Source organism: Cervus elaphus, chromosome 31 (genome assembly GCF_910594005.1).
Source record: "Cervus elaphus chromosome 31, mCerEla1.1, whole genome shotgun sequence".
Lineage (NCBI taxonomy): Eukaryota > Metazoa > Chordata > Mammalia > Artiodactyla > Cervidae > Cervus > Cervus elaphus.
Genome location: NC_057845.1, coordinates 19,064,512 through 19,208,690, shown reverse-complemented (window position 1 = coordinate 19,208,690; position 144,179 = coordinate 19,064,512).

Here is a 144,179-nt window from a genome sequence, read left to right as displayed (position 1 = left end):
TAAAAACAACACTGAAATGTCCCTACTTTCCAAAGTGGTTGGACCACTTTACATGTCTGCTAACACCTTTTTCAAAGATCTTGACCATGTATGTATTCATTCTGGATGATCTACTCTGTGCCATTGATCTATTTGCCCATACTTAGGCTTTAGTTTCAGCATCAGTCCTTCTAATGAATATTCAGGACTGATTGCCTTTAGGATTGACTGGTTTGGACTCCTTGCATTCCAAGGGACTCTCAAGAATCTTCTCCAACACCACTGTTCAAAACCATCAATTCTTTGGTGCTCAACTTTCTTTATGGTCAAACTTTCACATCCATACATGACTACTGGAAAAACCATAGCTTTGACTAGACAGACATTTGTCAGCAAATGATGTCTCTGCTTTTTAATAAGCTGTCTAGGATTGTCATAGCTTTTCTTCCAAGGAGCAAGCATCTTTTAATTTCATGGCTGCAGTCAATATCTGCAGTGATTTAGGAGCCCAAGAAAATAAAGCCTGTCACTGTTTCCATTGTTTCCCCATTTACTTTCCATGAAGTAATGGGACTGGATGCCATGATCTTCATTTTTCGAATGTTGAGTTTCAAGCCAGCTTTTTCACTCCTCTTTCACTTTCACTAAGAGGCTCTTTAGTTTCTCTTCACTTTCTGCTGTTAGAGTGGTATCATCGGCATATCTGAGGTTATTGATATTTTCCAGCAGTTTTGATTCTGGCTTGTGCTTTATCCAGCCTGGCATTTCACATGATGTACTCTGCATATAAGTTAAATAAGCAGGGTGACAATATACAGCCTTGACCTACTCCTTTTGTTCCATGTCTGGTTCTAACTGCTGCTTGACCTGCATACAGGTTTCTTAGGAGTCAGGTAAGGTGGTCTAGTATTCCCATCTCTTTAAGAATTTTCCACCGTTTGTTGTGATCCACACATTCAAAGGCTTTGGCATAGTCAGTAAAGCAGAGGTAGATGTTTTTCTGGACTCTCTTGCTTATTTCTATCACTATTTATTGGTATTTAAAATTTACTCTTGATTAATACTTGCAGTGTATATAAAACTGTAGTGTTAAAACCATTTTATCATGTAACATAAATCTATAACAATTTTCTCCTAACACCTAATTTTCAGATTAAAATTATGTTGATCAATTATTCCATTATCCATAACCTGTATTATGATTATTTCTATCACTATTTACTTGTATTATCTTTATCCTTGTTTCAAACTTTCACAATAATGTTTATGAGTGTTATATCATTTTTCCCCTGCTGGTATGGTACTCTTTTGGGCTGTTCAACCTGAAAACTAATAGGTTCTTGAGAGATTAGGAACATTTTAGATACTCATATTGTTATTAATTATCTTCTATTTTTTTCTCAATTGCTTTAAAGAGAAACTCATGTCGCAGTTCTTGGGTTAATCTCCCTTTCTCTTAAAATGTCATTCGCTTATCACCTCTTTCAGTATTCGCTCCATATTCTGCAAGATTCTGTAGTTCTGCAGTTCCCTTAATTGAGGTTTTGCCCCCAGCATTTCTTTATTTATAATTAATTTAAGTTCCCTTTTATTCTCTAAATTTACTCTTTCTCTAATATCTTTACTATTCAGTTCCTACTTTTACTACTGTTGCTTTTTCTTAGATGTCAGTGGCTTTATATGTTCAATTATATTTATAGGTAAAGTTACAGATTTTTTAGTGTAGTCAGTTATTGCAGATTTTCTAGCCTCATTAGTTTTTGCTTTTGTTTTCCTCTCGTAGATGTATCCTTTGAATGGAGAGGGCTGGGTGAGATCTATATATAGATCAGACACACCATATTACTCCATTTTAATGAGTCATTGTCAGTGGCAGCTGAGTCTGGACATCTCTCTTCATCTAGACAAATGCCAAAATTATGGTGACTTCACTCTGGTGTTCCAAGTGCTATACAAACAGTCTCAGTTGTTCTCAGTTACAAACATTCACATAATGTTTAGTGAGTTATTCTTCATTTTATCCTGGGATAAAGGAAAAACTGCTCTGATCTTGTCAAGAAAGGACCTAGGCTAACTGGTTCTGCTGGTCTGCGCTTATCTCCCCAATACTTGTCTTACTTACTGTGTCTTTTTCTCTGCCTAAGACCAAACTTAAAGCTCTGATTATGTTCTACTGATTCTTGTCTCTGTCACATTAGAGGTTGAAAATAATTGTTTTCACCACTTTTAGTGCAAGCAGCTTGGCTTCAGAAGGAAGACGTGACGTCTTGGAGTCACGCTGCACTCCTTGCGTACAGTAAGGAAAGCCTCAGCAATACTGGAAAAGGACGTCAGGGGCAACGGTTATTTCAGTGGGCAGGGAGACCTTTGAGAGGCAACAATGGCATAACTACTTCTTTGGATACTGTCATAAAAATGCGATTTCATCAGAGGGAATTTGGGCAGCAAAAGAAGACACTGTGGATTTTATTTGAGTACTGGCTAAGAAAGATTGGCTCATGGGATGCAATTGAGTTAGATTTTGGTATTTCAAAGAAATATTAGGTTATATTTTAAGATGATAGGTACTTCTAAAATACAGATAATAATGAAGCAAGAGAAATATTGGTTTGTGACTACTAATGCCAATATAATTTTGCCCCAAGTCTGTGAAACACCAGAAAAATATAGCAGATCTATTGTGGTAGTTTAAGACACACATTATTTTCCTCTTGTCTGTAATAAGCTCTAATTCAAATAAATCGACCCTCAAGTGCTCCTGTGTCTGGGAAAAGATCCTTAATACATGAAGAACAGAGCCCCTTAACTCAGAAGCCAACTAGGCTGGTAAGAATACACTGCTTTTGATTTGCCCAGAGGCAGACAATTGGCCATATTTCTTTTGAGTTTTTGCTTGAACTTTTTCAAGCTATTACTCTAAAAGAAAGACAATTTCTTGATGTTGATGAAAGTTGTAAGTCTTAAAAACAGTAGAGGTTCAAGTGGTTACATTTCCTATTGTTTGGAGAAAGCCAAACAATAGACAGCGTACTGAAAGAAAAATCGTAGAGAGTCCTGGTTGTATTGCAGACCCTGGTTCAGTTGTTCATAAGCCTATTTCATCTTTGTGCTGTACATTTTGGTTATTTACACTTTCATTGGGTTTTCTGAGAAACTTTTTTTTTCCTAAATTAAGCTTCTATAAAATGACATTCAAGAATCATAAGCAATTTGTAAAATGTGTGTCCATTTGTACTCACTAAGGACTCTAGATTATTTAATTTTCTCAGAGTAAAGCTGAAAAGTATTGCCAGAGAAGCTCAAGTTTATTTTGAATTAAAGATAAATATATGTAATTATGTGCACTGTTTTCTGAATTATTAAATAATAGGTAATTGTAGGAATCTGATGTTGCCTTATACGCTGGTGATTTTTATAATATCAGAAGTTTGTTTTCAAAGAGAAAACTCACTGTCTCCTTATTTTGGTAGACCTTGATTTTCACATGAAGTTTGATGTGTTTTAAAATTTTTTTTCACACTATTGTTTATTTAAGAAATTGAAGAGAAGGCTCAAACTATGCAGTTTAAATAAATATGTTATCTCATATTAGTGTCTTATATTATTTATTTTTTTAATGAATTCAAACTTCATCCATAGAATACAGGTATGAAAAATAGTATTTCAAACAGAGAAATATTTTAAGTGTGTATATGTGTGTGTGTGTCTAAGTAAATATTAAATCATTGTGTTCTAATAATCTGATTACTTAAATTGCAATAATGATAGGCAATAATGTTACATGATCAACTACATTACATTACACAGACATTAGAATCATGCATATTGAATTTCTTACTGTATTAGATTTTAATTATTATTATAAAGATATAATATTTAAATGATGGCTTTACTGGATAATGATATGAATGCTAATGGTATTTCATAAATTGCATATTAAAGCGGTTTATTTTTTTTTTTCATTTATTTTTATTAGTTGGAGGCTAATTGCTTTACAATATTGTAGTGGTTCCTGCCATACACTGACATGAATCAGCCATGGATTTACATGTGTTTATTTTAATTTATTGATCTTTCAGATTTCTAGCAACCTACTTCCTCCCACTTTTTTTCATTTTAAGCATCAGTCAAGGTGATGAGATTAACGAGGATTCAAAGAAAATATCTGCGGTTTCTTTCCAATGCATTGGGAGTTATATATTGTATGTTAAGTAAAGCAGCATTTTTTTTTTTAATCTTCTCCAGTTTCACATATAACCTCAAGGAATGTGGCCCTTAAGAAATCCTCTGATTCATGACAATTCTTTAAAAATATCACTGACACCCTAAATATTGCCCATATGTGTTCACTTTTATTATTGAAATTTTATGTACAGTTTTCAAGAATATCTGCTTAAAGCATAAAACTGGACTGTAAGAAAATCTTGTATGCCAACGGATAGAAAAAAAGTTATGACTATCTTTCAGTCAGTTCAGTTCAGTCGCTCATTCGTGTCCGACTCTTTGCGACCCCATGAACTGCAGCACGCCAGGCCTCCCTGTCCATCACCAACTCCTGGAGCCTGCCCAAACTCATGCCCATCGAGTCGGTGATGCCATCCAACCATCTCATCCTCTGTCGTCCACTTCTCCTCCTGCCCCCAATCCCTCCCAGCATCAGGGTCTTTTCCAATGAGTCAACTCTTCGCATCAGGGTCTAATATTATTATAAAATTTGTTGGCCGACAGTTTTCTCAAAAAGTCTTGACTTTGAAATAGATCAATGACAAAATCAACCTCGTTCTATGCTGATAAATATTTAGAAGTATACAGTAACTTTCACAAATCATGTTGTCTATTAACACCTCCCTGTTTCATACTTAAACTTGTCTCTTTTCCTTTGTTGACTAACTAGGCTAATACCATTCACTTCATCACAGCAGAGGTGGACTCACAAACTTGGCTTTATTCAGCCTTTCTCTCTCATCTTCCAGTCAGATATTTCATTTGCTTGTATTAGCATAAATATAAAAGTCCCTAGCCTACCTACACTTTCCCCCAATTAACCGGGAATTATTTTAACAACTTGATTTTCTGAGCAAGCTTTACTTTACCCTCCACAGCTCTTTACCAGCCTAACTTTAGAGTTTGTTCCTTACTTGCCTTATGTTCCCTGCTACTGCACAGCTTGAACTTTCACTGTCTAGAAATTATCCCTAGCTATAATTCCCATATACCCCTGAACCTTTTTAAAACTATTCATCATTTTGCTCTCTAATTAATAATAACTTAAGATTTTCAAGTACAAGCTCACAGAGAACAATGCAATTTCCCTTCCCCCCTGTTTATATAAATTTTTAATAGCACGTCTCAGATTGAAATATTTTTAGTTTACTCAAATGATTCATTGAGTGTTATCTATCTCCCTGTGAGTTTAAAAGTCATGTCAACTTTTGCATTTAGTTTCTTCACCAGCTCCTACTACAGTGTATGGTTCATATGAGTGCTCAAAAATGTTTACTCAAATAATTACTAGAAATATTACTCAAGAAAGTCTCAAAATTATAATATAATTCTCAATTGCTGGTTTCATTGTGGTAAAACTTTTTTTCATCTCTCAACACCCAATGGCCAAGAAAGAGTCAAATAACAAAGAAGTCTTGAGCAATTATATAGAGAAAATGATAAAAGTGAGATTATAAGAACCAACTGCAAAGAATAGTCAATTATAATAACTATGGAACCCAATTTACCTATACCTTTAAAGAATAGACTTCCCTGGTGGTTCAGAGAGTAAAGAGTCTGCCTGCAATGCAGGAGACCTGGGTTCAATCCCTGGATGGGGAATATCCCCTGGAGAAAGGAATGGCTACCCACTCCAGTATTCTTGCCTGGAGAATTCCATGGACAGCCTGTGGGCTATAGTCCATGGATCACAAAGAGTCAACACTTAATTTACCTATACCTTTTAAAAAAGGGTACTATTCCAGTCATGCATAATTTTACAAAGTATGTTTAGTGACTACTTCTGTGCTGTGTTTAGTCACTCAGCCACCTCCAACTCCTTGCGACCCCAGGGACTGTAAACCATCAGGCTTCTCTGTCCATGTGAATTTTCCAGGCAAGAATACTGGAGTGGTTTGTCATTCCATCCTCCAGGGTATCTTCCCAACCCAGGGATTGAAGCCAGGTCTCCCACACTGCAGGCAGATTCTTTACTGTCTGATTCAGCAGGGAAGCCCAAGAATATTGGAGTGGGTAGCCCATCTCTTCTCCAGGGGATCTTCCCCACCCAGGAATCAAATCTCAGGTCTCCTGCATTACAGACAGATTCTTTACCAGCTGAGCTACCAGGAAAGCCTGACCACTTCTACAAGAGACTATAAAAACAGAATAGCTTAGTCAAATATTTTGTAAAACTGTATAATTTATCTTCTTTTCATAGTGAAGTGAGCAGAAAAGTTAAAATATTAATCGCTTGGTCTCTAACTTTTTGTTGACACCATGGGAAATAGCCTGCCAGGCTCCTCTGTCCTTGGGATTTCCCAGGCAAAAATACTGGAGCAGGTAGCCATTCCCTTTCTTTCTTCTTCTTCTTCTTTTTTTTTTTTTTCCTTTCATTGTTTGTATTTTATAGTTGTAAAAATAATACATGTTCATTATAGAAAATTTAGAAAATAAAAGATTGGCCAAAAGAAGGAATTCCATTACACAGAGGTAAAAGCTGATAACATTTTGGCAGATATTTTCCTATCTTTTACTTAATATATGTGTTATTTTTAGAATAGTTGTCCCATGCTATATGGATTACCAAATACCTGCTTTAGAAAATAGCCGTAAATAGTGAACATTTTCCATGCAATATTATCTTCTTTGGTGACCTAATTTTAGTGGCTGCAGAGCCTTCCTCAGGGTGGATCTACCATGGTTTACTGCTCTGGTCTTAACTCGGGGCCATGGTTGCAGTGTTGTTGGTTTGGGCTACTAAGGAGTGTGGTTTTTCTTTTCTTTTTTTTTTTTTTTGGTAGCTATTCTTTATGCATACCTATGATTTTTGTTGTTGTTATTTAGTTGCTAATTTGTCTCTGACTTTTGCGATCCCATGGACTCTAGCCCACGAGGCTCCTCTCTCCATGGGATTTTCCAGGCAAGAATACTAAGAATACCAGAGTGGGTTGCCTTCTCCAGGGGATCTTCCTGACCCAGGGATTGAATCCGAGTCTCCTGCATGGCAGGTGGATAATTATTTACATATTTGGTTCAGTTCAGTCACTCAGTTGTGTCTGACTCTTTGCAACCCCATGGACTGCAGCATGCCAGGCTTTCCTGTCCATCACCAACTCCCAAAACTTGTTCAAGCTCATGTCCATTGAGTCGGTGATGCCATCCAACCATCTCGTCCTCTATTGTCCCCTTCTCCTCCCACCTTCAATCTTTCCCAGCATCAGGGTCTTTTCCAATGAGTCATTTTTCTAAACAGGTGGCCAAAGTATTGGAGTTTCAGCTTCAGCATCAGTTCTTCCTGATGCTGAATGAATATTCAGGACTGATTTCCTTTAGGATGGACCGGTTGGATCTTCTTGCAATCCAAGTGGCTATCAAGAGTCTTCTCCAACACCACAGTTCAAAAGCATCAGTTCTTCAGTACTCAGCTTTCTTTAGAGTTCAGCTCTCACATCCATATATGACTACTGGAAAAACCATAGCTTTGTCTCAACAGACCTTTGTTGGTAAAGTAATATCTCTGCTTTTAGTATGTTGTCTAGGTTGGTCATAGGTTTTCTTCCAAGGAGCAAGAGTCTTTTAATTTCATGGTTGCAGTCACCATCTGCAGTGATTTTGGAGCCCAAGAAAATAAAGTTTGTAACTGTTTCCATTGTTTCCCCATCTATTTGCCATGAAGTGATGGGACCAGATGCCATGATCTTTGTTTTCTGAATGTTGAGTTTTAAGTCAACTTTTTCGCTCTCCTCTTTCACTTTCATTAAGAGGCTCTTTAGTTCTTTTTCACTTTCTGCCGTAAGGGTGGTCAGAACCCCATGAAGAGTACGAAAAGGCAATTTACATATAATTAATTTTTAACACCTGGGCAAGACGATCCAAAGGCATGTTTTGAATCTAATTCTTATTCCCTATGCTCACCAAGGAATTATGGTTTCTGATCCAGGGGATATTCCCAACCCAGAGGTCAAACTCGGGTCTCTTCCACCTCAGGAGGTTTCTTTACTGTCTTAGCCACCAGGGACGTCCTTCTTTTCATAGTACAAGTCAGCAAATGAACCTTTCCTGGAAACTATAGTAAAGGAATCTTTTAACTGTCTTTAAGGGAAAACTTGCCTTTTTAGATCAAATTTTTCCCCCAAATACCAGTTTTTAATATTCTTTTGAATGTTCATTACTCAAAACAAATTTGAGAAATGAAGAAACTGTCAAAATAGTCTAGGGAAGCAAATTTCTAATAATTGTTGCTTCTTTAGAGTAAAAAGCAAAGTGTACAGATGATAGTATGACTAAAAGGATGAAATCACAAAATCAAAAATAAAACAAGGAAATAATGAATATCAAAAATAAATATTTTAGCTAAGAAGTTGAAAATATCACGAAAATATTCAAAATACTTTCAAGAAAGTGAGTTTCAGTAGGAAAAAATACAGCTATAAGAAAAATGCAAAGAAATGTTTAAGCAATAAATAAGTTAATAAATATGAATTTTTTAATAAAATGCAAATTTCTCATATAAAGTAGCTGAAATATTTATTTTAAAATTATGTAGTGTAAAATTTAAATTATATTAAAAGACTAAAGCACTCAATATTTCTTATAAATACAAATAATTATCAAGGCTAGTAAAGATCATAATAGGAAAAACAGTTTATTTTTATTAAATAATATTCTCTGAGAAAAACTATTGTCTAAATGCAGTCCCTTCATTTCATCATCTAATGATGAGTTCTGTTTATTTAGTATAAGATGATCAAGAGTTGATAGCATTATCAAAGATATAAGTGATGTCATCGCTTAGCATTTTACACCATGATTGATATGTTTGTGAATGGTCAATGGTGTCGTGTTATAGAGAATTCAACCATTTATCCATTCATTTGACAACATAGCTTACATTGTGCTTAAGAAACATTATTATGGTGTAATACATGATTGGATGGCATCACTGACTTGATGGACATGAGTTTGAGCAAGCTTCAGGAGTTGGTGATGGACAGGGAAGCCTGGTGTTCTGCAGTCCATGGGGTCACAAAGAGTTAGACATGACTGAGCGACTGAACTGAACTGTTTGATACATTTTTAGCCCAGAGAATCTGGAAAAATCATTCCTTGATACATAGAAATAAATTTAAATTATTAAGTCTCCTGCATTGGCAGGCAGGTTCTTTACCATCACTATCTGGGAAGCCCAAATTATGCTTTAACATATACATATTAGGAGCAGTGTATTAAAATAAAATTTCGTAAACATGATGTAACATGTAATTACGCAATGTCTCACATATATCCCAAATGTCATTGTCTTCTGGCCCCACTAGAGGATGAATCACGTAGATGATTCTTGAGAGTCCCCTCCAATGTATTTCTCCAGTAAGCCCATTGCATTTGCTTTGTGGTGAATGTGGTTCATTAATTATGTGAAGATCTTCAGAGTGAAGACCACCTTTTTATACAGTTTCCCTAAACATTAGAAATGTTAGCAGGGGAGGGCACGTAGATGGTTCTGTCCCTGATCTAAGTTTCATTACTGAGTTCTGGATCAGGGAGTTCCTCTCTGGAGTATTATGTGTCATTTAAACAGATCATTGCTCCTGCAATCACAGACTCACCAAATAGAGTCATTATACTTCCTCCTGGAGTAATAGTCCTTCTCCATTAAGGTTCAACTTCTGCCCTGGAGACTGAAGAACTAGTAATTCTGCCTCAAGATAGGGCAATTAACCTCAAATTGCTTTTCAACACTAGTTGAGTTACTCTTTCCCAAGAATCTTCTCTTTATTTGCTAAGAAGTTGATAAGGCATTCCAGTTGTCCTCTAATATATTTTCATAAAGCACAAGATAGGTGATCAAATCATTAACTCAGGGTCACATACTGGTTAATATCCTCCATCCCCTGTTAATTCAAGGTGAAACTGAATTTGATATATCTGGAGACTGTTGTATGTCTTTGACTTTCATTCTCCCAGTGTGTCTGAATTGGAAGGTCAGAACTTAGGTCATTGATTTTGTTAAATAAAACTACCAAATAATGTTAATTAAAAGATATATATTAACTGGTATCTCATTTACAGAGGGAGACAGTTGGGTCAATGATTTTCTTTTTACATCCTTAACATCTACTGCTTGAATATATGTATTAATTTTGCTAGTAGAGCAGTCCTTGAACCTATTAATCAAGTGATGTCAATTTCCTGATTCAAACACATTGCTGACTTGGGTAAGGTTAACCATTTCCATATAGTTTCATTACTGATGATTTATAGCTGCAAACAGTGGGTGTGACTAATTCACAGAGGAGAATCTTTTATATTTTGCTCTAGCAATGACAAAAAGTGGGCTTCCTAGGTGACTTAGTGCTGAAGAATCCTCCTGCCAATACAAGGATACAAGAGACACTGGTTTGATCCCTGGGTCAGGATGATCCCCTGGAGTAGGAAATGACAACCCACTCTAGTATTACTGCCTGGAAAATTCAATGGACAGAGGAACCTGGTGAGCTACAGTTCATTAGGTTGCAGAGTCAGACATAACTGAGTGACTGAGCACAAAGATATAAATATGTACCACCTGATCATAATAATTTATCCAAAATCTGAGTTAATGACATATTAGGGAAGAAAGATATCAGATAAGACTGTCCTGTAGCTAGCATTAGTCTTAACCTTATGTATATGGGTTTCTCTTTATAACATAGTCATATACTTAAAAGTTTAATGTTTTAAAAAATGTGATAGATGATTGAATGCAGAAATGAAAAATAATTAATCTTTGAGTAATACTTGATAATTTCTTCTTCCTCAAACATACACTTTATGTCATTCTAGGTCCATTATGCATCTCCTATCTTTTTTTCTTTTTCAGTTCCACTGTTATTTTTTATTTAGGTCATTAGTATTATCACCATTATTATACAACAGCTTCCTCAATATGTGCCCATCTATTTAATCTCATCAAGTTTCTACAGATATTTACCAAATTAATCTCTAGTATTGTAACTTTTATCAAATCTCTTCACCAAATAATATATACATATCATACACATACACAGTGGTTTTTCATTTCTTATCAAATCCAACTTCCTCCTACTGTCTCTGACAGTCTGAAATTCACATTCTTATGTGGTGAACACATACCTGATGTGATAAGCAAGCAATGTTTAAATCATTCCTGTATCTTTCCTTTTCTGGTATATAAGAGTCTATTTTAATTTATTAACTTGGCCTCAGATGCCTTTCTGTGAAACTTCAAGGGCAGATTCAATGTAATTTCTTACCTTTCAAAAGGCTCCAAGAATGGTTCTTCCTCCCTGAGACATTCATGGAACTTCCAGTACTTCTGTAGTGGCACTTACAATATTTTACTTTGTATTATAATTATTATTTTGTATATTTTAAAAATCTTCTTTACTTCATCATTGTAGAAAGGCTTTTATCTTACTATTATTATATTTATTCCAGGATACAGGCTTTCATAATAAATAGGAAATGCTTAATAAATGTCTTGATTGTATAAAGTAACTTTATGTTAATTAAATATGCACTACATTATTTCATTTTGTAAGAACGTGAGACCGTCTTACAAGAAACATGTCTGAATAGTTCTTTTGGTTTTCATTTTGATGAAATATTATTTTACCTAAAATGTCATAATTGGAGGCCAGATTTTCCTACAGTGACTATAAGAACAGCTTCTAACATTGATTTCTCTATTATCTCTGTCTGGTTCCGAAGTGGCACCACTTTTTGATAAGCAAGGTTCTTAAGAGCCAAAATATGTGCATCTGAATTGAGAGCCAGAGAAAAGTAGAGTTTTTAAAGAACGTTTTTGATCTGGCAAAATGTAAGTTAAATTTGTTTATTGTGGTTTAAAAGCAGAGTTGCATTTTGTGAAAAGGGACCATAAAATGTTTTTAATGCTTTTTATTCAATTACCACTGTTGAAGTAAAAAAAAACAAAAAATATGTTTCTGTTATAGAAAGTAGGAAGGTGATTACATTTTGAAGCCTGTAGCTCTCATACTCTATAGTGATCTCAAAAATGGCAAAATTTCCTATTAAAAACATTTAATATTTGTTAAGGAAGTCTCCATAAAAGTGTGATGTCATGGATCTCAAATAACTTTTGAGATGTTATAAACAAAATAAAATTGAGATTTTGTTTACTAAGCCAGTCATTCACAAGACATGCTAAGTGAAATTGACTGTCACTTTGATAGCTTCAAACTGGAATTTCTCAAATCTACCCAAGTGCGATGATTCCTCAAACCACATTTTTCTTCAAGAACAGTGAAGCAAACCTCTGGGTTTATTTTGTCAGATAAAAATTCAGAACCAACCTTCTTAGAGACAGAATTGCCACATGCTGCTGAATTAATTAAGAAACTGACTTCAAGAGTGCCAGGTTCATGGCAAGCACAAATGTCCTTGTAGGCAGCTTTTCTTCAGTGGCTTTCTCACTTCTCTGCACTGTTTCTATCTTTCACATCACACCAATATTTTCATTCCTTTCAGAAGTGGATTAAACCTTATCTCTTTTCAAATAATGGAATGAGATCACTTAAGAAGTTTGCATCATTTTTACTGAGAAGTCAGGAAGAAACATTTGTCAGTACTGATCTGAAAACAATTCCTGGTGATATATTCACACTTTCTTCCTGTGGACTTACTTCTGAAAACTGAATGATAAATGATTTCTGAAGATTGGGAATTCAGAAAGAAGACCCAGAAAATATTTTGAGGGCTCAAAAACATGAGGTTAAAACAATCAAGTTTCTAAAGACCCATCAGACCAATGTCGCCTTTTCCAACAAGATGCTGCCCTATATTTTCTAAGACATCTTCTCACCATGGGACACAAACATGATTGAAATAAATCTGCAAACATTGTAAGATTACTGCATCAAGTCTGCAGGAATTCACCTCAATTTAGATGAAGTACATACAATTTGCGATACGCCTGTTACAAAAGCAAAAGAAAAAAAAGATATAGTCAAGTCTCCCTAGGGTTGTCAATTGCTACTAGATTTTGATTCTATACAAATATAAGCATAGCAGAACCACTTTGTCACCTGCTGGGAAATGACTTTCCATGGTGTGAACTTCACTTACATTTGGATAGTTTAGTAACACCTAGCAATTATTGACTTTTCCAATTTGTGCAAGTGTATTTCTTTGAACACAAGCTACCTTTTCTCACCGCTTTCACTGTGAATGATGTATTGAGCTTCAAGACATATGATTATACTTAAAGTATGTTTTTCTACTGAGTAACAATTTCACCAGTAAACTGGAAATAAAAAGAAGTTTAAAGAAAGCTGTTGCTGTCAAGAGTCATGAAGTTCCTTACTATCTTTATAGCCATGAATTTATAATTCCTACTAATTAAAAATCTCTTTGAGAAGGAAACACACAAGTGAAGTAAAAAGACTAAATATTCACCATAGAGAAAGAATTCTGAAGCCTAGTTATTTGGGTTAGAATCTTGGTGGCAGTTCTATGGACAGAAGAGACAGAATCCCATGGATAGAAGAGCCTGGTGGGCTACTATCCTTGGAATTTCAAAGAATTGGACACCCCTGAGTGTCTAAACTACAACAATAAAACAGCAAAAAGCAGCCCTGTGCTCTGAGGAGAGTTTCTGTAATTTCACTATCCCTTGGTCATCTCTAAGCAAAAATAGTTAACAGTACTAATCTAGTAGACCTAATTCTAATCTAGTACAGAGGATTAAATATGTTAATAGATGTAAGGAGTTTAGAATGATGTGCAGCAAACAACATACACAATATGTGTTAACAATTATGATTTTTATCACCAGGAACACAGCCCTAGAATATTTCACCCTATGCTTACTGAAAGCCCATGGGCTTAGATACCTGCAAGACAAGTGAGTGAAGTCGCTCAGTCGTATCTGACTCTCTGCGACCCCAAGGACTGTAGCCTACCATGCTCCTCTATCCATGGGATTTTCCAGGCAAGAATACTGGAATGGGTTGCCATTTCTTTCTCCAGAGGATCTTCCCGACCGAGGGATCGAACCTGGGTCTCCCGCATTGTAGGCAGACGCTTTTACCGCCTGAGCCACCAGGGAAGCCCATATATGCAACACCAGAAACGTGTTAATAACTAGTGGATCACAGAAGATACTGCACCCATTTGGTGGAAAATTGTAACTTTTAAAGACTTCTAGGTCCCGGTTCTTCCAATCCATCAAGTTTCACACTTCACTGAGTGAGTTCTTACATGGGACCATGTCATAAACTGAATGAGGGCAGGATAGTCAATGGGAATAAGTGGGAGAGAAATAGGCTTAAATTTATTAAGTAAGCCAGAAACTTGAAATTATCTCATTTTGTTATCTCCACATTTAAATTGGTACTGCTGCTGCTGTTTGCTGCTAAGTCGCGTCAGTCGTGTCCGACTCTGTGCGACCCCATAGACGGCAGCCCTCGGTGCTATTAATTTAGCTTTTGAAATATATTTAAAAATCTGCAATTATTCTATCTTTTTTTGAAGATCATATTTTATTTTTTGGGGGACATATGTAAATGTCTGGGCTTACCCAGTGGCTCAGCAGTAAAGAATCTGCCTGCAATGGAGGAGCCACAGGAGACATGGGTTCAATGCTGGAGCTGGGAAGATTCCCTGGAGGAGGAAATGGCAACACACTCCAGTATTCTTGCCTGGAGAAGTCCATAGACAGAGGAGCCTGATGGGCTACAGTCCACCGGGTCGCACAGAGTCAGGAACGACTGAAGTGACTTCGCGCAGCACGCAGGGCATATGTAAATGTTTGCTCCATGTTTGAGTGTCCCTAAATACTATATTGCTGACAGAATAGTCTTTAGCATCAGTTTACTTTCTTATATTACTGTATCCAAGAGTTTCACAATGCTTTCACAATTAATTTTAAAACCTATAGTATTTCATACAAAAACTTTATGTGTTGGTCCATTCTATTTTTTCAGGCTTACCATCTGCAAAGTTCTGAAACATTACCCTCTTTTTGTTCATGTCCCATTCCTGGACAGGTTTTCTTCTACCTCTTGCCTTTGTACATACTCTTAGCCGTAATGGTAATGATATTTGTAAACCTCTGCTTTGGACACCATCACGCTTGTGCTTCAAGGTACATGCCTTTATCTTTAACCCGTCAGAATGAGTTAGAACTTTGATTTATATTTTAAATCACTCTGCATGTGAGTTCTTATTTGTTCTATTAGTTGTTCTACTGTGAATGAAAGAAATATTTTTCAAGCAGTCATGAGAGTTTTGGGTGCAAAATTGAGCTTTGTTCTCAGTATCTCTGAACTCTAACATGGCCCATCACATTAGGAGGCAATCATTAAGTGAGAGGTGATTGAGAGATTCACTGAATTCTATATTAACAATATTTGATATTCTGTTATAGGCAGCTGGCCCATTTCTAGGTTAGGAGCCTAGAATCCTGTATAATTTATTTCTCTACAATTTGGGGATTTTTAAAATTCTTTTTAAAAAATTATATATAATTTTAGAGGTTACTTTTCACTTACAGTTATAACAAAATATTGACTATATCCCCTGTGTTGTATTAATATAATAACATCCTTGAACCTATCTTGCATTCAATAGCTTGTATCCCCCACTCCCCCACTTCTATTTTACCCTTTCCCCATTACTGATTTGCTATCTACATTTGTGAGTTTGCTTTTCTTTGTTTTATTCACTACTTTGTTGTAGTTTTAGATTCCACACATAAGTAACACAGTATTTGGCTTTCTCTGTCTACTTTATGTACATCTATCTTTTACTGTTCATCTGCTGATAGACACTTAGGTTGCTTCAGTGGACACTTGAGTAGCCATCTTGGCAAATATAGTAATAAATAATGCTACCGTAAGCTTTGGGGTGCATGTATCTTTTTGAATTATTGGGTTTTTTAAAGATATATACCCAGGAGTGGAACTGCTGGTTCATATGATAGTTCTATTTTTAGTTTATTGAGAAGCATCCATACAGTTTTCCACAGTCGCTGTACCAATTTACATCCCTACCAACTGTGCATAGGGTTACCTCTTTCCACATCCGCACTGACATTTGTCATATATACTCTTTCTGATAACAGCCATTAACTCCAGGAGATAGTGAAAGATAAGGAAACCTGGCATGATGCAGTTCATGGGGTGGCAAAGACTCGGGCAAGACATAGCGACTAGACAACAACATTCTGACAGGTATGAAGTGGTATCTAATTGCAGTTTTGATTTGCATTTCCCTAATGATTAGCTTACTCCTTGGAAGGAAAGTTATGACCAACCTAGACAGCATATTAAAAAGCAGAGACATTACTTTATCTAGTCAAGGCTCTGGTTTTTAGTGGTCATGTATGGATGTGAGAGTTGGACAGTGAAGAAAGCTGAGCCCCAAAAAATTGATGCTTTTGAACTGTGGTGTTGGGGAAGACTCTTGAGAGTCCCTTGGACTGCAAGGAGATCCAACCAGTCCATCCTAAAGGAGATCAGTCCTGGGTGTTCATTGGAAGGACTGATGCTGAAGCTGAAACTCCAATACTTTGGCCACCTCATGCGAAGAGTTGACTCATTGGAAAAGACCCTGATGCTGGGAGGGATTGGGGGCAGGAGGAGAAGGGGATGACAGAGGATGAGATGGCTGGATGGCGTCACCAACACAATGAACATGAGTTTGAGTAAACTCCGGGAGTTGGTGGTGGATAGGGAGGCCTGGAGTGCTGTGATTCATGGGGTCGCAAGGAGTCAGACACGACTGAGCGACTGAACTGAACTGAATGATTAATGATGCTGAGCACCTTTCTATGTGCTTGCTGGTCATCTGCATTTCATCTTTGGAAAAATGTCTACTCAGTTCTTCTGCCGATTTTAAAATTGCTTTGTTTGTTTGATGTTGAGTTGTATAAGTTGTTTATATATGCTGGATATTAATTCTTCATCAGTCATATCATTTGAAAATATTTTCTTCCATTCTGCAGGTTGTATTTTCATTTTGCTGATGGTTTCCTTTGCTGTGCAAAAGCTTTTAAGTTTAATTAGTCCCATTTGTTTGTGTTTACTTCTATTTCCTTTACTTTAGGAGAACAGATCCAAAGAGATATTGCTGCGATTTATGTCAAAGAGTGTTCTCCCTGTATTTTCCTCTAAGAGTTTTATGGTACCCGGTCTTACACTTATTAAGTTTTTATGCCTTAAAACATTTTCCCTAGCTCAGTCTTTTTCTAACTTAATGTTTTAGAAATTGAATTTTCATCTTTGATTTGCTGCTCAATTCTCCTCCCTCACTCATCTTTATCAACCTTTGTTTTCTCTTCTGGGTTATAACTTTTTCTTTAGCCTTTAGGTTGCAATCATGAGTGAGTTATCTTAGTATGTATCTCACAAGTCTATCCAGGTAGGATTTATAAGAATTCAATATCCCAAGTTTATCAGCATGAAAGTCATTGTTAAAACTCCTTTTGGGGGGCATATTAAAATGTACATATCAAAAATATTTTAAAGCAGTGATGAGTACATTGAAAAATCAATTACTAGAACTACATAGTTTTCTATAGAAATTTTGAGTTGTGGTGCATTTCTTAGAATAATGATGATGAAATTTTCTTAATTTTTCCAGAATTTTTTGCTAATTGTAAATACTATCCTTATTCATTTGGGCATTTCAGCAACTTAATATTTTGTTTAATATTAAATGACAAAATAATTTTCTTTAGCAGAATATGATAATATATTTTGCATACATTATATTTTATTATTGGTTTTGCTGTTCATTCTCTGAGTTGTATCTGACGCTTTGCAACCCATGTACTATAGCATGTCAGGCTTCTCTGTCCTCCACTATCTCCCTGAGTTTGCTCAAATTCATGCTTATTGATGCTATCTAACCATCTCATTCTCTGCCACCCCCTTCTCCTTTTGGTCTCAATCTTTCCCAGCATCAAAGTCTTTTCCAGTAAGTCAGTTATTTGCATCAGGTGGCCAAAGTACTGGAGCTTCAGCTTCACCATCAGACCTTCCAATGAATATTTAGGGTTGACTGGTTGGATCTCCCTGCTGTCCAAGGGACTCTCAAGAGTCTTCTCCAGCACCACAATTTGAAAGCATCAATTCTTCATTGCTCAAGCTTCTTTACAGTCCAATTCTCACATCCATACCTAACTACTGGAAAAACCATTGCTTTGACTATATGGACCTTCATCAACAAAATGATGTCTCTGCTTTTTAATATGTTGTCTAGGTTTGCTATATTCTATTATTATCTAATGTACAGAGGGTAAAGCTTAGAAAAGCAAATAGTAATCTAAAATGCCTATTTTTTTTCTCCCGCCACCTGTCTTAATCAAGGTATTGACAATTGCTGAACTTTAATCAAATCATAGATGACTTGGTAGTATGAAAAATAAAATAGATATTATAAAATTAGGGTAATAACTTTATTTTATATTATAATTAAAATATCTTAAAACCAGGCATATTCTTTTAGCTGTGAAATGAATATTTTGAAGCAACAAGATTTTGCTGTATAGCAAGGGAACTATATTCAATATCCTGAGATAAACCATAATGGAAAAGAACATTAAAAATGTGTATATGTGTATGGTTGAATCACTTTTCTGTACAGCAGAAATTAACATAACATTTAAAGCAACTTATACTTTAATCAAAATATTTTAGGCTTTGGAATTACCACACTTAATTACTCAAATACTTTTTTAACATAGAATACATTAAATGCTCATAGTACCTTAGAAGATACAGGCTTTTTAATCAAGAATTGATTTTCCTCTAGTAGCAAGTGGAATTTGAAACTTGAAATGTTTGTGCTCAATTTCAAACTCCAAATCCATGACATTTGTGTAGGTGCTACATTTGCCAAATTGTGTTCATCCATTCCTAAAGCTATGAGTTTTAAGTCCTGCCAGTAAAAAGATAAATAAAAGACGAAGACAAAATCAATGTATAACTGAGCTTCTTACTGCATCTTCATTAAGAGCATACAAGTGTATGATTTAATTCTTAAACATTTACTTGAAAATATAATTTCCTAAGTACTGCTAAAATTGTGTATGAACTTCATTTAACTCATTGGAAACCCAGCCAGATCTGAAATGGTAGTGCAGACATATGCACACATGCTACTGTGTAAAACCTAGTATACAGTTAATAACAATAAGATCAATACCAATAGAATATTTTAAATTAAAATACAAACATAATTGGTAATTTAGAAGTTCTGCTCCCCTGATATAATTCCCTTGCCTTAAAAATACATCCTCTCTCTACTCCATTATACTTACTTTTCATCATCCTGTTTATATTTGCATAATTTTTCACTTATGCATCTTTCCTGAAGTATACTTTATTAGGTATTGCCTAACTTGAAACTTTATATAAATTGAATAACACTGGATATATTCTGTGATTTATATCTTTCACTTTATTGCTCTATGTAACCAAAGTTCATTCATTTTTATTACTGAATATTATTCTACTCTATCCACATACTGCAGATTATTTTTTCATTCTAGTCTTGATGAAATTTTGACACCTTCCCAGTTTCTTAAACAATGACTCCATGAACATTCGATTACATATCTAAAAATGCACACATGCATACATTGACCGACACTTGTGTGCATGCTCAGTTGCTCAATAGAGTCCAACTCTTTGAAACTCCATGGACTGTAGCCTGACAGGATCCTTTGCTCATGGGATTTGCCAGGCACAAAAACTGAAGTGGGTTGCCATGCTCTGTTCACTGTGGAGCGGACCATCCCCACTGGAGGTAGAGGGGAGGCGGGCACCAGCCAGAGCCAGAAAGAGGCAAACTCAGCCCCAGAGGCAGCATCCTCTACCAAACTGCAAACAGGCTTCCAGTTTCTTTCTTTCTTTCTTTTTTTTTTTTTCCTTGTAGGTATCTCTTTATTTTTTTATTTTTATTTCTATTTTTTTTATTAGTTGGAGACTAATTACTTCACACCATTTCAGTGGGTTTTGTCATACATTGATATGAATCAGCCATAGATTTACACGTATTCCCCATCCCGATCCCCCCTCCCATCTCCCTCTCCACCCAATTCCTCTGGGTCCTCCCAGTGCACCAGGCCCGAGCACTTGTCTCATGCATCCCACCTGGGCTGGTGATCTGTTTCACCATAGATAGTATACATGCTGTTCTTTTGAAATATCCCACCCTCACATTCTCCCACAGAGTTCAAAAGTCTGTTCTGTATTTCTGTGTCTCTTTTTCTGTTTTGCATATAGGGTTATCGTTACTAACCAAAGACTTCCTGAGATTCTGGATGGTTGACATCCGCTGGGAGGGTCGCAGCCAGAGATCAGCTCCCCAGAAGAGACACAGGGCGCAAGGACCAGCGTGCCCAGAAACAGGCGGGGACGGGGAGGGGAGAAGTCGCGCTGCACCTGAGGAGAGTGCGCTCATCAAGCTCCTGGTTCCCTGAGCTGCTCGCAGCCGGGAAGGCAAAAAATGAAGGCCCAACCGAGTCTGCGTCTTTGTGGAGGACCCTAGAACCTGAACCTGAGCTGTTTGGGCCTGGGAAGTGCACGCAACTCAGGGCCCACTCCCTGTAGAGGAACCTGCAGCCTGAGCAGTGTAGACGGGAAAGTACACACCCGTGAGCGGGCGCAAACCCAGTGTGGCCGGAACACCGTGAGTGCTCCCCACACACGCCAGTGATATTTGTCTGCAGCGCCCCTCCCTCCCCCCAGCACGACTGAACAAGTGAACCTAAACAAGAGACCACCTCCGCCCGCTTGTGTCAGGGCGGAAATTAGACACTGTGGATACCTGCAAACAGAAGCCAAATAAAGAAAGGGAACTTTATAAGTGGAGGATGCAGCAGATTAAAATTCCGGTAGTTAACAGCAACTACACTGGAAGGGGCCTATAGATATCGAGAAGTGTAAGTTGGAAGAAGGAGCTATCTGAAACTGAACTGAACCCGCACTGCCTGCAACAGCTCCAGAGAAATTCCTAGATATATTTTTACTATTATAATTTTTTTAATTAAAAAAATAAAATTTTTTCTTTTTTTTTTTTAAATCCTCTATTACTCCTTAATTTTCATTTTTATAACCCACTATAACTGCAAAAAAAAGGACCCTATTTTTAAAGCAAACTTCATATATATTTCTTAATTTTTAAAAAAATATTGTATTTTTAAGACTCTAACCTCTACTCTAGAATTTTAATCTTTGTTTTTCAGTATTTGATATCAATTTTGGACATTTAAGAATCCAATCTTCAGTACCCATTTTTATTCAGGAGTATGATTACTGGTTTGATCATTCGCCGCCCCCTTTTGACTCTCCTTTTTCTCCCCTAGATCACCTGTATTTCCTCCCTTCCCCTACTCTTCTCAATCCAATTCTCTGAATCTCTGTGTGTGTTCTGGGCTACAGAGAACACTTAGGGAACAGAGTACTGCCTAGATCTGTCTCTCTCCTCTTGAGTCCCCCTTTTCCTCCTCCTGCTCACCTCTATCTCCTTCCTCCCTCTCCTCTTCTTCATATAACTCTGTGAACCTCTTTGGGTGTCCCTCACTGTGGAGAATCTTTTCACCATTAACCTAGAAGTTTTATTATCAGTGTTATATGGATGGAGAAGTTTTGAGGCTACTGGAAGAATAAGACTGAAATTCAGAGGCAGGAGGCTTAAGCCCCAAACCTGAGAACACCAGAGAACTCCTGACTACAGGGAACATTAATTAATGAGATCATCCAAAAGCCTCCATACCTACACTGAAACCAACCACCACCCAAGAGACAATAAGTTCCAGAGCAAGACATACCATGCAAATTCTCCAGCAACATATGAACATAGCCCTGAGCATCAATATATAGGCTGCCAAAAGTCACACCTAACACATAGACCCATCTCAAAACTCACTACTGAACACTCCATTGCACCCAAGAGAGAAGAAATCCAGCTCCACCCACCAGAACACTGATGCAAGCTTCCCTAACCAGGAAACCTTGACAAGCCAGTCATCCAACCCCACCCACTGGGAGAAACCTCCACAATAAAAAGGAACCACAGACTACCAGAATACAGAAAGGTCACCCCAAACACAGCAATCTAAATAAGATGAAAAGGCAGAGAAATACCCAATAGGTAAAGGAACATAAAAAATGCCCACCAAATCAAACAAAAGAGGAAGAGATAGGGAATCTACCTGAAAAATAATTTAGAATAATGATAATAAAAATGACCCAAAATCTTGAAAACAAAATGGAGTTACAGATAAATAACCTGGAGACAAGGATTGAGAAGATGCAAGAAATGTTTAACAAGGACCTAGAAGAAATAAAAAGGAGTCAATTAAAAATGACTAATGCAATAAATGAGATAAAAAACACTCTGGAGGGTACCAACAGTAGAATAATGGAGGCAGAAGATAGGAAGAGTGAGGTAAAAGATAAAATGATGGAAATAAATGAAGCAGAGAGGAAAAAAGAAAAAAAGATTCAAAAGAAATGAGGACAACCTCAGGGACCTCTGGGACAATGTAAAACAACCCAACATTCAAATCACAGGAGTCCCAGAAGAAGAAGACAAAAAGAAAGGCCATGAGAAAATACTCGAGGAGATAATAGCTGAACACTTCCCTAAAATGGGGAAGGAAATAGCCACTCAAGTCCAAGAAACCCAGAGAGTCCCAAACAGAATAAACCCAAGGTGATAAACCCCAAGACACATATTAATCAAATTAACAAAGATCAAACACAAAGAACAAATATTAAAAGCAGCAAGAGAGAAACAATGAAAAACACACAAGGAGATTCCCATAAGGATAACAGCTGATCTTTCAATAGAAACTCTTCAGGCCAGAAAGGAATGGCAGGACATACTTAAAGTGATGAAAGAGAATAACCTACAACCCAGATTACTGTACCCAACAAGGATCTCATTCAGATATGAAGGAGAAATCAAAAGGTTTACAGACAAGCAAAAGCTGAGAGAATTCAACACCACCAAACCAGCTCTTCAACAAATGCTAAAGGATCTTCTCTAGACAGGAAACACAGAAAAGTTGTATAAACATGAACCCAAAACAACAAAGTAAATGGCAACGGGACCATACTTATCAATAATTACCTTAAATGTAAATGGCTTGAATGTCCCAACCAAAAGACAAAGACTGGCTGAATGGATACAAAAGCAAGACCCCTATTTATGCTGTCTACAAGAGACCCACCTCAAAACAAGGGACACATACAGACTGAAACTGAAGGGCTGGAAAAAAATATTTCACACAAACAGAGACCAAAAGAAAGCAGGAGTCACAATACTCATATCAGATAAAATAGACTTCAAAATAAAGGCTGTGAAAAGAGACAAAGAAGGACACTACATAATGATCAAAGGATTAATCCAAGAAGAAGATATAACAATTATAAATACATATGCACCCAACATAGGAGCACCGCAATATGTAAGGCAAATCCTAACAAGTATGAAAGGGGAAATTAACAATAACACAATAATAGTGGGAGACTTTAATACCCCACTCACTCCTATGGATAGATCAACTAAACAGAAAATTAACAAGGAAACACAAACTTTAAATGACACAATGGACCAACTAGACATAATTGATATCTATAGGACATTTCACCCCAAAACAATCAATTTCACCTTTTTCTCAAGTGCACATGGAAACTTCTCCAGAATAGATCACATCCTGGGCCATAAATCTAGCCTTGGTAAATTAAAAAAAATAGAAATCATTCCAGTCATCTTTTCTGACCACAATGCAGTAAGATTAGATCTCAATTACAGGAAAAACAAAAAAAACTATTAAAAATTCAAAGATATGGAGGTTAAATAACACGCTTCTGAATAACCAACAAATCATAAAATAAATCAAAAAAGAAATCAAAATATATATAGAAATGAATGAAAATGAAATCACAACAACCCAAACCTATGGGACACTGTAAAAGCAGTGCTAAGGGGAAGATTCATAGCAATACAGGCTTCCCTCAAGAAACAAGAAAAAAGTCAAATAAATAACCTAGCTCTACACGTAAAGCAACTAGAGAAGGAAGAAATGAAGAACCCCAGTGTTAGTAGAAGGTAAGAAATCTTAAAAATTGAGCAGAAATAACTGCAAAAGAAACAAAAGAGACCATAGCAAAAATCAACAAAGCTAAAAGCTGGTTTTTTGAAAAGATAAATAAAATTGACAAACCATTAACAAGACTCATCAAAAAACAAAGGGAAAAAAACTAAATCAACAAAATCAGAAATGAAAATGGAGAGATCACAACAGACAACACTGAAACACGAAGGATAATAAGAGACTACTACCAGCAGCAATATGCCAATAAAAAGGACAACTTGGAAGAAATGGACCAGTTCTTAGAAAAGTATAACTTTCCAAAACTGAACCAAGAAGAAATAGAAGATCTTAACAGACCGTCACAAGCAAGGAAATCAAAACTGTAATCAGAAATCTTCCAGCAAACAAAAGCCCAGGACCAGATGGCTTCACAGCTGAATTCTACCAAAAATTTAGAGAAGAGTTAACACCTATCTTACTCAAACTCTTCCAGAAAATTGCAGAAGAAGGTAAACTTCCAAACTCATTCTATGAGGCCACCATCACCCTAATACCAAAACCAGACAAAGATGCCACAAAAAAAGAAAACTACAGGTCAATGTCACTGATGAACATAAATGCCAAAATCCTTAACAAAATTCTAGCAAGCAGAATCCAACAACATATTAAAAAGATCATACATTATGACCAAGTGGGCTTTATCCCAGGAATGCAAGGATTCTTTAATATCCACAAATCAATGAATGTAATACACCACATTAACAAATTGAAAGATAAAAACCATATGATTATCTCAGTAAATGCAGAAAAAGCCTTTGACAAAATTCAACATCCATTTATGATAAAAAGTCTCCAGAAAGCAGGAACAGAAGGAACATACCTCAACATAATAAAAGCTATATATGACAAACCCTCAGCAAACATTATCCTCAATGGTGAAAAATTGAAACATTTCCCCTAAAATCAGGAACAAGACAAGGGTGCCCACTCTCACCACTACTATTCAACATAGTTTTGGAAGTTTTGACCACAGCAATTAGAGCAGAAAAAGAAGTAAAAGGAATCCAGATAGGAAAAGAAGAAGTGAAACTCTCACTGTTTGCAGATGACATGATCCTCTACATAGAAAACCCTAAAGACTCTACCAGAAAATTACTGGAGCTATTCAATGAATATAATAATGTTGCAGGATATAAAATTAACACACAGAAATCACTTGCATTCCTATACACTGACAATGAGGAAACAGAAAGAGAAATTAAGGAAACAATACCATTCATCATTGCAATGAAAAGAATAAAATACTTAGGAATATATCTACCTAAAGAAAAAAAAGACCTTTATATAGAAAACTATAAAACACTGGTGAACGAAATCAAAGAGAACACAAATAGATGGAGAAATATACCGTGTTCATGGATTGGAAGAATCAATATTGTCAAAATGACTATACTACCCAAAGCAATCTATAGATTCAATGCAATCCCTATCAAGCTGCCAACGGTATTTTTCACAGATCTAGAACAAATAATTTTGCAATTTGTATGGAAATACAAAAAACCTCAAATAGCCAAAGCAATCTGGAGAAAGAAGAAAGGAACTGGAGGAATCAACCTTCCTGACTTCAGGCTCTACTACAAAGCCACAGTCATCAAGACACTATGGTACTGGCACAAAGACAGAAATATAGATCAATGGAACAGAATAGAAAGCCCAGAGGAGGGAAGAATATACAATGGAAAAAAGACAACCTCTTTAACAAGTGGTGCTGGGAAAACTGGTCAACCACTTGTAAAAGAAGGAAACTAGAACACTTTCTAACACCATACACAAAAATAAACTCAAAATGGATTAAAGATCTAAATGTAAGACCAGAAACTTTAAAACTCCTAGAGGAGAACATAGGCAAAACCACTCTCTGACATAAATCACAACAAGATACTCTATAACCCACCTCCCAGAATATTGGAAATAAAAGCACAAATAAACAAATGGGACCTAATGAAACTTAAAAGTTTTTGCACAACAAAGGAAACTATAAGCAAGGTGAAAAGACAGCCCTCAGATTGGGAGAAAATAATAGCAAATGAAGCAACAGACAAAGGATTAATCTCAAAAATATACAAGCAACTCCTGCAACTCAATTCCAGAAAAATAAATGACCCAATCAAAAAATGGGCCAAAGAACTAAACAGACATTTCTCCAAAGAAAACATACAGATGGCTAACAAACACATGAAAAGATGCTCAACATCACTCATTATCAGAGAAATGCAAATCAGAACCACAATGAAGTACCATTACATGCCAGTTGAGATGGCTGCTATCCAAAAGTCTGCAAGCAATAAATGCTGGAGAGGGTGTGGAGAAAAGGGAACCCTCTTACACTGTTGGTGGGAATGCAAACTAGTACAGCCACTATGGAGAACAGTGTGGCGATTCCTTGAAAAACTGGAAATATAACTTCCATATGACCCAGCAATCCCACTTCTGGGCATACACACTGAGGAAACCAGATCTGAAAGAGACATGTGTACCCCAACTGTTCATCGCAGCACTGTTTATAATAGCCAGGACATGGAAGCAACCTAGATTCCCATCTGCAGACGAATGGATAAGAAAGCCATGGTATATATACACCATGGAATAGTACTCAGCCATTAAAAAGAATACATTTGAATCAGTCTAATGAGATGGATGAAACTGGAGCCCATTATACAGAGTGAAGTAAGCCAGAAAGATAAAGACCAATAGAGTATACTAACGCATATATGTGGAATTTAGAAAGATGGTAACGATAACCCTATATGCAACACAGAAAAAGAGACACAGGTGTATAGAACAGACTTTTGGGCTCTATGGGAGAAGGCGAGGGTGGGATGATCTGAGAGAATAGCTTTGAAACATGTATATTATCAAGTGTGAAACAGATCGCCAGTCCAGGTTGGATGCATGAGACAAGTGCTCAGGGCTGGTGCACTGGGATGACCCAGAGGGATTGGATGGGCAGGGAGGTGGGGGGGGGGGGGGGTTCAGGATGGGGAACACATGTAAATCCATGGCTGATTCATGTCAATGTATGGCAAAAACCACTATAATATTGTAAAGTAAGTAGCCTCCAACTAATAAAAAATAAGGGAAAAAAAAAAAAGTAAACGAGGCCCCTGTAGTGCAAGCTTCAGGGAGTATGAAGGTAATTATGCTGCCTTCTTACTTCAAAGCTGCCTGACAATTGACTTAAAATACACTTGCCAATACTTCATAAGCAAGTTTTTATTCACTGTTTACTCCCTGTGCAAATATGATTTCCTGTGGCTCATCCTCATATGTAATAAAGATCAGAGATATTAAAAAAAAAAAAGAAATAAATAGCAGATGTAATATGACCAAGGCTTACACATGATGGAAGCAGTCTTCTAAGATTGGAAGGTCAGGAGCAACCTTTAAGAATTAATAGCTTGTCACTGAAAGATTTGAGAAGTGGGAAGAAATACTCTCAAGACGTAGATTTTTTTCAGTAATAACATAATGCAGTCTCTTTAAAATCAGATAAACATGTAATCATGAACCAAATGTCCTTTTAAAATACCAAAATCTCCATTATTCTGCTTTATTTGTCATTTTATCAAGGATTTAAATTGTAAATTGCCAACTCGATATAACCGAGTACTTGTATTTTTATAGCACATGTTGGGTAAGTTTATTTTATTCAACTTCAAAGTACCTAAAAATAAATATATGAGGAAGTGAGCAAAGAAAAAAAGTTACAACAACAACAAAACAACTTTAATAGTAACAGTTGGGCATTTTTGATATAGGATATTACGTGGTATCTGGGGAAGAAAATAAAGTGTTGAAGATTATAATGTGTATTTCTAGTTTGTGGGAATATAAAACATATTCATATTTAATTTGCTTCTGTTTCTATAATGCATTTTTTAGGCAAAATGTGCTTTCTAAAATTTTAATTGTCATTTTACTAAAGTGCAAATTTGCCCACAGTGTAAGATTCATTCATTTACTTCCATGTGGAAAATTGGTAAATAAAGATTTGTTTGAGCAATCTAGCATATTAAGTAGAAATAGTATGTTTATAATTAGAGATTCTCATGTGCTCTTTAATGGAGCAAATGCAGACAAATTATCATAATAGTTTTTCACTTTGTTCAGTGTTCAGTAATTTGAGAGAAGATAAATGGATTTAGTAGTTGTGAAGGGGTTGAGAGAATAATGAAAAGTATTAAAGGGTCTAAAATAAATGCTTTTAAAAATAAACATTATTGGAAGGAACTACAGGAATGAATAAGTGAATAGACACATCATACACTGAACAAAAATTAACTCATAGTTAAGTATCAAAGAACTGGACACTTAGATTTTAAAGTTAAGGACATATCTGAGTGATGCACATTGCAAGGAAAGTCAAAAGTCCTGTCTCAATTGATATCACATATTTTGGAAAGAGAATAGGAGATGGGGAAGGACAGAATCAAAAGGTAGAGAAAAGAGGTATGACATAATCCAGTGAATGCTAAACTTGGCATGATCAAGGCTAAACTGCTTACAGATGACTGTGGCATCTCTTTGACCTGGAAAAGATGTTTTCTTTTCCTTCAGCTCTCTAGCTGAGGCCTATTGGGACCACTCTCCACTGCAGTCTCTCTCAAAGAGATTCATAAGGAATTTGAACTCAGTCCTCTGATTTCTTGGTCTCATGCTCTATTTGATATTGTCAGCTTACCGTGTGCTCAAAGGGATAATTTATAAGCAAGAATGTGAGGAAGAGTCCAGTTATTTTTGATGAAACTGGCAGATAAGTGTAATCTTGAATACTAATACGTGAAGACAGACTAGTAATTGACATTGGACATGAGAGAAAAAAAAATTATATTCCTAAAGAGGCTCCCCACAGGATGCAAGTCAAATTTCCGCTACAAAATTTCAGGCAAAGCACCATACATTTTCACAATATCTGAAATGAAGAGGAGATACAAAGAGTTTCAAAGAAAGAAAAACATGGATTTTACTAAGGTTTTAAAAGAAAATCGGCGTCCAACTTTTCCACTGCAGCTGAGATGAGAGACAATGGCTTCTAACATTCTGAGAAAAATAATTTTCAGCCTGAATTTTATACATAGGCAAAATGGAACAAAATTGTGGAAGGGTGGATAAAGATGTTTTAAAGCATTATATATCAAATAATTTATCTCCAATGCATCCAAAATCTCATTCTTAATTCCTCATATGTCACCGAGATTGAGTCACTCTTCATAATGAGCCTCTGTCCCTGCAGTAGACTCTCAATGGATTGTCTCCATTCACCTTTTCTCTTTTGTAATCTCTTTTCAACATGGTATTCAGAGAGATTCATGTGGAATTAAATTTAAAAGGTGCCTCTTTGCTCAAATTTATTCTGCATTTCACTCAGAATAAATCAAATTTCTTCATGTGGTGTACATTTTATAAATAATCATGTGATAATAATGGCATAAAATGTAGATTAAGTAAAATAACTGGCCTATGTGCCTCAGACATTCTCCTCTAGTAATCTCCCCCCTACTCATTCTGTTCCAGTAACAATATCTTTCTGTTCTAACTTGAACTTGTTCCCTGTGCCTGGAACACCATCAGCTCTCTAGCTGAGGCCTATTAGGACAACTCTCTACTGCAGGCTTTCCAAAACACATTCACATGGAATTTGCACTCCCAATCCTCTTCCTGTCCTCTATTTTTTTCTTCTTTTTCTATAACAACAATCTACTTGTAACCATGTATGCATTTTACTTATTTCAAATGTTTATTGCTTGTTTTGTTTCTGAGGGTGTGGCAGAGAGACTGGCTAAAAGGCAGTTGAATTAGTCCAGTCAAAGAAGGCGAGAGTGGGATGATTTGAGAGAATAGCATTGAAACATGTATATTACCATATGTGAAATAGATTGCCAGTCCAGGTTCCATGCATGAGGCAGGGCGTTCAGGGTTGGTGCACTGGGATGACCCTGAGGGATGGGATGGGCAGGGAGGTGGGAGGGGGGTTCAGGATGGGGGACACATGTACATCCATGGCTGATTCATGTTAATGTATGGCAAAATCCACTATAATATTGTAAAGTAATTAACCTCCAATTAAAATAAATAAATTTTAAAAAAGAAAAGAAAAAAGATGCTGGTAGTTTGGCTCAGGGTGACACTGGCAAAAAATAGAAGGTTGTCATGTCAAATTCAAAATCTGGTCCCTGATATTATGATCTAATCTCTAATATTATGCTCTAAGACTTGCCCTTTCATAGTCTTAGTCTCTTAATCAACTCTAGAATACACCTGGAATGTTCCTGACTTAAAATTCTCAATTTTTGTTCCTTCTTCCTGGAATTCTCTCCCTTGATATTCACATAGATCCTTCTTCACCTCATCAAATTTCTGTTCAAATGTGAGCTTATGACAGAGGCATTTCCTAATCAAACCCTTCATTATTCCTTACTCCCTTATCTCACTTTATTTTTCATGCTAGTACATATTACTACTTGATATATTAAATTTGTTTATTGTCTGCCTTTTCCGAATAGAATTGTTCTTCCATGATACTATTTCCAGATCTTAGAGAAGTGACTGCAGGCAGTAGGTCACTAACTCACTCTTTTGTATGAATGAATGAGAAAGAGGAGAGGAGGTGAGGCAGGGCTAAATTTCCATGTACCACAATAGAAGTGGGACTTCCCCTATGGCTCAAGGAGCTTCCCCAAAGGCTCAGTGGGTAAAGAATCCACCAAAAATGCAGGAGGCACAGCAATTCAGGTTCAATCCGTGGGTCAGCAGGATCCCCTGGAGAAGGAAATGGCAACCCACTCCAGTATTCTTGTCTGAAAAATCCCATGGACAGAGGAACCTGGCAGGCTATAGTCCAAAGGGTCGCAGAGTCAGTCAGACACAACTGAACAACTAAGCGCATATACATAATAGGAAATATACAATAGGTGATGTCTATGTCACTTATTCAAGAGATATGGATATGAACATAGTATTTAAATAGTTGAAACTAAATTATAGTAGAACAGATAAAATTTTGGAAAACACTTGCTTTTCTGGAAGGGTGTTGGCATGAGAGAAGATGGAAAGCACTTATTTTTCTTACACCCACTTAACGTGGTCTTTTAAACTTAATAATTTGACTTAATAACATTGATAAGCATCGAAAGCCAATTAATATGAGGCCAGCTTGAGTAAAATTATATATTTGACTGTCACTTCTGTCATCTAAAATTGTGTAAGTAGGTATTCTGCCACAGATACAAATGCAATAACCTGAAGAAGACTGAAGGCCCCAAAGTTCAATAGAATTGATGGGAGATGATTTCCAACTTTGGGGAGTGCCATGTTCTCATTTCCATTATTGCAGTCATTTTCTTGTAGCAATCTAAAATTAGTCAGAGCAGGACTTCCCTGTTGATCCAGTGGTTAAGCATCTGCCTCCCAAAGCAGGGGATGCAAGTTAGTTTCTTGCTCAGGGAACTAAGATCCCACTTGCTGTGGGGCACATGACTGCATGCCACAACTTCTGAGGACACACATCACAACTAGAGAGAGGCCCAAAGGCACTGCAACAAAGATCTTGTGTGCAGCAACTAAGACCTGATGCAGACAAAATTAGATACATGTATTTTTTTTAAAAAACTAGGCATGATGCAGATATATAGAACAGACTTTTGGACTCTATGGGAGAAGGCGAGGGTGGGATGTTCTGAGAGAATAGCATTGAAACATGTATATTATCAAGTGTGAAACAGATCGCCAGTCCAGGTTGGATGAATGAGACAAGTGCTCGGGGCTGGTGCACTGGGATGACCCAGAGGGATAGGATGGGGAAGGAGAGGGGAGGAGGGTTCAGGATGGGGAACACATGTAAATCCATGGCTGATTCATGTCAATGTATGGCAAAAATCACTACAATATTGTAAAGTAATTAGCCTCAAACTAATAAAAATAAATGAAAAAAATAAAGAAAAAAATAAAAACTAGGCTTGAAAATTGTCCATTTTAATTCATTTCCAAAAGCTTAGTTTAGTACCTTCATTGCACTTTTGAACATGACAGGGTCCCCAAATCCATTCTTCTCTAAGGAATCTGCCTGTGATGCAGGAGACAGAAGGTGTAATGGCAGAATAACTGAACACTAAGAGGTTGTCCTAAAGTATGTGTATTCTAGTTGTGTGGTGTCCACTAAGTTAACTCACATCTCTATGCCTTATTTTCTTCATTGTTAAAATGGGGATCCTTATGATTTAAGACTACATTAATAAGTATACAATGTATAGACTGGTACTCGATAATGAAAGCAATAAATGATAACATTATAATCATTGATATTATCCTACATATTATTTCAACTGGTCTCCAAATGGCTCCCGGACTTGTATCTCCCTCTTTTTCATATTTGAATAGTAAGACAATGATGGAAGAATACAGTCAGCGCAAAGATTAATGTGTAATCAAGAGCTCACATGAAGGCAAACTTAGCAATTCACATTCATTGAAGCTTTGAGAATTCACTAAAGTAAGTAAGTGTTAGTCACCTAGCATGTCAGACTCTTTGAGACTCTATGGACTGTAGCCTCCCCACCGCCCCCCCTCCCCCCAGGCTTCTCTGACCATGGAATTCTCCAGACAAAAATACTGGAGTGGGTTGCCATTTCCTTCCCAATCCAGGGATCGAACCCTGGTCTCTAACATCACAGGCAGATTCCTTACTTTCTGAGCCACTGGGGAAGCCCTATGCATTACCAAAGGCTATTCTGTGGATTTTAGTGAAAAGGAAAGTGCAAGTTATGATTCTCTGTAAACTGAAAATATTAGGATATCTTTCATTTTAATAGTTTAGGGTGGCTTGGGTGTCACTCCAGAGCAACAGTTCACACTTTTGCCTCCAGGAACTATGTACAGTGTAGTTGTGATTTTGGGGGGTGAGGTGGAGGGATTATATGTTTCATTTTGATGAATTATTTCTATATATATTTATGAGTGTTATATGTCTGAGAATATGTGTGTGTGTGTGTTGGGGCCTGATAGAGGTAGATGTGTATAAAAAATTCTACCCTTCAGCTCATTTGAAAATCCATGATTTTAATATACTATCAACCATACATTAGAAGGTCTTCCTCTAAGCAAAATAGTTCTAGAGTAAGCAGTTGGTCTCAGGTGGCTTACAGCCCATACAAGGGCCATGGGATGTCCGAGACAGAAGAGGCCAGTAGCCCTTTCAGCTCTACCTAGAATATTCTCCTTCATTCCAGGTGAATAAAGTCTGAAGATGGGACAAAACCTACCCAGAGCCAGATTTTTAAACCTCTGTTAAATTATTTCAACTCCCTTGTTTTGCATCAAGCAATCCAAAAAGACAAATATAACTCATGTTCACTGATTGATTAGATTATATCTCTGTGATTTTATTATAAATTGTTCTGCCCTGTTGGAACTGCAGTGCTCTTAAATACACATATATTTTGAGAAAAAAAAAAAAAAAACTATTTTCTTTTTCCTACTCCTTCATAAAAAAGTGGAGAAAATGAAACTACTTACAGGAAGATAAAGAAAGTGAACATTTATGAAGGTGTAGGTTTTAAATTAGATGAAGACAAAAATTACTCACAAATATAGAAACAATGCTATAGCTCAAGAGAATACAACAGAAATCAGGTAGAAAATTACTCTCCTATAAATCTTAATCTCCTACAATTTTATTTTCTCTCATCTATTTGCTATGTGGCACTCCTGAATTTTAGGTGCTAGACCAATTACTTGGAAATAGGCTTGCCCTAATAAAACTGACATTTCTAAAGGGCTGTTTTCATAGAAACATGTTCTTGCTTCTGAGATCCCTAATTCAAAACCACTGACATAGAGTCAATTCTTTGCAGGGTACAATATCAAGAACAAAGAGAGAAACCACAATAAAAAGGACAGAAGAGATGAGAGTGGGGATAAACTCTTAAATTTGTTTTATTCCTCATAATTCAAAAAGTTAAAAGATTTCTTATATTGAAATCAAATTTCTCCATTTTCACACAACCATTGGTCTTCCACCAGTGTACAGGCAAATTCAAGCAGACTCTTAAATTATTTTTCGGTAAGTTCTCCTCTTTAAGAGAAACTAGTTAACTGTTTTTTTCAACTCCAGATTTTATCTCAAGTAATGGATTGGTTATATGCTATGAACTCTCAGTTTTCATGGAAGTAATGAAACCCGACATTTCCAGTCTAAGAGCATAACATAAAATAATAATGACTAAACTGAAAGTAAGATGTAATCTCTTATTCAACTCTTATGAAATTCACACTAGTCAAAGTATTCTATTTCATTCAATTATGTCATTTCAATATTTCCTGTGGAAGGCAGCGCTTCAGCAGAATCAAAATGAGATGCTTCATCTTTATGAAAAGCATTGTCTTTACAATAGACTGCTTGCATTTATGGTATCTTAAGTTGTAGGCAACACTTACACTAGCCTTCTAGTATTCCCGTCAAATGTATGTTTTAAATAATTCCATATTTTAATTTTTGACACCGGTTCTACCTCTCTGTTTCAGGAAAGATATATATATACATATATAGCAAGATATATATATATATATATGTGTATGTGTGTGTAGATATATATATATCTACACACACAAGATACATATGTGTGTATATACATATATATACACACACACACACACATATTTTTAATTCATTTTAGATGCCACAAACTACCTTTAGCTCTTAATGTGTGAGAAATATGAACTTATTATTTAGAAAAAAAGTAAATTGCAAGCAAAATATGGTCCATCATCTTTGTAAATAAGTCTTTCAGGAGCTAGCTTATATAACATCGGTAAGTGACATAAACAAGATTTGTTTCAAATGTGACTATCATTTGGTTTAGCATAAGTCATTTCTTTGGAACCAAATTTATCATAACTTTTAAAGCTTTAAGATGTAAAATGCTCAGTGACTACTCAGTAAGAAATATGTTACACAGTACATCCTAAACTTATTTGACCATGGAGCCATATTTCTTGGAGCATTTGGTCAGAATAGGGTTTTCAGGGACAAAACTCTTGAGAAAGGTTTTGAAGGGCTATGTGAATAAAACTAGTAATAGCATGTCTTACTGATTTCAATATTTTAGATGTGAATCTTTTCCTTTCTTTCTTCTCAAATACAGGCAAAATTTTAGGGGTAATGAAAAATTTAAAATATACTAATTTTTTCTGAGGGCAAAAAATGATACTTTAAATTGATAATTGGAGCCTATTTTGCTTGCTGTTTTTATTTGCTTATTTTATCAGGGATATACTGAACTGAAGTAATATTCAACTACTTAATATTTATTTGCTTATAAATGTAAGACAGCTTAAAATGCTAACCAAAATGTTTCTTCATTTTACCATGATCAAAATAATTTTGTTGCAGTTTAATTTTTTATTATTTTCTTTTTTGATAAAAAAATTTTAAATATCTCTAGTCAATACTGGGGAGATTGGGTTAGTTTGAAAAATTCAAACATATAATCTTAGTTGTATTGTTCAATTATTTACAAGGGGTATTTAAATATCTCTATCTCACAAAGATTTCCCTGTAAGGATTTCAATGTCATAAGGCAACTATATCCAAAAGATAAAATGGTCTAATGAAGATCTCATGAAAGTATGTATTAAAATATGAGAAAATATTTGAAGTTTTATATATTGTTCATCTTCTTGCCTTTTATTTTCCAGGCCATAATGAAGTGACAGTAGACGGATTCCTTGCCAAAGAAACAAACTCTAATGAGTTCAATAAACCTAGCTACATATCAGGTCAGTTCAGTTCAGTTGCTAAGTCGTGTCTGACTCTTAGCGACCCCATGAATCGCAGCTGGCCAGGCCTCCCTATCCGTCACCAACTCCCAGAGTCTACTCAAACTCATGTCCATCCAGTCGGTGATGCCATCCAGCCATCTCATCCTCTGTTGTCCCCTTCTCTTCCTGCTACCCAGAAGCACTAATAAAAGCTGACATTTCTTTTAAAATTTTAATTTTTTTAGCTAATTTAAAGTTTTAAACAACTTAACATGCAATTAATTCTATTTACACATTTATATCCAGTATAAAATGTGTGACTTTATCACTATTTTTCATTGATTTTACAATTGACATTGACTATAAACCCTTCTTTTTTAAAATCTATACTTTGAAATATTTCTATCACAAAATGTCAGTCAAGTGTTTTGCTGAAACAAAATTGTATTGTCAATATATATGAATTACCTTCAGTTTTAAAGATTTTAATATATAGTAAGATGCCTTATTATTTCATCAGGCTTAGGAAAATAATTTTTCTGGTGAATTTATAAGTTTGCTGTTTTTGATTTACAATTAAGATAACATATATTTGGGTTTCCCTGGTGGTTCAGACAGTAAAGAATCCACTTGCTGTGCAAGAGACACAGGTTCAATCCCTGGGTTGGGAGGATCCCCTGGAGAAGGGATTGATTACCCATTCCAATATTCTTGCCTAGAGAGTCACATGGACAGAGGAGCCTAGTGGGCTATATTCCATGGGGTCTCAAAGAGTCGGACATGACTGAGCAACTAACACTTTCAATTTTTTTTAACTTAAATACTCAGGTAACCGACGAATTCATCTAAGTTGGAGGTTTTCAAAAATTTTTTTTTTTTTTTTTGGTTGGTTGGTTTGTCTGCTTATTGGTTTGTGTTTTTTTTTTTTTTTTTTTTAAGAGGCAGAAAGAATTATTTTTATTACCAGTATTTTTACATACGGGCCTCCCAGGTGGTGCTAGAGGTAAAGTATCTGCCTGCCAAAGCAGGAGACAACAAGAGACACGAGTGCAATCTCCGAGTTGGAAGATCCCTGGGAAGAGGAAATGGCAACCCACTCCAGTATTCTTGCCTGGAGAATCCCATGGACAGAGGAACCTGGTGGGCTGCAGTCCAGGGGGTTGGAAAGAGTCGGACATGACTGAGCATCTGAGAACAGTACATTTTTCCATACAGGCTTCCCAGGAGTTGCTAATGGTGAGGAATCTCTCTGCCAATGCAGGAGACACAAGAGACTCAGGTTTAATCCAGAGAGTTGGACATGACTGAGCAAATACACACATATTTTTCTACATAATCATTATGTGAAATACTCATCTAAGCTCTAATATTGATATTTTGGTGTTAACACTCCCTGAGTGCTGATCTCCAGACTTTGAAAATAACCCCCATAGTGTCAAATACTATAGAGGTTACAAACAGTTGTATGGTTTTACTTATATCTTATTAAATAAAAAAAATCTGATGCTAAAAATTGGAAGATTTTTGAGACAGAAGAGGACACTGTTGTGTGGACTTGGTTCATGTGAACCTAATAGTTGATATTATATCTAATTGAATCTTTTGAAGTTTCAGAATCAGAGGAGCAGTAAATAATTTTAAGCTGTATTTTTTTGTTATGGCTGTTACTTTTTAAAAATTTTAGTTTGATTAGAATTTAAATAGCTGACCCTGTTCAGGAGACTTTCGACTGGTACAAATGTTTCTCTCTTTCCTGTGGTTATATATCATGAGCAGCCTGACCAGGAAAAAAGAAACCAGGATAAGTACTTAATACAGAGGAAATTCAGTGCACGGAATTGATTATACAGGTAATACAAGAGCTAAGAAAACAACAGAATTTGGCAAGGTGAGTCATAGATTAACAGAAGAGAAATCCACTCATGTACATAAAATAGTGAGGGATGAGCTTTGTAACTTGTACCAGGGACTCCCCACGTGGCTCAGTGATAAAGAATCCTTCTGCTAATTCTGGAGACACGGGCTCAATCCATGAGTTGGGAAGATACACTAGAGTAGGGTATGGCAACCCACTCCAGTATTCCTGCCTGGAGAATCCCATGGACAGGGAGCCCAGTGGGCTAAAGTCCACAGGGTCACAAAGAATTGAACATGACTTAGCAACTAAACAACAACATCAATAAATTTAAATACATACATACATACATACATACATACATACATACATACATGCATACATGCATACATACATACATACATATATATATATATATATATATATATGCATTTATATACAAAATATATAAAGTAAGAGGTTTTCCAGAATATATATCTGGTAGGCTCCAGAGATAGCCTTCCTCCCTGATTTATGAACGATAAGCAATTTGTGTCACGTTAGGATGTGTAGAATCCTAAGAATTTTTAACAAAAGAAGATCCAAGATATTGCCACATCTCTCCTACCCTAAACACCTTTGCACACAAATAAAAATTTGGGAGAGACTAGAAATTATAATTTGATACAGGTGATTCACAAATTTTACACTGAGAAACACCTTTTAGCAAAATCCCTAGTTTTTAGTTAAATCAAACATTTTTGTTTTTCAAGAACACTGGAAACCATCTTGTCCTGATTTTGTTCTTTGATGGCTGTCTGCTTGATGTCTGCTTATCACTTTCAACCCTGATACTGCAAATTGTCTTACTTGGAAATAGACTTGAATTGCATATTTCTCAGGAAGGTGGTTTCTTGAGGTATCCTTAAGATATCTACTCCTTTAAAATGGAGGGAAAGGATGCAAGATTGGGCAAGGGAGAAGGTGGTTTATGATGAAGACTCGGCAAGGGCTTCAACCAGTGTTCTGAATACACTGAGGCTGGAACGTTTTCTGGAGGTTGCCCCACATGGTGGTGAGGAGGTGGAGCCTTATTCTCCCACAACATATGCTTGTCTCTAGACGTTGGCAGCTCTGAAAATGAGATCTGCCCTTGACAAGCAAAGCTCTTTGGAGTAAGGCAACGCTCAGAAATGACTGAGAGTTGAAAGGTGTCAGCTGCCAGCACCTTCAGATCCTAAATGGTAAGTCATTCAGTTTTGAGGCAGATCCTGTTCATGCATGAGAACAACAGCTACATTTTATTTCTGTTCAATATTTTCTTCAAATAATTTTTCCCCAATAATTTTAGTTCTCTATAGTCACTCTCTTCTTTATATATACTTTATGGTTTATTTGTAACTCATTTGGTACTCATTAGTGACTTTCCCAGTTTGTTATTTAAGCATATATGTGGCTATACATATGGAGAATATAGTATGCACAAATGTGCATATATCAGTTCTCCACACACAATCCACTTGTCCTTTAGGAAAAAGAGTAACAGCATACAGTTACTTGAATGTGCATATTGTTAGTACTAAGTTAATGCCTATTGTAGAATACTGCATTTATTTTAAATTTATGTTTATATCTGTGTGAAGAAGAATAAAATTTGGTAGCTAGATATATTTTTGGTTTGCTAAATGTTAAATATTACTTTAAAATACATATATGATGAGACAAAACATCAGAATGTTAGTAATTTTTGAAGTTTTGATGACAATGTGGGGTCATTATACTATTTTTCCACTTGTGTATATTTGAAAATAATCTTAATTTTAAATTTCATAACAGAAATAAAACACATGCAAAATGACAAAGTTGGTATATTAGGTTTCTCCAGAGAAATTAAACCAATGGGGGACACACGCACACATGCATACACATTTATTTGGAGGATAAGAAGTCCCACCATCTACCACTGAAGCTGGAGACCCAGGAAAACCAGAAGGGCAATTCTGAGTCCAAAGGCCTGAAAACCATGGGAGCTGATGGTTGAAGTCCTAGTTCAGGGTCAGAGAAGTTAAGAAATGTCCCTGCTCAATGAGTGAGGAAGGAAAATAACAAACGGGAAAATCCCTCCCTCCTGTATGCTTTGTTCTGTTCACTCTCTCAATGGACTGGATGATGCCCACTCACATTGGGGAGGGAAGTCTACTTACTGAGTCTCCCCAGATTCAAATGCTAATTTCATCCAGAAGCATCCTCACAAATATACCCCAGTAATGAATGCTTAGCTCAGTTAGTAAAGAATCTGCCTGCGGTGAGGGAGACCTGGGTTTGATCTCAGGGTCAGGAAGATCCACTAGAGAAGGAAATGGCAACCCACTTCAGTGTGCTTACTGGAAAATTCCACAGACAGAGAAGCCTGACTGGCTACAGTCCACGGAGTCACAAGAGTCAGACAAGAGTTAGGACTTAAACCACCACACTGGATACAAGAGGACCTCTCAAGTAAGTGTTAGTTACTCACTTGTGTCTGACTCTTTGCAACCCCATGGACTGTAGCCCACCAGGCTTCTCTGTCCATGGAATTATCCAGGCAAGAATACTGGTGAGGGTTGCCATTCCCTTCTCAGAGGATCTTCCTGACCCAGGGATAGAAACCAGGTCTCCTGCATTGCAGGCATATTCTTTAGTGTCTGAGCCATCACTCAAGTTGACAAAAGTAACCACCATGGATTACTATTTTTCCTTGTCACAACACACAAAAAAGATGATAGCAGCTGATAAGTTAATAAATATTGAATTTTTTTTTGCAATATATGAGTGAGCATAAACAATAATATTCTAAATAAAGTAAAATATTGAAGTGTTATATCCAACTTTCAATGAACAATTTAAAAAATCCTAAAGTGGATTTATGAACAATAAAATATTGTTCACCATGAACATATTAAAATTTAATGTATAGTATAATAGCTACAAAATAATATGATCTATCAAATCAAATTATAGGAATCCTGCCCAATACACTAAGATGTCATCAGTATTTGAAAACATGCACATGCTTTTATATTCACATAACTAAATTTAAACTTCTTCTGCCCTCTCATTTAGCTTATTCATCCATGGTTCTTATACACTAACAGCATTAGTTTTGCAAGCAAAATCCCTCAAGCTTTCTTTCCTATTACACTTTCCACTTATAGGCCTGTACCCAGAGAAACATTTAACACTAGAATGACCATTCTTGGAACACTGAATACTAAATAGTCACTATAAATACTGACATTGCAACTTCAAATTTTGTGTTTATTAAATGTCACCTGATTTCAACTGACCTTATTCTTATGCAACTTACCTAACTCAGCATGGCTTTTCCAGGTCTTGCTAAATCAATCACTACATTTCATGCTTATAACGGGTTATTACAATTTGCCTAAAATACAAGACTGGGCTAGAAGGTTAACGACAGATTTGCTTTTTAGAAGGCCACGCAAATTCACAGCATTAGACTGGCCATGGTCCAATGGTAATTCATCTATAAATTTAATATTACTCTAATCAATTCTAATCTAAAAATATCTGAAAATGGCTTTCATCTTTAAAACTTGTGAACACTGCTGCTGAGTGGAAAAATCAGCATGGAATTTGAACTGAGAATTTGGTTAGAAAATACACTAATCACTAGAGTCAGAACAGTCATAGGGAATGGAAATATATATATATATATATATATATATATATATATATATATATGTATCCTTGTGTAGTGTCTGCTACTTATTTTAAACCAATTTCATGCCTATAGCAAGAATTAACAAAATTTTATAAATCTCTTGTTTTGAAAATGGGGTGGTTGTTGTTCAATCTTCAGTCATATCTGACTTTTTACAAACCCATGGACTGCAGCACACCATCTTCCCTGTCCTTCACCATCTCCCAGAGTTTGTTCAAACTCATGTCCACTGAGTTGGTGATACCATCCAACCATCTCATCCTCTGTCATCCTCTTCTCCTCCTGCTTTCAATCTTTTCCAGCATCAGGGCCATTTTCAATGAGTTGGCTTGTTGCATCAGGTGGCCAAAGTACTGGAGCTTCAGATTCAGCATCAGTCCTTCAATGAATATTTAAGGTTGATTTACTTTAGGATGGACCGGTTGGATCTCCTTGCAGTCCAAGGGACTCTCAAGAGTCTTCTCCAGCATCACAGTTCAAAGGCATCAATTCTTCGGTGCTCAGCCTTTTTTATAGTCCAAATTTCACATCCCTGCATGACTACTGGAAAAACTATAGCTTTGTCTATGTGAACCTTTGTAGACAAAGTAATGTCTCTGCTTTTTAAAATGCTGTCTAGTTTTGTCAATGCTTTATTTCTTCTAGTTGAGGCTGATTCTCAGCAAGACATTTTCATTTCCTTTAAATAAGAGATAGATTATAAAGTAATTTCATGAATTAATTGTAAGAGAAGCTGAAAGTGAAAGTGAAAGTGAAGTCGCTCAGTCGTGTCCGACTCTTTGCGACCCCATGGACTGCGGTCCACCAGGCTCTCACTCCATGGGAATTTCCAGGTAAGAGTACTGGAGTGGGTTGCCACTTCCTTCTCCAGGGGATCTTCCTGACCCAGGGATCGAACCCTGGTCTCCAGCATTGTAGGCAGACACTTTTACTGTCTGAGACACCAGGGAAGCCCAAGAGAAGCTGAGGAGACCCAATAAACAATAGATATTGTAATTTAATTGATAGGAATTTGTTTACAGTGGATTTCTCTGTCTCTGAACTTCAGTTCAGTTTAGTTCAGTCGCTCAGTCGTGTCTGACTCTTTGCAACCCCATGAATTGCAGCACACCAGGCCTCCCTGTCCATCACCAACTCCCGGAGTTTACTCAAACTCATGCCCATCGAGTCGGTGATGCCATCCAACCATCTCATCCTCTGTCATCCCCTTCTCCTCCTGCCTCCAATCCCTCCCAGCATCAGGGTCTTTACCAATGAGTCAACTCTTCGCATGAGGTAGCCAAAGTATTGGAGTTTCAGCTTCAGCATCAGTCCGTCCAATGAACCCCCAGGACTGATCTCCTTCAGGATGGACTGGTTGGATCTCCTTGCAGTCCAAGGGACTCTCAAGAGTCTTCTCCGCACCACAGTTCAAAAGTATCAATTTTTTGGCGCTCAGCTTTCTTCACAGTCCAACTCTCACATCCACACATGACCACTGGAAAAACCATAGCCTTGACTAGATGGACCTTTGTTGGCAAAGTAATGTGTCTGCTTTTTAATATGCTATCTAGGTTGGTCATAACTTTCCTTCCAAGGGTTCCTTAAACATGAAGGGCAGATAGTTGAGTTCATAGTAAATTGTCAGTTGAATTAACTCCAGTATTTGTGATTCTCAAACCAATCTGTCTCTTTGTTAGCATTATTTCCTTCAGCTAGACACATTTTTTTTTCCATTTTTTTTCCTGGATTAGGGAAAACAAAAATAAAAACAAAAAACTAGTGTTGATGCTATGCAGAGAGAGAATATCTATTTTTTTTTTTAAGATTTTTAAAAAAATGTGGACTATTTTCAAAGTCTTTATTGAATTTGTCACAATGTTGCTTCTGTTTATGTTTTGATTTTTTGGCCACAAGTCATTTGAGATCCTAGCTCCCTGACCAGGAATCAAACCCTCAACCCCTGCATTGGAAGGTGAAGTCTTAACCATCTTTTTGTATGAAACTGTGGAAGGTTTTGTTCACCAGAAAATAGGATGGAGAACAACACTTTCTGGGGGAATATATGTACCAAATCATCTGATGCACCTGTGCTATGGCTATTCTAGAGCACCTGGGGCAGGTGGCTGATGGAGAACCAACTGCAAGTGTGATAGTGTTGTGAGATTTCCATGAAAGTCTCAGTGTGAAACTTTGAGAAAAAAACAATGTCTAGGGAGAAGTTCAGTGAAAGCTCTCTTGCAATATTCAAAGTGAAATTTCTACTTCTCAATTCTTAAGGATGACTTACAGTAAAGACCAACATTATTCTGTTAGCTTCTTTGTGACTGCATGCTGATGTAAAGGCTTCTAACTGCTCCACCTAGTATTAATAAATTGCACTTCAAAAGATAACTGACTCTAGTGAGCCAAAGATACTATGTTTGGTTCTAATTCTCAAGTGAGATTAAAAAATGTTGTGAAATAAGTTTTCTAAGGAGAAAATAATTTCACGGGATTGTTCGTGCATAATGGACAAATGTCTTCACGTGTGACTCAATGTTATCCCTAGGAATCATTAGTGGAGTATTAGTGGTGCGAAGACTGCTAACACTGAATATTTGGCACTTCAACTATTCATCCCAACAGAGCTAGTGCTGGTTCTGAAGATAATCCAGCTTGTTGCAGTGACCCCTGGTATCAATGAAAAGTCTTTATTTTTACAGTTTCTTTGAATCACTGAGTACTGTTTTAAAGTAGGCTATAATCCATGGGGTTGCAAAGAGTCAGACAAGACTGAGTGACTAACACACACACATACCCTTTTAAAATAGAAACAGCTATGTCAACTGGAAATCCAGTTGAGCTATTTCAAGCCCTAAAAGATGATGCTGTGAAAGTGCTGCACTGAATATGTCAGCAAATTTGGAAAACTCAGCAGTGGCCACAGGACTGGAAAAGATCAATTTTAATTCCAGTCCCAAAGAAAGGCAATGCCAAAGAATACTCAAACTACCTCACAATTGCACTCATCTCACACACTAGTAAAACAATGCTCAAAATTCCCCAAGTCAGGCTTCAGCAATACGTGAACTGTGAATTTCCAGATGTTCAAGCTGGTTTACAAAAGGCAGAGGAACCAGAGATCAAATTGCCAACATCTGCTGGATCATTGATAAAGCAAGACAGTTCCAAAGGAACATCTATTTCTGCTTTATTGACTATGCCAAAGTCTTTGACTCTGTGGATCACAATAAACTGTGGAAAATTCTTAAGGAGATGAGAATACCAGACCACCTGACCTGCCTCTTGAGAAATCTATATGCAGGTCAGGAAGCAACAGTTAGAACTGGACATGGAACAACAAACTGGTTCCAAATAGGAAAAGGAGGACAACAAGGCTGTATACTGTCACCCTGCTTATTTAACTTACATGCAGAGTACATCATGAGAAATGCTGGGCTGGAGGAAGCACAAGATGGAATCAATATTGCTGGGAGAAATATCAATAACCTCAGATATGCAGATAACACCACCCTTATAGCAGAAAGTGAAGAAGAATTAAAGAGCCTCTTGATGAAAGTGAAAGAGGAGAGTAAAAAAGTTGGCTTAAAGCTCAACATTTAGAAAACTAAGATCATGGCATCTGGTCCCATCACTTCATGGGAAATAGATGGGGAAACAATGGAAACAGTGTCAGATTTTATATTTTTGGGCTCTAAAATCACTGCAGACGGTGATAGCAACCTTGAAATTAAAAGATGCTTACTCCTAGGAAGGAAAGTTATGACCAACTTAGACAGCATATTAAAAAGCAGAGACATTACTTTGTCCCCAAAGTCCATCTAGTCCATCTATAGTTTTTCTAGTGGTTATGTATGGATGTGAGAGTTGGACTATAAAGAAAGCTGAGTGCCAATGAATTGATGCTTTTGAACTGTGGTGTTGGAAAAGACTCTTGAGAGTTCCTTGGACTGCAAGGAGATCCAACCAGTCCATCCTAAAGGAGATGAGTCCTGGGTGTTCATTGGAAGGACTGATGTTGAAGCTGAAACTCCAATACTTTGCCCATCTGATGCTAGAGCTGACTCATTTGAAAAGACCCTGATGTTGGGAAAAATTTAGGGAAGGAGGAAAAGGGGACGACAGAGAATGAGATGGTTGGATGGCATCACCAACTCAATGGACATGGGTTTGGGTGGACTCCGGGAGTTGGTGATGGACAGGGAGGCCTGGCGTGTTGTGGTTCATGGGGTCGCAAAGAGTTGGACATGACCGAGCGACTGAACTGAACTGAACTGATGTCAGTCTTGGCCTGGAAAAGGATGCAACCTTCTGTTATTTCAAGTGGTAGAAAAGGTGAGACTGGATAATAAAACCAGGTAACACAGGTAAGGCTTTCTGAAGAGCATGAACTGAGTAGATATTTTGTTTTTGTGCTTATGCAGAAATCCATAAACCTGTGGAATGCAGTTGTCAGAAAACTGTAGTCAGAGACAGAAACTGAATTGGCAGTTGTCAGGGGGTTAGTGGTAGAGGATAGAGAATAATGGCTAATGGATGCAGAGTTTTGGGGAGAGATGGTGAAAGTGTTCTTGACTTAGATAGCAGTAATAATTATACACAAGAGAGCCAGGATAGATGAATGACAAGCTGGAATCAAGATTGCCGGGAAAAACATCAACAACTTCAGATATGCAGATGACACCACTCTCATGGCAGGAAATAAGCAGGAAATAAGAGCTTCTTGATGAGAATGAAAGAGGGGAGTGCAAAATCTGGCTTGAAACTCAGCATAAAAAAAAGAAAACTCAGATTATGGCATTGGGTCTCATCACTTCATGACAAAGAGAAGCGGAAAAAATGGAAGCAGTGACAGATCTTATTTTTTTGGGCTCCAAAATCACTGCAGATGGTAACTGAACCCATGAAATTAAAAGATACTTGCTCCTTGGAAGAAAAGCTGTGACAAACCTAGACTGCATATTAAAAAGCTGAGACAACACTTTGCTGACAAAGATCCATATAGTCAGAGCTATGGTTTTTCCAGTGGTCATGTATGGATGTGAGAGTTAGACCATAAAAAAAGCTGAACCCTGAAGCACTGATGCTTTTGAACTGTGGTGCTGGAAAAGACTCGAGAGCCCCTTTGAGTGCAGGGAGATGAAACCAATCCATCCCAAAGGAAATCAACCCTGAATATTCATTGGAAGGACTGTTGCTGAAGTTGAAGCTCCAATATTTGGCCACCTAATGTGAAGAGCCAACTCATTGGAAAAGAGCCTGATCCTGGGAAAGACTGAAGGCAAAAGAAGGTGGCAGAGGATGAGATTGTTGGTTGGCATCACCAACTCAATGGACATGAATTTGAGCAAACTCCAGGAGACAGTGTAAGACAGAGGAGCCTGACATCCTACAATCCATGTGGTGGCATATGGTCAGACACAACTTAGGGACTCAACAACAACACATAATTTTAAAACTCTGTGAAAACACTAAAACCCACTGAATTGTATACTTTAAAAGGGTGAATTTCATGATCTGTGAAGTATATCTCATAAAGCTGTTATTAAAAACCAAAAGGAAACAGCTGCATTAGATAAGGGGAGTTCAGTGCCTGTGCAGGCATCGTAGGCTCAAGGAAGCCTCCTTGAGCAAATATCTGCTATTTTTAATGTTAGGTTGACTGACTAACCACTCCCAAATTCTCATAAGTTGGATATTAACCAAACAAATAGAGTGATTACAAGCTTCAATGATGAAAGAATAAAGGTACTGGAATCCATAAGACTGACCATGCAATACCATATAAATCCTTTGTACATGTAAATATATGCAACTTTCATTTGAGTCGCAAGAAATGTTCTCATCTCAGAAATGGAACAGCTAAAATTCTGATCAGTTGCTGCATTTAACTTCTTAAGGATTATCCCATGTTTGAAAATATTGGTGATATAAGCTGTCATTTTGATATTCCCTAAACAAGGAGTTAAATCAAAATTTAATCTTGACTAAGATATCAATATAAAATGGTAGACATAAAGAATAGGAAAAAGAGGAAATTGAATTATATAAATATATGGACAATAAAGTGCTTCAGGAGATAATACACAAAAATATATGAAAAGAGTAGAGATCTCATTCCTGAACCTGTTTATAAGGCAGGCTATAATAGTATTTTTTATTTCTTCCATTTTCTAGTAGAATGACTATTTGTTCTGGTTTTATCAACATAATCATTGTTGAAATTTGTTATCCTGGTTTTCTTATGACACATCATTTATTCTAAGTTTTTACAGTAGTATTGCTATTAAATAAATGCATTACCTGAACTGATACACGTTATTGAGGTCCCATTGTATTTCCAATCTGTGTGACAGTTTTGCTTGATACTGCATGAGACCCTGTATCTGTATTACCAGAGTGTCAGATTTGAAAGACATACATTAATAACTCCCCAGATGCAAAGTAACTAACTCTTCTCTTTCAAAGAGAGCGTGAAAGGTATAACTGATAAATTACACTGAAAAAACAAGAAAACAGATAAGGTTACCTTTTTAGGACTTTCATCCTTAGGTGGTTGTGGAAGACAAATTGCTGCCTCTCTTAGTCACTTTGTGTTCATGCCTGCTGCATGATGGCATAGTCACATGCCACCAGCCTGCTAATCAGCAGGCTCAACAAGAAAGAGGAAAAATCTTTTAAATATATGTGAAATATTAACAGAGATGGGTGTCCATGCACTGTGCCATAAAATTAGTATAGAGTACTATGAATGAATTTTTTACAGTGACTTCATGATATTGTAGCGCGCAAATCTATAGCTATGTTATCACAAATACATTTTTGCTTTGCAATGATATACTTTTAAGAATCAATTATCTGTTTCTCAGGGAAATCAAGAATAAATATACCTTCCATACAATATTCATCAAGGGGCCATAGCTATGTCATTAAGCACTTGAAAGGAGGAAGACAAAATCTGGAGAAATAGCAACAGCATCTACTTGAAAATTTGTAGTCAATAATAAAAAGTGAAGTGAAGTGATCACTCAGTCATGTCTGACTCTTTGCGACCCCATATACTGTAGCCTACCACACTCCTTGGTCCATGGGATTTTCCAGGCAAAAGTTCCGGAGTGGGTGGCCATTTCCTTCTCCAGAGGATCTTCCTGACCCAGGGATCAAACCCAGGTCTTCCGTAGTGTAGGCAGACGCTTTACCATCTGAGCAACCAGGGAAGTCAATAAAAAGTCTATAGTTAGTGTTACAAAGTCTCCCCATCACTTAAGTAAAGGGTTTGCTATACAGTATATTTAATACAGTTCTTAAAAATATAAGTATCCAGCACATATAGCTAGAAAAATGAACAAATATACTCTAAATTTAAAAATGTAGTTGTTTTCACAATTAAATATAGAAAAAATTACCAATTATTAAATTAAATAGTAAAATTTATCCAGGATCTTTTTGAACAAGATTAAAAGATGGAATAGACTTCAGTAAATCTGGAAAGAAAGTGGGGGGAGTGAAAGAGAGAGAGGAAGGAAGAAAGTAAGGAAGGAAGGAAAGGAGGGAGGGTAGAGGGAAGAATGGGAGGAAGAAAGAAAGCAGGGACAATGACCAGCTTATAAATGAGAGAGGGGACATAACTACAGACCAGGAGATTTTTAAAATATTTTTTTCAAAAAATGTGACAGTATCAATTTCAATATATTTGGAAATATATATTCTAATCCATTTACAAACCTAGAAAAAATGAATTATTTTTAGGAAAAGTAAAGTATTGAATATTTATTCATATTTACCTATATTCGACACATTAAATGAAAATTTAATCAAGAATCTATTAGGAACATAAATGGGCTAATGAGCAAAGAAAAGATAAAGAAAGAAAAGAAAAAAAAATTTCCTCCAAAGAAATGATTTGATACATGTAGCTGCTAAAGGTACATTCATAAATTATTATATTGTTAGAGTGCCATCTTTATCAAATGAAATATATCATTTCACTACATCAAATAAAATACTTTGACTTATTTTTGATTCAGAGCTATCCTAAACATATTATAAATGGTATACAAGGGTTATAAATGTTAATAAATATTGGCTGCTGAGTTGGCCTCACTAAGTGAAAAGGAAGCATTTATAAGTAATTAAATTATACCAAGCTTTTCAGAAGTAGCATCAGTAGCATCAGTTGTTTCAATTAGGAAATCAGTTTATTTAATTACAGTAAAGCAGATGATTTACAGAATCAGAGAGGAGATTTAGAAAGTTCATAAAATGAATAAGTACTAAAAATGTAACTATCTTTTCATTTATAGTAGAAAATTAAAATGTAGTATTTGTAATGGGAAGATCACCTACACTTAATTAAGAAATAAATAAAATAAAATTTTATATCACATTGACACAGACATAACACATTCATTCATATATGCATGTGTGAGTACATTTTTTTGTTTGTATAGTCACTCAGTCATGTCCTATCATTTTGCAACCCCATGGGCTATGGTCCCCACGCTCCTCTGCACGTGGGATTTCCCAGGCAAGAATACTGGAGTGGGTTGCCATTTCCTTCTCCAGGGGATCTTCTAGATCCAGGGATGGAACCCATGTCTCCTGCTTGGCAGGCAGATTCTTTACTGCTAAGCCACCAAAGAAGCTCATGTGTACATACATACTGAAATTAAATTCAGTAATGTGAACTACATTAACTACAACATTTTTGTAGTGAAATTGACAATAAGTACTAAGACAAACAATAAAAAAAAGTTTATTGTATCTCAGTACACAATCTTAGATATATTAAGAATGTGAAGGACAACTGCCTCTAAAGATCCTCTCTTATTATTTAATTTTTGTTGAGGATAAATTCTCCTATATTCATCATTACTATCAACATATAGTTTGGAAATCTGTAAGCAAATTAGAAAATTGAATGGAATATTCTAAACATTGAGCTCTTAAAACTCTTGGAACACACAAATCATTGAAACAAAGATTGCAAACAGTAAGGTACTGAAAAATTTTCCCTTAAAAAAACCATGGGTAGGAACTAAATCAGTTATATACAATGAGAGCTTAAATTGTATAAAGGATTTATTTTGAAATTATATATTTATCTTTATAATGTATCTTCTTGTGAGGGTACTTTTAAAAACAAAGTTCTCATTTTTAATAGAGAAACTCTATATTCTGAAGTAGATTGGAATGAAATTGAGAAAGACAACATGCTTACAACATCCAAATTAGGCAATGTTTTCCTATTTGTTGAAGAAATGTTCTATGAACAAAGAAGAAAGATAGCACTGGTGAAAAATATTTAGGAAATACAGAAATCCTGCCTTGCAGGCAGTTTCTTTCTAGCTGAGCCACAAGGGTATACCAAGAATACTGGAATGGGTAGCCTATCCCTTCTCCAGCAGATCTTCCCAACCCAGGAATTGAACTGGTGTCTCTTGCTTTGCAGGCAGATTCCTTAACAACTGAGCTATCAGAGAGGCCCATATAACATATATAATATACTTACTGTATATCGTGTGTGTGTGTGTGTGTGTGTGTGTGTGTGTATGCATGTTTTCAGTCACTTCAAGTCATGTCTGACTTTCTGTGACCCTATGGACTGTAGATTGCCAGGCTTCTCTGTTCCCCAGGCAAGAATACTGGAGTGGGTTGCCATGCCCTCCTCCAAGGGATCTTTCTGACTCAGGGATCAAACCTGTGTCTTTTGTGACTCCTGCACTGGCAGGCAGATTCTTTACTACTAGTGACACCTGAGAAACCCATGTCATGTATATATACACTTATTATATGCTAAGTGGAAAAAAAATAAAGTGGAATTGAAAATAGTCTCCATTCAGTAGAATTTGCTCTGTACTTGCCATAGTGCCTGTGGGCCAAGCATTTTCTTGGTTAAAAATAGGATGATATATAGAAAAGTTAACAAAATTTGAGATTTATAAATTACAATGAAGCTTGGCAGAGTATCACTGGCTACATTATCAAATATTAAGAATAATAATATATAGAAAGCAAAACAATCTCTAAAAATAATACCAATAATGTGTTATGAAAAAGTGTATTAATAAGAAATATAATATGGTATCTATAGATACCTTAAGCGGGTACCTATAGATACCTTAAGTGGGTACCAAAATGCTATTTTCAACATTTAGATACTCTATAGTTTTTAATGTTGCTTTAACCAAGTGTTAGTGTATGTCTTTGTATATTGCTTTTAAATGGAATTTTATATATGATTATTTTGAACAGTATTCTCCTATAGGTCCACTTATAAAAATTTATTTCTTCAATTAACAAGTAAGTATTTTAGAATACCAGAAAACCTGACCTGTTCCTTGAGAAATCTGTATGCAGGTCAAGAAGCAACAGTTAGAACCAGACATGGAACAACAGACTGGTTCCAAATCAGGAAAGAAGTACGTCAAGGCTGTATATTGTCACTCTGCTTATTTAACTTATGTACAGAGTACATCATGAGAAACGCTGGGCTGGATGAAGCACAAGCTGGAATCAAGATTGCTGGGAGAAATATCAATAATCTCAGGTATGCAGATGACACCACTCTTTTTTTTTTTTGTCATACATTGATATGAATCAGCCATAGATTTACACGTATTCCCCATCCCGATCCCCCCTCCCACCTCCCTCTCCACCCGATTCCTCTGGGTCTTCCCAGTGCACCAGGCCCGAGCACTTGTCTCATGCATCCCACCTGGGCTGGTGATCTGTTTCACCATAAATAGTATACATGCTGTTCTTTTGAAATATCCCACCCTCACCTTCTCCCACAGAGTTCAAAAGTCTGTTCTGTATTTCTGTGTCTCTTTTTCCATTTTGCATATAGGGTTATCGTTACCATCTTTCTAAATTCCATATATATGTGTTAGTATGCTGTAATGTTCTTTATCTTTCTGGCTTACTTCACTCTGTATAATGGGCTCCAGTTTCATCCATCTCATTAGGACTGATTCAAATGAATTCTTTTTAACGGCTGAGTAATATTCCATGGTGTATATGTACCACAGCTTCCTTATCCATTCATCTGCTGATGGGCATCTAGGTTGCTTCCATGTCCTGGCTATTATAAACAGAGCTGCGATGAACATTGGGGTGCTCCAAACTCATTCTATGAGGCCACCATCACCCTAATACCAAAACCAGACAAAGATGCCACAAAAAAAGAAAACTACAGGCCATTCTCACTAATGAACATAGATGCAAAAATCCTTAACAAAATTCTAGCAAACAGAATCCAACAACATATTAAAAAAATCATACACCATGACCAAGTGGGCTTTATCCCAGGAATGCAAGGATTCTTTAATATCCGCAAATCAATCAATGTAATACACCACATTAACAAATTGAAAGATAAAAATCATATGATTATCTCAATAGATGCAGAGAAAGCCTTTGACAAAATTCAACACTCATTTATGATTAAAACTCTCCAAAAAGCAGGAATAGAAGGAACATACCTCAACATAATAAAAGCTATATATGACAAACCCACAGCAAGCATCACCCTCAATGGTGAAAAATTGAAAGCATTTCCCCTGAAAGCAGGAACAAGACAAGGGTGCCCACTCTCACCACTACTGTTCAACATAGTGTTGGAAGTTTTGGCCACAGCAATCAGAGCAGAAAAAGAAGTAAAAGGAATCCAGATAGGAAAAGAAGAAGTGAAACTCTCACTGTTTGCAGATGACATGATCCTCTACATAGAAAACCCTAAAGACTCTACCAGAAAATTACTAGAGCTAATCAATGAATATAGTAAAGTTGCAGGATATAAAGTTAACACACAGAAATCCCTTGCATTCCTATATACTAACAATGAAAAAACAGAAAGAGAAATTAAGGAAACAATACCATTCACCATTGCAACAAAAAGAATAAAATACTTAGGAGTATATCTACCTAAAGAAACAAAAGACCTATACATAGAAAACTATAAAACACTGATGAAAGAAATCAAAGAGGACACAAACAGATGGAGAAACATACCGTGTTCATGGATTGGAAGAATCAATATTGTCAAAATGGCTATTCTACCTAAAGCAATCTATAGATTCAATGCAATCCCTATCAAGTTACCAACGGTATTTTTCACAGAACTAGACCAAAGAATTTCACAATTTGTATGGAAATACAAAAAACCTCGAATAGCCAAAGTAATCTTGAGAAAGAAGAATGGAACTGGAGGAATCAACCTGCCTGACTTCAGACTCTACTACAAAGCCACAGTCATCAAGGTATGCAGATGACACCACTCTTATGGCAGAAAGCGAAGAACTAAAGAGCCTCTTGATGAAAGTGAAAGAGGAGAGTGAAAAAGTTGGCTTAAAACTCACATTCAGAAAACTAAGATCATGGCATCTGGTCCCATCACTTCATGGTAAATAGCTGGGGAAACATTGGAAACAGCAAGAGATTTAATTTGGGGGGCTCCAAAATCACTGCAAATGGTGATTGCAGCCAGGAAATTAAAAGTAAAGTAATTAGCCTCCAACTAATAAAAATAAATGGAAAAAAAAAAAAAAAAAGACGCTTGCTCCTTGGAAGAAAAGCTATGAACAACCTAGACAGTATGTTAAGAAGCAGAGACATTACTTTGCCAACAGAGGCCTATCTAGTCAAAGCTATGGTTTTTCCAGTAGTGATGTATGGATGTGAGAGTTGGACTATAAAGAAAGCTGAACGCCAAAGAATAGATGCTTTTGAACTGTGGTGTTGGAGAAGACTCTTGAGAGGCCCTTGGAATACAAGGAGATCCAACCAGTCTAAAGGAAATCAGACCTGAATATTCATTGGAAGGACTGATGCCGAAGCTGAAACTCCAATACTTTGGCTGCCTGATGCGAGGAGCTCATTGATTTGAAAAGACCCTGATGCTGGGAAAGATTGAAGGCGAGAGGAGAAGGCGATGACAGAGAATGAGATGGCTGGATGGCATCACTGACTCAATGGATGTGAGTTTGAGTAAACTCTGGGAGTTGGTGATGGACAGGGAGGCTTGGCGTGCTGTGGTTCATGGAGTCACAAAGAGTCGGACAGGACCTAGCAATTGACCTGAACTGATTTTAGAAATAGTATTATTTGGGAGCATCTTCTTACACTCTGAAAAGTGTTTTAATTTTGATGTCGAATTATCTCACTTTCCTTCCCGTAACCCAGTATATTTTCTATCGCCTTCACGGAGCTCCTTGTTGAGGGCACGTGGCTTTATCTTGGAAGTGGAGCAAGCAATGTTCCCTGCAGAAAGCACTATGAGAGAATTTTGATGAGCCTTCACGTTGGTCACATCTAATGTTACCTTCTGGCTTCTCCTTGAAAAGAAATTCCCTCTCTCAACATCCATTGGCAAAGCCAGCAAATATTGTTAAAAGTGGAGAGAGAGGCTCTCTGGATAGGGGATGGGCGATGGGAGGCAACTGGGAGGTTGGGCTCATTGCAGGAGGTCTGTTCAATGTTCTCTGAGTCTTTGACTATTTCTGGACAGATGCATTCCATTTCTCCCACCAGCCTAAATTTTACTTAAGACTTATAGCTACGAATTCAGCTTGTGTTGAAATCTGACATTGTAAAAGATGTTATGTTTGGTGTATGTGTGTGTGTCCAAACATATCAGAATATACATGTTAAACATGTTCAGTTTTTCCATATCAATTACACTACAGTAAAGCTAAAAGTGACTTCACTTTCACTTTTCACCTTTATGCATTGGAGAAGGAAATGGCAACCCACTCCAGTGTTCTTGCCTGGAGAATCCCAGGGATGGGGTCACACAGAGTTGGACACGACTGAAGTGACTTAGCAGCAGCAGCAGCAAAGCTAAAATATATACTTACCAATAATGTTTTAAAATGAAATTTCCATTAAAAATGTCTCATTTTAAAGTATTTGAAATGATATCTTAATTTTCTCATTAGTACATATTATTATTAATTTTAGAAGACTGACTATATATTGATAGACATTTCAGGATCAGAATTTGTTGCAAAGGCCCATTATAATTTCTATTCATTTATATTTTAAGTACTGATTAGAATACAAAGAAAATGTGTGACTAAATAAAAAGACAGCATTAAAAGTATGTATTTTATTGTCTAATCCAAATACTGTGATGCTAATACTTTTGAGGACCATTTAAAACGAGCCATTGGATTTGAAAGTAAATGACAATCCTTCCTTATTTATCTTCTTTTCCCTGGCAGTTTTTGCACTTTGTATTTACTGCCTATTCATTTTCTTTGATGAGAAATGCAAACTGCAGCAATGTGTCTAATGTGTTGACTAAAAATAACCCTCAACTATATTTTAGACAGCTCCAAAGGCTAGACTGTATTATCTTCTGAAAGATCCGAACAAAAACCCTTTCAGTTCATAAAGAATAGAATAAAAATTACTCTAAATAGTTTATTTTAATCTGTCGAGAGGAACATAAGTTGTCTACACACTATAAACGACTAATTTTTAGTGATTAGCTTTTATCTCTAGGCATTGTACCCAAGCACCTGGCTTGCTCCTGGTCAGATTTACTGTTTTCATCTTTTCTTCAGTTAGATCATGCCCCACCCACCTCCCAAATTCCTGTGATTTAAATATAAATAACACTGAGATCATAATGTGTCATAAAATCTGCTTCTCTTACTTATATTCATGAAAGAAAAAAAAAACCAAAAAACAAAAAACTATTCTTCCAGTAACTTAATAAAGAATTTTAATTTCTTCCTAGCTACTCTCCTCCCACATTAAAGTGTTCTCCATTTTCATTCTGTTTAATCTGCTAAGTAGCTGTACCTTTGGCACCTCTTTATTTGCACCTCTATGCCCTAATTCAGTCCCTTGTTGCTTTTTCCATGGAGTACAATAATGCATTTTAACTGGTATAGAGATTTTTACCTGGTTCCTGAACTGCATTGCTCCTATCAAAATGACTTTTCAAAAATGTAAATCTTAACAGCTATCTCTTTGCAAAAACCAGTGACACTCCAGGTATAACAAAAATCCTTGTATTAACACAGTTTACAGGACACCAGCATCCTCCCCTTACCTTACTGCTGGGTACAACATGTACGACATTCCCTCTATTTCAGTTCAGTTCAGTTCAGTTCAGTCGCTCAGTCATGTCCAGTTCTTTGCCACCCCATGAAATGCAGCACGCCAGGCCACCCTGTCCATCACCAACTCCCGGAGCTTACTCAAACTCATGTCCATTGAGTCGGTGATGCATTCGAACCATCTCATCCTCTGTCATTCCCTTCTCCCCCGCCCCTCAACCTTTCCCACCATCAGGGTCTTTTCTAATTAGTCAGCTCTTCGCATCAGGTGGCCAAAGTATTGGAGTTTCAGCTTCGGCATCAGTCCTTCCAATGAACACCCAGGACTGATCTCCTTTAGGATCTGCTTGCAATCCAAGGGACTCTCAAGAGTATTCTCCAACACCACAGTTCAAAAGCATCAATTCTTCAGTGCTCAGCTTTCTTTATAGTCCAACTCTTACATCCATACATGACTACTGGTAAAACCATAGCCTTGACCAGATGGACCTTTATTGATAAAGTAATTCCTGTGCTTTTTAATATGCTGTCTAGGTTTGTCATAACTTTTCTTCTGAGAACCAAGCAACTTTTAATTTTATGGCTGCAATCACCATCTGTAGTGATTTTGGAGCCCCGAAAAATAAAATCAGCCACTGTTCCCACTGTTTCCCCATATATTTGCCATGAAATGATGGGACCAGATGCCATGATCTTAGTTTTCTGAATGTTGAGCTTTAAGCCAACTTTTTCACTCTCTTCTTTCAATTTCATCAAGAGGCTCTTTAGCTCTTTTTCAGTTTCTGCCATAAGGGTGGTGTCATCTGCATATCTGAAGTTATTGATATTTCTCCTGGGAATCTTGATACCAGCTTGTGCTTCTTCCATCCCAGCGTTTCTCATGATGGACTCTGCATATAAGTTAAATAAGCAGGGTGACAATATACAGCCTTGATGTACTTCTTTTCCTATTTGGAGCCAGTCTGTTGTTCCATGTCTGGTTCTAACTGTTGTTTCCTGACCTGCATACAGGTTTCTCAAGAGGCAGCTCAGGTGGTCTGGCATTCCCATCTCTTGAAGAATTTTCTACAGTTTATTGTGATCCACACAGTCAAAGGCTTTGGATAGCCAATAAAGAGGAAACAGCTGTTTTTCTGAAACTCTCTTGTTTTTTCAATGATCCAGTGGATGTTGGCCATTTAATCTCTGGTTCCTCTGCCTTTTCTAAACCCAGCTTGAACATTTGGAAGTTCATGGTTCAGGTATTGCTGAAGCCTGGCTTGGAGAATTTTGAGCAATAGTTTACTAGTGTGTGAGATGAGTGCAATTGTGCAGTAGTTTGAGCATTCTTTGACACTGCCTTTCTTTGGGATTGGAATGAAAACTGACCTTTTCCAGTCCTGTGGCCACTGCTGAGTTTTCCAAATTTGCTGACATATTGAGTGCAGCACTTTCACAGCATCATCTTTCAGGATTTGAAATAGCTCGACTGGAATTCCATCACCTTCACTAGCTTTGTTTGTAGTGATGCTTCCTAAGGCCCACTTGACTTCACATTCCAGGATGTCTGGCTCTAGGTGAGTGATCACAGCATCATGATTATCTGGGTCGTGAAGATCTTTTTTGTACAATTCTTCTGTGTATTCTTGCCACCTCTTCTTAATATCTTCTCCTTCTGTTAGGTCCATACCATTTCTGTCCTTTATTGAGCCCATCTCTGCATGAAATGTTCCCTTTGTCTCTCTAATTTTCTTGAAGAGATCTCCAGTATTTCCCATTCTATTGTTCTCCCCTATTTCTTTGCATTGATCACTGAGGAACACTTGCTTTTCTCTCCTTGCTCTTCTTTGGAACTGTACATTCAAATGGGTATATCTTTCCTTTTCTCCTTTGCTTTTCATTTCTCTTCTCTTCACAGCTATTTGTAAGGCCTCCTCAGACAGCCATTTTGCTTGTTTGCATTTCTTTTTCTTGGGAATGGTCTTGATCCCTGTCTCCTGTAGAATGTCACAAACCTCTGTCAATAGTTCATCAGGCACTCTGTCTATCAGATCTAGTCCCATTCATCTATTTCTCACTTCCACTGTATAGTCTTAAGGAATTTGGTTTAGGTAATACAAGAATGGTCTTGTGGTTTTCCTCACTTTCTTCAGTTTAAGTCTGAATTTGGCAATAAAGAGTTCATGATCTGAGCCATAGTCAGTTCCCGGTCTTGTTTTTGCTGACTCTATAGAGCTTCTTCATTTCTTTGCATCAGGTGGCCAAAATATTGGAGTTTCAGCTTCAGCATCAGTCCTTCCAATGAACACCCAGGACTGATCTCCTTTAGGATGGACTGGTTGGATCTCCTTGCAGTCCAAGGGACTCTCAAGAGTCTTCTCCAACACCACAGTTCAAAAGCATCAATTCTTTGGCATTCAGCTTTCTTTTTATATGTCATAAAATCTTCTTTTCTTACTTAGATTTATTAGAAAAAAAAAAACTATCCTTCCAGTAACTCAATACAAAATTTTAATTTCTTCCCAGCTATTTCTTTTTTATGAAACATTCCCTCTAACCATACTATATTGAGGCTATGTATATACATATTTAATACTTAACATCTCCTTGAAGACACTTTCATATGTTGGTTCATTACCTATTCTGATGGTCTATTGTCAGTATTTGGTTTAGTATTCAAAATCAAATTGCTACTGGGATTTCCTCAGTTTTTTTGAAGACAAATGGACAGGTATCAAATCTGGAGACATGTGACAAAACCCAACTTCTGATAAGGAAAACTTCAACTAAGAGTATTATTAATTTCATGGAAGGGAGTATAAATTAAATGTGAAGAATGTTTTATTTGATGTGAATGTTACCTCTTGTCACTATTTGTTCAAATTTCAATTTGTTTAAAAGAGACTTCTGAATTATCATTTTGGTTGAAGTAATTCTGATAGTAATATTTCAGTATCAATTTCATGCAGACTATTGATAAATAGAAGGGATGTATGTGGTGTTGGAGAAGACTCTTGAGAGTCCCTTGGACTGCAAGGAGATCCAACCAGTCCATCCTAAAGGAGATCAGTTCTGGGTGTTCATTGGAAGGACTGATGTTGAAGCTGAAACTCCAATACTTTGGCCACCTGATACGAAGAGTCTACTCATTTGAAAAGACCCTGATGCTGGGAAAGATTGAGGGCAGGAGGAGAAGGGGACGACAGAGGATGAGATGGTTGGATGGCATCACCTACTCGATGGACATGGGTTTGGGTGAACTCTGGGAGTTGGTGATGGACAGGGAGGACTGGCGTGCTGCGATTCATGGGTTCGCGAAGAGTTGGACACGACTGAGCTGAACTGAACTGATTTTTACAACTGCTGTTTCTTTTAGAGTGTTTCATGGGTAACTAATTTCCAAAAGAAAAGTAGACTTTAGTATTATCAACAAATTTCTATGCTCAGAAAACTTGGGATATGCATGTTGATGTTACTATTATGTACGTACACATTACTAAACAATCGTATTTTAAGTAATTTTTTTCCAGAAGTCTGCAGGAGATATGGAGTTATGAAAAAAATTTGGCAAACATATATTAGTATTTTAATGTCCAGATTATAAAACTGCTAATTTAAGAGTAGATTTTGTGCATCCTTGAGTAGTGTTTTGATCCATTTTTGCTTGATTCAAAAGTCTTAAGTGCTCAAGACTTGATAGGCTCCACAAACTAGTTTTATATTATGCCTACAAAAAATATATTTGAAGAAGTTAAACACTGAACTATGCATATGTATTTTATTAAACAGTGATGTCATTTATTTAAGCAATGCTTAGTAAAGTGCCATATAATTAAGTTTTAACTCAGGGGATAGCTAGATGGATATATCATTAACGATACAAAAAGTTCATCTAGTGATTAAGCTACAAAGCTTGTCCAAAGCTGCAGATAAACTCTTGCTATTTTCTCCAGAGCTTTACACTGGCATTATCAGAATTCTTAACAAGTTTACTTTTTGTAACTTGAGAGATGTTTTTAAAATTGCAACGTACAGAATATTCCATCTCTATTCCCATAATATACTAACTAAAATTTAAAAAAATAAAGTAATTATGTTGGATAAAGTTAAGTACCACTGAAGTAAGTAAAATAACACTGGAGAGAATGAGGTAACAGAAAACAAATATATATATATATTTTCTCATAACAGAACATTTCTAATAGGAAAGAAATAATTTCTGGGTCAGCAACTAGCACTTCTACTTTTATTATAAGCCATTATATTCAGTATGTATACATTTGTTATCTGATTTTATTTAATGCTGTGGCATCTACGTTATCATCAACAGCTCCTGAGTAAAAATCACAGTTCTATAAAAAGATCAATATGACATTGACATGTAATACATGTTGAAGGCGTGTATTTTCTATATATAGTAAAGCTAACTTTTAAAAGATAGTAATCTTTTTTTTTTAATTTGTGGTAATAAATGTGTACTATGAAGTTTGTTCTAAACATTCTAATATCACTTTATGAGTTTGCTATCATCACAAAAGTACTAAATAACAGTGATAATAATAATAACACGAAATCTCAGTAGACTACAAGAAGCATTTGTTTAACTCTGCTTAGTGTTTAAGGGAAGGTTGACCTAGATGAGGCTCTCCCGAGTGTGGTTCTAATATCACTTGTTTTTCATCTTTCACTTTGGACAGCAGGCTAACCCAAGAATGTTCTTTTTATTATGATCACAAAGGAACAAAAGTGCAAATGTGAAACTCAAAATATATTTTAAAGAATTAGATCTGCAAAAGTCCTACCAGCCAAAATGAATCTATGGCTAAGCCCAGCTTAAAAGGGCAAGAAGGATACTCCATTCAATCTGATGTCAAAGTAAGTTGTACGGCCAATTCCCCAAACAAAGGAGATAAGACATATATACTCTGTGGAAGGGAAGAAGAGTGGTGAATATTTGTGAAAAATAACCTTATTGACCACAATCACTATTTTAGGAGAACTACATGTTATAGTCTATAGCATAGACTGTAGGATAGGCTGTAGCATAACGTATGTAATCTTATAATTTTTGCAAATGCCTCATTATTTACTGAGGAATTAACTGTGATCTAACATTTTGCAAAGATATTATTTAAGTAAAGAGGATTGCAATGTTAATCTCAAAATACATGCTCAGCAGAACCTGGGTAGGAGAGCTTTAATATTTTTCTTTAGTATAGGTAACTTTGACTGCACACATGCTTTGTAGCTGCTTCTGTTTCTAAGTGGACAAAAGGGGAACCAAGCTTTGTGTGATGGAGTACTATTTTGAGTCATTAATTGATGTGCTTCTCTTTTAGTTTCCTTATTTAAAATAGTCTTGGGTGATTCTCATGCATTGGAAAAGGGGACTTTTTTGGGTCCTTGTCTGAAATATTGCTTTCTTTATTTATGGCATATAGGCTTTATAAATTATCAATAGGAAAGCTTAAACTTTTCATTAGAAAAAGATAATTTATATGGTTTAAACAGAGAAAGGTAAAACACAATTTTCTTTTAACTTTTGCATCTTGTCTTATATCATGAAAATGTTTGTATGATTCATAAAGAATCCTGATTCTTGATTCCTCATATTTATAAAGTAAAAAATATAATTAACATCTTATCTGCAGCAATTATTTTATGTAAAAATGATAGGTGTAGACCACCCAAAAGGGGAAAAGTTCTTACCAAGTTATGCTCCAGGGACTTTCTCAAAGATGAATATCTTCTTTTCCATTCTCCTAAAAGTGAGGCAATGGGGAAAATGTCTGTCTTTTATATAATATCCAAGTAAATTATTTATCTAGAAGGAACTATGCATCAGTAGACAAAAAACTACTTAATACTTCGTGTAGACATAATACTTCATGTGAAGAACCAAAGAGTGCACTTTCTGTGAGAGCAACAGAAGCCATTCCCCACAACCCTGAATTCATAGACACAAGGGTATAAACGCCAGCCCTCCTGTCCCTAATAAGCGTGGAAAACTCTGAAGATCATTCCTGCTTCAGACTTTCCTGTAAATTCAGCTGAGACCTTTTGTGTGACTGTATCATATCTCAACTTTTTTCTGCTCAACACCATTTTTGTCCTTTGCCTAACCGATGTGGATCCCAAGAGTGATCTCTAATGAACCTCTTACACACTGCTCTCTACTTCAGACTCTGATTTTCAGAATATCCAAGAATTGATGGAAGTTTAATCTAATAAACATTCATGAGCTAGTTCACCAAGAAGATTGTAGGCTTCTCAAAGAATTTTTTTATAAATGGGAGTTATAGAAGTATTTTAAGAAGAAAAGTAAAACGATGAGCTTTCCATTGTATAAGACGTTATTCTAGCAATATCCTGTGAAAATGGATTTTAAATGGCAGAGTATAAGCAGGTAAGAATAAGGAGTTATTTTATCCATCCAGACAAGAAATGAGTAGTAATATCTGATTTCTAACATGTACTATATGATAACTTTCTAAGTACTTTTCATGTGCATGTTATTAATATTAACAAAATGCAATGATTTGGATAATATATTTGTCTCTATTACCACATATTACAAATGAGAAAACTGAATCACAGAAAGATGCAGTAAATTGTCCTAGGTCATGTGACTAGTAAGTGACGGAGCCAGAATTGAACCAGTGGTGTAGTTCCAAAGTCCTTCTCTTCTCCACTGTGGTCCTGCTGCATATTTAGTGGTAGCTTGAATTAAGGTATTAGGGGTAGTAAAATAATTATGTGAATGGGATAATTTAGTGGAAAGTCAATAGGAATTTGCAATGTGATTATCTTATTTGAATATCTGAGTTCAATGTGCTAATGAATCCAAGTAGAATTCTTTGACACCTGGCTGAAAACAGCCTTTGAGAAATCTCAGGAGGTACCAAAGAACTGAGAGCCATCAGTATGTTAATGATAACTAAAGTCATGACTAATGGTTTTATGGTCAGTGGAGACTATAGCAGGAAAGCCAAGGTCAAGAATAGAATCCTATTGAGTGTCCACCCTTAAAGAGTCTCTTCACCAAAAAATAAAGACATGAGTACAGACAACAAACATCTACAAATTTTATTCAATGTAATAGCTAATGTTTGCATGCCTCTTTTATCCACATATAAGCCTATCAGACTTAAGTTATTCAAATCTCCACCTTCTTAGAACAGCAAATGAGTTTATCAGTTAATAGAAAGACGTCTATGATTACTTTCTTCAGTAAGCAGCTGCTGAAAACCTTATATATTTCAGAGAAACTTTCAGGACACAAAATCTTCAATTTTGTGATTTGGTAATTTTAGAAACCCCAATATATTTGAATAAGTGAAAAAATTAGAATGATTAATTTCATGGTTTAGATATCAGATAAATATCTGTTCTTTCTCTCACTAACTAGTTTGTTTTAAAATATTATAAATTTAAAAGAATTTTGAAAAGTAAAAACTTCAAAGAGTCCAGGAGTTTCACTGTAGTAAATAAGAAAGCATGGGAAATATTTTAATTAATAACAAGAAATTTTATTAAGAACAAAATAACTTTATAGTCTTATTAATAACAGCATGGAATTATATAAAATAAATGTTTCTTCCCATAAATTTCATCTGAACAATTGATTTTCCTTTGCTATTCATTATTTTTCCCCAAACTTTGTAAGTCTGTAATATAATGTGAATCTATAGCTAAATGCTTCAGAGAAAATTGTCTCTAGTTCTTCCCTCTGTGGTTCCTCTGAAAAGAATTTGCACATATGAGCACTGCAGAAGTATTTCTGGAACTAAAATTCAAATTTTTTATAAGTTCCATCTACCTTTGATGTATTATTAAAATAATGATGACTTTTTTCCTCATTGTCACTTTAACAGTCATTATTATTAATATAAATGATGAATATGCCATAAGCATAATTGAATTATCCCAGTTTATCACTTCCATTCATCATAAAAATTACTTTCCATATATGTTTCAGTTTGCAAGATGCTTGGTCATTTCAAAAGATTATCTATAGTGTTTATCTGAGAAAAAAAAACCCAATGGCCTAAGATGATTCAAAAAAAAAATTCTATAACTATGCCCTGATACATAGGTTATTAGTTTTATTTCTGTGGAGAAATAAGTTTCAAAGAACATGGGTTTTACATATTGAATACATGATTTAGAAGCATTGATACTTTGTACAGAAGTAATGCTATGTCTTGAAACCAAACATTCTCAAATAGAATTGTGTGAAATGTACTATTTAAATAAGCCTGTAATAGCTCTTTTATCATGTTTAAAGCTGTCTGAAGAAGTAAATAAATGAAAAATGTCCTTATTGTAAAAAGTTTGGCATTACCTTAAAAAGACAAAGTTTTCACTTTAGTTCCATATCCTAAGGACATTTGGAATGCCTGGGTGATAAAGAATATGACTGACAATTCAAATAAGTTTCTTTTTTATGTGAAAAGTAAAATTGTTAGTCATTCATTTGTGTCCAACTCTTAGTGACCCCATGGACTGTAGCCCACCAAGCTCGTCTGTCCATGGAATTCCTGAGGCAAGAGTATTGGAGTGGATAGCCATTCCCTTCTACAGGGGATCTTCCTGACCCAGGGATTGAACCCAGGGCTCCCACATTGCAGGCAGATTCTTTACCATCTGTGCCACCAGGAAACCCCATTTCTTTTTATAAAAAAATGATAAATAAAATAAGGTATTGCTAATATGAACATAAAATTTAAAAGTTCATTCTGTTTCCACTCAAGATACATGGAAATAACTACATCATATTGTGGAAACCAAGTTCATGTGCCCCTTGTGAAGAGGCCAAACACACTGAAACATTGAAGTTTGGAAAAAAGAAAGTTTTATTAACGGGGGCAAGCAAGGAGAGTGGGTGGCTTATGCTCAAAAGGCTTGAACTCTCCCACAGTTTTCTGGGAACAGTTTTCAACAGGTAAAACTTGGAGGGAAGTCTGTAGCACATGTGGCCTTTCTCTGATTGGTTGGAGGGGAAGAAACAGGGTGGTCACCCAGGAATCTCAGTTATCAGCCTTCTGATTCCAACCAGTCTGGGGTCCATGCTTATGCTCACCTCAGCCCTCCACATAGATTAGAGAACCTAGAGATATGTATCAGACTGCTAATGCACATTCCTCCTGGAGAAACCAGGACCTTGTCCTATTATTGCGTTATTGTACCTTGACTGCCTTTCCTTTGTTTTTGCATTCCAAATCTACCCTCTGGAACTCAAGGAAAAGTACAGCAGGCTGAAAGTCCTTTTCCTACTAACAAGAAATGAGGGACAAAGAAAGGTTTTTGTATCCAGGAGGCCACCACAGAGTCCTGCTTGCTTTCACTTACTTCTAACCATTTGAAATCACTGATATGTAGCTTATCAATGTGAAATATCTCAGTATAGGTTATCATTATAAACCATACATATATATTTTTTTCTCCTGAAGAACTTTTTTCAATCTGGAAGTGTAGTATATCATAGGCTGTTTTCCATTTATTTCATTGTTTTGCCTTATATGTACTGCATTTGATAACAAATTGAAGGTAGTGCCATTTCAGTAGTAGTCTTCTTAAACCATTCATACTTTTTGGGAAATGTTTTCAAGATGACATCATAAAAATAAAATCTTTCTCATTCATTGTTTTCATCATAACTATCATCTACAATCATTAACTAAAAATGATTACACTCTTCATTCCAAAGATATTTTCTTGTATTACAAAACTTTACAAAAAATTATGTATTGGGAATTGTGCTTCAATGAAGATAAAGTAAAAATATTTTCCCTCTTTCTCTGACAAAGAGCAACTAAAAGTCCTGGATATTATATGTAAAATAAACATAAAAGAAATCCTGAAATAGAAAGTAGATGACAGAAAAGCTAGAAACGGTGGAGCCTAAGAAATGATGCAGAAGTTAGAATCCTGGGTTTTCTTTTTGGCAAATATATCCCCCAATTGGTGATGGAGATGCTGGTAATCCAACATTGCCAAGGAATGTAGGCCAAAAAAGAAAAAAAAAAAAAGGTTGTTTCTAAGCAAAGGACCAGAGAAGAGAAAGCCTAGAAGTCAGAACACTTTTATCCAAAAACAACTCTACACATACTCAGTCAACCACTGTGTAATGTCAGGGAGGGACAACCCCCATTCTCAATGTGCCAGCAAATGTCTAGTTTGGGCTCTGGACTCCCATCTTTACCAGGCCGAAATTTGCCCCCCTCCAATTACCTGGCTGAAGTGGTGACGTAAAAGGTCAAATGGGAAGTCAAAACTTTAACCCTTTCAATATGGTAATGAGTTCTCTAATCCCAGCAGCATCAGTAATGCAAGATGCCTGGAGTTCACACCTGCTTGGCAGTAAGAGATGAAGTATAGCCTTTCTTTGGGAAGGTTGGTATCAGGAGTGTAGCTAAAGTAGAATATTTCCAGAAGGTCCAGAATCTTATAATACTCAAAATGCCCAGGTCCCATTAAGAAATCATTTATCATATCAAGAACCAGGAAGGTATCCACTCCAATGAGAGGAGAAATAGAGGTATGATAGGGATGTCAGAACCACTTGAAATGATTTTTAAAGCAGTGATGAATAAAAGACTTAAATGAAGAGGAATCATGTATGTAATTAAAACAAGTGAAAACTACAGAGTCTCAGCAAAGAAGGAGATAGAATAGATGAACCAAAATATATAAGACAAAAGCTTATTAAAAAAAAAAGTTAAGGAGTTGGGAATTGATATGTACTCACTTCTATATTTAAGATGGATGGCTAAAAAGGATATAGCTGAATAGCCCAGTGGTTTTCCCTAATTTCTTCAATGTAAGTTTCAGTTTGCAATATGGAGTGCATGATCTAAGCCACAGTCAGCTTTAGGTCTTGTTTTTGCTGACTTATAGAGCTTTTTCATTCTTGGCTGCAAAAAACATAATCAATCTGATTTCAGATCAGACCATTTGGTAATGTCCTTATGTAGAGTCATCTCTTGGGTTACTGAAAGAGTTTTTGCTGTGACCAGCATGTTGTCTTGACAAAACTCTGTAAGCCTTTGTCCTGCTTCATTTTGTACTCCAAGACCAAACTTGTCTGTTATTCTGGGTACCTCTTGATTTCCTCCATTTGTGTTCAAATCCCCTGTGATGAAAAGGACATTGTGTGTGTGTGTGTGTGTGTTAATTTTAGAAGATGATGTAGGTCTTCATAGAACTGGTCAACTTCACCTTCTTTGCATCAGAGGTTGGGGCATAGACTTCAATTATTGTGAATGTGAATGGGTTGCCTTGGGAATGAATCAAGATCATTCAGTCATTTTTAAGGTTGCACCAAAGTACTGCATTTTGGACTCTTTTTGTCAACTAAGAGGTCTAAATCAAGTCCCCATATTCAAAAGATTAAGTTTGGTACACAGAGTACCTAAAGAACTATGGACAGAAATTCATCACATTGAACAGGAGACAGTGACCAAAACCATCCAAAAGAAAAAGAAATGCAAGGAGGCAAAGTGGTTTTCTGAGGAGGCTTTACAAATAACTGAGGAAAGAAGATATGTGAAATGCAAGGGAGAAAGGGAAAGATATGCCCAACTGAATGTAGAGTTCCACAGACTAGCAAGGAGAAATGAGAAGGCTTTCTTAATATAAATAAATAATGCAAAGAAATAGAGGAAAACAATAGAATGGGAAAGAGTAGAGACCTCATCACAAAAAATGGAGATATCAAGGGAATATTTCATGTAAGAATGGACATGATAAAGAACAGAAACAGTAAGTACCTAACAGAAGCAGGGAAGATTAACAAGAAGTGCCAAGAATACACAGAAAAACTATACAACAAGGCCTTAGTGACCCAGATGATCATCTAGAGCCAGACATCCTGGGTTGTGAAGTCAAGTGGGCATTAGGAAGCATTACTAGAACAAAACGAGTGAAATTGATGGGATTTCAGCTGAGTTATTTAAAATCCTAAAAGATGATGCTGTTAAAGTGCTGCATTGAAATGCCTGCAAATTTGGAAAACTCAGCAGTGGCCACACAACTGGAAAAGGTCAGTTTTCATTCCAATCCTAAAGAAGGGCAATGCCAAAGAATGTTCAAGTTACCATAAAAATTGTGCTCATTTCACATGCTAGTAAGGCTATGCTCAAAATCCTTTAAGCTAGGCTTCAGCAATACATGAACTGGATAGCTTCCTGATGTACAAGCTGAATTTAGAAAAGGCAGAGGTCAAGTTGCTAACATTTGTTGGATCAAATGTTAGAGAAAGCAAAGGAATTTGAGAAAACATCTACTTCTGCTTCATTGACTATACTAAAGCCGTTGACTCTGTGGATCACAACAAACTGTAGAAAATTCTTAAAGAGATGAGAATACCAGACTACGTTGCCGGTCTCCTGAGAAACTTGTATGTGGGAGTGGGGTGTGTGTCAAGAAACAATAATTAGAACTGGACAAGGAACAATTGACTTATTCCAAATTGAGACAGGAGTATGTCAAGGCTGTATATTGTCACCTGCTTATTTAACTTCTATGCAGAGTACATCCCATAAAATGCCAGCTGGGATGAATCACAAGCTGGAATCAAGATTGCTGGGAGGAATATCAACAATCTCAGATATGCAGATGATACCATTCTAATGGCAGAAAGTGAACAAAAACTAAAGAGCCTCTTTTTGAAGGAGAAAGGGGAGAGTGAAAATCTAACTTGAAAACTCAATTTTCAAAAAACTAAGATCATGGCATCTAGTACTATCACTTAATGGAAAATAGATGAGGAAAAAGTGAAAGCAGTGACAGATTTCATTTTCTTGTGCTCCAAAATTACTGACAATGACTGCAGCCATGAAATTAAAAGCCATTTGCTCCTTAGAAGGAAAGTTATTGCAATCCAGACAGTGTATTAAAAAACAGAGACATCGCTTTGCCAACTAAGGTCCATAATGTCAAAGCTATACTTTTTCCAGTAGTCATGTATGAATGTGAGAGTTGGACCATAAAGTAGGTTGAAAACCAAAGATTGATGCTTTTGCATTGTGTTCCTAGAGAAGACTCTTGAGTGTCCCTTGATCAAACCAGTCAATCTGGAAGGAAATCAACCCTGAATATTCATTAGAAAGACTGACGCTGAAGCAGAAGCTACAATACTTTGGCCACCCAATGCAAAGAGGTGACTCATTGGAAAAGAGCCTGATGCTGAGAAAAATTGAAGGCATGAGGAGAAGGGGGAGAGAAAAGATGAGATGTTTTGATAGTATTACCAAGTCAGTGGTCATGAATTTGAACTAACTCTGGGAGACAATATAAGACAGAGGAGTCTGGGGTATTACAGTTCATGGGATTACAGAGTGGTACATGACTTAGTGATTGAACAACAACAAAGAGGGATTGTATAGCATATGGAATTCTACTCAATGTTATGTAATGACCTAAGCAGGAAAATAATTTGAAAAAGAATAAACACATGTATATGTATAATTGCATCACTTTACTTACACCTGAAAGTAACAAAACATTGTTAATCACTTACACTCCAATATAAAGTAAAAAGTTAAGAAAAGCTTATACAACTAAAACAAATATAATCTAGTCTATGTTTATAATTGGAGACTTTGATACCCCTTTCTCATTAGTTGAGAGGATGAGACAAAAAATATGAAGGGTATAGAAGCAATTAACAGAGTTCAACAGTAGGTAATCAACATTTAACAAAGCAATGAAATAGACATTTTTGAAAAATAGTAATTTTTTATTCCTTTAATTTTTATTTTTGTCTGTGCTGGATCTTCTTGCTTGGTGCAGGCTTTCCCTAGTTGAGATGATCAAGGGCTATTCTGTTTTGGTGTGTGGACTTCTCATCGTGGTTGTGTCTCTTGTTGCTGAGCACAGGTTCTAGACATGTGGAATTCAGTAGCTGTGCTCAAGGTCTTCAGTAACAAGGCGGGTGGGCTCAGTGGTTGTGGCTCACAGGATTGGTTGCTCTCTGACATGTGAAATTTTCCCAGATTGGGGATTGAACCCACATCCCTGGAAATGGCTGATAGGTTCTTATTCACTCCTCCACCAAGGAAGTCCCAAAATAGACCCTCTTATTAAGTGCATATGGTCATAAATCAAGATGAACTTTTTCCTGAGCAATAAATTCATCTTCAACAATTAAAATAATTGAATGTTTTCTGATAACAATGAAGTCAAGCCAGAAATCAATAAGAGAAAGATAACAGGAAAATTTCCAAACAATTGGAAACTGAACAATACACTTTGAATTAATCCATGTCAGAGATGGATGACTCAAGGAGAATTAAAAACACACTGAACTGAAGAAAAATGAAAATAAAATATAAAAAATGTGTGGAATGCAGCTAAAGCAATACTCAGATGGAAACTGACAGCACTAAATTCTCACATTAGACATTTCAATTGGTAAGGAAATTTCCTGATAAGGATCAGGAATGCCTGCAGAATATCTAGTAAGCATTTTGAAACCAATATTCTAACCATTAGTTTTTACAAGTTGACTTTGGTGGTATTAAATTATCCTTGTTTTCCACATTTCCACTGTTATTAATTTTATTTTATGGTTAATTGAAACTTTTTTAAACTTGTTGTTTTTCAGTCACTAGGTTGTGTCTAACCCTGCAACCACATGGACTGCAACACATCAGGCTTACCTGTCCTTCACTACCTCCCAGAGTTTGCTCAAACTCGTGACCATTTAGTCAGTGATGCAATCCAACCATCTCATCTTCTGCCACCTCCTTCTCCTCCTGCCCTCACTCTTTCCCAGCATCAGGATCTTTTCCAATGATCAGGTGGTCAAAATATTGGAGCTTCAGCTTCAGCATCAGTTCTTCCAATAAATATTCAGGGTTGATTTAATTTTTAAACTTATTTGTGGACTATTCAAATATATCCAACTTTTTTTTTTTTTTTATGTGGATGGATATTTAGAATACAAAGGCAACTCAGTGGTGAACAGTAATACCTACAGGCTAAGCCTAATGCAGGATGGTTGACTAAATTTTATCTTGTTATGACTTGATCCATGGCATTGCTTGTGTTTCAGGTGGATACACATTAAAGATGCACCCAGCTAGGAGGTCTGCCCTGATTAATATCCTTCACACTTAAGGTACAGATGGCATGGCACTTATTGCCTTTATTAATGTATTAAGGCTGTCAATGGAAAAAATGATTTTCCTTTCTGCTGGAATCACTTGGGGAATAAAAGGACAACCCATTGTCATGCAACCACCTCAAGTTACCAAAACTACCTGAAGATGAAAGAAATCAATGAATTGCTTGGGCAGAAACAGTGTGTATTGGCATTTTTCCACAACTCCTACTTTGAAAACCAGATGGAATGCAGTATGCCAAGTGAGACAATATTGCAAGTGTACTCTCCATTAGGAATTTGTTTGTTAGAGTTTGCATTAAATGAAAATATTGAAGACTGAGTTTATAAGATTGTTCAGCAGACCATTAAGATGCCAATGGCTTAAATTTGGTGTAATAAAAACGTGATGCAATGTAAGTGGGATAAAGGTGATAGTAGACATGCACAGTTTTAATCCCACATGTTTATCAATGTTTTTGTTTTAAATGTTTTATATGTGCTAATAGGAGACATATGTAACCTGTGCAGTTTGCTTCAAAAGCAAAGGATCAATGTGTAGTAGTTAATTCTATAATGGGCTCTTCCTTAAAACTGCTTTTTAAGCCTGAATTGAATACATTATACAAGGAAGATGTACAGTAAATATTTTTAATAAATGATCTTCAAATAAGTTTCGATTTAGATGACAAATTCTCATTCCTATTTCATAACTCACTAAAAAGTCAAGGGATCCTTTCTGAAGTTCTCAACGAGATATTATCTGACTCACCCATAGAGAGTTCAAGTTCAACTTGTATGGTTAGTATTCATAGCAAAAAGTCCTTTCTGCTATTTATATTTTATAGTGTGTTTGCACATCAGAAAATGTAGGTTATTTTTTAAATAAGTTTTTGGGGCATGAGGAGATGCATATATTTGCTGGGGAGCATTTATATTCAGATGCAAAAGATACATATTAAATATCTTATATTTAGAATTGCACTAACTAACCTTTGGTACCACTACTAAAAATAACAATGTGTTGTTTTAGATTTTTTTTAAACATAAGATTAATCTATCAGGGCATCTTTGTAAAAGAAACAAACCATATTTCACTGAATACCTGAACATATGGAGATTAGACATCTCATGAATTAAATTTTAAATGAACTGACCTTACTGGATCCTTGACAGCAGGAAAAAAGTAAGACCCAACAAGAATGAAAATATATCAGTGTACCAGATTTACTGCATAAATATCACATAAAATAAAATATGAAGTCTGTAAAATAAACAGAGGAAAATATATAAATTGACATATTAAGTGTTTCATATTTTCCTTGTTACCTCACCATTGGCTTCTCTCCTTCCATACTTTCATTGTAAAACTATTATTACACAATTATTTTTAAACCAGTTAATTTTATTGAAGTACAGTTACTTTACAATATAGTATTAGCTTCTGCTGCCTAGCAAAGTCAATCCTCCCTTTTGGATTTCCCTTAGTTAGGACATCACAGTGCATTAGAGTTCCCTCTCCTACATAATATGATCTCATTGGCTATCTATTTTATAATTAGTATCAACAATATATATATGTGTGTCAATCCTAATCTCCTGATTCCTCTCACTCTTCCTCTTTCCCCCTTGCTAGCCATACATTTGTTTTCTAGAATTGTGTCTCTGTTTCTGCTTCACAAATAAAGTCACTTATAATGCTTTTCCATATTATACATATATGCATTAATATACATATTTTTTTCTCTTTCTGACTTACTTCACTCTGTATGTCTCTGTAAGTGACTCAATTTCATTCTTTTTTATGCTAAATAATGTTCCATTGTATAAATGTACCATATCTCCATGGAAAACAGTATGGAGTTTCTTTAAAAAAATAAAAATAGAACTACCACATGACCCAGCAATTCTACTTCTGGACATATACTCAGAGAAAACCATAATTCCAAAAGACACATGCACTCCACTGTTCAAAGTAGCACTATTTACAATAGCCAAGACATGGAAGCAACATAAATGTTCATCAGCAGAGGAGTGGATAAAGATGTGTTACATATTATGCAATTATTCAAGAGAATATTGATTTGCAATGTTTGCAATCAATTTTGCAAAATTTGCAATATTGATATGCAATTATTCAAGCCACTCCATGTCAAGCATTACTCTAAGTGCTGAAGATAGAATTATGAAGAGGAAAGGCAAAGATGCTATCTTAATGGTACCTGCAGTAAAATGGGACTGCAAACAAATATGAAATTAAAATCAGGTGTAATCAGTACAGTAATGAGCAAAGGACAGGATACTGTGGGAAAAACGAAAGACCTCTGCCACTTAGGAAAATTGTATTTAAGCTGAGACTTGAAACTACTTTCAAGTAAGTAGAACTACTTACTCTAGAATTGCCCTTTTGACAATGCCACCCTATTCTGCTGCCATAATTTGGCCCCAGGTAAATAACAGGGAGGGAAGGCAGCTCAATCCATCAACAGAAAATTGTAATAAGATTTACTGGGCATGGCGACACCCATCAGAACAAGACCCAGTTTCCCCCTCAGTCAGTCTCTCCCATCAGGAAGTTTCCATAAGCCTCCTATCCTCCATAAGAGGGCAGACAGACTGAAAACCACCTTCACAGAAAACGAATCAATCTGATCACATGGATCAGAGCCTTGTCGAACTCAATTTAGGTCATTTTAGGAATCAATAGACTAAAATGGACTGGAATGGGTGAATTTAATTCAGATGATCATTATATCTACTACTGTGGGCAGGAATCCCTTAGAAGAAATGGAGTAGCCATCACGGTCAACAAAAGAGTCTGAAAGGCAGTACTTAGATTCAATCTCAAAAATGACAGAATGATCTAAATTTGTTTCCAAGGCAAACCATTCAATATCACAGTAATCCAAGTCTATTCCCTGACCAGTAATGCTGAAGAAGCTGAATTTGAATGGTTCTATGAAGACCTGCTACAAGACTTTTAGAACTAACACCCAAAAGGGATGTCCTTTTAATTATAGGGGACTGGAATGCAAAAGTAGGAAGTCAAGAAACACCTGGAGTAACAGGCAAATTTGGTCTTGGATTACAGAATGAAGCAGGACAAAGGTTAACAGAATTTTGCCAAGAGAATACACTGGTCATAGCAAATACCCTCTTCCAACAACACAAGAGAAGACTCTACACATGGACATCACCAGATGGCCAACCCTGAAACCAGATTGATTACATTCTTTGCAGCCAAAGATGGAGAAGCTCTATACAGTCAGCAAGAACAAGACTAGGAGCTGACTGTGGCTCAGGTCATGAACTCCTTATTGTCAAATTCAGACTTAAATTGAAGAAAGTAGGGAAAAAAAAACTAGACCATTCGGGTATAACCTAAATCAAATCCCTCACGGTTATACAGTGGAAGTGACAAATAGATTCAAGGGATTAGATCTGATAGAGTGCATGATGAACTATGGATGGAGGTTCAAGACATTGTACAGGAGGCAGGGATGAAGATCATTCCCAAGAAAAAGAAATGCAAAAAAGCAAAATGGCTGTTTGAGGACGCCTTACTAATAGCTGTGAAAAGAAGAGAGGTGAAAAGCAAAGGAGAAAGGGAACGATATCCCCATTTGAATGCAGAGTTCCAAAGAATAGCAAGGAGAGATTAGAAAGCCTTCCTCAGTGATCAGTGCAAAGAAATAAAGCAAATCAATAAAACGGGAAGACTAGAGATCTCTTCAAGAAAAATCAGAGATACCAAGGGAACATTTCATGCAAAGATGGGCACAATGAAGGACAGAAATGGTATGGACCTAACAGAAGCAGAAGATATTAAGAAGATGTGGCAAAAATACACTGAAGATCTATATAAAAAAGATCTTCATGACCCAGATTACCACCATAGTGTGATCACTCATCTAGAGCTAGACATCCTAAAATGTGAAGTCAAGTGGGTCTTAGAAAGCATCACTAAGAAAAAAGCTGGTGGAGGTAATGGAATTCCAGTTGAGCTATTTCAAATCCTGAAAGATGATGCTGTGAAAGCGCTGCACTCAATATGCCAGCAAATTTGGAAAACTCAGCAGTAGTCACAGGACTGGAAAAGGTCAGTTTTCTTTCCAATCCCCAAAAATGGCAATGCCAAAGAATGCTCAAACTACCACACAATTGCACTCATCTCACATGCTAGTAAAGTAATGCTCAAAATTCTCCAAGCCAGGCTTCAATAGGACCTGAACTGTGAACTTCCAGATGTTCAAGCTGGTTTTAGAAAAGGCAGAGGAACCAGAAGTCAAATTGCCAACATCCGTTGGATCATCAAAAAAGCCAAAGAGTTCTAGAAAAACATCTGTTTCTGCTTTATTGACTATGCCAAAACCTTTCACTGTGTGGAAAAAAAGTTTTTTTTCCTGAGATTGAAAAGCATCAGACATGACTGAGCAACTGAACTGAATTGACCCTATTCTGACTCAGTGTATTCCTCCCCTACTTCTGCCCTCATCACCAAAACAAGTTCAGCATTATTGCTCACTCAACTCTAAAAATAAAGATGGAAATTTGAATTAGTATTCAGAAAAATATGCAATGTGTAGGAAAAACAATATCTCCATTTTCACTACACATAATACTTTACAAAGCACAACAATGATCCCAATATAATGAGGTAGTGATGCTCTGTTGAAACAGTGATGCTCATCTATTCTCTTGGCATGTAGCTCAATCACTTGCATCTAAAAGGAGCCAACTAAATATTTTTGTGTAAATGAAATGCATAGATTCATGGAGAAAACATACATAAATAATTCTGATTTCTTTTACAGAGATAGTCAATCATATTTCATCTGTTGTAAATAAATAAGTTATTATAACAGAGAGTAAAAGTGTAAAACATTAAATTCCATCTCAAGTAAATAATGAGGGCTATTACGTATAAATTTTTTGTTATTTTTTTGAAGAACATTAAAATAAACAAAATATATTTTTAGCTTTGCATTACTTAAAAATTAGTAGGAACATGCTAATACAAACCACAATTTAAATATAGTGTCTAAAAATAATTGTAAATGCACATGAGGAGGCTGGGGAAGTATGTTAATGTACTCTTCATTCAAATGGAAGTTATATCTTTACAATTCATTTTAACTTTTCTCTCATTTTATTAATGGACTCAAATATGTCAGTAGAGATAATTAAAGTTCATATCACAGGAATAGCACTGTTGCAGAAAGAGGCACTCAAAGAGGTACTTTGATAAAGAAAATGAAAGGCTTGCAAATGCTTTAAATAGCTTCGCTTATAAGGGAACAAACAAACTAAATGAGAAGGAGACAATAGCTTTTGAAGGACATAGTTGGAAAAATTTGAAGAAGAATGTTTGTTTAGGAGAAAGAATGATCTTTTAGAATAATTTTAAAAATTCATGTAAATAGACTTGGAATTTTTTTAAAGAAAAAGTAAATCTTAATATCTGGCGGGGGGGGGAACAGTCTGAAAATTAAGTAATCAAATACTATTTTTGGTTCCAAAATTCTTCCTACTATCTACTCTATTATAACATTTTACTCTCTGATTAATCATTTCCCATAAAATGAATATGCTAATTGCTATTTTTCCATTATAAAGAAACCTTGTTTTCACCCTGCTTTCCTTTTTGCTTACCATATATCCTTTATTTTCTGCCCTTTTAAAAGTGGCCAGCTATATATATATATATACACACACATATATACCTGTGTCTACTTAAAAAAAAATGATTTATATATCTGAAAGGTATCTTCCTTTTTTGCAGTAAAGTAGGAAAGAAAATGGAATTGAAAGTAAAGGAAAAATAACCAAGTACCTAAAATATAAATATTTTGCAGTGTTTCCCAGTATAATCTATCATACATTTAGCAACTTTCTCTAAAGAAAAATAATAACCAAAAATTGGATACAATGAAAAGCACAATAAAATTATATAGTCACTTCGAGAAATCTTCTGTTTTTCAAATTTTGGATGTATGTGCATTTAAGTTGCCAATATATGTACGGAAATAAAGTTAGTCAAATGGACAAACTAATTATAATAAACATGTTCTAGCATAATCAGTTATAATATTCAGTCATTTCCTTAAAGAAAACTTTTGGTTAATGAGGGGTAAGGAGTGGGGATGGATAAATTGGAAGACTGGGATTGACACATACTCAATAGTATATGTTTAATAGGTAATTAATAATGACCTACTGTGAGGCAGGCATGACAACCCACTCTAGTATTCTTGCCTGGAGAATCCCATGGACAAAGGAGCCTGCTGGGATACCGTCCATGGGGTCACAAAGAGTCAGACACCACTGAAGCGACTTAGCATGCACATGCGCAAGGACGTAGCAGATAACACATTGAACTCTACCCAATAATCTGTAATAGCCTATATGTGAAAAGAATCTGAAAAGAGTGGATATATGTATATGTGCAACTGATTCACTTTGGTGTACACCAGAAACTAACACAACATTGTAAATCAACTGTATTCCACGTATCTTTATTTTTTAAAAGGAAGTTTGAGATAAAAGTTTAAATAATCACATAAATTATTTTAAATTTTCAGAAAGCAGATGGATCTCCCAGGCTGAAAGGGTACCAGTGTAAAATCTAAGGAACAATAGTATAATCTCTCACAAAGAATTGTGGAATCTCACATATTAATTATTTTTGGAAAGGAATAAAATATTATAATTTATATGTACCAATTATCAAGTGTTTTTTTCCAATGTAGGATATAATACTTAAAATTTAACATTGTGGAAATATCTGCCAGCAAAGTCCTTTTAATCAATATGAAGAAATATATTATACACAGAAAATTACTTAAAAATTAAAAGTTGCCGAAGAGTGGTAAAAATGCAGCACATTCATATTAATAGTTATTATTTTCTAATGACAAGTGCTTTTAAATTCAGAGTAAGTGGCTGAATGGTTCTATACAGTGTTATGCCAACAAGTTACAACTAGCCAATAAAAGAAATAGTTAAAAAAAATAAAGAAAATGAGATAGAGAAGTCTATATGACAGAAAACTTAATATATGTTGAAGAGCCCAATTTTGCCTAGAAGCAGCTCCTATATGACAGTCATGAGGGACAGATATGGGGATAGACACTGGGGTCAACTTGAAGAAGGCTTAGAAAAAGTTTTTAAATAAAGGAAATAAATATAAAAATATAAAATTACTCTTGGAGGGAAAAAAAAAGGTAGTTTCCTAGATCTGAATCTAAAGCTTTACTTTCTTAAAAACTGGGCACTTAAATTGCAGGTTCCCTGAACAGACCCAGACCTTCTGGTTTACAATGGAAAGTAAATGATACAAACAAAATGATACTTTGTTTGACAATCTCAGATTAATATATTACCTGTTCTGGGATTTGAAAAATGCAATTAAGCTGTTTCTTTTCAGCATGCCACCAAGCTTTAAGCTAAAGACTAGTATTTTCTCAGTAGGTTTAATGTACATGCTTTTAAATACAACAAGCTCCTCCACAAGCCCTGCTGGCTTTTAATGCTGTATCTTGATGGTAAATTAGTTCCAGCAGCCTAATTCTTTTAAGTGCCTGGCCCTTTTGCTGATATCAAGTCCCTTACCCAATATCTTGCAAATATCAGATTTTATGTAAATTGTTCTTCATATGTACTGGGTTTATACTGACTTAATTTGGAAATCATAGCCCATCATAGCTGCAGTGTTGTCATAGTGGATGTACTCTTATTTGGGAAACCATAGTATAAAACAAAATTTTTAATATTTTAAAACTTGATTGTGGTTTTTATGCTCTAAATTTTCTAGTTATGCTTAATATGCAAACCCTGGTATTTGTTGCTTTTCTAACTTCTGTGTGCATCAGCATTATCTAGTGAAGTTGTTAAACAGATAGTTGTGATTCATACCCAGTTTTTAATTTAGTAATTTGGGATGGAGTCCAAATATTTGAGTTACTAGAAAGTTCTCAGGCAAAATGGATTCTGGTGGTCTGGAGAATGCACTTGGAGAAACACTACTTTGAAATCTTTTGACTCAATATTGGTGGTATAATGTTAAGATAGATTCTTTAATCTCTGAGATTGTTTCCACTTCCTTAGATACAAAAGTATAATTATCTCAAGACATTTTTACATTACATAAATGATTTAGCAGAGATTCTGACATATAATTGATAATTAGCTAGCTGCCACTCCTTCCTTCTCTAAATTTATAGTTACATAATGGCCATCTAAAACTTATAATACCGACAGAAGCAATATTCTTAAAATAGTCATCTATATGATCTCTTTGAGTGTATGTGAAGAAAGAAATCAAGTCAATGTTGAGGCAGAGACTGGCCTGTGCAGGAACATTTAAGGCTTAATCTTTTTCAATGTCAGGGATGATCAATTCATGTCAATGTCATCTTGTTCCTAAAAAGTTGAGACTAAAATGTGTTCAAAACAAAGTGCAGAAGAAAACAATAAACAACAAAACATAAGGATGTGAGGTAAGATATTACCATACACTGCAAATGCCAGGAAGCCTAACAAAAACAAACAGAGGTTTACTTATCTTTCATAACAAGATGACCAGACATAGACAGTTCCCTCTAGGTTTCTACTTTGCTATTCTACACAGTCTTCTCCTCTTGATCTCAAAATTGTTGCTGGATTTCCAGATAGAATATCTATGCATCATACAGGAAGAAGAAAAAGGGTAAAGTATTTTCTCCAGTTTGGCTATGACTTGATATTAGGAAAGAAAGGCCTCTTTTACCAATATTTTATTAGCTTGAACTGTGTCACCTGGTCATGTTCTGTGAGGCAGAAAAAGTAAACATTTTAGCTTACTGGTCTCTCTAGTGGAGGAAGGTCAGGGAGAAGGCTGTGGAGGGTGTTTGCACAATCAATTCATAACGTGCAGCAGATAAATTTTTAAGGATGGGACTTTAAGGAAGTGTTTTGGAGAAAACTACATTGTTTTTTTTTAAACATTAGACATGGAATGCTGACTTGGGAGAATGAGTAAAGTTTGGTTGCCGGTATCTAATTATATCTAATCTCTAACAGAAGAGGAGAACAATGCAAGAACTAAATGTAAAAAAGTCTGTCTAATAGAAATCAACCAAATAATGAGTACTTTCAAAAAGAAAACAGCCAGTGAAAATCAGATGTAGAATGTTTCCGCATTCCAAATGCCATTTGACTTCCAAAGGCAGCCACAACATTTGGAAGAGGCCTATAAAAACAAAGAATTAAATGCTAAATTGAAACAACAAAGATTAAGTCTTCCAATTCATAAATGTGAAATGTCTTTCCATTTATTTGTATTTTTATTCATTTCATTCACTAATGTTTTGTAGTTTTCAGTGTTAATGCTTCCCCTCTCTTTGTTTAAGATTATTTCTCAATATTTTATTTCTTTTAACACTACTGTAAATGAGACTGCTATCCCAATTTCATTTTCAAATAATTCATTTTTGGTGTAGCAAATGCAAAAGGAAATATTTCACAAATATTTCTTTAAGAAAATAAAATCATTGGATGCCTTCCTATGTGGTCACTCTTCTTTCATACTTTCCCATCAGCAACAATTTTTCTTTGCTTTCCTATTCAAGCTTACCTCTGAATAAACAACCTCAGATATCGTGTTCCAACATTTGGACCCCTTTTCTCCCTCTCCAGGGTCGTCTTTCCTTCCAGCAGGAGTGCAAAATATAGGCTGTAGATGTAGGCCATATATCAGTTCAGTTTAGTCACTCAGTCATGTCTGACTCTTTTTAACCCCATGGACTGTAGCACACCAGGCCTTCCTGTCCATCATCAGCTCCCGGAGTTTACTCAAATTCATGTCCATCAAAGCGCTGATGCGATCCGACCATCTCATCCTCTGTTGTCTTCTTCTCCTCCTGCCTTATATCTTTCCCAGCATCAGGGTCTTTTCAAATGAGTCAGTTCTTTGCATCAGGTGGCCAAATTTATGGAGTTTCAACTTCAGCTTCAGTCCTTCCAGTGAATATTCGGGACTGATTTCCTTTAGGATGGATTGGTTGGATCTGCTTGCAGTCCAAGGGACTCTCAAGAGTCTTCTCCAACAGCTCAGTTCAAAAGCTTCAATTCTTCAGTGCTCAGCTTTCTTTATAGTCAACCTCTCACTTCTATACATGAGTACTGGAAAAACAATAGCTTTGACTAGACAGACCTTTGTTGACAAAGTAATGTCTCTGCTTTTTAATATGCTATCTAGGTTGGTCATAACTTTTCTTCTAAGGATCAAGTGACTTAATTTCATGGCTGCAATCACCATCTGCAGTAATTTTGGAGCCCCAAATTATAAAGTCTATCACTGTTTTCACTGTTTCTTCTTTATTTGTCATGAAGTGATGGGACCAGATGCCATGATCTTTGTTTTCTGAATGTTGAGTTTTAAGCCAACTTTTTCACTCTCTTCTTTCATTTTCAAGAGGCTCTTTAGTTCCTCTTTGCTTTCTGCCATAAGGGTGGTGTCATCTGCATATCTGAGGTTATTGATATTTCTCCCTGAAACTTTGATTCCAGCTTGTGCTTTATCCAGCCCAGCATTTCTCATGATGTACTCTGCATATACGCTAAATAAGCAGGCTGACAATATACAGCCTTGACGTAATCCTTTTCCGATTTGAAACCAGTCTGTTGTTCCATGTCCAGCTCTTACTGTTGCTTCTTGATCTAAATACAGATTTCTCAGGAGGCAGATCAGGTGGTCTCGTATTCCCAACTCTTTCAGAATTTTCCACAGTTTATTGTGATCCACACAGTCAAAGACTTTGGTGTAGTCAGTAAAGCAGAAGTAGATGTTTTTCTGGAACTCTCTTGCTTTTACAATGATCCAGTAGATGTTGGTTCCTCTGCTTTTTCTAAATCTAACTTGGACCTCTGGTAGTTCATGGTTCACATCCTATTGAAGCCTGGCTTGGAGAATTTTGAGCATTACTTTTCTATCGTGTGAGATGGGTGCAATTGTGTGGTAGGATGAACATTCTTTGGCATTGCCTTTGTTTGGGATTGGAATGAAAACTGATCTTTTCCAGTCCTGTGGCCACTGCTGAGCTTTCCATATTTGCTGGCGTATTGAGCGTGGCACTTTCACAACATCATCTTTTAGAATTTAAAATAACTCAACTTGAATTCCATCACCTCCGCTAGCTTTGTTTTTAGTGATCCTTCCTAAGCCCCATTTGACTTCGCATTCCAGAATGTCAGGCTCTAGGTGAGTGATCATGCTATCATGGTTATCTGAGTCATGAAGATCTTTTTTGTATAGTTCTGTGTATTCTTGCCACATCTTCTTAATATCTTCTGCTTCTGCTAGGTCCATATAATTTCTGTCTTTTACCGTGCCCATCTTTGCATGAAAACTTCCCATGATATCTCTGATTTTCTTGAAGAGATCTCTATTCTTTCCCATTCTATTTTTTTTTTTTTCTTCTCTATTGCTTTGCACTGATCACTGAGGAAGGCTTTCTTATCTCTCCTTGCTATGCTTTGGAACTCTGAATCAAATGGGTATATCTTTCCATTTCTCCTTTGCCTTTAGCTTCTCTTCTCAGCTATTTGTAAGGCCTCCTCAGATAGCCATTTTGCTGTTTTGCATCTTTTTTCTTGAGGACAAGAAGATAGGACACTGAAAGATAAACTTCCCAGGTTGGTAGGTGCCCAATGTGTTACTGGAGATCAGTGGAGAAATAGCTCCAGAAAGAATGAAGAGACAGAGTCAAATCAAAAACACCACCCAGTTGTGGATGTGACTGGTGATGGAAGTAAAGTCTGATGCTGTAAAGACAAATATTGCTTAGGAACCTGGAATGTTAGGTACATGAATCAAGGCAAACTGGAAGTGGTCAAACAGGAGATGACAAGAGTGAACATCAATATTTTAGGAATCAGTAAGCTAAAATGGACTGGAATGGGTGAATTTAACTCAGATGACCATTATATCTACTGCTCTGGGCAAGAATCCCTTAGAAGAAATGAAGCAGCCATCATAGTCAACAAAAGAGTCTGAATTGCAGTACTTGGATGCAATCTCAAAAATGACAGAATTGTCTCTCTTCATTTCCAAGGCAAACCATTCACTATCACAGTAATCCAAGTCTATGCCCCTACCAGTAGTGCTGAAGAAGGTGAAGTTGAATGGTTCTTTGAAGACCTACAAGACCTTCTAGAAATCACACCCAAAAATGTTGTCTTTTTCACTATAGGGGACTGGAATGCAAAAGTAAGAAGTCAAGAGTTATCTGGAGTAACAGGCAAATTTGGCCATGGAGTACAAAATGAAGCAGGTCAAAGGCTAACAGAATTTTGCCAAGAGAATGCACTGGTCATAGCAAACACCCTGTTCCAACAAGGTTCTCCAACAACACGAGAAGACTCTCCACATAGACATCACCACATGGTCAACAGCAAAATCAGATTGAATATATTCTTTGCAGCTAAAGATGGAGTATCTCTATACAGTTAGCACAAACAAGACTGGGAGTTGACTGTGGCTCAGATCATGAACTCCTTATTGCCAAATTCAGTCTTAAATTGAAAAAAGTGGGGAAAACCATTCAGGTATGACCTAAATCAAATCCCTTATGATTATACAGTGGAAGTGATAAATTCAAGGGATTAGATTTGATAGACAGAGTGACTGAAGATCTAAGGACAGAGGTTAGTGAAATTGTATAAGAGGCGGTGATCAAGACCAACCCCAAGATAAAGGCCATTTATGGGAATCACCTTTTTAACTCTTCCTTCATGACCTGTGAATAAGTTAAGTCTGAAAGCAACATGCTCATTTCTTCATCCTTTAAGTGTTTGTGTGTATGTCTGTGTGTGCATGTATCAAGCACTTGTCAGAAACTGTTCCAGGAGTCGAAATGATAAATAAGAAGAGAGGAAATCGTTTTTGATTTTAGTGAATGCACAGCACACTACAGGTGTAAATACATACATAATTAGACAAAGTTAAGTATAGTAACAGACTACCCAGGTAAGGTGACTCATTAATATAGTGTTCAAGGTTGACCTCTCTGGAAAGGCGTCTCTAAAGAGAGAACTGCTATGAGAACATGAGCATTGTAGATAGCTAGTGTAAGAACAATCTGAAAAAGATAGAGCAAGTTTAGGGACATTGAAAGTAAATGTGATGTATTTGGCAATACTTGTGTGATATATAAAACAGAGGCAAGTATGGTAAAACTCAATGAGCAATATGGAAAATGGCAGTATTTAAAATCACTGTTTCAGATATTTCCGAGTGAAGCTCCATTCTTAAATCATTTAGCAAAGCCCGCGGTGGCAATGGTTGAAAACAAATCAAAAGAAAAAGAAAACAGGAAAACTCTAGCTCAAACACAGTTGATTGCTTGCTTATACTGCATGTCCACTGTGGGTTAATGTAGAGCATCACTTGTTATCACATAAGGATCCTGACTTTATCTCAATGCTGGCTTCCTCAGTCACAGAGGCTGGAAAAAACAGACAATAGGAATTTATATACTGACTAATAAAGCTTCTTTGGACCACTTGTATTAAGCAAGAGGCATCTAATAGCTGGGCTTTTCCGGTGGCTGTTTGGCAAAGAATCCGCCTGCAATGCAGGAGGTGTGAGTTAAATCGCTGGGTCCAGAAGATCCCTTGGAGGAGGACATGGCAACCCACTCCAGTATTCTTCTCTGGAGGGTCCCATGGACAGAGGAGCCTTGTGGGCTACAGTCCATAGGATCGCAGAGAGTCAGACACGACTGAAGTGACTGAGTGCCCATGAACATCTGTTATCTATTGTGTAGTCCAAGCAATTCTGCCCACTGATTCCCAGTATGAAAGTCATCAAGGAAAACCCAGCAATGTCAAGAACTGGATGAAACAGGTTGGACGCCTTAGAGAAGAGACAGAGCAAGATGAGCTTTTGTAGTAGGCATCGGTCCCCCACCATCAGCCAGTCCCTCCTGACGGCTGATACAGGGTGATCATTCTGCATTCATTCCTCTGGCACAGACGTTTGAGGATCTCATCCCCTCCCTGCAGGAAGCAGCAATAGTGGAGTTGGCTGGGTGCTAGATGACACATGAAGTAACAACACAGTACATGTTGAATCTGAAACTAGAATGGCATTCCCATGGAGAGCAATAAGTCCATTACAGGTTATCAGGAGTCTTTTAGCATTAAAGTGCTGCAAATACGAAGCCTAATTTAAGTGGCCAAGTGGGCAGGCAGGCTGTGTCTGTTTACTGCCTAGGTGTGGAAGAGATGTCCAAGGTTGGATAACAAGACTGTTTCTCTCAACATTTTCATATCCTAATTCTTGTGCTTCCCAGGGAGGAAATATGTATAGTCCTCCTTCATCAGAGGACACTGAAAGGATAGCAGCAAAGTCATGGATAGTAATAGTCTTCCAGTTATGTGTTTAGAAGTTAAACAAGTCATGACAACTTATCACATATTTATGTTGACTTGTCAAGGTATTAATGTGTTAATAGTTTAAAGATGGGAATGATGTAAAGGAATTCAAAGGCAAAGATAAATTGTAAATTTCAGCCACCAGAAGAAAAATACAATAATAATAGATCAGTGTAGTAGGCTTTTCAATAATGTGACATATTTCAACTCTGTCAATAACTTATTTCTTTACAGGAACTTAGGTATAACAGGTAAAGCATCGTTTTAGTATCTCATGAATGTGGCCAAGTCTCATTTACAATAGCAACTCTGGGATGGCCTATGTTTAGGATAAATACATGTTTTTCAGCAGATATTGGTTTTGTCTGCTAGAAGCTCAGAGATTTTATTTCAAAAGTTGAGATGGTCATCCTTTCTAGTTTGTCACAGAATTTTATTATTGTTTCTTTTTGCTTCCTCAAAATCTCCTCCAGTTTTGATAAGACTTATCTATAAACATGATTGAGAACAGATGGTATTTCATGGGAGATTGGTGTTAGATTTGATAATCATGAGGAAAGAGATGGACTTAGATATTTCATTTTTCTTTCTGATGCATTCCATTTTAATAAAAAGAAACCATTTCATAAAGCTGAGTTTGGGTTGACTTTGTACAAACACACCTATCACAATTTGTCACATGCATAATTACCCTGTTTTGCAATATTCAGAAAGTTTCTACATGCTAAGAAAAAAAGAAGAAAGCCATGTTGTTGCATTAGTTAGAAATTAATTGAAAGTAGTTGCATATTGCATATTAACTGCTGCTCAAAAAAAAAAAACAAACAAAAAACAACACAGTTTCAGTGTATTACCTCTTTCTTTCAATATTTGAAAAAATCTATTATTAAATTTAGTTACTTCTGTTTCCTTCATTTGTATGATGCTTAACAGTATAAATTAAATGTAGACTGCATGGTTAAATATAGTTTAGAATTGCAATAACAGAGAATAGCATGTTTCCTTTTATTCAAAGATGTATAGATATAAGTGTACATGTACATTTCATATTCCAGCATAAGCAACTATGTTATTCTTAATATGTGTATATGTGTGTGTGTGTTTATACACTCACTATATGATCACACAAATTAAAATATACAGATAGGTACATATATACAAATATATGCATACATATCAATATATAAATATATACTTTTTTTTTAATAGAAGAAAATCAAGCACCTACACCAGGTCCGATCCTGCTTAACTTCCGAGATTAGATGAGATCAGGCACATTCAGGGTGATATGGCCATAGACTGTATACAAATATATTCATGCATGTCAATATATAAATATATATTTTTTTGAAAAGAGAGGAAAAACAAGCACCTGCTATTTTGTTCTAGTATACTTGATCTCCTAAATGTGAAAACTTTATTTTAAAGAACTAAATCTTATTAGAAACAGTAAGAAATGGTGAATGTCAAAAAGTGATAAAGAAAACATGAAAGTTATTTGCTTTAATGTCCCAGAGGATGGCAGTATATAGAAGGAGTTGAGGACATCCAGGTGTGAAGGACCTTAAATGATAAAAGTAAAATTTTTTTCTTATAAAATTAAAAGAAAAAAGGGCATGCAAATCTATTTGGCAATTTATAGTTATGATTAATATTAACATTAACTGTATTATATATGATTAACATCATTAAGTAGCTTGGAAAATTTCTATGAGCTTATATAAATCTATTATTGGAGGAAGGAGCCATAAAAACTGATAAGTAAAATATAATTATATATTTTGGTTCAGTTATGAGGGCTTTTCCTAATGAAATAGAAGAAAGTCACTTAAACATCACTTTACATTTGTCCCATATAAGCAAAGATCCACTAACTGTATCGATCTCTCTACAAAATGGTAAGGTAATAATTAGAGCAAAGTCCACATTTCAACATAATTTATTTCAATTTGATTCAGATAAACCTATATTGATTTTAACCAGTGCTAATTATTGTGAAGGTAACAAATAAAAATAAGATGCAATCCTGCTTTCAGGAGTATACAAATTAGTGGTAATGTGATACACCAACAAATTCAAACAAAAACCCTGAACTATCGAGTTTGAAAAACAGTTAAAAATTTCATTTATTGCTGTATTTTTTGTCACTGTATAACCACTTGGCTTGGCTTAAAATATTTCACAATTTTTTTACCTTAAGTGTTAAATGCCACTTAATACAGGTCAGACTTTTTATTTCAGCTGTAGTACATAAAGAACTTTTGGAAGTCATCACTCTTGTTCTCACAACAAGAAGTTGAACAAACTAAAGCTCATTTTTTTTGTTTTTTTCCAGATCTATTGGGAATTTCAGGTCACAGGGCATAATGCCACTGTTGAATCTAGAATGACAGGCAAATACAGAAACCACAGTCAATATCAGCTGTGATTTGGTACAGCTAACACTGGGAACAATAACTGGTAGAGAGAAATACAAGGGTAACTGACAAATTGCTGAAGGAGGGGCTTGAGTATTAGGAATCCCTGGGAGTCCAGCCGTTAATGGTAGCGCCATACCTTTGTGAGTGTTACCTCCAGAGTTTTACCACGTTCTGACTATAAAGGTAAGAGAAAATCTTCTCTTGTGGACGTGATAAAGGGAAAAGTTAACATGTTGAAAAATGCCCAGGGGGAACATAAAAATTCTGCAATATTTAACGTGTGATCTGCATAACTAAAGACTGTATATAAGCACAATTATTTGAGTAAAGCTTGATCTCTTTTGGGAAGGTGTAACTGGACAACTCCAGTTGCCTCAAGCCTACACTCTCACATAGGAAAGGGAAAACAAAGGCTAAGAAACACTTCTGAAAGTCACGGTCCTGCCCAGGGTCTAGGTCAAAGAAAAAAAAAAAAATAAGACTTAATAATAATAACATTTGAGAATGCTTTTGCTACCCAACATCTTCATATCATACAAAATGGGTTCCAATATAATAACAAAGATTACTACTAAGAGAGCAAACACATGAAGACATTAATTTAAAAAATAATAATAACAAAAAAAAGTTATTAGGGAAAACCTCAAACTAAAGGACATCAGAAGTGGGAAAAAAATAGAAAACTAGAAGAAACTGACACCTCTAACACCTATAGCTACAGAAAACATTAAGCACAGACCAATTCCTAGCCAAATATATTGTTACTGTTCAGTCACTCAGTCGTGTCTGACTCTTTGTGACCCCATGGACTGCAGCACACCAGGCTTCTCTGCCATTTGCTATCTCCTGGAGTTTACACAAACTCATGTCCATTGAGTCTGTGATGCTATGCAACCATCCCATTCTCTATCACCCTCTTCTCTTCCTGCCCTCAATGTTTCCCAGCATCAGTGTCTTTGCCAATGAGTCAGCTCTTTCCATCAGTGGCCAAAGTATTGGAGCTTCAGCTTCAGCCTCAGTCCTTCCAATGAATATTCAGGGTTGATTTCCTTTAGGATTGACTGGTTGGATCTCCTTGCAGTCCAAGGGACTCTGAAGAGTCTTCTCCAACACCACAGTTCAAAAGCATCAATTCTTTGGCACTCAGCCTTCCTTATGGTCCAACTCTCACATCCGTACATGACTATTGGAAAAATTATAGCTTTAACTATAAAGAATTTGTTGACAAAGTGATGTCTTTACTTTTTAATAAACTGTCTAGATCTATCATAGCCAACTATATATCTGTATCTATATATATAAAATATCACAGTAAAAATCTATCTACTTTGGTTCCCTTTTCCCTATATGTCACATATGTCTTTAAAAAATTACACTGTATCCTCAAGGACAACAAAAACTAAATCTTAAGGGAAAAAGCAAGCATTAGAATCAGACTCAAATATACCAAAGATTTTGAAAATATGAGAGAGAAAATTTAAATGTGTTTGTGTGTGAGCTCAGTCCTGCCTGACTCTTTATGACTCCATGACTGTCACTCTCTAGGCTTCTCTGTTCATGGATTTTTCCAGGCAAGAATACAGGAGTGGCTTGCCATTTCTTACTCAAGGTGATCTTCCTGACCCTGGGATTGAACCCACGTCTCTAGTGTCTTTTGCATTGGAAGGAGATTCTTTTCCACTGTGCCACCTGGAAGGCCTCAGAGAACCTGAATAGCTATGATTAATATGTTCAGGGATTTAGTGGAAAAGGAGACAACATGAAAGAATAAATGGTTAATTTAAGCAAAGAGATGAAGACCCTAATGTAGAATGAAAGAAAACACCACAGGGGAAAAAACACTATTACACAAATAAAAGATGTTTTTGATGAGATCATCAGAGACAGAAAAAAGCTAAAGTATGATTCACTGAGTTCCAAATATAGCAACTAAACTCTCAAAAATAAAAGTGAAGAGAGAAAAAAGAATAAAAATGGAAAGGAATATTCAATCTTTGGGACTATTATTAAACACATATATGTGTAAAGAACATATTAGAAGAAGAAATTGAGATGGGAGCAAAATAAATATTTGAAGAAATAATGTCTGAAGATTCCCCCAAATTAATGACAGACACTAAATTACAGATACAGAAAGCTGAGAGAACACCAAGCAGGATAAATAGCAAACTATTCTATAGTTAGGCATATCATATTCAAATTATAGAAAACCAAAGCCCAAGAGAAATCTTGAAATAGGCCAATAAATCAAGGGGAGAGTCAGAAAGCAAGATAAAATCTACTTATAGAAGAATAAGGATAATAACTTATCAGATATTTTAAAATCAGAAACTACACAAGCAAGAAAAGAGTGAGCAAAATATTTTAAAAGTTGAAGATAAAAACTTTCTATGTTTTTAGAACACTGTATCCAGCAAAATTATCATTCAAAAGTAACAAAGAAATAAAGGATTTTTTCAGACACAAACTGAGAGACTGTGTTACCTGTAGTCTTGTCTTACACAAATAACTCTTTGAAGTTCTTAAGAGAGAATAATTGGTCAGAAGATCAGAGCTTTATGAAGAAAGCAAGTGCATCAGAAAAGAAAAAAAAATGAATAAAAATTGTATTTATTTGTTCTTAAGTTATAGGTCACTGTTACTTGAAAATAATAATAGAAATAAAGTGTGCTTCAATGGGTAAGTGAAATGAATAACAGGGTTATAAGAGACTGAAAGGCAGTAACCAGGGTAATTTAAGTTGCCCTCATTAGCCATGAAATAGATGGTGTTACTTGAAAACTGACTTAGATTATTTGTAAAAGTATTCAAGCTGGTTTTAGAAAAGGCAGAGGAACCAGAGATCAAATTGCCAACATCCGCTGGATCATCGAAAAAGCAAGAGAGTTCCAGAAAAACATATATTTCTGCCTTATTGACTATGCCAAAGCTTTTGACTATGTGGATCACAATAAGCTGTGGAAAATTCTTAAGGAGATGGGAATACTAGACCACCTAACCTACCTCTTGAGAAACCTGTATGCAGGTCAGGAAGCAACAGTTAGAACTGTACATGTAACAACAGACTGGTTCCAAATTGGAAAAGGAGTATGTCAAGGCTGTATATTGTCACCCTGCTTATTTAACTTATATGCAGAGTACATCATGAGAAATGCTGGGCTGGATGAAACATAGGCTGGACTCAAGATTGCCGGGAGAAATATCAGTAACCTCAGATATGCAGATGACACCACCCTTATGGCAGAAAGTGAAGAAGAACTAAAGGGCCTCTTGAGGAAAGTGAAAGAGGAGAGTGAAAAAGTTGGCTTAAAACTCAACATACAGAAAACTAAGATCATGGCATCCTGTCCCATCACTTCATGGCAAATAGACGGGGAATCAATGGAAACGGTGAGTTTATTTTCTTGGGCTCCAAAATCACTGCATGTGGTGACTGCAGCCCTGAAATTAAAAGACTCTTTCTCCTTGGAAGGAAATCTATGTCCAACCTAGACAGCATATTAAAAAGCAGAGACATTACTTTGCCAACAAAGGTCCGTCTAGTCAAAGCTATGGTTTTTCCAGTAGTCAAGTATGTATGTGAGAGTTGGACTGTCAAGAAAGCTGAGCAGAGAAGAATTGATGCTTTTGAACTGTGGTGTTGGGGAAGACTCTTGAGAGTCCCTTGGACTGCAAAGAGATCCAACCAGTCCATCCTAAAGGAAATCAATCCTGAATATGCATTGGAAGGACTGAAGCTGAAACTCCAATACTTTGGCACCTGATGCGAAGAACTGACTTATTGAAAAAAAGACGCTGATGCTGGGAAATATTGATGGCGGGAGGAGAAGGAGACAACAGAGGATAAAACTTTCGGATGGCATTACTGAATCAATGGAAGCGAGTTTGGGTAAACTCCAGGAGTTGATGATGGACTTGGAGGCCTGGTGTGCTGCAGCCCATGGGGTCGCAAACAGTCGGACATGACTGAGTGACTGAACTGAACTGAAATGTGGTATGCTGTGAAAGTAATGCTCACAAGGAAATCTATGATAGTGTATGTATATATTAGAAAAGAAGAAAGGACTGCAAACAATAATCTAAGTTTACATCCCAAAAATTGAGAGAAAAAAGCAATGCAACCCTAAAGTAGGGAAGATCAATATTAAAAATTAGAGCAGAAGTCCATAAAATTATAAGCTGAAAATTGACAGAGGAAAAAATCAGCGAGATGGAAAGCTAGTGTTTTTTGTTTGTTTGTTTGTTTTTTAGCGATTTATACTGCTGTTCTGAGTCTCAGTTTCTCTACTAGTGGATGGAAATAGTATTGTCTACATTGAAGTGGTATGGAAGAGAAGATCAAATATAAAATGCTTATGGCACACAATGAGGACTTCCCAGGTGTCACTAGTGGTAAAGAACCTGCCTGCCAACACAGGAGACATAAAAGATGCATGTATGATCCCTGGGTTGGGAAGATCACCTAGACGAGGGCATGGCAATCCACTTCACTATTCTTGCCTTGAGAATCCCATTGAAAGAGGAGCTTGTGGACTATGGTCAATGAGGTCACAAAGAGTCGGGCACAGCTGAAATAACTTAGCATACATAGCAAGGGCAAGTTGAATATTTGCTATTATCATTTTTAAGACTATTCTACACAAGAAATTAATATCGATAATAGATATGAGTGGAGATAAATTCAGAATATTCAATTCAGTGAATTAAAAAGGGAGTGGTTCAAAGATATCTATTATATCTCTACAAGAAATATCCTAAACACAACACTGTCAAACATCATATGATTTTAAATTTGAGATCTGAATATTAAAATGTTTAACTCTAATCAGCGGTCTTTTGTTGAAAACTTAAGAAGGGAAGGTTGTATTTTTTAAACCATTTACTTAGGTAGCTTTAACTTCTACAGCCACTCTCTGAAATAATCTCACAGATGAGCCACTTTGATTTTGTACATAAAAATATCAAAGTTGCAAGGTGACAGCTGTGTATACTGATGTCTATATTAAGCTTACCAGAAAAATGACTGAAAAAAATTATTCTTTTTCAGCAGAAATAGATGAAGATTTAGTGTTTCTTGATTTTTCTTTGTAATAAACTGTCTCCAGAGATTCAGTGTTTCAGAACAGTAAAAAGCCTGCCGATAAAGTGATTGATGTGGAACACTGAAGTCCAGAGGGTAAACACAGTGTTTAATGTCCCTGCATTGCACTCAGAGGAGAGAGAACCAGACAGATCCAATTATAGAATTTATAATTCAATAACTAGCTTCACTTTTCTAACCCAGTAATCTCATCAATTCTGACTCTTAAAGAAACAAACACGTATTTCCCCTCCTATCATATCATCTATTGTTATAAATGAAACAAATAGTAGCATTCCATATGAGATGCTAGCTTAGATGTACTTAGATTTATTTAAAATGTAATAGTTAATGCCAATGTAAGTTTTCTTTCAGTGAGACTAATATTCACCATGCTGATGACTTTATTTGTGATCATTTTGAAGACCTTTGTACAGAGTACTGCGTTATTACTAGAACAGCTAGTAGAAAAAGAGTCCTGGTAGACAGGTAGATGATGCAGTCTCCATGGGCTTTGATTTCAGGATTTTTGAGGGAGTACCTTGACTCTCAAAGTCTTTCTCCCAAGTAATATAAGATCCATACAATTCCTTTAGCAGGAATGAAAGCTGATAAGAAAAAATCCTCTTGGAAGGTGAGAAGTGTTGAAATAATTTTCAAATTAAATATAAAGGAACATTTAACCTATATATCACTATGGACAGCTCAAAGGAGACAAGAGGGAACAGAAATCAAAGATAGGGAATTTTGTAAGCACACTGCTTTTTTGTTTTGTTATTTTATATTGCTATGTTTTCACCATAGCCAGTCCCTAAATGTTATTGATTTTTTTTTTTTTTTTAATTTAGGGACACATGCATTTAGGCAATTTGATTTTTGCCTGGAAAATTAGCAGTAAAATTGTGACTAGTGGAAATTTTTCAATGTGACTTTTTTAGAGACAAAGGGGGAAATGCAGCTGTAATGAAAAAGGAGAAAGTTACAAAGTTACATACTGAAGAATATAGCCAAGGAATATGCTAGTTGGGTAAAGAATATAAGTAGGGACTTGATAAAAGGTGTGGGTTTATGGAAAACTACCCAAGGTAGTAAACTTCTCTGGGAATCTGTAGGAGCAATCTTTTTAATATAGTCAAGGAGTCTTTGGTGAGGTGGACGGTGGCAGGACAATTTTTTCCTATTTTAGTTGGAGGCTAATTACTTTACAAATAAGTAATTAGCCTCCAACTAATATAAATAAATAAATAAAATAATAATAACACTGCTTAGTCTTAATATAGCTCTAGACTAGGGGTTGATATTCTTATATTTTGGTCCAGACTCCATTTGACTCAATGACTACCAATAAAAAGTGCCTATTTCCCCTGGGGCAAGAATACCTACCTCTATAAATATAATCCTAAAGGAAATTAACCCTGACTATTCATTGGAAGGATTGATGCTGAAGCTGAAGATCCAAGAATCCAAGAACTCCAAGAATCAATTCACGGGAAAAGACCTTGACACTGGGAAAGATTGGAAGGCAAAAGGAGAAGGGGATGGCAAAGGATGAGATGGTTAGATAGCATCATGGACTCAAAGAACATGAATTTAAGCAAATTCTGGAACAGTGAAGGATAGGGAAGACTTGCGTTCTGCAGACCATGGGGTCCCAAAGAGTTGGACATGACTTAACGACTGAACAAAAACAACAAATATAATAGGAATTTAATGAATATATATATATATATATACATATATATATATACATATATATAGTGGTCTGTATATATAAATGTTGATCCCTTTGGAAAAAAACATTAAATTCAAGATATCATTATTTTCTGTGTTTTGGGGCACATGGTTTCTTTGGTTTAAATTCCAATTTTTGATGACTCTTTCCAGTTGATACTGATTAAACATCCCTCCCCTTTAAATAGTGAGATTTTAAAAGTCTTAAATGACCCCGAATTTCCATGATTGTTAAACAGTAGTTCAACTTCATTTAACTTAGAAATAATCACTTATTTGGTAAGTGATTTTGTTTCTGGCATTATTCTTTTAGACTTGAACACTGTCTGGAACTAGCAGGCAGATTTTCTAAGAAAGCTGAAGTCAGTAACTGATTTACTGGTATTAGAGTCATAGAAAGGATAATATAGCCACTTTGCCCAAGGTATGCCTGTGTTACTTTGTTATTTATGAGTCACTGGCACTGCTGGAAAACAAACAGCTGCATCAGTATTTTCCTGGATATTAAAGTCACTTTTATTGATGCTTTTGAACTTGATATATCATCTCATAGGGACACTGCAAACAAAGCCCTTGTAAGTATACAATTTATTACCAAGGAACCTATTTAATGAAAATGTCTGCTGCATTGTAGGAAAAGTTACAATTGTCTGTTTGGAAAACATTCAAATTCTATTTCCAATTATGTATTAGTGTTAAGTCACTGTGGGTTTTGCTCTTTATCTTTCTCTTTTAAAATCTCAGTCAGATGATTATTGATCTTTCTTCCACAAAGAGACAGCTTAAATAGGAACAAGCAGTATATATTTTGAAGATTATGAGTGCTTTCGAGAAATGCATCTCCAACACATGAGCACTCTCTGCAAATTAAAATAAGATTTATTTATTTTGTAAGTGGAGTAAATGAATAAAATTTCATATTTAGGCTACTGATTCATAATTAGAAATTATTTTTATCCTTAGCTTTTCAGAAAAAGTTTAGTATGCTAAGTGCAAAAGAAATAACTTTTGCCACTATTAATCACTCAAAAACTCACTTTTCCAACAATGTGGACAGTTTAAATTACTAACTCACACCTCAGATTGGATGAAAATATTCAAAAGAGTTTAATTTATTGTAAAATTTCCTTTTTTTTATAGTAGAATTGATATATAAGCCCTAAGAAAAGAAAAGTGCCTATTTCAGTCCTATATCCTGTTTTGAGCAATGCCATAAGCTTTTCCTCATAAAACACATGACTACTAAAATGCTATATTTGTTTAAAAGAAATTAACTTAGTACTCTGGATTCATTTTAAGAGAAAAACAAAATGATGCTTTGTAGTAAATGTATAATGGTATCACATTTCTGTGTAACAATAACTCCATGAGTCAACATTATCCTCTCTATTTCCTGGAGAAAGAACAAAAGCAACACCAAAAAATAGAAGAAAACAACATGGTCAACACCATTTTTAGTGAAATTGGGAGGCATATATAATCCACGCAGTCAATAAGTCTCTTCAAAGTTGAGTTTGCTCACAAGCTATGTGGACAAGCCAAGTAGCAGGGCTTCTTAGATACATTTAGATATCCCAACAAAAATCTATTGTCCCCTAGATGAGCGTCTTGTCTTGGTGTGGAAAAGCAAATTACCTGTTCCTTGCCCTGTTCCAGTTGGATTAAAAGAAATACAGACAATATGGCTATACAAAGAACCATCCACATGGTTTCTGAGAAAACAGAAAAGAGGAAGGCCTTCTAGACACTTGCCCAATCCACACCCCAGGGAACATTTTCAATCCAAGGAAACTTCAATTTGTTATTATTAGCAATACAAAGGAACTAGAAACCCTCAAAGCAAAGCTATTTTAGTATAGAAGATAAAAAGGCAAATAAAAACATACTAACATGATGAAGACTAACAAAAAATATAAAAACATGAGTACAGAGAATAAAAGCATAATAAAACATTTTGCGGCTGTTTAAATAGAATGAATGGGGCAGTTATCTTAATTTTAAAAGTCCAGAGAGAGAGGATAGGATAAAGGGATGAAATATATAAGCTACCAATCAAAAGGAAAGAAAAGAAAATGAAATAACCACACATAAAGATAAATTGAAAGAATGACAGGAAAGGAAAAATAAAAGCTTCTGGGGAAGAAAAAAACAGAAAAAGGTAAAGAGAATAAATAACAGAAAATTAAATAAAATGGAAACAAAGGGACTAAAAAGTGCTATATGTAAATTATACTTCTAATAAAGTTTCTAGAAAGAAAGACAGGAAGAGAGCAAGGGACTGATGGAAGGAAGAAGTCAGAACTACTGGATTTTAATGTTGCTATTCACTGCACCTGAAGCTATGTGGTGATGGTTGCTTAGTTGCTAAGTCAGACCACTGATCAATGATAAAGGCCCAGAAGAAAATAATGTTTTATTCTGGAAAAGTGATTTCCTTAATGTTTAGCTTCCTTGGAAGTTATTTGGTTGATTGAAACTCAAAATATATACCCTTCATCATATGTGGGTAACAATTGACTATTTTTATTATACACTTTTCTTTCCTACTTTTTCTTTCTTCTTTGCATCTTAAAGTCTAAGGGAGTACACTTGTTTATCTCTTCGAAAGGATTGCAAAGTTTGTAGAACTTGTGGTTTTTTTTATTAACATTTTTTTTACTGTTTTTCAGGTGACATGATTTCAATAACCTCAGATATGCAGATGACACCACAATTACGGCCGAAAGTGAAGAACTAAGGAGCCTCTTGATGAAAATGAAAGAGGAGAGTGAAAAAGTTGGCTTAAAATTCAACATTCAGAAAACTAAGATCATGGCATCTGGTCCCATCACTTCATGGCAAAGAGATGGGGAAACAGTGGAAACAGTGGCAGACTTAATTTTTCTGGGCTCCAAAATCACTGCAGATAGTGACTACAGCCATGAAATTAAAAGACGCTTACTCCTTCAAAGAAAAATTATGACCAATCTAGACAGCATATTATAAAGCAGAGACATTACTTTGCCAACAAAGGTCCATCTAGTCAAAGCTATGGTTTTTCCAGTAGTCAAGTATGGATGTGAGAGTTGGACTATAAAGAAAGCTGAATGCTGAAGAACTGATGCCTTTGAACTGTGGTGTTGGAGAAGACTCTTGAGAGTCCCTTGGACTGCAAGGAGATCCAACCAGTCCATCCTAAAGGAGATCAGTCCTGGGTGTTCATTGGAAGGACTGATGCTCAAGCTGAAACTCCAATACTTGGGCCACCTGACGCGAAGAGCTGACTCATTAGAAAAGACCCCGAGGCTGGGAAATACTGAGGGTGGAAGGAGGAAAGGGACAACAGAGGATGAGATGGTTGGATGGTCTCACCAACTCAATGGACATGAGTTTGAGTAAACTCCAGGAGGTGGTGATGGACAGGGAGGCCTGGTGTGCTGCAGTCCTGTTGCTGCTGCTGCTAAGTCGCTTCAGTTGTGTCGGACTCTGTGCGACCCCATAGATGGCAGCCCACCAGGCTCCCCCGTCCCTGGGATTCTCCAGGCAAGAACACTGGAGTGGGTTGCCATTTCCTTCTCCAATGCATGAAAGTGAAAAGTGAAAGGGAAGTCACTCAGTCGTGTCCAACTCTTAGTGACCCCATGGAGTGCAGCCCTCCAGGCTCCTCCGTCCATGGGATTTTCCAGGCAAGAGCACTGGAGTGGGGCGCCATTGCCTTCTCCGGTGCTGCAGTCCATGGGGTCGCAAAGAGTCGGACACAACTGAGCTATTGAGCTGAACTGAATGATTTCATTGACCTATCTTCTAGTGCAATGTTAAAGATTTCATATCTTTTCTTTCAATGTGATTATCTTTTTCTTTAATATTGAGCATAATGATATTAACTACCTTGAAATCTGTGTTTGCTAACTGCAACAATCAAGTCATTGCTCTTGGTTGATTGTGTTTCCTGATTGTTAGCATTCATATTTTGATAAATTCTAAATTTTAGCTTGAATACAAAGACTGTATTCTGCCACATTCCTTTAAAGATTCTTCTGTTTTGTTTTAAACAGGCACTTGGCTAGATTGGGCTCAAACTATAAACTCATATTTTTTAGCAGAAACTTAAATCTCAATTCAGTATTTTTAAATAACTTTTAGCTGGATGAGTTAAACATGACCCACACATGCAGGATTCAGGAACTGATATTTAGGTAGACTTTAAACGGAAATTAGACTTCTCAACTGAGAATATCTCCTGTCTGTGAACTCCCTTCTCATTTTCCAGCTGTTTTGCTTGCTCTAAACTTTGTCCTCCAGCTCTTATATCAGGAAAGAATACATGCTTTCTATGAGAGTTTCGGGCTTCCCAGGTGGCACTAGTGGTAAAGAACCTGCCTACCAATGCAGGAGATGTAAGAGACGCAGGTTCAATCCCTGGATTGGGAAGAAAGATCCCCTGGAATTCAGCGTAGCAAATCACTCCAGTATTCTTGCCTGGAGAACCCCATGGATGAGCTACAGTGCATAGGGTTGGACACGACTGAAGCAACTTAGTCCATGTGTGCACACGCACGCGCGTGCACACACACACACACACACACACAGACATACACACACAAGTTTTAGTCTCTATGCAGAGAGTTAACTTTTCTTTTTTTTTTTTTAACCCTCTCAGGCTAATGTTTGTAAAACTAAGAAACCTTTCTATTGTTAGTCCCTACATCCAAGTATTGACTGTTTTTCAGATTCTGTCTACATATGTGCATGATTTGAGGTCTTCAGATCTTTAAAAAATGTAGTTTCTAGTTGTTATCTGAAGACAGGTTATTCTTAGTAGGAGAATATTTAGATCTATGCTGAGCAAAATGCCAAGATACACAGGTATGAATGCAGGAAAATACAACATTTTCTTTTTAAGGAGACTACTATAGGACAGCCTATGCATGATGAACTGAAAAGATACATTAACAATGATATATAAGTAAATAACGTAACTAATTAGCTATTTCTATCATCTATCAATAGAGCTATGTGGTATATTCTTATGTACTAGTCCATAAAGAAATCATAAATAATTTATAGAAAAAGTAGAAGTAACACAAAAATATTTATGTTATCATAGTGCATATGATTAGAAGCATAACAAAATACAAATTTGTTAAATGAATCCTCAGATATGAGATGGTATTTCCATTAAAAAATGTTGCAAATATTTCTAAATATATACAGATATTTTCAGTTCTGAGAATTGCTACCGTTTAGTGGCCATCTAGTGGCTCAGATGGTAAGGAATCTGCCTGTAATGCTGGCAACCTGAGTCAATCTCTAGATCAGGAAGATCCCCTGGAGAAGAGAATGGCAACCCACTCCAATATTCTTGCCTGGAGAATCATGGACAGAGGAGCCTGTGGGTCTACAGTCCATGGGATTGCAGAGTTGGACACAGACACAGACACACACACAAATACCTACCAGCACTATATTAAATGTAAATATAGTAAGAGAGACGTTTTAAGCATCTTTGGCTTATGAAAATTTAAAAATGCTACTAAGCAATTTTGGGGTCACAGAGTAAAAAGAATTGACATTCCAGACTAGCAGATATAAAAAATGAACACATCACCTAGAGACTGCAGCTTAAACTGTGGTCAGAGATATTTATATAATTTAATTGTTTTATTGATAATCAAGTGAAACATAACCAGCCTACTGTAAAGATTATAAAGACAATGTCAAAATAATTTGAAAACAAGCAGAAAACAATCACACAAAGGCCTAGAAAAAAAACAATAAAAACCAATCAGATTCAAAAATAAAAACTGAGAACGGATTGTGATTTCTATCACAAAGAGCTGATTTATATTATATATGGAAATTAATTAGAAAAATAATAACTACCTAATAAATATGAATAAAGAGTTAAACTTAAAGGTCACAAAAATGAAACAAATGGCTTTTAAGTAAACGAAGACGTAGCAGTCTCCCTCTTAATAAAATGAATGAAAATTAACACTCTGGTAATATCTCAATTTAATCTATCATATCAGCTTTAATCACCAATAAGAAATAAATGAAAGTTTAGGGGGATGTTTTTAGTTGGCAAAATAGATTTAAGGTCACTGATATTTAGAATATAGGAAACAATGATGCAGGATTCCCTAAATTAGTGATATTTCACACAGTTTTCAAATGTCTCATCAGGTGTTTACATATTAAAGAGTGATTTATAATTTTCTGAGCCTAGAATCTCCATCAAATTTATATATTTTTACTAACTATTAGGATCAGGGGATTCATTGACTATTACAGTAAAAGAACTGTTCTGTGAATCAATAGAAGTGTCTAATCTGTTTTTGCAGCGTTACCAAGAACGGTCCACAATTTTTCATAATCACATCAACCATGTCAACTCCATGGGAGATATGAGTTACTAACCCAACACACCTCTTTTAGATCCTTAAATCAACTTAGTACACATATCTGACTACTTAATTATGACTTCTCATGTGGGTACTTTTATGTATTTACACATTGAGACACATTTTCTTAAAAAGGTTTTTTTTTTTTTTTCCTATCTCCACTTGCATTAAAGTTAGAGCATTGAATTGACATGCCTACAAAATTATGTAGATATAAAGGCACAGGATGAATTTCACTGCAACACAGTGCAAGACAGCATTACAATTCATTTTTTAATAAAAAGGAAGCACTGGGTCTACTAGGATTGAGAATGACTGATGTAATAAACTGACAAAAAAGTGAATGTTTAATAATACACTTACTTTGAAAGGCTCTAGGAAAGCAAGGACTTTAATATATTGCTGGTGAGTGTGAAGATTGGTTCAATTCTTAGGACTGAAAATATCTATAGATATTTGGATATATCTGTGACATTTACTAGTGGAAACACCAGGGCATATCTGGAGGATCCACTTGAAAGATATAATAGCATGCATGAAATGATATTTGTACAAGATTATTCATAGGACTATCGCTTGTGTTAACAAAAGATTAGAAACTATGTAATCAATGCTCGGGTGCTGATTATGTGTTAATTTATATTCATACAACAAAATGCTATGCAGCTGTCAAATACAGTGGGGAATATATTTCCATTCTGAGATGGTAGGGTCTCCAAAATACTTTATTGAATGAAAGAAGCAGAATAGTGTGTAGAATGAAGGTTCTGTTGTGTGAAAAAAGAGGAAAACTAAGAATATATGCTTGCATTTTATTGCATGTTCCTTAAAAGAAATCTCTGGAAAAAAATACAAGTGCTGAAAACCAGTGCTCGCCTGTGTTTGTTAGAGTGGGAGAGTTGGTGTTAGAAAAATGGACTGTTATACACAGGAAACAGAGATTGGCTACTCACTGTGTTTAAATTTTAATGATTTAACCAATTGGATGTATCAATAGTTAAAATTAATTTTAAAATACGCTTGGATATAGTTAAGATATCTGCCTATATTTGTATCTTAAAACTATTCAACACAAAGTGTTTCCTAGACCTTCTCACAGAACCAGTCACATCTAGCTATCAATAATGGGGAAAATCCATTAGCATAGGGATAGAAGATTTTGAGTAAAACAATGAATATTTACAGATCTCCATTGCTAAATCCACACTGTGCAGTGCTGTGTGCATAATCCCTTTCATGTCATTAAAGTGCCTAAAACAGCCACACAAAAACACTGAAATCATATAGTAAGACATTTCCTGGCTGGAAAGAGAACTCATTTGAAGGTCATCTATTTGTGTTTTTTAAGGAAACATTGCCAATATAGAAAAGAAATAAATCTAAGTGTTCTCAATAAAATGAGGTTTGAGGAAGTTGCCTTAGAAAATCAATCCACTCCTGCTACCATCTGGATAACAACCAAAAATATCCATTCTGAACCTTGATGAGATTTTCTTGCCTGCTTTCAGCAAGCATGAAGAAAGTTTTAATAGAGGGCTTTTATCATAGTTTAAGCCTATTGTTTATAATGACTTTTAAAATATTATATTACACCTTTAAAAATCAATATTCCAGCAGCAATATTACCATTAGAAAAATTGGGACAAGTTAATTTTGACCGATATTTTTCAGAGAGAGTCAACACTGAAATTGCCACATAGAGAGATTTGAAGAGTCAGATTGGGAAAGGAATGCATGTGTAGTAGATAGTTTTAAAGCAGCAATTACTTAACAAACATTGTGTTTTTCACTTAGGATGGCTGAAAGAGGAAGATAAAATTCATGTTGTTCACAAAGCAGGCTAGTTGCACGCATTAATGAAAGAATATGTTAATAATGGTTGAAATAGTTTTGCAAATAAAACAAATACATAAAATTTCATAATATTAAACATCCATATAAGGTAGTCACTTTTATGTCTTCATCTGTATAATCTTAATTTCCTCCACCCCATCTAATCGGAAACAATAACTAATGTGAAATATAACTTTTGTTTTTATATATTTTTTAATTTTCTTATTTTGATATTTTTGTTGTATATGGCGAGGGTGGGATGATCTGAGAGAACAGCATCGAAACATGTATATTATCAAGTGTGAAACAGATCGCAAGTTCAGGTTGGATGCATGAGACAAGTGTTCGGGGCTGGTGCACTGGGATGACCCAAAGGGATGGGATGGTGAGGACGGAGGGAGGGGGATTCAGGATCAGGAGCACATGTAAATCCATGGCTGATTCATGTCAATCAATGTATGGCAAAAACCACTATAATAATGTAAAGTAGTTAGCCACCAACTAATAAAAATAATTGGGAAAAAAATTTTTTTTGTTGAATAAGAGTATATATGAGTTCCATCAACAAATATGTGATAAATAACAGAAGATAAAAAATGAAATAAATTAGTTTTCACTTGTCAGTCATTTTGGCAAATTTAAGTTTCTCATTACTCTGTCTTTAAAAAGATAGCTTTATTAGTTTGCTTAATTTATTCAGGAAGAAACACAGATCTCCATTAAACTAAAGGACTGTCACTTTAGTTTGTTTTTCTATTAATTCTACCTCTAAAAATAAAAGGAATTAATAACTTATTTTGAAATAAATGTATTATTGTTTATAATTATTATCATGGTATTCTATGATCCTTACTAACCATCAACTATGTAGTTACCAAGTATGTTGTTTATTTAATCTTAAAAAATAAATACAATTGTCCACATTAGATAAATAAGGGAAATTGCATAATGATTGCATGATTTACTCATGCGCTCTGCATCCAAAAGGCATTCTCATTCTCTTAAACTTAGTGTCTCTGGGACACGTTGACCTATTATGTAAATGATGTCATCCACATTATGTCTTATTTTATTTTAAGAAATTTTAGCACACTTGGAAGAGTCTCTAAATTTTTTTTCATAATTATATTTAAAATAACTTTAATAGAGCTGTCATACTTTTAATGGCTTGTCAAATCAATCAGTTACAGTTTGTCTAAAAGCATTGTCCTATTCCAGTCATTACCAATACTTTCACTAAATAGGTGAAATGTACAATCTCATAAATTTAATAAGACAGCCCCCAGAATTCTGTCTTAGTTTCAAATACTCTAATTCAAATTATGCTTAGGTAAGTGTCCTAATGATTCAGTGTGTGGTATGATATACAATTATATTTATTTTACCAGCAATGGGACGATAAGCAAATCACTCATCCCAAATACTAAAAGAATGTTTGAAGAATTTATTGAAATTGAAGCATCAGCTCATAAATTTATTTGGAGGGTCAACATATTAACAAAAGTACAACCAAAAGGTAACCAATTCATTCTTGCTATTAGTTTTCAAATATTTCTCCAAAGCATTAGAGTTATAGTTATTTAGGGTTCAATCTAATGGGAAAAAAAAACTTAGGATTGATATAAGAGTCCACAGTTCATTGAGTTATTCTTCTAACAAATAATCAAAACTAATAAAACATTATTTAACATTTAACAGTTTTAATCACATTATCAATTATTCTTGTAGATAACTATTTTTAATATTTCTATTACATGTGAAAAATGCATAAAACTACAATTAATGTAATTAATAATAAATCATCACTGTATAAAACCAATGCATAACTGAAGAAGTAACATTTTCTTACTACTTCAGCAGCAGTGATAGGACATTTTCCAAGGTATTTACTTTTCTCACTCCAGGAATTAAATCCTATTCTAAATTCTGCATTTTACATAAATAATATATTTCTTTCTGACAGATTTTGAATTTGATATTGAAATGCAATCACATTGTGTGTTCTCTTAGGATTCGGTTCTTAAGATCAGTTTTGCGATATTCCTTTAGATTAACATCTGTAGCTCTTGTTTACTCATTTCTTTCTGCTTTTTCTATCCCATCCATTCTTGACACATTTAAAGGATTTGGGATTGTTTTTATCCCCCTCCCCCCTTTTTAAAAATTTTCTGTTTTTTTCTAAGCAAAACTCCTATCTATATAGCCCGCAGATTGTACATACAGAAGTTTATCCAAGAGTGGAGTTGAAAGTGAAAGTCGCTCAGTCTGTCCGACTCTTTGCGAACCCATGCACTATACAGTCCATGGAATTCTCCAGGCCAGAATGCTGGAGTGGGTAGCCTTTCTCTTCTCCAAGGGATCTTCCCAACCCAGGGATTGATCCTAGGTCTCACACATTGCAGGCGGATTCTTTATCTCCTGAGCCATCTGGAAAGCCCAAGAATAATGGAATGGGTAGTTTATCCCTTTTCCAGCGCATCTACCCGACCCAGGAATTAAACAGAGGTCTTCTGCATAGCAGGCAGATTCTTTACCAGCTGAGCTACCAGGGAAGCCCTTAAGAGTGAAGCTAGGTGCTGGGATGCAAATGTGTAATTTTATTAGGTGAACAGGAGGGAAATATACCCCTCCTCAGGTTAACCAATAGAGAATTTGAGCACGTCCACCATCACTAGCTGCCAAAAGCCTCTGTGGTGAGCAACTTGTCACACATCATCTAACCATCCAAATCCCAAAAGCTCTGAGAGGCCTCAGGACACTCTAAAGGGCTTCAGATTTAGGGCAGAATGTGATGAATTTTGACCCAGGAAAGACCAGAGACTAATAACACCTTTCTCATCTTTTGTACTCCTAGTAAGTTTTTTAGCACAGTGGTTCCACAGAACCTCCCCAGAAAAATTCACATGACTAAGCCATAGCTGTGTTTCCAGGGAGCTGGGGGCACTACTCTATGCTGGAGCTATGATGTCCCACTCTGTCTAAAGTCGGGGCCCACTTTCACCAGAACAATCAGTGGTAGACAAATTTTTCCTCCATCACCTCATGAACGTTTTCCATTACCTGACTTCCAGTTCTGCCAATTTCAAGGGTGTAAAATGATATTTCATTTTAGTTTTAGATTGTATTTTTATGAATATTACTAGTGTCAAAGGTTTTATAGACCATCAATGTCTCTTCTGTTGGATACTAGTTCATAATGCTTGCCTCTTTCTTTCTTTGTCTTTTTCCTATTCTTATTTGTTGTATGAGTTCTTCATATTTGTATAATGTAGACATTAATCTGACATGTGATTAACATAGCTTTTCTGATCAGTGAGTTCGTTTTTTCCTCTCTAGAGTCAATATCTAAACAAAAAGTTACATAGTTTTAATGCTAATGGATTTATCCATATATTTATGTTTTGTATACTTTCTATATATTTTGAGAAATCTTCTGCTTTCTAAGTCATGAAGTTATTCCCTTATATTGTCCTCTCAAAATCTTATAGTTTTCCCTTTTCATTTAGTATTTAATCCACCTAGAGCTGTTTTTTGTATGTGGTTGTAGGCTGGGATTGGAGAAGGAAATAGCAACCCACTCCATTGTTCTTGCCTGGAGAATCCCAGGGACGGCAGAGCCTGGTGGGCTGCCGTCTATGGGGTCACATAGAGTCGGACATGACTGAAGTGACTTAGCTTAGCTGTAGGCTGGGATACAGCCAAAGTATCCTTGATTTTAAAGTCTGTATTGTACCCATTGGGGCTTCCTGGTAGCTCAGTCTGTAAAGAATCTGCTTGCAGTTCAGGAGACCCAGCTTAGATCCCTGGGTCAAGAAGATCTCCTGGAGAAGGAAATGGCAAACTATATCAGTATTCTCGCCTAGAAAAGTCCATGGACAGAGGAGCCTGGTGGGTCACAGTTAAGAATCAGAGAAGACTTAGTGACTATACCCATTGATGATCACCACCTGCTTTGATATAAATCAGGTGTAGATCATGCTTCTCAATTCCCTATTCCTCAACAAGAGTCCAGAGTTTTAGTCTTGTCCCTAAACTTTATTGTCTTATTTAAATATGTTCCATAATGAAGTATGAAATTTGGTAAGGCCACTAGTTTTCTTTCTCTCTTTTATTGCCTAGAGATTCAGAAGCCATCTTGAAACCACAGACATAGTCAAAGAGAACTTGACCCTAATGTCACCGAGCTACTAAATGAATGTCATCTGCTTGTCTCAAAATTGCACGTGCATGAAAAAAGTAACCCTCCTTTAAAAAATTCAGTGTTATTTTATATTTCTGTTATGTGCTGCAAAACATATGCCTAACTGACAAAATCTTTCTGGGAAACTAATTATTATAAGTCATTTTTTTACTCAGAGTTAATGCTCAGTCACTACATGCTTCCTTACCGATTGTGTGTGTGCATTTGTGTGTGTGTTAGTTGTTCAGTTGTGTCCGACTTGTTGTGACTCTGGTGAACTGTAGCCCGCCAGGCTTCTCCATGCATGGATTTCTCCAGGCAAGAATACTGCATTTGGTTGAATCTTTCCAACCCAGGGATCAAATCCAGGTCTCCTGCACTGCAGGTGGATTCCTTACTGTCTGAACCACCAGAGAAGCCCTTCTTACTGGTTGCTTACACCAAATGGTCATTAAAATTTTCAGAGTCTATGCACTGTAGTTTAATTTTTTTCATTGTCATTCACATTTTCACTATTGCGATTTTCTGCAGAATCACTGCACTCTCTCTTTGTTCATGCTTTCCGTAAGTACCATTTCCACCTACAAACCACTTCTGAGAGAATTCTAGAAAAGAAATTTAGGGAGGGCAATTTTGGCATGTTCATCTTGAGAAATATCTTGAAAAAGAGTTAGTGATATGTTGAGTAAAACAAAAAGTCACAGATTTAAGATTTAGCAAATGTATAAACAGATGATATCCATTTTAAGTATGGGCAAACAGACCTCACACTTAATGAAAGTTGGATATTGATATTGATATTTAGTATACAGTATGTCCTGAACAATGATGAGTAGCTATAATATCTCACTTAAATAATCCGTGTTATCTCCTGGGGCACAAAGGATGCCACTTTTATAAATAAGAAATCTTTATCTCTGGGTGTACATATTCAGACCTCAGTCAATATTATTGCTTTAATTGCTCAGTTGATACTATTCCATTCTATGAAAATGACTGTCACAGATTTTGTTGTTGTTGTTCACCACAAATGCTGAACTGTCCTTTCCTTATATCCTGTCACTTTGTGGAAACTTTCTGGCACTGTTATTGCACTCTCACTCCAGAAAGACAGTCTGGGCAGCACTCCCGAGGAGAAACACATGTGTAAAATCTATTAAGAACCTGGATGAAACCACTGAATTTTCTAACGCCAGTGGTTCTGAATCCTAAAAAGACATTAGAACCATCTGAAAAATGTTAAAATATAATGATGACTTGACAATTTTCCTAGAAACTCCTATTTAATTTGACTCAGATTGTGTTCTTGAATTACTTCCTTTGTTTATTTCTTTATTTCTTCTGTTATGTTCTGCTTTTAAGCTTCCTATGGAATCTGATGTGTCACTGGAGTACAGAAATTCAAGTCTGATTTTCTAAAACTGGAGGAAGGAAAGAGTTAGTGGCCAACTTTTCATTAGAGGCAGTGTTACTTTGTGAAGCATACAAGTGACCAGCTCTCTCTTAATGTTCACAAACCTTCCATAAGGCAATTTCATTCTTAGAGACTTTGCACACCTTGCCCATTAAACTCGTGAATGCCCTCTGCATAGGAGCTAATTTGAAATGCTGTGTTGAAAAGTAGGTTACTGAACACACAGTGATACTAGCTAGCACTTTCTAAAAATACAAGGTGTGACGTAGGCCAGCACAAAGTGGCTTGACTTTTAAGTAGGCCGTTAGAAGAAAGAGCACACTCTGTTCTTCAAAACATCTAATCCTCAATCATTAACCCCAGTAAACACCTTAAATGCTCACAGTAGTTCACAGTGGTTCAGATTGCGATTTTTCTTCTAACTTGGTTTCTCTCTTACTTCAATTCTATATTCTATATTTCCTACAAAGACCTTCAAAATGACTGATATGTTAATAATTACTTTTCTGTAAAGTGCATCTATTTGTTTTATAATTCCCGTTATTCTAAATGCTAGATGAGTGACATCTCAGATAAAGAAATACAGAAGTGCAGAAACTAATGTGAGGATTAAAACTCTGGAATAGTAAATAATAGCTCTAAATTATCTGGCTTTATGAAATATAAATGAAAGTTACTATAGATGCAGACATAGTAGTGGGAAAGTGAAGTGTATTTAGAAAGGAACAGAATGAATTCAGATTCTGATTGAAATAGAGAAATTGATCTATTTCTCTATTTGAAGGGTTCTCTCTTTTTCTCTCAATCCCAGGTAATAGGTAAGAAAGAAAGAAACAATAAAAAGTTACTTATATACTAAGAAAGATATTATAAGGGTTAATGAGCTATTTAATGACAGATTAAATCAATCTTTTCTCAATAAACTAAGAAATGACCTTAGTTGAATGAGGGTCATTCATTCAGTCAGAATATTATGGCATGAGAAGAAATGAGGGTTTAAGAGGTACAATGAGAGATTAATAAAAATATTGATGATCCAAAACAAAATCAAATTTAGAGATCATGAGTATGTAATAAATTAAATTTTTATGTCCCTTCCAATTTTTCCAATAATGTTTTGTTCCTCTGGAGAGAGAAGGGGATGCATAGGAGGAGAAGAAATGTGCATAGTAAGACATAAACTACTGTAGTAAATTTACACAACATTTCATTTCATTTAACAGTTTTTTAGTACTTATTATATTTTAGGCACAGTGTAAATTGAAGCAAATAAGAATCATTCTTGCCATTAATTATAAGATATCAGGCAACAGAAATTTAGAGTGATTACATATTTTCTCATATATTTAAAAATATTTTTATGTAGGACCATACTTTTAGTTGATTTGCAAAGACAGCTCATTTTTTCCAAAATATGAATCAAGCTTTAATGAAATAATTCAGACACTTTCAATAGTTAATGGTAATTTTATATCATTGCCATTTTCACAAATGGCAAACAACCTGCACAAGAAACATGCATTAATTGCAATATTCATAATTTCTACCCAACTAACTTTGGCCAGTATCTTTGCATGTCTCTGACAACTGTTTTTTATGCAGACGTATTCTAAAGAAAACATATCTAGTATAACAGATAAAAAAAATCTCCAAAACATCACCTACTAAATTAAAGCAAATTGAGATACATAAATTATTCTACTACAGTGTTCTCATTACTCTTTCAACTGATGAGATAATTATTTTTTAAAAAGAAATGTTTTTATGAGAAGGAAAGGTAATTAGAAATATATTTTAAATATCTTGCCTGATTTTACTTTCTTAGCAAACCTGTATTTGTGTGTGTGTGCTTATGCCTGTGTGTGTATATCTGTGTGTCCTGATGGCAGGTTTTTGTTTGAGGATGGAAGCACAAATGCTTTTGTATTTTGTATTTTCCCTAGTCACTGCTTGTCAATCTGATCTAATAATGATGAAAATATGGATGAACGAATACTTTAAAACATAAAACAACTTGATGAAATACTATTAAAACATAATGATTTCCTATATAATTTGAAACGCTGTTCCATAAAGAAGTGTGGTTTGGGGGCGGGGGGAAACTTGTTGTAAAATATATTCAGAATGACACTTGAATGAAAATTAGTGGGCGAATATGAGACCCTGTGTTAAGATACGGAAGAGCTTTGCACTAAAATGTTTGTTTAATCCGTGTGCTTATGGGTAGGGGAGATACTTCCATTCAACATAGAGGTAATACAATTTTCTTTTCAGATGTCTCCAAGCAGAGAACAAGTATCTGAGTTACTAGAAGTCACTGAGGAGAATGAGATGCCTGAGATATTTAATCATAGAAGCTACCACAGAGACTAAGAACCCAATTGGGAAAAACTGAAATTAACATGAAAACATTTGACCCCAGAAAATACAAAATAGTAGGAAGTAGGCAGTACTAAACACTGTCTCATCTATTTCATTACACTTACAACTTTCACTCAATGAAACAAATTAAAGGCATTTTCTTTCCTAAATATTATTTATAGATTAAAACATTGTAAAAATTAAATATTGTATTGGGAAGCAGTAGTACCCAGTTCTCAGTTAGAGTTCTATTCTTCCTCTTCTCTTCTTCTTTGTCCTTTATTTTTTATCCGTCTTTTTTTCCTTCTATGACCTGAGAACAATCTTTATATTCTTCACCACATATTTATACTCTCTACTAATGTGGTAATGTTTAATTACGTTATCTTTGTGGTTTCCTGACAATCTGTCCTAATCACACACACCTCTATTTTTGAATCTATCTATAAAATGCTCTTGCTATTTCTTTACTTTAACTAAGAGAACAAAAAAATGATAATTTCTTGTCTTTTCTTTAACCTTAACTCTATTGCCTTCTGTTATGGTTGATTTTCTTTTCTAGATTTTATATTTGCCTATTGTTTTATTGTGGCCCATTGGATGAAAGCTTATTGAGGCATATTTAGCCTGAAAACTGTATTTGTAAACTGTCCTTGGATCCTCAACTTCACTCATGGGCCTCCTGATTGGTAGGTTCCTGACTGGTATAGATTGAAATGGTCAGTTCAGAGATTCTTCTCCTTATGAGGACTGAGGCAGAATTAAATATAGGGAGTCATAGGAGGGAGGTAAGAAAGTTCACCAATATGCCAGGACATTCTGTGGGTCTCTGTCTCTTTCTCTCTCTCTCTCTGCATATATAATATGATATATATTTGTATTTGAATATTTATATAAATATATACACATATATATGCGTATATACATTCAAAGATGCAACAGATGTTCAATGTTTAGTTCAATGTAATGTTCTTGACTGAAATTTTTTTTAACAATTTTAACTTTAAAAAAATGTTTATCTTAGCTTTACAAATTGGTGTAATTAATTTTACAGCAGGATACCAATTAAAGAGATTTTTATTCTGCCTGGTACATGCTCTCTGCCCTCTCTTAGAGCAAAGACTGCCCCAGAGAAGGTGCAGCCTGGATATGCATGTGGCTTGGCATAGAGTTTAAAGTGTTCCATTTGAACATAAGAAAGTTTTTCATAGGTCAGGTTTTAATTCTTTATCTTATTTTCACCCTAAATTCAGGCAGTTCTAGGTGAATTGTTTGTTCTTTCAAGCCTCAGTTCTTCTCAGCACCCATACATTTGGAGGTTGTTTTAATTTGCTGTGACTCCACAACAACAAAATAATACAGACTAGGTGGCTAAAAGGAAGAGAAATTAGTATTTATTCAGGAGTAGGCTATGTTGATAGATAAGAAACATAAAGAAGGGAGAGTGTAGTTACATTCTGTTAAAATCAAAACCAAATGAAAATCAGTTTAAAAATTCTCCCAGTAGATAATAAAAGCCCAGTCATGCAAACAAAGCCCATTTCAGCTTATTTTTCAAGATCAACCCAATCTGGCTCATTTTTGTTCATGCCTCTGGAAACCATGAGCAAAACTTCCCAAAGTGATAAAACAGGAAATTGGTAAGAGGTTACCAGGGGGCTTCCCGGGTGGGGCTAATGGTAAAGAACCCAAATGCCAATGCAGGAGACATAAGTGACGTTGGTTCGATCCCTGGGTCAGAAGATCCCCTGGAAGAAGACATAGCAACCTACTCCAGTATTCTTGCCTGGAGAATCCCATGGACAGAAGAGCCTGGCAGGCTACAGTCCATAACATCTAGAAGAGTTGAACATGACTGAGGTGCCTTAGCACACATGCATGTAAGGAGTTGCCAATTCCCCATCATCTAAGAAAATTTCAAAATTATCATTTTTCTGAAAATGATACATTTACGGGAAATCAGTCTCTCAGTCCTTAAGTTTTGCTGTCTTGAGACACACACATGAGATTTTCGATTTTCTATTATTTTATTCCATTTTAGATGGAAATTCTTTTATAAGCCATATATTTAAATTTACTTTATTATTTACATATTGCCATTAGAACACATTTGCACAAACTTAGTGGCTTTGAACAACACAAATTTATTATCTTAAACCTCATCAGAAGAGCAAAATGGGCTTTAGGACATGGATATCACTGAGGGGGAAAGATTCGTTTACTGACTACCACACTCACTGAAATACTAAAAATCAGGTTTCTGTGCTGTTTACAGCAAGTAACGACTCCACTTGGGATGCAGGAGACACAGGAGACGTGAGTTAGATCCCTGGGTCAGGAAAATCACCTGGAGAAGGAAGCAGCAGCCCACTTCAGTATTCTTGCCTGAAAAATGCCATGGATAGAGGAGCCTGGTGGACTGCAATCCACGGGGTCACAAAGAGTCAGACATGCCTGAGTGCTGAGCGCTTAAGCCCATTACCCTAATATCTGAAATAATATTATTGCTTTGGGGATCTGAATCAAACTTTAATGACAAGTTTCACAAAAATTTTTTCTCCAAGTGAGGTCATGTTAGAAGTTAAACTCATCTAAACCAGATAAATAATTCCAAATAATCATACTGCCTGTGTTTGGTAGCCACGATGAAGCAGGCACTGAAGAAAGACTTGAATTCACCCAGTTTATGGGGTAGGTGATCCTAGGAAGAGCTATTGAAGCAGTGGGGATTTTAATATGCTAAAGGAAGAAAAATTAATAAAGAATCCATTAACTAATAACAATGTTAGCAACTTGGGCTCACTCTGTGGACTTTTGGCAAAACTGCCAAAAAGTTTTTGGCAAAACTTTTGGCAAAATCAGACTTTCTCTTAAGAAGCTAAGATGACAGGGAGGGAGATCTGGGCATTTTCTACTGACTCCTAATTCTTGTTATTTGATGGTTAGCCTGAGAAGAATGAACAGAAGCATAATTTCAGATTGAGTTGATATGGTGGACAGTGGTCTTGTGGTTCCTGAGAAAGCCCTAATGCAGAGAAACAGAGAAATATACAGGTGCTTGGGAACAGGAAACTGTCAGCATGAAGCATCCAGGCCACTTTCCATAGAAGCTACAGGCGAATTCTGAAATGGTATGAGCAGATATCAGGTGGAAAATATTAAAATTTACTGTTTGTTCTTTTCAATCTCCACATATCTTACACAAGTGCCCTCTGTTACTTTGGGGGTTATGGACTGATTGTGTCCCCTAAAATTCATATATTGGATTCCTATTCCCCAGTGTGATGGAATTTGGAGGAGGGGTTCTTGAGAGGTACTTAAGTCATGAGGGTGAAGCCTTCATGAACATAATTAGTGTCATTATAAGTGGAGATTCAAGGGAGAACTCTGTGCCATGTGAGGATATAGCAGGATGGCTGCTATCTACAAACTGGAAAGATGGCCCTTACCAAGAACCCAACCACACAGGCACTCTGATCTCAGATTTCTAGCCTGTAGACTTTGGAGAAATAAATGTTTAAGCCACTCAGTATGGTACTTTTGTTACAGCAACCTGAATTGTATATGAGGATATTTGTTGCAACCTCTAAAAAAGCCAGAAAATGAAAGATTAATGAAAGCATCTGTATTCTGAGGCCATAGGAACATTAATCATTTTCCTTCCCCACTAGCCATTGTCTATTTCCTGTATCTTTGATCAGCAGTCTTGCATGTCTAGGTGGCTTGCCTGTACCTGAGCCCTGCTTACCCTGCCTTGTGAATATAATTGTTATTTACAGCTATCACCAGGCAGGGATGCCCCAAGAAGCACTGTGATCAATGCCTCAAGTTCAAGTTCAGACATATTGCTTCCTGCACCCATTACACTGCAGCAACTCTAGCTCTGCATGACAATCCCTGTTGAGAGCCAAGGCCTAGTAACTCCTTTTGTGATTGATGTTTGATCAGCCCGAGTCCCCAGATTAAAAGATGACAGTTATAGTACTAGGAAAACAGAAATTCTGATTGTATCCATAGGTATAAACCTCTCCCCCACACACTTCATTCCACTGGGAAACATGACCTGTAACCCTTCAAAGCATAAAGCTGCAGGGTTAGGAATCCTAAACTTCTCAAATGGGTCACAGAGAGTGATAATGAGTGAAGTCAATCCTACTCCCATCCCTTCTTTTCCTTTGCATTTTAGCTCTTGGAGATACCACATCACTTAACCTCAACTGGTTCAACATGTACCTTTCATTCCAGAGGACAGACTGACAACCCTGAAAAATGTACTCTGGCTGAAATTGAAGTCCAATGGTCATTCCATATTCTATCAGGTCAGTAACTTCCGGGTGATAGATAGAGCATGATCAATGAATTCCTTTTTCATTTATTCACTGTCAAAATTCTTAATCATAACTTGGTCCTTTGATCCAAGGTAAAATTTTGGAGAATCTCAACCACCGAGGAAACCCAGGTAGAGGTATTGTAGATCAGAGGCAAAATGAAATCCAATACAGGTATGAATCTCAAAAAGATGAATTACTGCATTCTCCAGGATGGGAGAAAATTAATGCCTTCTCCATTCCCTCTGATAGATGCAAAGTTTAGGATTCTATGTGATCAATATTAAGTAGATGCTTTCTTCTAGTAATGGCATCAAATGTTCAGTGTTAATGTCTGATACTCACAGATGAGACTTATTAGTGTTAGTAATCATATTATCCCTGATGAGAGGAAGCACATACTAATAACCCTATTTATAGTTTCCAGCCCAGCCACCACTGCCCCATCGTAAGAGCAGGGGATGACTGAGAACAGTGCAGCCTGACCTCGGAATGGATCATCTTTTCCATTATTTTCCCAGTATCTCCACCGCAGTAGACACTCTGGTAGGTGATGATGTGGTTTACAACAATCCTCTAGCTTTGGGCTCACTATCTTATGCATTCTCATTCTAATTTTGCATACATAGCTATTTTCAATCTTCCTAACTTGCCCCTTCCAGATGCCTGGCTATATAACCAAGTCGTTGCTAAACTTGTCCTTACCTCAGAGAAGCAATGGAAAATCAAGTTGAATCTAAGTTGCAAAGAGTATTCTTACATGTTTTATTCTTTAATCCATAGTGAACAATGAATAATTTTCTTTTTTAGTTCAGATAATGCCTTGAAAAAATTTCTCTTTTCCCACTGGCTCTCAAAGTGATATTACTGGAGTGATTTAATCCCTAAGTCTCCCTTTAGAAAACTACTAATTTAAAGTATAATTAAAGCATATAGTAACATTGTACAAAGAATATGAGCAAAAAATACTGGTAATTATTTTGAAGAAAGTGTCAAAATATCATATATGCCAAATAGCAAAATATCAAATATTAGCCATCTGAATCAAAAGTTTCCATCCCCTTAAAATTAAGACAGTTGATTAAACAATTTGTGTAATTTCATTTAGATGAACCCTCCTGTGTAGGCAAACTGCAGAGGCAAAAGTAGATCAGTGGTTGCTCAGAACTGGCTCAGGTGCAGGGGTTGAGAGGGAAGCATAATAAGGAGTGACTGGTCTTGGATATAAGATTTACTAGGGTAGGTGATGAAAAGAGTCAAACAACAGATTATGTTGATGGCTGTACATCTCTGTAAATATGCTGGAATTATGAATTTTGTAATTTAAATGACTATATTTATGGTTATAAATCCACTTTGTATGTTTAAAAAATAGAAAGTAATCAAAAACATGTCTCATAATATAAAGTGTTCAAATACAAAGTGACTCCCTCTTTTATTGGGAGAAATACTAAGGGCGTATGTTAGAATGTAGATTATTTTCTTTGCTTCTGCTTGCAATGCTGACAGGGCAATAGGATGAGGATTTAGGATTAGTCAAATGTTTGTCTAATCCTAATGATTTAGGATTAGTCAAAGTATGTTCGGTCTGGATGTTAAGGTAGACTAATTATTTTTAGATTAGGCACCACTACCTGCTTTTGTTAGAGAAATTGAGTCACAACAAGATTTACAAATGTGACTTGTTCTTATTTTCATAATTAATGTTCTATAAGCTTCAGTTTTCTTGTTCCTTTTACTGAAAATTAGAAAATAATTCAAATCAATCTTGAACAGAAAGAACAAATGAATCACAATAATAAGCAAAGGACAAGTGATATTTTTTTCTGCTTAATTTTCAAGTTTGGAATCTTCAACAGTATTAATTTCTAGGGAGTCTAACAATGTCATTTGTGTCAAATGACTAAATAATCAGCTATATACCATCCATACTAGCTCTCCACAGAACAGGCACATAACCTGTACTAAGTTCAAGGCATCTAATGTGAAATGACATTAAATTCTTGCAGGAGGTGTTCTCATGTCTCTGTTTTTCATTGAAATCCAAATAAATTCATCCTCTTTACCTCTTAAATCAAGGTATCAGATTCCATCCAAAATATATCTGATTTCATCATTGAATGGTAGATCCTCTTCATGAGACATCGTCTTCCTTTTTGGTAATTTGTAGTTTTTTGTTTTGTTTTGCATGTTTTTATGTCTAACCCATAGACAATTCTCTCTGGAGATTTTCTAGTTCAGGTTCATTGCACGATTGACAAGTTTGAGCTTAATACAATTTGGCCAAGTTTCAGTTCTTAGCTCTTTATTGAGACTAACTCAGATGGTGATTGCAACCATGAAATTAAAAAACGTTTGCTCCTTGGGGAAAAATGTTTATGACAAACCTAGGTAGAATATTAAAAAGCAGAGACATCACTTTGCTGATAGAGATTTATATAGTCAACTATGGTTTTTCCAGTAGTTATGTATGAATGGGAGAGGTGGACCATAAAGAAGGCTGAGCACTGAAGAATTGATGTTTTCAGATTGTGGAGCTGGAGAAGACTCTTAAAAGTCCCTTGGACAGCCAGGATATCAAATCACTCAGTCCTAAAGGAAATCAACTCTGAATTTTCATTGGAAGGACTGATACTGAAGCTCCAATACTTTGGCCACCTGATACAAAGAGCTGACTCATTAGAAAAGACCCTGATGCTGGGAGAGGTTGAGGGCAGGAGGAGAATGGGGAGACAGATGATGAGATGGTTGGATGACATCATCAACTCAGTGAACATGAGTTCGAGCAAATTCTGGGAGTTGGTGAAGGGTAAAGAAACCTGGCATGCTGCAGTCTGTGGGGTCACAAAAAACTGGACACAACTTAGAGAATGAACAACAATAGCTAAGAAAAAAGTAGTGAGATTGCCCAGAAAATTCACAGAACCCTTCAACATCACCAAGTTCATCAGTCACTTTAATTTTTTTTTTCCCATGGAGATAATACCATGGAGAATAGTAATTAACTCATAAATTACAGTTGTTGATAATCTACATGTTGTCACTTACTAAAACATTATTTCTGCAGCACAAGTTTAGGCCAGAGGCACCAACTTTCAGTGATATTTTTGAATAGTAGATTTTAAGGGTCATTATGTATTCTTGATCAATATTTCTTGGTTCATAATATTTCACTGAAAGATTGATATTTTCTAGTTTATGATGAGTAACCTAGCATATAGAATATGCATATGCTATGTTTTCAGTATTTGAAATAATTTGAAGAAATAAGGCCAAACTTCTAGTAAAAAAAAGTTGGGCATGTGTAAATATACAATGCAAGGGCCATAAGGAAAATACTACTTTGATGCGGAGAAAGATGCATTAAATTCTGATAATCTAGAAAAACCCAGAAACACTTCACAAAAGTTGTAGAATTTTTTTTTCCCCAACTGAAGACACGCTGAAGACACATGATGTAAGAACATCACGAGCAGAAATAGAAAAGTGGCAAAAACACTCAGAGGATGATGAATACCTTTTATAATGAGACCATAAATTTCCTTTGCAGTGGTGCTTGGATTTGAGATTTAAAATACACTTGAGGTCAGTTTGTGGGGTATTTTACATCCATTCATTGAAAACAAGTGTTGAAAGATTTCCTGTGCTTCTCATCTTTGTCACTCTGTCAAATGAAATAGCTCCACTACTAAAGACCACATTGTTTACACTGTTAAAAAAACTAAAACAACAACAACAAAAGAACCTGAGGGTTTGTAGTATTTTTCTTTCATTTAAAATACCAACAGGGCTACACCTTAATAGCATAGAATGGCTAAATATTTTACTGACTTCAACATAAACTTTATCATATAATTTTGAAGCCCCTTTGCAGTTCAGTGTTTGTAGATAGCTCCCAGACCTGTATGATAGATGAGAGGATCCTGCTCAGACCACGCTTCAAGAGGAGCTGCTTTGATGAGTATAGAGGGCTCAAAGTCACCCACTACTTTCACCTTCATTCACCATCAATTTTCATTTTAAAGTCATGCTTCTCTCAGTCTACCTTCAGCACAATGACCAGCATCAAATCCAGACCTCTAATGCATGATGCAGGGCTCCTCAAATAGGTAATCTTTCACTCAAGACAATTCCTCAGTCTGTCTTAGTCTTTTTCAGAGCTTGCTATAATCTCAGCCTCTTTCTACTCAGTCTTCCTTTTTCTCTCTCTTTTTCACAGGTGACTGGTGGCTCACCTCACTTATTTCAGTTTCCTAACTCTTTATCCTGAAATAAACCTCATCACCATCTAATTCCATCTTGGTGACAGCTTCACAGAGGAATCAAAATGGCATATCATGTCACAAGGACTCCTCCCCAATGACCTGAATCACTCATATTTTTCAGTCATCCCATGCAGCATAATGCCTCTCTGCCTTGTCATTTTTTTTTTCCTAATTGGGATTCTGTCTCACAGGATTTTGGTATTAGTCTATCACAGAATATTTAGCTTGATTATAACTTTTAAAATTTTGTAGTGCAACAATATATACCTTTTTATCAAAATATCTGAACCTCTAAGACCTAAGGATAAAAATCTGTCTTCCTTATTGGTATACACTAAGAAATACAAACATATATATATGTATATATACATATATATATCAGTATGAGTGTAGTTTATTATAGATATATAATCTATATCAGTTATATGTATTATATATTATAGATAATATATATGGGTGTAATTTATTATATATGTGTATAATATATATATCAGTTTTATATATATTATCTATATCTTTATCTGTTATATATTATATTATATATTATATATATCAGTTCAGTCGCTCAGTAATGTCCTACTCTTTGTGACCCCATGGATTGAAGCACGCCAGGCCTCCCTGTTCATCACCAATTCCCAGAGTTTACTCAAACTCATGTCCATTGAGTCGGTAATATCATCCAATCATCTCATCCTCTGTTGGCCACTTCTCCTCCCACCTTCAATCTTTCCCAGCATCAGGGTCTTCTCAAATGAGTCTTCTTTGCATCAGGTGGCCAAATTATTGGAGTTTTAGCTTCAGTATCAGTCCTTACAGTGAAAATTCAGGACTGATTTCCTTTAGGATAGACTGGTTGGATCTCCTTGCAGTCCAAGGAACTCTCAAGAGCCTTCTCCAACACCACAGTTCAAAAGCATCAATTCTTCGGCGCTCAGCTTTCTTTATAGGCCAACTCTCACATCCACACATCACTACTGGAAAAAACATAGCTTGACTAGACAGACTTTTGTTGACAAAGTAATGTTTCTGCTTTTCAATACGCTGTCTAGGTTTCATCATAACTCTTCTTCCAAGGAGTAAGCATCTTTTAATTTCATGATTGCAATCACCTAATCTGCAGTGATTTTGCTGCTACTGCTAAGTCACTTCAGTTGTGTCTGACTCTGTGCGACCCCATAGATGGCAGCCCACCAGGCTCCCCCGTCCCTGGGATTCTCCAGGCAAGAGTACTGGAGTGGGTTGCCATTTCCTTCGCCAATGCATGAAAGTGAAAAATGAAAGTGAAGTCGCTCAGTCGTGTCCGGCTCTTAGCGACCCCATGGACTGCAACCTACCAGGCTCCTCCGTCCATGGAATTTTCTAGGCAAGAGTACTGGAGTGGGGTGCCATTGCCTTCTCTGGCAGTGATTTTGGAGCCCCCCCCCCCCAAAAAAAAAAATTAAGTCTCTCACTGTTTCCATTGCTTCTCCATCTATTTGCCAGGAAGTGATGGGATCAGATGCCATGATCTTAATTTTCTGAATGTTGAGCTTTAAGCCAACTTTTTCACCCTTCTCTTTCACTTTCATCAAGAGGCTTTTTGGTTCTTCTTTGCTTTCTGCCATAAGGGTGGCGTTATCTGCATATCTGAAATTATTGATATTTCTCCCGGCAATCTTGATTCCAACTTGTACTTCACCCAGCCCAGTGTTTCTCATGATGTACTCTGCATATAAGTTAAATAAGCAAGGTGACAATATACAGCCTTGACATACTCCTTTCCTGATTTGGAACCAGTCTGTTGTTCCATGTCCAGTTCTGGTCGAGGCATAGACTTGGATTACTGTGATATTGAAGGTCTGCCTTGGAAATGAACAGAGATCATTCTGTCGTTTTTGAGACTGCATCGAAGTACTGCATTTCAGACTCTTTTGTTGACTATGATGGCTACTCCATTTCTTCTAAAGGATTCTTGCACACAGTTGTAGTTATAATGGTCATCTGAGTTAAATTCACCCATTCCAGTCCATTTTAGTTCGTTGATTCCTAGAATGTCGACATTCACTCTTGCCATCTCCTGTTTGACCACTTCCAATTTGCCTTGATTCACAGACCTAGCATTCCAGGTTCCTATGGAATATTACTCTTTACAGCAGTGGACTTCACTTCCATCACCCATCACATCCACGACTTGGTGGTGGTGTTGCTTTGGCTCCATCCCTTCATTCTTTCTGGAGTTATTTCTCCATTGATCTCCAGTGGCATATTGGGGATGTTCCGACCTGGGGAGTTCATTGTTCATTGTTCTATCTTTGCCTTTTCATACTGTTCATGGGGTTCTCAAGGGAAGAATACTGAAGTGGTTTTCCATTCCCTTCTCCAGTGGACCATGTTTTGTCAGAATTCTCCAGCATGACCCGTCCATCTTGGGTGGCCCTACAAAACATGACTGGTAGTTTCATTGAGTTAGACAAGGCTGGGTCCATGTGATTAGGTTGGTTAGTTTTCTGTGATTATGGTTTCAGTGTGTCTGCCCTTGATGGAGAAGGATAGAGGCTTATGGAAGCTTCCTGATGGGAGAGACTGACTGAGGGGGAAACTGGGTCTTATTCTGCTGGGCAGGACCATGCTAAGTACATCTTTAATCCAATTTTCTGTTGATAGGTGGGGCTGCGTTCCCTCCTTGTTGTTTACTTGGGGCCAAACTATGATGGAAGTAATGAAGATTATATAAATATATATATATATATATATATTATACAAACACACACTTATGTTTAATTGATGTACAATAATATGTTACAAGTCTGCAATATATTGATTCAGAATTTAGGAATGTAGCCCATTTATAGTCATTATAATTATAATAACTATAGAATAGTTGGCTATATTCCCTGTGATGTAGAATATATCCTTGGAACTTATTTTGTACCTAATGATTTGCAATGCTTTATCTGGGCTTGAACATTTTATATGAATTATTACACATAACTTTTTTGGATTGAAGGTTGTCACTAGTAATAATTAGCATATTCAAGGGCATTAACTAAAAATATATGTATGTTTTTCTTTTACTTTTCTTTTAAACTGATGTAGAAGTGGGAGAGAGTTAAGAGCAGAGGAGACTAGAAAGAAGGAACAAGTCCCAAGTGAGAGATCGGCCCAAGTATACTAATATTAGAGGGGTCTGGGGATCAATAAGGGGCTCCAAGAAGATTCCTATGAGCACACATTTAATGAGGGGATCAAAAAATGGAAGGAAAAATAATTATAAAAGAATTCCACTTCAATTTCCCTGTTTTCCATAGGTCTGGTACTAATTTTAGAAACTTGATTTGGTCAGAGCTGTCCCAGATGAGCCCTGCCTTTAGGTTTTGGGCTTCCCTCATAGCTCAGTTGGTAAAAAAATGGCCTGCAATGCAGGAGACCCTGATTTGATCCCTGGGTTGGGAAGATCCACTGGAGAAGGGATACGCTACTCACTCCAGTATTCTTGGACTTCTCTTGTGGCTCAGTTGGTAAAGAATCCATACGCAGTGTGGGAGACCTGGGTTCAATCCCTGGGTTGGGAAGATCCCCTGGAGGAGGGAAAGGCTACCCTCTCTAATGTAAGGGGGCTTTCCTGGTGGCTCAGACAGTAAAGAATCTGCCTGCAATGCAGGAGACCTGGGTTCAGTCCCTGGGTTGGGAAGATGCTCTGGAGAAGGACATGGCAACCCACTCCAGTATTCTCACCTGGAGAATTCCACGGACAGAGGAACCTGGCCGGCTGCAAGTCCGTGGGGTCGCAAAGAGTCGGACACGACTGAGCGACTAAGCATAGTCCATTCAACAAGACAGATATTGTCTCTACCAAGTCTTAATGTTCTTGGGTACAATGTCTCAAAAGGCCCTGAAGCATTCCTTAAGGTCTTCCAGAAAAATCCAGTATATATTACTCTGTATGAGTGTAGTTTCTTCTCTACCAGGAACTCACTATACTGGGCACATGGAAGACAAGTCAGCCTATTTTAGTGATTTTTTCCAAGAGAAGCTCAGAATATTAAAAATCAATGAGTTGAAGAGAAGCATTAATAAATTGCCACAAGTATATAACCTGCTGCAATATTATTTTGCAGAAAAATATTTGACCTCATATTGGTCCTGAAATAAACTCACATATTACCATTAAAATATTACATATATACATATAGCATATATATAGTTACACACATTTATAAGAAATATACCTCCAGACTTACATTCCTAACATATTTTAGATTGTCTCACATTGGAAATTGCCACAGAATTCTTGGAAAGTCAAAGTTTAATACTCAGCACCATTACTATGACCTTGTGTTCCTGATAAATGGAAGCATTAAGACTCTACCCAACAGGATTGCATTTCCCACCTGCGTTTTGACCAGTTTCCTTAATGACCTTGCCAGCTGATATAAATTGCTTTTTGGAAGGAGCCCAGAGGCGTGTTGGAAAGCCTAAAGATTTTGCTTCATGTTACAGTAGATGGCTTTTAAGAGTGAAGCAAAAGGAAAAGTAACTTCTGACATATAAAAATGCCTCTTTTGATTTTGACGGTGGGTAACAGGCACTTCCCTTTTATAGGAGTAGGGCAGAGAGGTTATTTAAACAGAGATGTCTTAAATAAAATACACTAATTCAACTGATATGCCATTCTTTCTCATACTCATATTGTGACCTTTGTTTGGGCTGTCCCTATTGTAATTACTTAGACAAGTCCAGTATATTGTCTGTTAATTTCAATATGGTCTCACCTTGGTATATATTTCCAAGTCAAGAAGTGTCTCAATTTCAGTTAAGTTTGTAAAATGTGATTTTTTAAATCACATGTTTGAGGTCTATGGAAAAATACAAAGATCATTGCTTTCCTCTTAGATTTGTAAAAATATGCAATTTTATTTTGTGGTATTCCAAAGAAATTCTGTAATTTTGTTGAATAGTCTTTCACCTTGAATTGAAAATATATAATCAATTAAGAATAAAATGCACAAACATCCCTAGCATGAACAAAATTAAGCTTATTGGAATTAATAAGTATATTTTGTATTAATGTAACTATATTTACATTTGTAATAATCAATGGTTTATTTTATGTTTATTTAATGTAAGAAAGACTGAAATAATAAATAAATAAAGCACACTGTAGGTATCAAATGAATCATGAGATGCTTTGATTTGAATGTAGATAGACACAAACGAACACATATACATATATATACACACACTATAAGTGTGTTTACATGACATGGCTTTGAAAATTATTCAGTCTTTTCAAATGCTGTTTGTTCAACATACTTATGTTTAGTCATCTACCTTCCACACATACCACACACTTTTTTAAATTAAAAAAAAAATCTTTTATTGTATTAAAAAAATGTGTTTTTCTGTAATATCAGAAAACAATCATTACCTCCATAGATAAATATATTTATAGTTCTTTCCCACCTCCACATATACTCCCAAGGTAACAAAAGAAGATGTGGAAATAAAAGTAATAGAGTGTATTACATTCTTATGAGTACCTGCAATTTTTATTTAAAACAAACTGGATAGAAAAAAAAATCAGAAACGATACTAATGTTTTAAAGCATACACACACACAAAACAACAGGTGTGAAGAATCATTTGGGAAGCATCATGTGTAATTTAAATGAAGTTTAACAAAATGATTGAGACAACAAATTGCTTTCTGTCATAGTTCAGGGAAATTTACCTTTTACTTGAGTAGTGTAATGTTATTTGGAAAATGTTTCCCTTGGGTATTTTCTGGTACACTTCTTTTTCATGTAGAATCTACCAGGACAGTCTACATTTAAACAAGCATAGAAAATAAGATTTTGCAGAAAAAATTCCTTCGACTATAGAATATCACTATAGAGCATCAGGTAAGGGATGGATATAAAGCTATGGTTACTGAAAATCCAATTGGCCGATACATTCATTTCAACCTAAGCAGACTGAGACTATCACAGTAAGAATCCAATCTTACCTATCAATCATTGTGGAATAGCTATGACCAAAATTATATCTCCAGTAGCCACTTTCAATGTAGCTCAAGCTTTTGGTTGCTATGGCTAAGATATAATACAGTTAGAAAATTATAAATTGCTTTTTGTTGGTCTGATGCATGAGCAGGTAGGCAACATTATAAAACTGTCTATTTCATGTGGCTAATATTTTTGGTTTCTATAGACATTAATTCACACTTCTCTGGAAAGTTTCACTAACAGGAAAAAATAACTAATGAAAGTACTGATTGTGTCATAACTTTTTTCATCACCTTTGGTTAGAACATAAATATGGGTTGACATTTCCTCTTTTTCCATGTAACCTGTGAAGGGTATCAAGTAACCCTCAGATGATAGGTTTAAAATTGCGATGAGGATGGGTTAATTAGTTGGAGCATCATCTTGATAGGAAACTCATACTCAATCATTTGGAATTCATGACAATCTTTGTTACAAAATGAAGTAATAAGTCAAAGTGGCTTAGCTGCCTTAAAAATAGCAGAGCCCTCGTCTACAACTCTGACCTTTTTCAAGTTTATATTTCCATTGTGTGTGATGATTATAACAAGAATTGCTACATTTCTGGCTTCTTGGTATTCAGGATTTGCAGCTGAACATTTAGAGAGACATTGTTATATATCAGAAACAGCTCACATTTTAGGTCAGATACAAATTTATAGGGAATATTACTTCTAAGACTGTTGGACATCATTCATCCTATTTTTATAAATATTAAGATTCAGAGAAATGGGAGCCCAGGAATGGGGCATAAAAACCTCCTAAAGAGATGGTATAAATTAATACCTCAGATTTAGAATCAGCCTCCATGCCACAGAATTCAATGTCCTCACTTTTCTCTCTGCATCAGCATTCAATATTCTTTTCTAGGGCAAGCTTGTTTTCAGCTGTCTCTATCTCAATGGGGGTTGCAAATTGAAAGACAGGAGTTAAGGTTTTAAAGCAAAGCTGCCTTTTTAATCATGAAAAAATGGAGAAAAAGATTGGTAATAAGGAGGAAATTTAAAGGAGAAACAATATAGTTCACAATAAAGGGGATCTAAAACAAAAGTGGTCATTGTCATTTATATTTTTTAGCATTTTTCCTTTTGTTATAAAAACACATTTATTCATTTTTTTACTTTTATGAAAATAATTCCATCTAGATATCCTAGCACATATAAGACAAGTATATGGATGTGCACTCATTCATGTCCAACTTTTTGTGACCCTAAGTGACAGAAGTGACAGATTTCTCTGTCCAGTGAACTTTCCAGGCAAGAAGGCTGGAGCGCATTGCCATTTCCTTCTCCAGGGGATATCACTGACCAAAGGATTGAACCCGCCTCTCCTGAGTATCCTGCATTGGCAGGTATATTCTTTATCACTAAGCCATCACTGGAAGTCCAAGACACGTAGAGCCAATGTTTTTCAAAAACATACATATATGATCAACGGTGTCATCAGCATATGTAATAAGAGGGTATAATAAGGTTGCTTTCCTGGAGAAATGTTATTTGAGATGGAATCTAGAGGATGAGTAGTAATTAACCAACCAAAAATACATGGCAAAACTGAAGAATTAGTAGGAACATTATTAGCATGAGTAGCACAGTAAGAAACATTGTAGAAGAATATATAATGGAGAGGGACCCTGTTATCCTTTGCCCCCCCCCATGTCTTCCACTTATTTATTTATTTTGTGGAAAATCTTTAGCCAAATAATAAGTTTAATCAGAGAAGTGAAAGAAATTCACAAAGGGAAACAGTCAAAAGGAGCAAAATTATAATAGTTTAGTCATTGAGCTTTTGTGCACAAGTGCTCAGTCACTTCAGTTGAGTCTGACTCTTTTCAACCCCATGGCCTATAGTCCACCAAGCCCCTCTGTCCTTGGGATTCTCCAGGCAAGAATACTGGAGTGGATTAGTCAAGCATAGTCAAGGGGATTTAGTTCCTTCTCAAGGGCCATAAATGATATACTGGGCCGTATCCTGTGAGCTGTCTTATAAATGCTGAAACCTCTACTAGGTGGAAGAAATTAACTACATGATAACCAGACTGTAACCAGGACATGAACTGTCACAATCCCAAGAACTGGCTTCAAAGAAATGGAAACAAACCAACCATGGAACTGAAGATTAACTGTACCTAAAACAATCAAGATGATGCTGGTTTGACCACCGATGACCAAGTTCAAGATGACTATGAGTGCTGACTGTATGCTGTTTCTGCATATAGCTTCTTCCCTCCATCTATAAAAGTTCTTGGCTCCTGATTGTCAGGGCAGCGGGGTAGGGGTACTCAGCCTTTGGACAAGCATCTGCCCACCCCCTAACACCCCAGTTGTTGTCATCCAAAATAAAGCAAACTCTGCTTTCCACCAACCTGGCCTCATTATTGGCTTTTGACCAATGAGCAGCCAGACCCCACTTTCAGTTACAGATGGAGTAAAGCAAGCTAGAATGTGAACAAAGCTTGAGGATGTAGGAAAGACTACATCCTCACCAAAACATGCTGATTCATCTCCCTGAAGGCAGAACATGACTATATATCCCATTCTGCCTTAAAATAGCGTGTGGCCATGTGACCAAGCTTTTTACCCAGTGAAAGTGAATGGAAGTTGTAAGTGCTAACCCCGGCTCTCATCTGGGACATCACTCTCTCATGCTTTTCCAGTTGGCTTCCCACTAACTGGGAGGTTGATCACTGTGCTGACCTTGGGAGCCACATGTTGATATGGGCAAAAGCCTCCATGAGTTTCTCAAATAGTGTGCTTCAAAATCAACCAAAGAGCTTGTCAAATCACAGAGCAGGAGGGTTTCTTATAAATTAGGCTTTGGAGGGGTCTACGAGTATACATTCAGAACAAGTTACCAGGTGACAATGATGATGATGGTTGAGGACACCATTTGTATACAGCAAGACACTTCTGTGAAACACAAGATTATTATGTGTGAAATAGATGATTTCTATCATTTCTTTTTTATCCCATTGTATATTTTTGACTTATTGGTTAAAATAGACAACATAGCCTGAATCCATATAGAAATAAATGTAATATTAGGTGGATATTGCTCCTAGTAGTGACAGAAGCAGTAAAAAAATTATTTTGGGGGGCTCCAAAGTCACTGTTGATGGTGGCTGCAGGCTTGAAATTAAAAAAGACACTTGCCCCTGAGCAGGAAAGCTATGACAAACCTAGACAGTGTATTAAAAAGCATCAAAGCTAGAGGGGTGAGATGTGGAGGGAAATGGAAGGGAGGTTCAAAAAGGAGGAGATATATGTATACCTATGCCTGCAATGCAGAAGACCTGGGTTCAATCCCTGGGTTGGGAATAACCCCTGGAGAAGGAAATGGCAACCCACTCCAGTATTCTTGCCTGGAGAATCCCATGGACAGAGTAGTATGATGGGCTACAATCCATGGGGTTGTAAAGAGTCCTACACAACTGAGCGACCAACACACACACACAGCTGACTCATGCTGAGGTTTGACAGAAAACAACAAAATTCTATAAAGCAATTATCCTTCAATAAAAAAAAATAGTTTAAAAAAAAGCATCAAAGCTATGGTATTTCCAGTTGTCACATACAGATGTGAGAGCTGGACGATAAAGAAGACTGAGCACTGAAGAATTGAATTGATGCTTTGGAATTGTGATACTGGAGAAGACTCTTGAGAGTCCCTTGGACAGTGAGGGTATCAAGCCAGTCAATCTGAAAGGAAATCAACCCTGAAGAGTCATTGGAAAGACTGATGCTGAAGCACCAATACTTTGGCCACATGATGCAAAGAACCAACTCACTGGAAAAGACCTTGGATGCTGGGAAAGATTGAAGACAAAAGGAGAAAGGAGCAGCAGAAGATGAGATGATTAAATAGTATCACAGACCCAATGGACATGAATATGAGCAAACCCTGGGAGACAGTGAAGGACAGGGAAGCCTGGTGTGAAGTAGTCCATGGGGTCATGACCAGTCAGACATGACTTAGCAACTGAACAGCAATGAACAATTACTCCTCTTTGGAAAAGATGCCTATCTTCTAATCACATACCCTTGGCTTATACAGTGTATGATTCAGTGCTGGTTCATATGAATGAAGAAGTTTGTTGTGGAATGATTACAGCTTTATTTTTTTTACCCTTACATCTATTTTTCAGGTGGAGGTCAGTTCCTGACTCACCAGAAGATGATTCCTAGAATTGCCGCAGCCACTTTGTGATAATGATAGACAGAATGAGGACAAACTCACCTCAATAATTTTGACGACGTTTCTCCCAAGAATGAGAGTTTCCCCCAGAATGTTGGAGTGGAGGCAAAAGGCACTGATGTTAGAACCCAATGAATTCAAGAACAGTGAACTGTGCTGAATGGCATTACTTTGCTGGCTCTTATCCTAGCAAAGTTATTTGATGCCAATATACATAGATAAAGTTTGAAGGCATTTCTGACAGAAAAAAAATAATGAAAGAGTGAAATAATGTAACCAAGATAGTTATACTTGACAAATGGTACCAAAAGTAAATTTTTATTCAATATATTGAGTAATTTCCAAAATCACGGAATTCCATTTCCTTTTCTTATGATGAAGTTTCCATCTTCCTAAATGTGAATATCAGGATTAAAAATCCAAATGACACAAACAGATACTTTATTAATTCAACTGTGAAAGTGAAAAGTGAAAGTGAAGTCGCTCAGTCATGTCCGACTCTTTGAGACCCCATGGACTGTAGCCTACCAGGATCCTCTGTCCATGGGATTTTCCAGGCAAGAGTACTGGAGTGGGTTGCCATTTCCTTCTCCAAACTGTTTCCAAATACCTGTTTTAGTCATATAAAACTTTATGTTTGTATAAAGTTAGTTTTGAACATTAATCATACATCAATATTTTGGGATCTTCCCTGGTGGCTCAGATGGTGAAGAATCTGCCTGCAATGCTGGAGACCCAGGTTTGACCCATGAATCGAAAAGATCACTTGGAGTAGGAAATGGCAGCCCACTCCAGTACTCTCGCCTGAAGAATTCAGTGACCAGAAAAGCCTGAAAGGCTATAATCAATGGATTCACAAAGAGTCAGATGTGATTGAATGACTAACACTTTCACTTTTCTCAAAATATTTGGACATTTTGGTATAACTTTATGTTCCCATTTTTGTTACAGGCAAGGGTAGAGCAATACTTTTTAATTCTCCAATTAAAAAACAATGCCATAAACATCATGAGAAATGGCAACTGACATCCAACTCAGGATCAAGAGATAGGAAAGAATAATGAGGACAGAATCAAATTGTAGAGCAGTGTGATTCAAAATCACATCTATGGACTTTGCTTATGTAAACACAGTTTACCAATGAGAAATTCAGTGAATGTGTTGAACCCTTTTGATTAATTATGGACACTGGAACCAGACTGGCTCTGTTAGAAGCAATAACTTGTTCATGTGGGTTCATAGTTTAAATATAACTGTATGTTTTCCCTTTGCCTTTATGGAAAATGCTAAACATAAAATATCACTTCCTAATTGACTCTTGCATCTGTCTTCAGACTCAGCTTGTGTTTCTTCCTGCCTAGTCAGATAAGGTTCATCCACTGCAGGGTTTCTTTCATTTCCTCCAGTGGATTTTTCTATCTCTTGCCTCATTTACTTTACATTGCCATTTTCTGCTGTTGAAGTGTTCTTCATACTTTTTCTGGTTAATATCTGATGCTTTTTTTCCATACTAATCATTTTCTCCCTCTCATCTCATATTTAAGATTAGTTAAGTACATTCAAGTAGCAACTGTGCTTCTTGAAAACACATGATTCACTTATTCAACATCTATTTTCCGTTTCTCCATGAAAGCAGGCATTGTGCTTATTCTATCTTTAGTATCTTATAGTGTCTCTTACAATAAGAGATGTTATTTATTACTTTTGGAGACCTTTAGAAATGTTATTCAAATTGATCTCATCATTATTTTTTCAATGAAACTTGCTAAATTATTTAACATCTTTATTTTATGGTAAATTCAACATGGCTTTTAAATATAAGAAAGAAAAATGTATATAATTTGTTGTACTTAATAAAATAATTATAGTATTATTATGAAATTAGACATGTTTGGTTTTGAGTATTATCTTTTTGTATCTTCAGACTTTTGTCTCCATCATTAAATTCTCACACAATCTCATATATTTCCTTTAGACCAAGCATCTAATTGCCATTTTTATTCTCTGCTTTATAATAGCTGTCATTGGATAATGGAAGAATCAATCAAACTTTTTTCCTTCATGTCCCTGCAGCAACAGAACTTTATTATTTTTACTCCAGTGACACTGAGAAGCTTGAATCAGTATTGACAAAACATCAGGTCTTTTTGAAAAATCTTACTATGATAGCACTCAGAGTTTAACCATTTCACATCTTTTATAGCCACAGAAACTCAAAATTTATTTTCCTCCCAATACATACATCTTAATCCCTTGGAAAAGCATTCTGTTGCATTTGAAATGCATTTACTATAACTGACTTCCAATGCATAGAACTAGGATTCATCTCCACATCTGAGAATAGAAATCAAGCCCTAAACTGAAGAAGCTTTATAATCAGGTTTGGAAGATTAATGTTTCTTTAGCAGTGGAAGTAGATCTTGGGAGCAATCTGAATTTATTCCTGCTACTGATAGAAAATTTGAGTTTCTAGCTGAACCAGTAGAAAAACTTACTTGTATATAAATAAATACTTTAACTCTGGAAATAATTCATACTTAAATCTTGTTCATCTTGGATATTGATTACTAGAAAACTCATCAAAATCCTTCTCTGTTGAAATACTTCTAATTTTATTCCTGATGCTTTAATTTTTAAGTGGTGAGATAGATAATAGAATAGCCGTTTATTTTTAGCATAGTTCACAGTTTAATCATACAATCTGATGCATAATCTTCTAATAACTTTTTTCAAATCTATCATCTGAGCACTGAACTTGCCCTTTTTTCTGGCTTATTTCTGTATTTCTCGTTTGCTCTTTATCTCTGAGAAAATTTATCTGAATCATGAGTTCTGCCGTTAACCAGTGCTTCTTAGACAAGATACATCATCTAATACTTGATTTCATTGTTAATTACTAAAACACTGATGGAAATCGATTGAGGAAAATTTTGTAACGCAGTAAAATAGAAAAACAGAGTGTAAGTGTTTTATATACTTACATAAAACAGTGGCTATATAAAGATATTTGTTTTAGAAATTTCATTTACATGATTATCATTTAGACGTCAATGCAGAATAAATTTGTGCTGGTTACACAACTTCTAATGCTGGCACTTTCCTCTTTTTGTAGTTATGGCTATTAATTCAAATTTGTCTTTTTCAGTTTTAAGTAAACAGTTGATACATATGTGACTGTAACTCAGATCTCCCAACCATTATTCCAGATTTCTTGATATTGAAGCATACTGCTGATTCTTCTTTCAGTACAAATATGGAGGCTCACATCCTCCTTTTTACTTGAGCGCTGATATTCTTTTTCTGCCAATACATTTTTTTTTTAATTTCTCTTTATTTGATAAAAAGAATAATGTCTTTAATACCTGGGGCAGCAGGCTTACAAGTAAGAAAGAGTTAACATTTTTAAAATTCAATAGTATTTGTGTGTGTATTAGTCGTTCAGTAGTGCCCTGCTCTTTGAGACCCCCCATGGGCTGTAACTTGACAGGCTCTTTTGTCCACGGGATTCCCCTGGAAAGAATACTGGAGTGGGCAGCCATTCCTTTTTACAGGGGATCTTCCTGACTCAAGGAATTGAACTTGGGTCTCCTACATTGCAGGCAGATTCTTTACCATCTGAGCCACCAGAAAAGCCTTGGTGATTTCCAGAACTTTAAATATTTAAGTTGATATCACTATCATTAGAATAAAAAACAAATATTAAAGAAGATGGAAGTAAACAATTATAGAGAATTTTTCTATCTGTATCTTTTAAATATGCAGAAGCATAGAGATATTGGAACTATGTTCTCAGTAAAAACAATTTCAAGGTTTTTTAAGTTCAGGGATAATCTGTTACTTGATTTCAAAAATAACTCATAAAGGGGCTTCCATGGTGGCTACAGTCCGTGGGGTCACAAAGAGTCAGACATGACTAAGCGATTAAGAGTTTCACTTTCAAAATTGATAAAGGTAGCTACATTAATAGAGACAACTTGAAAATTAGTAATAGCAGTTCTTCAAGGAAAAATAGGTTTATATATATATATATAGACATATATATATATATATATATATATAGAGAGAGAGAGAGAGAGAGAGAGACATATATGTGTATATATGCATGCATTCCCTATGTCATTCTATCCATTTGTCATATAATTTATACAAAGGTATATATAATGTTTGTATAACTATAGATATATATAGAGAGAGGTATGTAAATATTATAGTTATACTTACATATGCATAGAAGTAAATTGTACATCCTTCTTTCAAATTGAATTCATTGTCATATGTTTCCATTTATTATTATTATCAGTTTAAATTTTCTTTTTTAAACACTGAAAAAACACACATTTTACTTTCTCACATTGCATAGATAAGCCTTGAAACTTTAGTTTATTTTGGTGAGAGTTTGGAATATTTATGCAGAAAGAACTTTGTGCAAATAAAACAAAGTGAAGTTAGGTTTCTTGGTCCAAAAGAAAGAGTCAAGCATGACACAAAATACTAAATTTGTGTGACCTCCATGATCCATCAAGTAGAATCGAACTTTCCAAGGGGGACAAGTACAGATTGATATTTTAGAAATTACTGCGGGGCATAAACTATGCTTTTACTGTACAATATGACCTATTAGCAGAAATCATCCATGAAAAATTAGCATTTTTAAACAAATCTACATCATTTCATCACTGTTATGCATCTTGTTGCTGACAAGAGTTGATGATTTGAAATCATGATTGATTTCTGAGCACTGTGGAAATAAGGCAGAAAATTGCCAAATGTTTCAATTTAGGACAAGCAATAATTACACTGAAAATTAAGTTGTATGAAATTGGAAAAATGTGAAAGAGTCCATGGCATCAGTAATTACACTGAAAATAAATTGAATATCTTAAAAGATTTGCTTCCATATAAAACTCCTTCTCTGGATAGGCAGCTGATGCTTGAGGCAGCTGGAGAGGAGCCCAAGGGGGTTTCGAGCTGATGAGTGAGTCTGAGAGCAGGCAACCACTGCCCATCTCAGATCCCGACTTGAAGGAAGGCACTAGAGCAGCAGCTTCACAGTGCTGGAGTTACTGTGAGGAGATACCCCATGTCCAAGCCCCAGCAAGATGGTATGAGGGGCGAAATCACATTTAGAATCAAACCCCATATCCGCCAGAGACGCTCAGAGGGCTCAAACAAACCTTCTGTGCACCAGGACACAGAGAACCAACAGAAACTGAGACAGAATTGTGTTTGAGTGTCTCCTGTGGAGGTATGGGTCATCAATGGACTGCCGCAGAGGCAGGACTCTGGGTGCTTTGGGTATCACTGGGTACAGCAGACTTGGGTATTGCATAAGCCCTCTTGGAAGACGTCACCATTAAACCCATTATGGAGCCACCAGGACTTACAAAGGACTGGGGAAACAGACTCTTGGAGGGCACAAATAACCTTGTGCACACCAGGACCCAGGAGAAAGGAGCAGTGACCCCACAAGAAACTGACCCAGATTTGCCCATGAATGTCCAGGAGTCTCTGGTGGAGCATGGGTCAATGCTGGCCTGCTGCAGGGTTGGGGGCACTGAGTGTAGCAGTGCATGCATGCATGGGACCTTTGGAAGGAGATCACTGTAATCTTCATTACCTCCACCATAGTTTGGCCCCAGGAAAATAATAGGGAGGGAAAACAGCCACCAACATCAACAGAAAATTGGATTAAAGATTTACTGAGCATGTCCTTGCCCATCAGAACAAGACCCAGTTTGACCCTCAGTCAGTCTCTCCAATCAGGAAGTTGCCATAAGCCTCTTATCCTTCTCCATCAGAGGGCAGGCACACTGAAAGCCATAATTACTGAAAACTAGCCTATCTGATCACATGGACCACAGTCTTGTCTAACTCAATGAAACCATGCTCTGTAGGGCCACCCAAGACAGACGGGCATGGTGGAGAGTTCTGACAAAACATGGTCCACTGGAGAAGGGAATGGAAAACCACTTTAGTAATCTCACCTCAAGAACCCCAAGAACAGTATGAAAATGCAAGAATATAGAACACTGAAAGATGAACTCCCCAGGTCGGTAGGTGCCAATGTGTTACTGGAGATCAGTGGAGAAATAATTCCAGAAAGAATGAAGAGATGGAGCCAAAGCAACAACAACAACCAGTTGTGGATGTCACTGGTGATGGAAGTAAAGATGCTGTAAAGAGCAATACTGCATAGGAACCTGGAATGTTAGGTTCATGAACCAAGGCAAAATGGAAGTGGTCAAACAGGAGATGGCAAGAGCGAACGTCGACATTTTAGGAATCAGTGAACTAAAACGGACTGGAATGGGTGAATTTAACTCAGATGAACATTATATCTACTACCGTGGGCAAGAATCCCTTGAAAGAAATGGAGTAGCCCTCATAGTCAATGAAAGGTCTCAAAATGTAGTACTTGGATGTGACCTCAAAAACAACAGAATGCTCTCTGTTCGTTTCCAAGGCAAACCATTCAATATCACGGTAATTCAAGTCTATGCCCTGACCAGTAACACTGAAGAAGCTGAAGTTGAACAGTTCTATGAAGACCTACAAGACCTTCAAGAACTCACACCCCCAAAAAATGCCCTTTTCATTACAGGGGCTGGAATGCAACAGTAGGAAGTCAAGAAATATCTGGAATAACAGTCAAATCTGGCCTTGGAATACAGAATGAAGCAGGGCAAAGGCTAACAGAGTTTTGCCAAGAAAACTCACTGATCATAGCAAACATCTTCTTCCAACAACATAAGAGAAGACTATACACATGGACGTTACCAGATGGCCAGTGCCAAAATCAGATTGATTATATTCTTTGCAGCCAAAGATGGAGAAGCTCTATAGAGTCAGCACAATCAAGACCAGGAGCTGACTGTGGCTCAGATCATGAACTCCTTACTGCCAAATTCATTTAAATTGAAGAATGAGGGGAAAACCACTAGACCATTCATGTATGACATAAATCAAATCCCTTACCATTATATGGTAGAAATGACAAATAGATTAAAGGTATTAGATCTGATAGACAGAATGCCTGAAGAACTATGGAGGAAGGTTCATGACATTGTACAGGAGGCAGGAATCAAAACCATCCCCAAGAAAAAGAAATGCTAAAAGGCAAAATGTTTGGCTAAAGAGGTCTTACAAATAGCTGTGACAAGAAGACACATGAAAGGCAAAGGAGAAAAGGAAAGCTATACCTATTTCAATGGAGACTTTCAGAGAACAGCAAGGAGAGATAAGAAAGCCTTCATCAGGGATCAAGGCAAAGAAATACAGGAAAACAATAGAATGGGAAAGACTAGAAATCTCTTCAAGAAAATTCGAGCTATCAAGGGAACATGCAAAGATGGGCACAATAAAGGACAGAAATGGTATGGAACTAACAGAAGCAGAAGATATTAAGCAGAGTTGGCTAGAATACATGGAAGACCTATACAAAAAATCTTCATGACCCAGATAGTCACGATGTGTGGATCACTCACCTAGAGCCAAACATCCTGGAATGCAAAGTCAAGTGACCCTTAGGAAGCATCACTAGGAACAAAGCTAGTGGAGATAATGGAATTCCAGTTGAGTTATTTCAAATCCTAAAAGATGATGCTGTGAAAGCACTGCACTCAGTATGCGAACAAATTTGGAAAACAGCAGTGGCTACAGGACTGGAAAAGTTCAGTTTTCATTTCAATCCCAAAGAAAGGCAATGCCAAAAAAGCTCAAACTCCCACACAGTTGAACTGATCTCACATGCTAGCAACATAATGCCCCAAATTCTCCAAGCCTGTCTTCAACAGTATGTGAACTGTGAACTTCAAAATATTTCAGCTGAATTTAGAAAAGGCAGAAGAACCAGAAATCAAATTGCTAATATCTGTTGGATCATTGAAAAGGCAAGAGAGTTCCGGGAAAAAAAAAACATCTACTTCTGCTTTATTGACTATGCCAAAGGCTTTGAATGTGCAGATCACAACAAACTGTGGAAAATTCTTCAAGAACTGGGACTACCAGGCCACCTGAACTGCCTCCTGAGAAATATGTAGGCACATCAAGAAGCAAGAGATAGAAATGGTGTTGGAGCAACAGACTGTTCCTAAGTTGGGAAAGGAGTATGTCAAAGCTGTATATTGTCACCCTGCTTATTTAACTTAAATGCATAATACATCATGAGAAACATTGGGCTGGATGAAGCACAAGGTGGAATCAAGATTGCCAGGAGAAATATCAGTAACCTCAGATATGCAGATGACACCACCCTTATGACAGAAAATGAAGAACTAAAGAGCCTTTCGATGAAAGTGAAAGAGGGGAGTGCACAAGTTAGCTTAAAACTCAACATTCAGAAAACTAAGATCATGGCATCTGGTCACATCACTTCATGCAAATGGGCTGGGAAGCAACAGGAACAGTGACACAGTATTTGTTTGGATCCCCAAATCACTGCGGATGGTGACTGCAGCTGTGAATTTAAAAGGTCTTCCTTGCTCCTTGGGAGAAATGCTATGACCAACCTAGATAGCATATTAAAAAGCAGAGATGTTACTTTGCAACAATTGTCCATCTAGTCAAAGCTATGGTTTTTCCAGTAGTCATGTATGGATGTGAGAGATGCACTATAAAGAAAGCTGATCACCGAAGAATTGATGCTTTTGAACTGTGATGTAGGAGAAGATTCTTGGGAGTCCGTTGGACTGTAAGGATATCAAACCAGTCCATCCTAAAGGAAATCAGTCCTAAATTTTCATTGGAAGGACTGATGTTGAAGCTGAAACTCCAGTATTTTGGCCACCTCATGGGAAGAGCTGACTCACTGGAAAAGACTCTGATGCTGGAAATGATTGAAGGCAGGAGGAGAAGGGGATGATAGCGAATGAGATGGTTGCATGGCATTATCGACTCAATTAACATGAGTTTGAATAAACTCTGGGAATTGGTGGTGGACAGGGAGACCTGATGTCCTGCAGTTCATGGGATTGCAAAGAGTCAGACATGAAAGAGTGACTCAACTGAACTGAATTGAAGCCCCTTAATGAGGCTCACACCCTCACACTCAACTTGGGACAATTCCCCAATATGTAGTAATAGAGAAATATTGCCTAAGAAAGTGTTTACTTGAATAAGTGTATGGAAGAACTCATGGCTCCTGAGAGGCTGTGAGAGATGTACAGGTGACTGAGAAGTTCATGGATGCTCATGTTTGGAGCGTGGTCATATATGAGCTGAGATGGTCCATGCACAACAAATTTAGATGCAAGAAATAGCACCCACAACATTTGTTATCAGATTCAAATAGATTTCCAGCATTATGACTGATGGTCTAGTCAAGAAAGGTCTAGCTCATAGGTTCCAGTTCAGTGTTAGAGAAACCATGAGCCCATATTTGATACTGGACTCCTTTACTTGACTACTATTAGATCTCTTAAGCCTGAAAGTATACAGAGATGCCGTCTTGGAGGGAATTATAAAGTCAAAGGGGTCATATGAAAGTGTGAACAATAATTAGAAAGAGACAATTTACATGGAAGAATCTGAGATGTAATTAATTGGAAAGTTCGGTTTTCCTCTTTACCCCAAGAAATAGTCATCAAAGAGGAAAACTAAGTATGTTTCAGAAAACAAAGAAACAATATTTTGTTTGTTCATTTAGGCTGTGTCAATAGTGCTCTTTCTTATGTAGCATATTAGTTTTCAACTGCCAAGGATCTAATTACCACAAACTTAGTGGCTTAAAAGGTAAAGAATCTTTTGCAATGCAGGAGACATAGGCTCATTCCCTAGGTTAGGAAGATCCCCTGGAGACAGAAATGACAAGCCACTCCAATACTCTTGCCTGGAGAGTCTTATAGACAAGAGAGCCTGGTAGGCTACAGTCTATGGGATTGCAAAGAACCAGACACCACTGGGCTACTAACTCTAGTGGCTTAACACAATAACAGTTTATATTTAACTGTTATGTGCATCAGAAGGCTCACTGGGCTAAAGTAAAACTGATAGGGCTTCGTTCTTCTGGAGTTCCTTGGCAGTTGAAAACTAATCGGTTTCCTTGCCATTTCCAACTTCTGAGCCTGCCTTCATTTCTTTGCTCATGACCTCTCCCTGGATCTTCAAAACCATCAGTATCAGTTCAGTTCAGTTCAGTTCAGTTGCTCAGTCATGTCAACTCTTTGCGACCCCATCAACTGCAGAACACCAGGCCTCCCTGTGCATCACCAACTCCTGGAGTCCACCCAAACCCATGTCCATCGAGTCGGTGATGCCATCCAACCATCTCATCGTCTGGTGTCCCCTTCTCCTCCTGCCCCCAATCCCTCCCAGCATCAGGGTCTTTACCAATGAGTTAACTCTTCGCATGAGGTGGCCAAAGTATTGGAGTTTCAGCTTCGACATCAGTCCTTCCAATGAACACCCAGGACTGATCTCCTTTAGGATGGACTGGTTGGATCTCCTTGCAGTCCAAGGGCCTCTCAAGAGTCTTCTCCAACACCACAGTTCAAAAGCATCAATTCTTCAGCACTCAGCTTTCTTCACAGTCCAACTCTCACATCCATACATGACCACTGGAAAAGCTATAGCCTTGACTGGATGGACCTTTGCTGACAAAGTAATGTCTCTGCTTTTTAATATGCTATTTAGGTTGGTCATAACTTTCTTTCCAAGGAGGAAGCATCTTTTAATTTCATGGCTGCAATTACCATCTGCAGTGATTTTGGAGCCCAGAAAAATGAAGTTTGCCACTGTTTCCACTGTTTCCCCATCTATTTACCATGAAGTGATGGGACCAGATGCCATGATCTTAGTTTTCTGAATGTTGAGCATTAGGCCAACTTTTGCATGCTCCCCTTCCACTTAAATCAAGAAGCTCTTTAGGTCTTCTTCACTTTCTGCCATAAGGGTGGTGTCATCTGCATATCTGAGGTTACTGATATTTCTCCCGGCAATCTTGATTACAGCTTGTGCTTCCTCCAGCCCAGCATTTCTCATGATGTACTCTGCATATAAGTTAAATAAGCAGGGTGACAGTATACAGCCTTGATGTACTCCTTTTCCTATTTGGAACCAGTCTGTTGTTCCATGTCCAGTTCTAACTGTTGCTTCCTGACCTGCACACAGGTTTCTCAAGAGGCAGGTCAGGTGGTCTGGTATTTCTGTCTCTTTCAGAATTTTCCACAGTTTACTGTGATCCACACAGTCAAAAGCTTTGGCATAGTCAGTAAAGCAGAGATAGATGTTTTTCTGGAACTCCCTTGCTTTTTCGATGATCCAGCGGATGTTGGCAATTTGATCTCTGGTTCCTCTGCCTTTTCGAAAACCAGCTTCAACATCTTGGTTCACGGCTCACGTATTGCTGAAGCTTGGCTTGGAGAATTTTGAGCATTACTTTACTAGCGTGTGAGATGAGTGCAATTGTGTGGTAGTTTGAGTATTCTTTGGGATTGCCTTTCTTTGGGATTGGAATGAAAACTGACCTTTTCCAGTCCTGTGGCCACTGCTGAGTTTTCCAAGTTTGTTGGCATATTGAGTGGAGAACTTTCACAGTGTCATCTTTCAGGATTTGAAATAGCTCAACTGGAATTCCATCACATCCACTAGCTTTGTTCGTAGTGATGCTTTCTAAGGCCCACTTGACTTCACATTCCAGGATGTCTGGCTCTACGTGAGTGATCACACCATCTGATTATCTGGGCCGTGAAGATCTTTTTGGTAAAGTTCTTCTGTGTATTCTTGCCACCTCTTCTTAATATCTTCTGCTTCTGCTAGGTCTCTATCATTTCTGTCCTTTATTGAGCCCATCTTTGCATGAAATGTTCCCTTCATTTCTAATTTTCTTGAAGAGATCTCTAGTCTTTCTCTAATTTTCTTGAAGAGATCTCTAGTCTTTCTCTAATTTTCTTGAAGGGATCTCTAGTCTTTCCCATTCTGTTGTTTTCCTCTATTTCTTTGAACTGATTGCTGAGGAAGGCTTTCTTATCTCTCCTTGCTATTCTCTGGAACTCTGCACTCAAATGGGTATATCTTTCCTTTTCTCCTTTGCTTTTTGCTTCTCTTCTTTTCACAGCTATTTTAAGGCTTCCTCAGAGGCTTTATACCATCAGTATAGTATTCTCAAATTACTTTTTCTCTGCCTCTGATACTCATGCATCCTCCTTACAAGCACTGTTTGAATTATATTGACCCCAATGTGATAATGGATGATAATCTTCCCATCTCAAGATAATTCAATCAACTCTGTACAAATCTTAATCACATAAATTAGCAATTTTACTGGTTTGGGACATTAGGATGTGGATGGACATATTTGAGAGGACCATTACTCTGCCTAATCCACATATATAATCACAAAGAAAGATCCCAATATTCATTCTAGACAACATGGAATTGTTACTCCAACATAAAGAAAAACATTGAAACTTGTTGAAGAAACATGAAGAATAAACATGTCAGACGTGATGGGGTTAGAGAGTTTTTAGTTTATTCATTTTAAGACCACTAAAAATGTTAAATCATCAAGTTCTGTACTTATGTATATGATTGTGGCTATTTGAAGCTTTTGTTTATGCTCCTAAAATACCAACTTAAGGCTCATTTTACACTTTGACATATATTTGAGATAAATAGTAAAGAGATTTTGTCAGAGACAATTCATTTTCTCTTAATAGCCATGCTGCTTATCTTCGTTAGTGATAAAACAGATTTTGATTCAGTAACATTTCCAATTTGCATAAAGCTTACATTTTTCATCTTCAACTTTAGGTAAGTATGCCCATATTATTAAGTTTGGAATGTAATAGATGTCAAATTGTCCATAAAATGTCTATGGAGTAAATTGTTTAGAAAAATTTAATCCATCAAAACACTGTTTTTGCCTAAGATCAACAGTCATACTTGAAGACTCTTATCTCCATGGGTCATTGCTAAGATTATGGAGGAGTAGGTACAGTTGAGAGGACAAAGATGAAGAAATGGATTTCTCCATGTAACAGGATAATATTTGGATATGTGGATTTTTGTTACAGTAGGTATGTATTTTTCTCACATTCCTAAAGACTATTAGTTAGTCTGTGAATACTATAATCTTAATATTATTTTCTTTTCTCATTTTACATACCTAATTTATTGGATTTTTCTCTATGTCCTTGAATAGAATAGAGCAAGAGAAAAGACTTTGAGTGCCAGCAAATTTGAAAATAAAAAAGAATAACAACTAAGATGAGTAAGTTCTTGTTCAGTGAGGCCAGAACACAGATTCCACACTAGTGTCTAGCACAGAATAAAAGACTTCAAAAGAATGAGAGGATGGTGCACCTAATCCTCTAAAGATCTGAGCCTTATCACAGATGTCCAGCCTCCAACTCAGTATGAAAGTAGTAGAACCAATTCTAGTCAAAGGAGTTCTGTGGTCCAGGATGAAGGGATGTGTCATTGGTAACTGGAGCTGTCTGATGAGTAGAGTTCAGTTGCCCATACCCATGAATGCATAGGTTAATATGCACTTTTTATTTTGATACTGGGAACCTATGCATATATTTCTACTGTGACAGTCTGAAGTTTATAATTTTTGTCCCCTTAAAATTAAATAAGGAAATTAAATATTCTACTTGAGTTCTGGGTGTTATAATTTTTATCATCTGCTTAGGCATAGCAGTGAAAATTTATTACAAGAATTACTCGGTCTATTCTTATATGAGACTGATATTGCCCATTCACAATTTTCTCCTTATATAATCTGTAAGACTTCTTACAGGACAAATCTCATTACTGTCTTCAACTTGTC